Here is a 144,179-nt window from a genome sequence, read left to right on the forward strand (position 1 = left end):
TATTTAGCTTTTTAATTCCACCTGTGCATGGGCTGACATCCCCTCTAGCTGCATGCTCTACACTCACAGACCTCTGGGCCTTTGCTTCTGCTAGAGTATTATCGCCGTTTCTCCTCCCTACTTCCAGTACCAATGCTTCTAGTAAAAAAATGGAACACCCTCTGTGAAGCCTTCCCTAATTCCTCCCACCTCAACCCTCACCCCAGAACAAATAAATGCCCCCTTATCTATATCCAGTAACACTTTGCACACCCCTCTATCCCAGTCCATATCGCACTGTATTGTGATTCCCTCTTTATTGCTCACCACTTCCCTCTTGACTGTCTTCCTCGTCTCTGTCCCTGCAATCATTCCACAGAGCCTAGTCCAGAGGAGTCTTCCTCAGAAAATGAGAATAATATGGTCCTAGCCCTCAAGATTACTAGAGATTATTAGAGGAGCCAGATACTTGATTAACTACAAAAGCATGTGCCCCAAATTAGACACTTAGATATGTGGGCCCTGGAGAAGAAAATGATTGATTCTGCCCGTGGCAATCAAGGAAGAGGCATTAGAGAGGAGGTGACTTCTGAGCCTAGCCTGGATTTACGATAAAAGACAATTAAGTTTGCAAACTCATCCTAAAAAAAGTGCTACATACCTCATTGCTGAATATCACTACCGTCACCTTAGAAGTACTCCTTTTGGGAAGCTATGCACCAACGCCAGCGCCTAGTCCACCCTTCAAAGCAATTTTGGAACTCTTTTTCTGGAATGGCCATCAGAGCCGTCGTCATAGTACCCTTGATGTCCTGAATGTCATCAATGTGTCTTCCTTTCAGTATTTCCTTTATCTTCGGGTAAAGAAAGAAGTAATTGGGGACCAGATCAGGTGAGTAGGGAGGGTGTTACAATACAATTCTTTGTTTTCTGGCTACAAACTCCCTCACAGGCAGTGCTGTGTGAGCTGGTGCATCGTCGTAATGCAAGAGCCATGAATTGTTGGCGAAAAGTTCAGGTCATCTAACTTTTTCACGCAGCCACTTCAGCACTTCCAAATAGTAAACTTGGTTCACTCTTTGTCCAGTTGGTACAAATTCATTCACATAATGAATAATCCCTCTGATCTCAAAAAAGGTTAGCAACATCGTTGCAACAAATTCACAAGCTTGATTGTCAGACCTTGTATTCAGTACCTTCCTACTGAGGTGAGGCTATGAGGTCCCTGTGAGATGTGTGTGTGGGTGGGGTGGGGTGAGGAGAAGGAAATAATGCTTGAGCGCTTCAAGTGGGAATGGGAGCAGGCCATACTTCTAGCCTTGGTGTCTTTTCCATTGACCTTAGGTGCAAAGTACTGGTGCTTCAAAGCCTGGACAATAGAGAGACAAAGAAAAGAAGCATAAGCTTCTAAGACCTCTGATTTTTATCTGACGTACGTGGTTATCCACAATGCATTCATTTCAGATAAGCGATTGAGAGAGCCTCATCTACCCTCTCCTATGTAGCCTGCAGATGCCTACCTACTAGAGAAAACCAAAGACCCTGACTCATTTGTGGTACCATCCTCCCACTGAATGAATGCATAATAATAATTATTGATGGTTAACATTAATTGAAAAATTACTTTGTGTCAGATATTGTTCTAAGTAGCTTCTGGGTATTGGTCTACCAGGTGTTAATATATGTGACATGAAAAGGGGTTATAGATCATATAATTTGGAGAAACATGGGGTTATGTAACATTTAAAGGGCTGCTTTACTGCAGGACTTGTTAGAGCCGTTAGTTACACGCTGAGGTGTGTTGTGACCCCCTCTAAGGACAGTTAGTATGCAATGATTCCTAAACTTATTTTCCATTGAACTGTTTCTGTTTCTATTTCCTTTAGTTTTCCCCCAACCCATCCACACCTATTTAAATCTACATGGGACATACTTATTGAATCCATTGAGGTAGGAACATTTATTATCCTTATTTTAAACATGGGGAAAACTGAGGTGCAGAGAGGTTAAATGACTTGCCCAAGGTCATACAGGGAGTGAAAAACAGCCAGGATTCCAGCATAGGCAGACTGGCTCCTGACCACTATGCCTATTGCTACTTTTATAGTAATAATTTTTATTTAAATATTTACAGCATTTATTATGTGGCAAATACCATGTTGAAATTCTATACATGCATTATGTCATTCACCGCATAGCAACACTGGGAGGTATGTGCTACTACTGTCCCCCGTTGAATATGAATTCACTGAAGCCAGAGAGGTTCAAAAAGGAGCCCGAGGCCACGTAGCCTGGCTCGTAGTAGAATCGGGGTTTGAACCCAGGTTCGTCTGGCTCCAAAGCCCATGCTCTTAACCACCAAGTCCTGCTACCTACTTAGATACTTTGATGACCCCCAGCAACGGGAACTCCTGTGTCAGGTGAGTCAGATGGTACTTTAGGTTTCTTAAGTGGAGACAGGTGATTCCACATCGGTAGCTCAGCAGTGCCACACAGGAGACCTGATCTCTCTCGTGGTGTGTCAGTACCGGACAGGGGCTACTGACCACCTCTGCCAGGGAGAGGTGGGCCAGGAGCTATGCTGCAGACTCCCAACTGTCAAGCAAAGAGTTCTGGCTCTGGAATAAGGATGCTTTGTGGACCCTCGTTGTTGGAGTAGCCAGCTTTGAGATGGGCTCCCATGCAGTCCCTACTCTTTGAGGAGCTGCTCTTGTTTCACAGCGAGGCAACCAAGCCCAACCTGTGGCCTGCTGTATTCACGTGCAAAGCTGGCTGAGCACTTGCTACATCTGGTGGCTGGCACGTCCTGCCGCATCCAGGCTGGGCTGAATGTTGAAGCAGGGAAGGAACACAGTCACTGAAGAGAAGTCTATCCTGATGCCCACAGCCACGTGTGGCTACAATGGTAGGCTCTGTTCACAGTGACAAACTTGGCCTCGTGCCATGTGTACACACAGGCTGAGACCCACTGGAAAACACTCAGGCCTCATGGTAACAGGACAACCCCCAATCTCAGCTCTATAGCGTCACCTCCCTTCTGCTAAACATTATGAATAAATATGTTCTGGCTGCCTATAGAGCTGCTGGGGCTGTTGCCCATATGGAGACCCCTAGTACTAGTGATCTCTGGGCAGCCAGGAACTTTATAGACCGGGTCTCTGCTTCAACAAGCCCAGCTATCAACCCACTCAAGGCCCCTGCTGCTGAGATGCTTCATAAATCAGATAATCAGCATGAACATGCTAGGCGCTGGGGAAAAGTGGGGAACAAGTCAGAACATGGCTCCTGCTTCAAGGGGGACATAAGATGGACACAAAGCGACTATTACACAGTTTATTCGATTGTGTGATGAATTCCTCCAGGAGGTGAGAGGGCAAGGCCTTGTGGGACTTTTGAATACTCACTTCCTGTGCTTAGTCTTGATTGGCTATAAGTCCCCAGACTGTGGCTTTGGCTATAGTCATCAGAGTTACCTGTGGGCAGCGAAGGCAGCTTCCTGTCCTGGCTCACCAATGCTCAGGGTGGCAGAAAAGTAATAGTGACAGTCCGGAGAGCTTCCCAGGTTATTTGGCAGAGGACCTGACCCCAAGGAACCGTCGTCCAAGGCCAGGGCCCAGTACTGATTATCGAGCCCCCAAACCAGGCACTGGTTATGGAACCATTGAGGTCCATGTGTAGTAATGATGGACAATAGTCCCAATCCCCTTATCCTAGAGCCGGGGGAGTCATGCAACTGAGACCAGCAATCAATGCTCTTTTCTTCCTTCTACATGATTCCCATTTTCCTTGCTGACTCCCTCTCCTTTGCTCAGCCTCTTATGTTGGAGAAGCCCAGAGTTCTTCTGTGTTCATCTTCTTTTTACTATATGCACACTGTCCCTGAGTAATCTCATAAAGTCCCATGACTATAGAAACAACATATGCTGTTGACACCTAAATTTATTTTTTCAGGCTGGATTCATATCTCCAACTGCCTAACTGGCATCTCCACGGGGCTATTTAAAAGGCTTTGCAAACCCACCAAGTCCAAGACTAAACTGTTGGTTTTTGCCCAACATACTGGTCCTTTTCCAGTCTTCCTTGGCTCAGTGAATGGCACCTCCACTCACCAAGTCATTTGAGCCTGTCTTTCCTTCAGGCCCCACATCCATTTTATTGGGAAGTCTACTGCATCTATTTCTAAATATTAATATATCCCAAAGTGCATCCTCCTTTCTCCATATCTACTGTGATCACCCTAGTCCAAGTTACAATCATCCCCTACCTTTACGCCTACAGTAAAGGTCTCCCCCCGTTCTGCTCTTGCTTCCCTCCAATCCAGTCTCCACAACTGCAACCACTGACTTCCCTTCAGTGAATGTCACATCATGTCATCCCTCTGCCTAAAACCCTGTCGTGGCTCCCTGTTTCATCTAGAACAGAACTCAGTGCTGTTCTTTACCATAGTTTAGAAAACTCTGCATGATCTGTTCCTACCCTTCTCTTCCACCTCGTCTTGTGCCACTGCTTCCCCTTATTTACCACATTCCCACAACACTAGGCTTTTTTCTATCCCTTGAATGTACCACACTCTTTCTAGCCTCAGAGCCTTTGTACATGCTGCTTCCTTTGTCCAAAATTCTTTTCCCTGGTGCTTCATATGTCTGTCTGCCCAGTCATCCTGTCTTTGCCTTAGGGAAGCCTGAAGTAGGTGCCCGTATCATTCTGTACCTCAGGCTCTTATCTGTTTTTTTCTTAGGCCTCATCACAAGTGACGGTTAGCTGTTTACTTGCTTTTTTTATCTGTTTCCTTGATTTTGGTGGGGTGTCTGTCTTCCCAACTAGAATGAAAACTCCTTGGGGACCAGTACCACTGCAAGTTGTACTTGGAAGTTAAAATACAAATTAATTTAGGAAAAGTAATTCATTTCCATCAGAATTATGACATTTATATAATAATTCCCAGGGTTTCATTAAATAGCGAGCTCTTCTTTAGAATCCAAAATTATTTTTTATAAATTTATTGGGTGTCCATCTTCTTTTTACTATATGCACACTGTCCCTGAGTAATCTCATAAAGTCCATTGGTAACATCAGTTAATAACATTATATAATTTTCAGGTGTACAGGATTATAATTCAACACCTGTGTGTTTATGACCCTAAATCCCCCTTTATTTACTTATCGCTCCCCCCACTCCCTTTTCCCTCCAGTAACCACCTTTCTGTTCTCTGTATCTATGAGTTTGTTCTTGTTTGTTTTGTTAGTTTGTTACTTTTTCTATTATATTCCACATATGAATGAAATCATATGTTTTTTGTCCTTTTCCATCTGACTTATTTCACTTTGCATAATAATTTTAAGACTCATCCATGTTGTTGCAAATTTTCCATATTTTTTATGGCTGAATAGTGTTTGATATATATATATATATATATATATATATATATATATATATATATATATATATAATATCACATCTTCTTTATCCAGTTATCCATAGATGGATACTTAAGTTGCGTCCAAGTCTTGGCTATTGTAAATAATGTTCATCCCAATGAACATAGGGATGCATATATCTTTTCAAATAAGTGTTTTCATATTTTTCAGGTAAATACCCAGAAGTGGAATTGCTGGGTCATAAGGTAGTTTTGTTCTTAATTTTTTGAGGGACCTCCATACTATTTTCCATAGTGGCTGCACTAATTTACCTTCTCACCAATAGTGTATGAGGGTTCCCTTTTCTCCACATCCTTTTCAACCCTTGTCTTTTTTATAACAGCCATTCTAACAGGTATGAGGTGATACCCCATTGTGGTTTTGATCTGCATTTCGCTACTAATTAGTGATGTTGAACATCTTTTCATATGTCCATTGACCATCTGTATATCTTCCTTGGAAAAGTGTCTATTCAGATCCTCTGCCCGTTTTTTAATTGGGTTGTTTGTTTTGTTGTTGTTGTTGTTGTTGAGTTGTATGAGTTCTTAATATATTTTGGATGCTAGCCCTTTAACAGAAGTATCATTTGCAAATATCTCCCATTTAATTTACAAGTGCCTGATTCATTCCTAATGTTCCTGGAACTCTTCTCTTTCAAACCAAATCTTTTACAAGTATATACACCTTGCTTTGTTTGGTGTGAAAGGGATCATTTTTGTGGGTGCATCAAGGTTGCAAGCCCACTCCTTTTCCCCTCATTTTAATGCCTTTCAAAGAAGGCAGTGTGCTATAATGGAAAGAGTACTCATTGGCTTTGCAGACAAATAGAAGAAATGGCTGTCAATCTCATCTCTCCCACTGACAAGCTAGGTGACCTTACAGAAGTTACTTGACTTCTCTGAGCCCCATTTTCTATATAAGAGTAATAATACCTGCCTCAAGGTGGTTATTTTAAAGATGAAATGAGATTAGGGTCATATAAAGATAACTGGCACATGGTGGGGGGCTGAATAAAAGTTCAATATTTTCCCTGTAGGGTTATCCACTAAAGAAAAGCATTACTTGGGGTGGCCGGTTAGCTCAGTTGGTTAGAGTGCAGTGTTGGTAGCACGAAGGTTGCCGGTTCAATCCCCACATTGGCCACTGTGAGCTGCGCCCTCCTTAAAAAAAAGCAAAAAAAAAGCAAAAATAAAAGCATTACTTCTTCATTACTTTATTTTTAAACAGTAGTTCCTGGGCTACCTACTTAATTTTTGTCTTCGGGTATTGTATAGCTTCTATCCAACATCAATTCACCCTCCAAACATGGAGCTTTGTCACCACTGCAGAGATTCTTAAGAATATGGTGCAAACTCTGGAGATAGTCCATCAGAAGGGGTTTTGAAAATGTTTATCACACTGGTAGCACCACTGAGATCATTGACCAGACCCCATGGGTTGGTTAGATTCACATTCATTTGCTGGAATTGCAACAGAGGCATCCAGGCTCATGACTGGCCAGGGAATCTTTAGGTACAAGCCCATCATTTCAGAATAAATCCGGCCTCATGCACTAACAGAGTCTCTTTGACTGTGACTGCCTGGGTGCTGAATATTGCAGGAGCAAAGATCCTATACTAGTTAGCTCTTAGTAGACCCTGTGGCCTGTTTCCAGGACGAGTTCACACTTCGGGACCCTCTTGAACTCGGGAGTGGCCTTGAGGTTAAAAAACAAAAGCAGACTTTAGAGGAGTTAATGAATGAATTTATGCTGGAAAATATGGCCCTTGGGCCAGAACTCCCATTGATTCCTTTCACATGTCCGGTCACCTGTGACAAATGGTTGATCATCCAAACGATTTGACCTGCCATTCAGGAAACCATATCTCAGCCAATTTAGAAGACAGCTCATTTTTCTCCTTAGGGATCTCTTCCCCCTTCATCTGTGTGAATATCCCACATGCCGTCCACTGAGGCCTTAACCCCGGTTGAGGGAAGACAAGTTCCTCTAACCTGCCTGCAGGAGCTTTCTTCCTTGTAGAAAGAAGGTCTTGGAAGGGCTCTAAAGGTTTTATTGCTTCAAGTTAGGCTTGGCCAAATTACTCACAAGTGCTGAATCCTTTTAGGGGTGTCCGCCTGAGAGAAGGAGATCTATTCAGATTGGGGCTTGCATTGAGGCCGCCAACAAAGCCAAATTAGTCTTGATTGTGCCGGCTGCATTTGGAGGGTGACTGCCCTCAGACCACCAACTCGTGCCACCAAAGTATTCATCCCACCCAGGAGTCAGCTGCTTTCCCTCAGTTCCCAGTCCGGCTTCACATGACCCCTGGGTCACATGCTTCTCTCCTGCCCTTGCTTTCGCTCCTGCCGCGTTGTGGGTACTGCTCTTCATCGCAACTGCATTCTTTTCCCACTGTCGGGAAACTGGTCCTGATTGTCATGACAAATGAAGTAATCAGACCTTCCCCGTCGAAAATCCATGTGACTTCACTGTGGTCTATTTTGCCTCTTGGTGGCCTCAACTGTAAACTTTATTTGGAGGAATTCAGGTCTACTGTCTAGATGATTCAGCCATTGGAAAGGTTGTATATTTCTGTGACTGGATGTCATAGTCACAGCAATGAGATGATGTCTTTCATTCAGGTGCTATTTATTGAGCACCTACAAAGTAGGATGCGATGTGAGGGGTTGGTCCCTTTCCAAGACCTCACTGCCAGTAAAGGTTAAAGCCAAGTACATAAATGACTGCGATAACAATGGCTTACTTTCTTTAAGCACTTAGTATGTCACCACCATGTTACGTGGTACACATATTTTGCTTAATCCTCACGGGTCCACAATGCTTTATCTATAGTTCTAAAGTACAAAGTTTATAAAACCCAGAGTTGATTCATCTCATTTTTTTCATAACTAATTTGGCAACAAAAGCTGACCTGAGCTTTTTCATGAACTGACATGAAGCTATTTGTCATTTTATCCCACTTTGTGTGATTATTCATTTTTTTCACTGTAGAAATACTTAGGTGTTTACTTTCAAGCCCTATCCCATACTCCTGGGAGTGTTTTGTAGGACTCAATATGTGCACTATACTGTTTAAAAATTAAATTGGGGTGACATTGCTTCATAAAATTATGTAGGTTTCATGCACTATACTTTTTAAAACCCAAAATTTTTTGAATTCGAAAACTCTCCTGGCCTCAGGATTTTGAGATAAGGAAACCATCATTATTGTGTTCATTTTTTAAATGCTGAGATTGAGGTTCAGAGAAGGGATGCAACTTTCCCATAGTAATCACACCTCCACGAATTAGTAGCACCAGGATTGAAACCCAATTTTGTCTGAGCATGTGCTAAAGCAGTGAGCCACGCCAACCTGTCTTCAGAAAACACACAGTAAAGAGGCTTAAACTGAGTGCTGCAGGGATAATGAGGAGGAAAGGGAACCTCCCGTTGGGGATTTAGTCAAAGCTCCAGGGAGAGGGAGGGAGGGTGCATGTGGAACTGTCCCTAGAAGGAAAGAGTAGACTGTGAAAGAGGAAAGTCATTAAGCCGAGGAACGTTTGGGTAAGTAGCAGGTACCCCTGCCAAGGAGGGGAGAAGCTGGAAATAGACTGAGAAGGTAGGTTTGGGGCAGATCCAAAGGGCCAGGATGACTAGACTAAGGCGTTTTGAAACATCCCCATATATCTTTTGCTAGTTTTCTTTTCTTTTACTTTATTTTATTTTCTATTTTTTATTAAGCAGATTGACACTAGGTGTCAAAAAGGCAGCCAAGAGAGTGAGGTCATCAAGAAGAGCAATGGTCATAAACATCTATGGTAGAAGTATGTGCTGGGCTTTGTTGCTTCTTTGTCAGCAGAGAGTTAAAATTTAACCAGGGCGCTCTCTTGCCTCTCTGCAGCTGGCAGGGATTCAGTGGGAACCCAGCCGGCACCCCCACGACAACTCACAACCCCCCTCCTTCTGGGCTTAAACAACTGTTTCCTCCTCCTCCTCTTAGGAATCCCAGTAAAGGTCTTAGGGGGATACATCCATTACCAGGAATTTAAACCTAGAATCTAAATATGGTCGCTTTTGTCATGAATAATCAAAGTTCTAAATTGATATTTTAGAAATCAGGTCCAGTTCATGAGTAGTGAATTGAGTGTGTCTAATTACATTTTATAGTCATTTAACAGCTGTTAATAATGTAATTTTCTGTTATGCCCAATTTGCACTGAATTACTTTAATGACACACATTGTATTTATTTTCCTTTTGGTGTAACAGTAATCAAACACTAGGGAATCAACTTAGGCATGGAAAGAAATTTATTATTTTTATAAGTTTGAAGATAAGGAATTTTTCAAAAGAAAATAATAAATCATATAAAAATCATAGTTGTTTAACACACATGAATGCATTTGTTTCCTCTGGCATTTCTTTTTGTAAAAAAAATAATTTAATGAGCACAATACATGTTTCCCATCCAAGTCTGTATTGTTTGATGCGAACCAAGTGTTTGCAAATACGCACTTGACTGACAAGCTAATGAGTTCCCTCCCCCCCCACCCCCGCGCCAAATAATGTTCTGGAATAAAAAAGCCAGATTTCTAAGTTTCTGGTATATGAGTTAAAGAGACACCGCATCCATTTAAAATAGACTCCCCAATGGAAATTTGTATTTCCAAGATAAGGCTAGAGGAGAGAAGCAGTGGAAAAACAGGAGGGAACACGGCTTTAATAGAAGAAAAATGCAAAGAAGGTAGGCAGGTATTCTTCCCACGGGTTAGAGGAAACGTCTACATGAGATCTTTATTAGGGTGAAGAGAAGGCTGAGTTTTGGACTAAAAAGAAATGGTGAGATAATCGGAATGGTATATTATGAAAGGTCTGCTCCGTATTTTTCCATTCAGTTTAAGCACTTGAAGAACCAAGCATGTGGTATTGTGCCCATATGTAAGTGCTTTCTGCGGTCCACATGGATTAATGCCCTTTGTATTTGAAGTGAGCTATAAGAGTGGAGCAGAAAGAAGTTCCCCCTATCTGTGGGACGCCGGCTGCCATCCCTCCAGCCAGGGCTTGGCCTAGCATTGTTCGGCCTTTGTCCACTTGCCTCCTGGGACCTACGTGGGAGGAACTACAAATGGATAAGTCTTCTCTCTTGGAGAATCAGAGTTATTTTGCAGTTTGTCAAGAGTAGGAGGCTAATTTCATCCCCATTATTGCTCAGGCCCCAGTGATTGGGGCAATGGTGTACCAAGAGGGGAGGGGTCGGTGGGAGAGGTCCACCCCAGGTGCAGGCAATAAGGGAGGGGAGGGATACATCGCCTGGAGAGAATTCAAAAACAATAATAAAACTGACTAAAAGTCGGTCTGCTTTTCATGTTCATCATGTGCTAGCCATTCCAAACAATGTCAGTGATAAAATACTCCTTCCCACAGGGTTGCCTGCTCCCACTGCTGCCTCCCCTACTGGGGTATTCCATTGAGATGGTGCGTGGGGGTGGGGCTCTAAGCCCTCACATACTGGGAGAGTTACGGAGGGAGGCCCCAAACTCTCCAGTCTGTACCCTTTTCTTGTAATGGTGGGCATTATGGCATTATTCTGCAGCTAACACCAAAGTCTCTCTTCTGTCAGCCCCTTGCTGGCTCTGACTAGCAGCTGCCACGTCTGTACCCCTGCTCTTTAGCCTTTGTAGGGCTTTTCCCACCATTGCTGTTGCTCCTGCCAGTATGTGGGTGAGTTCTCTCCCTGCCAAGGTTTGCAGCACTTTATTAGCTTCCTAAAGGGTGTTGTGGCTCCTTGAGTTGACTGAGCCTTCTGTTGAGGAATTTGGGACAAGTTGCCAAGGGCTGGCTTGAGGGTATTTCAGTGACACCACCTAATGTCTTACTCTGCCAACACTCAGCCACTGTCCCCAGCCAAAGCTCACAGCCTTTGAATCTTTCTTGCTTCAGGGTAAATTTTCTCCTTACCCAGAGTACTATCTCAGAGGCCGGTGGAGGAGAGGAAAGACTTAAGACTCAATCCTGGGGTCCTGGAGACCAACTCCAAATGCTAAAGTTCTCTTCACCTGGCGACCCATTTAGGGCTATTTTAGTACAGAGTTTCAGAATTGACCTTGTCTGTATGTCATGGAGAAGAGGGAGGTACCTATGCTTGAGTCAAGGAGCGGTGAAGCCTATGCAACTGTTTCTATAATCCATGGAAATATGGGAGTTGAGTTATCTCAAGACAGCCTTGCATTGGCTTTCTCAATGCAACTTCATTGCAGCAGACAATCTTCTTTTTCTTATTCTGTTTTTGGATCACGGATGGATCCCTTTGAGAATCTAATGTAAACTATGCAGCCGCACCTCAGAAAAATGCACCCCTCTATTTATTTCCAGAATTTTCCATGTCACTTAATTGAGCTCAGTTATGAGAGTCCAAGAACTTCAGATTAAGAACTCCTGGTCTAGCATGTCCTCCTTGTTTTGCTGCCTCTCACTCCCCAGAAAAATATCCAGGGCAATCCTCTCCATTGGGCACGAAGTAGAAAACCTAATATTGTTAAGATATTGTTTTTTCCCCAAATTGAGCTATGAATTCAACACTGTCCCACTCAAAATTAGAACTGGATTTCATAGTCATAGAAAATCTATTTTTAAAATATATGTGGAAATTCAAAGGATGTAGAATAACCAAACAAATTTGAAAAAAAAAAAAAAAAGCAGTGTTTCCATTTCGATGTAAGTTATAGAATAGCCACATGTAGAAGAAAAAATTGGGATGGTTCACACTATCTGATTTCCACAGTCATGGTGAAAAAACTGGATTCCGTATGGAAAAGTACACCTTAATCTCTATCTTATACCACACACAAATTAATTTGAAATTGATTAAAGACTTAAATTAGAAGCTAGCATCATAAAACTTCAGGAAGAAGTTTCAGAAGAAGTTTCACAATATCTTCATTACCTTGGAGTAGACAAAATTTCTTAGTACCCAAAAAGCATTAGCCATAACAAAATTGATAAAGTAGAATTCATCACATTTAAAACATCTGCTTTTGAAAAGACACAGCTAAGATCCTGAATAGACAAGGTACAGACAGGAAATAAATATTTGCATAATATAATGTAATATATATGTATACATACATATATATGAAGACTTGTATACATAATATATAAAGAGCTCCCTAAAATCAATAGCAAATAGATTAACAACCCCCCAAATGGCAAAAGACTTGAACAGACAATTTATAAAAGAAAGTATAGGAATGGCCAATAAATATATGAAAAGGTACTCAATATATGGTAAAGGCTTAAGCTAGAAAGCATGTCATTACAAGAATTAGCTTCTGAAGAACTATATTGGGCATTGAAACAATGATATATTGCATTATAGAAACACTAAAGTCACCAGAAAAAAAACAAAAAACTACAGCACATGTATTAGAATTTTGGACGGATGCTGAACCTTTCAAGGTTGATATGGTTGGAGTTAGTTGAGGAGGTTGGCAATGCGGATGAAAGTTACCTCAGTTTCCCTATGTGGTCTCCACAGTACTCCGAGGACTTTGGAGGAACCATAGCCACTATGGAACACCTGTTCCACCTGCTGCCCCTTTTTAAAGTTTACTAAAATTAATGAAAAGAATGTCTTATTTCAGAGAAGATATCAATGTCAGTAAATTCATTCATGACACAAAGTAGCGGTTGGTCTGTGGCATATTTTCAAACCCCAGAAGAACCTCATGGTCCATGTTGATGAAAACTCCTGTCCTACTTTGTCATTGCTATCTGCTCTGACTTTATAACTTTAAGCCAGCCCACCCTATCCATGCCATGTCCAGTCAAGAGCACATAAATGGAAGCACTTAGGGTCTGTTTTCTCCCATCATCCGATTCTCCTAACTTTATTCCCCACTTAGCCTCTGTTCTGTTCAAGTTCCGCCTAGCTCCCGGTTTGTGATACTCTCTAATGGCTGAGGTTTGCAGTCTTCTTTTTTTTCTTTTTCCTGGCTTTCACAACCAGGATGTTCTTCCTCAGTTTTGGCTCCTAGGATTCAAATGGTGGCGCTTGTCTACCTCTTCTAGGTCCTGTGATATATCTAGGTCATGTTAATATATCAGAAGTCTGTGGTGCTCCATAAAAGTTTCCATCTGGTGGGTTTTGCTATTGGTGAGATCTGAAAGATTAAATCCTGATCAACTGAATTAGAGAGGATTTGGGAGAATATCGAGAAAGGATAGAAGGTATTGGGACCTAGTATTGTCCTCATATGGCAGACAATAGGGATTGTTCACTTCTCTTGTTTTAAAGAAGCATCAGCCTTCATAGCTATATTGCACTAATAGTGGGCTGCTAAAGATGGGAGCCATTGCCATGAAATGCCGGCTGTAATTGACTAATGTCCACTGCTTGAGAAGGTCAGGATGGCCCAGGTTACTGATTACCATGATGGGAAAATGTTTTCCTATTCATAAATTTCTTCAAATCCTCATCCCAATTAGAGTTCAGAATGTCAGTCATATATGACTGAGTATCTCTGAATAGCCTTGATTGTGGCATCCACACTCTCCCCCTACAAAGCAGATCCCCAGAGGAAAGGCTGTGTCACACCAAGCTCAAGACTATCCAAATTGTCACTTTGGAAATCTCCTATTTGAAGACTTGGGCAAGTTGAAGGCTTCCAACCTGTTAGGAGGGAAGGAAGAACTCCCACACCATGAAATATCACAACTTGAGACAATGAGGATAACTGTTGTCTCTAAAATGTGATCACACGTGCGTTGTCCAGACCCAGACTCAGCATCGCTGTGCTGAGTGAAACCAGACTTCCTGTTGAAGGGCAGCCCCTGAGAAGGATTCCAGCTGCAGTTTTCCTTATAGAGATCTCCACCCTCTAGCATGAAGGCTATCAGGTGTTGGCTTTACAATTGGACAATCACTTGTCTCAAAACTCCCCAACTTGCTGAGAGGTATTAGTGACCTTCTGGTGACCCCACACCTACCATTCAAACTCAATCCCGGTGCTCCTGACCTAGCATGATACGTAGGAATGACAGGAAAGAGAGATTGAATCTTGTAGAAGGTGGTATCAACAGAGAGCAAGCTGATTGTCATGAGGAAGCTCAGCCCAATTAAGAAAATCATCCGGCCTCTCCAAAGTGAAAACTCGAAGAGACCTGGATTTCTCCTTCCCAAAAGTTGCAACAGCTGTTTGTGATCACTAATTCCACCTTCTGCCTACTACTCAAGGCCAGTGCCAGTTGGGTGCAAACAAATTTTTAAATGGTATCACCAGCTTGTCATACTGGTCAGTGAGACCAGCAAAATTCTAAAATCGCGAAAACCATTTGAGGTTTTGAGTGCTGTCCTGATAAACTTTGTTTGCTCTGACCCCAGAGTGTAGGAAACAGTCACTCAGTTGGAAAAAGAAGGGGAAGAGAAGGAGGGTTGTCCTACCCAAACGCATGAAAGGTCTGAGTTGTACAATACCGTAATGACATTTGAAGAACATATGCTCTTAGAAGAAAGGAGAAAGAAACAGAGATATTGATTAGGTGGGACGGGACTGAGTATGGGCTTTGGACCTGAGATCCTGGATTGTAATCCTGGTACTACCACTGACCAGCTGTGTGATCTCGGACTAGTAACTTGCGGTCTAAGTTTCCTCATTAAAACCCAGGAATATAACTCTCTACACTTTCCACTCAATTTTGCTGTGAACCTAAAACTGCTGTAAAAAATAAAATCTAGTAAAAGATAAACCCAAGGATAACTATAGTACCTGCATGAAAGGACTGTTGTGGAGACCATGGGTGTCAGTTACTAGGATTTTATCACTCAGCAGGAAATCCATCCATCAATACTCGGCTTTGTAAAGCCTGGCCAGGGGTCCCAAAACCACATTTCTTTTCTGCCAGCTGGCTTCCTGTTAAGCTCTGCCAGGGAGACACTAGAGGAAACCTGCAAGGCTGGAGGAGCAAGAAGGGACTTGCTCCTACCTGTATCCTTCCTATACATTTCATTTTCATATATATATTCACCCTAAAAACACTACTTCAGCCCTGCAGTGTCAATTCCCACCAGAAGTGGTAGCTGAGTCCAGTTTTTCCCTTTTTCCAGCACCTAGAGAACCAGCCTCTCCAAGACATCAGCTCTAGCCTCCTCGGAGGTCTGGCTCCCGGCTGGGTGGGGCCAATCCCACAAGCTCCGTCAACAGTACCAACTGAGCAGTGCCTTCATCTCAGAGGTCTGACTTTCAGTTCTCCGGCGCCCCTGCTCCAAGCTTCTAAGCATTAATAATTCCAACCTATTCTCTTTGTTCTTCTAGGGATGGTCTCTGCTTCCTGTGGTTGCTGTCTATGATACTTTAGAGTTTTCCCTTTACCTTTATTAGGCCTAGTTATCAATTCTTTATACTAAATTCTCGTTGTTCATAAAATCAGTGTGCTTTCTGTCTCTGACTAGACCCTAACTGACATACTATATAACTGATACTTATTGAGTACTTACTATGTGCTAGGTCCTGTTATAAGCATTTTATATGAGGTAAGATAATTAAGTTTGCAAACTCATTCTAGAAAAAGTGCTACATACCTCATTGCTGAATATCACTACAGTCACCTTCAAAGTACTCCCCTTGGGAAGCTATGCACTGACACCAGCGCCTAGTCCACCCTTCAAAGCAATTTTGGAACTCTTTTTCTGGAATGGCCATCAGAGCTGTTGTCATATTACCCTTGATGTCCTGAATGTCACCAGAATGTCTTCCTTTCAGTATTTCCTTTATCTTCAGGTAAAGAAAGAAGTCATGGGGGCCAGATCAAGTGAGTAGGGAGGGTGTTCCAATACAGTTACTTGTTTACTGGCTAAAACCTCCCTCACAGATAGTGCCGTGTGAGGTGGTGCATTGTCGTGATGCAAGAGCCATGAATTGTTGGTGAAAAGTTCAGGTCATCTAACTTTTTCACGCAGCCTTTTGAGCACTTCCGAATAGTAAATTTGGTTCACTGTTTGTCCAGTTGGTACAAATTCATAATGAATAATCCCTCTGATATTAATAAAAGGTTAGCAACATCGTTGCGACAAGTTCACAAACTTAATTGTCAGATCTCATCTGTTTTAACTAATTTACTCTCATTCCTAATAACTATGCTAAGGCATATGAAGGGAATATCACAATGGTTGGCTCACAGTAAGTGCTCATTTAGTGTTGGCCACTCTTTTAATTTGGGCTCTGCCTAAAACACAGACCCTGAAACAAGGACTACTAGGTTGCAGGTGGTTTATTTGGAAGGTAGCATAAGTGATGATTTGGGAAAAGCAAGGCAGAAAGGAATAAAAACCAATAACACATGCATTAATGAGCAGGTTACTGCTGTGGTCAAGTGGGGCTCAATTCCAGATAGATAGATAGATAGATAGATAGATAGATAGATAGATAGATAGATAGATAGACAGACAGACAGATATAGATAGATAGACAGATAGATAGATATAAGACTTCACTAAAATCAAGAAAAAAACATTATCAAGAAGGGAGAGAAAGAGCAGAGAAATTGGTATTCTTAAGAGGGATATGGGATTATTTTTTTAATATGGTAAATAAACATATTTACATGTTATTCAGGGAGAGATTGAAAATAACAGGAAAGGGGGGATAACGTCATGGAGCAGAGAAGGGATTAAGGGTACAAGGAAAGAAATTTGCCTTCAGGAGTAATAGGACCTACTTTTTCCATGAGATAAAAAGGAATGGTATGGCTGAACATAAATACTGTGTGTGATGCAGAAGAGGGAGACAGGGTTGAGGAAGTTCTACCTGATTGCTTCAGTTTTTTTTATTAGTTTCAGGTGTACAAAACAATGTAATAGACATTTATCATTTATATCCCTCACACAGTGATAACCCCACTCCCCCCATCCACTATCCCTCTGATATCGCACACAGCCATTACATATTACATTTCCACTGTCTCTATTCCTAATGCTGTACATATATATGTATATGTGTATACATACATATATACATAGTTACTTCTTGTAACTATATATGTATATATATATATATATATATATATATATATATATATATAAAAAATTGTAGTTGACATTCATTATTGTTTAGCTTCAGCTTCAGGTGTACAGTGATTGCTCCAATTTTGTTTTTAAGTTCAAAAGACCAAAGGTGAAGGAGAGTGAGGATGGAGGTAATAATAGTCTTAAAGAAAATGGTGAGAGGAAGTCAGCAAGATGGCAAAATAGGAGGTCCCCTGTTCATCTTCTGGCTCATTGACAATTCGAGGTGTGATCAAAACATACGGTGAATATTTAAATTAAACAAAAATGTATTACAGTAAAAGAAACATTGCCATTAATCTCCCTCAAAATACTCCCCCTCACTTTGAACACACTTATCCCATCGTTCTTGCCAGTTTCTGAAGCAATTCTGGAAGTTCTCTTTCGTGAGTGTCTTTAGTTGCACTGTTGTAGCTGCCTCGATGTCCTGAATCATTTTGACTTCGGGAAAGAGCCCAAAGTCGCACGGTGCCAGACCCAGTGAATAAGGTGGATAAGGACACACCGTAATGTTTTTATTTGACAGAAATTGCCATACCAGAAGCGATGTGACACGGAACACTATCATGATGGAGGATGATTTATGGCACACTTTAAAACACACCTTCTCTCAACCGTTGCTCACACCCAACTGACTGTACAGAACAAGTTGAAACTTGTCACACACTAAGGTTTGATGCTCTGCTTCCTGTATTGATGATCCCTACCTTTCCATTGAATGGCACTTGGCAACAGGATTCACTGTATTTTTTTATCATACCTGGTAATTTGGCAGCATATATGGAAAAAGTGCCTTTGTGGGAGCTTTGAGGGATGCAGCCACAGGCCGGAAGCAGTCTTGCCCTCCCAAGAACACACCAGGAGTCATGTCTGTCTTAGCCCCGAGAGGTAGGCTTGTCAACTTCTGTCTCACTGAAGATCCTGAAAAGACCCTATATTTCAGCTATAGTCCCTTCCACCTGCAGCCCAGGGACAGTCATGCCAGCCCAGGGTCTGGGCAGGGAGACACACACATCCTGTGCCGAAAGCAGGCTGACCAATCTACGGTATCTTCCCAAAAATAAGACCTAGCCAGACCATCAGCTCTAATGCGTCTTTTGGAGCAAAACTTAATATAAGACCCGGTATAATATAATATAATATAATAATATAATATAACATAACATAACATAACATAACATAACATAACATAACATAACATAACATAACATAACATAACATAACATAACATAATATAATATAATATAATACTGGGTATAATATAATACCGGGTCTTATATTAATGTTTGCTCCAAAAGACACATTAGAGCTGATGGTCTGGCTAGGTCTTATTTTCAGGGAAACACGGTAGGTCTGACTGCAGATCTTGAAGTAGCCTTGCACCTAGCTCTAGCTCCTGCCAGCCATGGTCTAGGAGCGGTCTTGCCCACCCAGGGACCTGCCAGGAGAGAAGTCTGTCAGTTCCACCAGAGGCAGGCCCACTGACCTCTGTGGAGTCTCAAGTGGCCCTGTTACTCAGCCTGCATGTTTTCTTCTGGAAAATCCACTCTTCCCCAGCCCATGGAAATAGCCTCACTTCTGCCTCCTTCCAAGAGCACTTCATACATTAGACTCAGGTTTTAGTAGTAATATCAGTCACTGCCTTACGTACTTTCACAGACCTTGTCCCATTTAATCCCATAAATCAGCCCTGTGAGATCACATAGAAGTGTCTGCATTGACCAGATGAGGAGATGCCAAGTGGTCCTATCACTTGCCCATTTTTACACAGATCCTAAATGACACTGCTTTGATTTGAACACTACCCTATCTATCATGCTCTAAGCAAAGCCCTCACTCCCTCCACCACACAACCCTGGCCTAGTGCTCCTGGCTTTGAGGACTGGGAACATGTTTCTAGAATTTTCCATTTGGTCCCAGTGTGGAGGCTAGAGCTCTGCTGCTGGCCATGGCTCTTCCTGATACCGAGGCTCTGCCCATTGAAGTGCCTTCACACCTAGAGTTTAACCTGTTTCCTCAGTACTTATTCCCCCAAGAGAACAGGAGTAGTTTCATACTCAGGTCCCTCCCAGGTTGTCTCGTCCCATTGCAGTCAGCGGGTCCCTGCTGGCCCTGTCCCAGCATAGGACACAACTGAGCCAATCAATGTCTTGTCTATGGCCCTGTCAAGCAAATAGAGCTATCGCGGCTACCCTTGCTGTCATCCTTGGTTGCCTCTGCAAAGACAGGAAGCTGTAGCCATATCAATCTCACCATGCTCCCCAGAAAGAGCCTCCCCTCCCCAGCCCTGAACTGCCTGGTGCCAGATCCAAGCCAAAGATGGGATTTTCCGGGACAGCATTCTGAAACAAGTACAGTGCCAGCAGGGAGGAGACAAGTTTCAGTTGGGGGTAAGCCTCCAGAATTTCTGAGCACTGGGGATCCAGTGGGAAGGGCTGGAGAAGACAGATGAAAAGAGAGATTAAGTAAGGGGACCACTATAAAACAAGAAATGCTGACAGGAGGTGGAGCAAGGGCTTGCAAGTTCTGCTTGAGTCTGAGCGCCAGGACTTTGAGTTCTCTGCAGGGACTTCACGTGATCCCACCAAGTGGAGTAGATTTATATGAGCAAGAGCAACCTGGGTCCATCCCCGAAACTCCCCAAGGCTTCAAGCATTTTCTTTGCTCCCAGATAGGCTGTGGGTCCCCCATCATACCCTTCTGTCAGCTGCAGCCTCCAGATGCCAGCTTCTCACATGTGCCCTTCGTACGTGATACCAGGGCCCTCTTAGAACAGGCACAATGTTTTTCCTGTGAAGACATCATGGGCCTGAAGAGCTTGGGATCCTCGGATCTGCCACTGGACATTCCCCTGGCGTGGATTCTGGCAGGAGGGACCCCGACTGGGCAATAGTCCAGAATAGACAGTGCTGGCTGGCGTCCCAGTTCCCTGACCTGGCCCACTGCCCTTCTTGGCTCTCAGACAAGGTTCGCAGAGCCTGCAGACATCTGTGCCCATCTGAACAGCTAGGGAGCTGCAGGATCTGGAAACACAAGAGGGTCCCCTTTGTCTCCGTCTGTCCTCACTAATGGCCTAAGTCCCTTCCCAGGATAGCAGCTGGAGAATTGGCCTCTGACCAGAGGAATACAAGGCTGCCCTTAATGGGGTGGCCCAGCTGTTGTGAGTGAACACAGGTGCACAGGGGTGGCTCTGACCCTCACCCACACTGTGGGTCGAGGTGAGGGCATTGGGCCAGGCCAAGGTGGTCCTGCCCATATGTTTGGAGCACATGCCAATTGGGCTGCCAACCCTGTGTCACTGCTAAGATGTGAGGCTAGGCAGGCACAACCTTCTCACCCCTTCCATCGAACTTTTGGCATGATTCAGAGCAGCTCACACATGGCACTCACCTGTTGGTATGCCTACCCACAAACGCAATTCTCAAGTATCTTTGAACGTTTATGCTCATTTCCTCTGCTTGCTCCGTCCCTTGGGCCGCTCTCTCACTCACAGCACACCACCCCTCATTCTCTCCATTTTCTGCACGCCACACTACCCTCTTATCTCCCAATACACACACACGCATGCACGCACGCACACACACACTCATACAGTCACAAGGCCAGTGCAGTTGGGTTATTTTGTGCCATGCTTTCTGGGAGCTAGTTCTATTCCTCAATGCCTTCTGTCACTGAGCATGGCTATGTCCCTATAGTTCTGTGACTCCCAACTCCAAGTATTCTGACATATTTAGGATATAACATCCTCTCTCCCAAGCAAGCCTGGATTCAGCTGTAGAATAATGGAAATGACCTTCAGTCATATAAGATGCTTTACCTGCCCATACGCCTCACAATGATTTGGTGTAGTCAGCAGGGTAGCTTGGGTTGGTACCTTTCATGGAAGAAGAAAGTGACCTAAGAGAGATTGGACCACACAGTTCATGATAGAAGTAAATATCAAGCCCTGATTTGGTGCTTTTTCTTCTCTACTGTTATACCACATTGCTTCTCCAAAGACACCAGCAACCGAAGTGTGGCCCAAGGACTGGTGGTGGTCCCAGAACTGTTTGTTACTGGTCCACGATGAGATAAGGAGCTTGTGCCAGAATGTAAATCAATATACTGCCTGCTTCATCAAAACAGCCTTCCTACGAAAATAAAATATCAGCTGAGCTAAACAGTATGCTCAGTGACATAGTTGATGTACATTGGCACAAGCTCTCTACGTCAATAGCATCACTGTGCCCAGCAGCCCTGGCGCTGATGGTTGTCTAGCATGAGGCTGGACCTATGGCACAACTGTGCCTCACCTCCTATGGCAGAGGCTGGAGTCTTAGGTAACATGGTCATGGAATAATCACAGGCCTTTGGGGTGAAAATGGCCCTGTGCCGACCAACCTCATTCTTGGCTATCCAAGGCCAACCCTGTAGATGAAGGCTACTCAAAGAGCTGATCTGCAAATGGTTGGTTGCCTTTGTTTGCCAAAGTTTATTCACTTATAATAAAATGTATTCACCAGTCCTGGGCCTGTTGACCCTCCAGACCATTCTGAGCTTTTTGCCTGCTTTGCTCTGTATGGCAGGGGGTCTCACCCCTACAGGATGTTTCCCAGAATGACTTCCCACTAGGTCCATCCAGGGAGAGGCACTGGCTGGAAACAGGAAAGAGGAAGGGAGAAGCCAGGGGATTTCTTCTGTCTTCTTCTCTGTGTCCCAGGGTGCCCAGTGTGTCCAGCTTATCCAGGACTCTCCTGGTTTCAGCACTGAAGGTCCCATGTCTCAGGAAAGCCTGCAGTTCTGGGAAACCCAGGAGGGTCGGTCACCCTTTCTCTGCTTCAAGCAATTTTCGCTCCAGGGACTGGATGACTTCTGTGGCTCCAGCTCGTGCTGGAAGGTTCCTGCCTCCCCTGTCCCAGAGATGGCCACTGAGGTTCCAGCTTCCAATGAGTGACCCCTGCCCCTGAGCTCTATAGCACTCTCTCCTCCCTCTGTCCCTTCAGCCTTCCTGCTACTGCGAATGTCCAGATGCTTCTTCCTCCCTTCTGGTTTCTCAGCTCTTCCCTCACCAGTGTCACCAGTTCCTTCCATTAAATTCCCACTGTTTACACTTCAAGTGGATTCTGTTTTACTGCGTAGACCCTGACCGATGCAAAAGGGACAATAGTACTTTATAGTGTTATCGTGAGGATTAAATTAGTTAAATAAACCACTTAGAGCAGCACTTGGCACATGATAATTGCTCGTTAAATGTGAATTGTTATTATTAGTGTAGTGTGAAATAACATTTACGTGCACTTGCCATGTGCCAGGCGCTAGGGAATCGTCACACCCATTATCTTATTTAAGCCTTATCACCCTCATACCTCAGTTAACATGTTCTTGAGTTAATTGCTTAGTAAACCCATTTGTATTTCACACCTAGAAATCCCTAGTTTCTTCTGAATCATTCCCCTTCGTGAAAGCAACTATATCGTCTACTTATTCAGCACTCTCTTGGGCTCTCAGGACACGTAGAGGAGTGAGACAGTCAGTTGCACATGACAGGCACACTCCAGTGGGGGAGACTGGTGTGTGCCAGCTGATCTGCTCCAGCACAGGGTGGGCGGTGCCACCTCACCGACTGCAGCAGTGTGACAGAGTAGTAGAGTGTGGGCTCTGGGGTATACTGTCTGGGATTGGATCTAAGCTCTGCCACCCACCACAAGGGAAAAAATCATGTGTAACCCTCTTTGCCTCCGTTTCCTTATATGGCAGGAGTACTCTTTTTATGGTACTCATCTCGTAGGGGTCCTTTTGAGGATGAAATGAGTTCATATTTTTCAAGTACTTAGAACAGTGGCTGGCATGTGCTAAATACTATGTGTTTGTAAAATTAGAACAAAAGCAATAGGGTGAACCGATTTTTTTTTTAATTTTATTAAATTTATTGGGGTGACAATTGTTAGTAAAATTACATAGATTTCAGGTGTACAATTCTGTAATACATCATCTATAAATCCCATTGTGTGTTCACCACCCAGAGTCAGATCTCCTTCCATCACCATATATTCGATCCCCCTTACCCTCATCTCCCACCCCCCACCCCCCACCCCCCTTACCCTCTGGCAACCACCAAACCATTGTCAGTGTCTATGAGTTTCTGTTTCTCATTTGTTTGTCTTGTTCTTTTGTTGCTTTTGGTTTATATACCACATATCAGTGAAATCACATGGTTCTCTGCTTTTTCTGTCTCACTTATTTCGCTCAGCATTACACTCTCAAGATCCATCCATGTTGTCACAAATGTTCCTATATCATCTTTTCTTACCGCCGAATAGTATTCCATTGTGTATATATACCACAACTTCTTTATCCATTCATCTATTGAAGGACGTTTTGGTTGTTTCCATGTCTTGGCCGCCGTAAACAAAGCTGCAATGAACATTGGAGCACACGTGTCTTTATCTCTAAATGTTTTCAGATTTTTTGGGTAGATACCCAGGAGAGGGATTGCTGGGTCATATGGCAATTCTATTCGTAATGTTTTGAGGAACCTCCACACTGCCTTCCATAGGGTGAACCGATTGTAGGGGAGAACCCAGAGAATAGCGTCACTGGATTCTACCTCCAAGTGTTAGGGAAGGCTTCACAAACGAGGTGACACTGGAGCTAAATCTTGAAACAGGGAAGTTTTCCAGATATACAAGAAAGCATCCAAGCCACAGGAAAAGCATATGCAGAGCACGGAATCATGACAGGGGCTGGTATGTTGGGAGTGATGAGAAGTGAGTAGCTGGAGTTTGGTGGTAGGAGCTCAGCCTCAGATTGAGTCTGGGATACATTGGACAAGGCCTTGAATGACATGCTAAGGAATTCAGGTTTTCTTGTGAGGGAAGGAGCGGGGAGTGAACAGAAGACTTTAAGTTGGAGAGAATGAAATGATTGGCTTTGTTTGTTGGGTATGTCATTCTCATGTCAGTATAAGTTTAAAGTTGAAAAAAACCCCAATCAGGTGTAATAAAAAATATAGTAGAACCAAATAGCCCCAAATTAGAAACAATCCAAGTGTCCATCAACAATAGAATGGATAAATACATTGTGTGGTATCTTTGCACAGTGGAACACTAAACAGCACTGATAACGAATGAATTACTGCTGTATGCAAAGAACATGGATGAATCTCCCAAGCTTAACATTGAGTAAAATAAACCAGACACCAAGGGGTAAATCCTGTATTATTCCATTTATATGAAGTTGAAAAATAGATAACACTAACCTATGCTGTTCGAGGTCAGGACAGTGGTTTCCTTGGGGGAGGAGTAGTGATGGAGAGGGTACCCAGGTAGGGTTTCTGGGCTACTGAGGATGTTCTGTGTCTTGAACTTGACATGGGTGCTGGTTTCACATGCATGCTCACGTCATGACCAAGCTCAAGACACAGACTACTTGGACTTTAAAACAACAACCACATTTTTAATGATGTATGAGTTCAGACAACTAAGTTCGTGAACTCATCCTAGAAAAAGTGCTACATACCTCATTGCTGAATATCACTACGGTCACCTTCAAAGTACTCCCCTTGGGAAGCTATGCACTGATGCTAGCGCCTAGTCCACCCTTCAGAGCAATTTTGGAACTCTTTTTCTGGAATGGCCATCAGAGTTGTCGTTTTACCCTTGATGTCCTTCCTGAGTGTCATCAAAATGTCTTCCTTTCAATATTTCCTTTATCTTTGGGTAAACAAGTTATTGGGGGCCAGATCAGGTGAGTAGGGAGGGTGCTCCAATACAGTTATTTGTTTACTGACTAAAAATTCCCTCACAGACAGTGTTGTGTGAGCTGGTGCACTGTTGTGATGCAAGAGACATGAATTGTTGACGAAAAGTTCAGGTCGTCTAACTTTTTCATGCAGCCTTTTCAGCACTTCTGAATAGTAAACTTGGTTACCTGTTCAGTTGGTACAAATTCATAATGAAGAATCCCTCTGATATCAAGCAACATTAGCCACATCATTGCAACAAGTTCACAAACATAGTTATCTGACCTCATATAAAATACATTCAGAAAAAAAAGTCACTTCTGTTTTAAAGTAAAAGTGAGGGACATTCAACCCTGCAGAGACCCAACTGACCTTGGACCGCAGCGGAATATAGGGAGACATGAATACAGATGCCTGTTACAAAGCTGGTGCCCCTAACAGAGACAGGCCCTCTTTCAGGTGTTGCCTGATGACCCTAATGCCCTGTTTCCCCGAAAATAAGACCTAGCCGGACAATCAGCTCTAATGCGTCTTTTGGAGAAAAAATTAATATAAGACCCAGTATTATATTATATTATATTATATTATATTATATTATATTATATTATATTAAGACCCGGTCTTATAGTAAAATAAGGCTGGGTCTTATATTAATTTTTGCTCCAAAAGACGCATTAGAGCTGATTGTCCAGCTAGGTCTTATTTTCAGGGAAACACGGTACTATTGGGCTTCTAGAAATGTTCAGGTACAATGGCTGGTCTGTGTCATCATTCTGTGTTTCTGAAATCCAAGTTTCAAGTACTTTAGATATTGCTTGTAAGGAGAAATACAAGGGACCAGGATTTGTGATGGGAGTCAAGGAAGACTTTATTTTTATCTATAATGGTTTAAATCTTTATTTACTAGGAGAACGTATTCAGGTATTTCTTGTATACTTAACACTTAACCAGAAAAAAAGCACAGCTCTGCTTTGTCATTACATGATGATGAAAAGTGCTGGATGTTTTTAATTAGGATTGAAAATCCCCTAGGCCTGCATTATTGTTAATGCTAATTTATGGCATATATTTGTGTAGTGCTTCCTTTTTAAATTTTTAAAAAAAATTTCAATTACAGTTGACATATAATGTTATATTAGCTTCAGGTACAACACAGTGATTAGACATTTATATAATCATGAAGGAATCACCCCCATAAATCCAGCACCAATCTAACACCATATATAATTATTACAATACTAATGACTATATTTCCCATGCTATGACCTATATGGTGATGACAATTTTGTAACTACCAATTTGTACCTCTTAATCCCCTCCCCTTCACCCATCCTCCCAACCACCCAATCCAGCGACCACAAAATGCTTTCTGTATCTATGAGTTTGTTTCTGTTTTGTTTGTTCGTTTATCCTGTTCTCTAAGATTCCACATATAAGTGAAATCATATGACAACTGTCTATCTCTGACTTACTCCACTTAGCACAATATCTTTTAGATGTATCCATGTTGTCGCAGATGACAAGATTTCATTCTTTTTTATAGCTGAGTAATATTCCATTGCGTATATGTACCCCCTCTTCTTTATCCATTCATCCATTGATGGACACCCAAGCTGCCTCCACATCTTGTCCATTGTAAACAATGCTGCAATGCACATATGGATGCACGTGTCCTTTCGAAGTAGTGTTTTGGGTTTCTTTGGATAAATACCCAATAGGGATTATTGGGTCTTTTTTTGTCTCTTGTTATAGCCTTTGTGTTAAAGTCTATTTTGTCTGGTATAAGTATTGCTATCCCAACATTTTTCCCGTGAAATATATTTTTTATCCCTTTATTTTCAGTCTGTGTGTACTTTAATCTGAAATGAGTCTCTTGTAGGCAGCATATGTAAGGGTATCCATTCAGCCACCCTATGTCTTTTGATTGGAGCATATAATCCATTTACATTGAAAGTAATTTTCAAAAAAAGAAAAAGAAAGTAACTTTAGATAGATAGTTATTGCTATTTTATTATTCTTTTTTAAATCATTTTATTCTTAAAGAAGTCCCTTTAACATTTCCTATAATACTGTTGATGAACTCCTTTAGGTTTTTCTTATCTGGGAAGCTCTTTATCTGTCCTCCAATACTAAATGACAGCTTTGCTGGGTAAGACAATCTTAGTTGTAGGTGCTTGCTTTTCATCACTTTGAATATTTCCTGCCAATCCCTTCTGGCCTGCTAAGTTTCTGTTGAGAATCAGCTGACAGTCTTATGGGAGCGCCCTTGTAGGTAACTAACTACCTTTCTCTTGCTGTTTTTAGGATCCTCTCTTTGTCTTTAACCTTTCACATTTTAATTATGATGTGTCTTGGTGTGGGCCTCTTTGTGTTCATCTTATTTGGGACTCTGCGTTTCCTGGGCTTGTATGTGTATTTTCTTCATCAGTTTAGGGAAGTTTTCTGTCATTATTTCTTAAGATAGGTTTTCAATCCCTTGCTCTCTCTCTTCCCCTTCTGGTACCCCTATGATGTGAATGTTGGTATGTTTGATGTTTTCCCAGAGGCCTCTTAAAACTATCCTCATTTTTGTGGATTTATTTTCCTCTTCTGATTGGGTGTTTCCTGCTATTTTATCTCCCAAATCACTGATTCAGGTCTCGGCTTCATCTAATCTACTGTTGATTCCCCATAATGTATTCTTCATTTTAGTTATTGCAATTTTCATTTCTCACTGGTTCTTTTTTATGTTTTCACTCTCCATTTTTGTTTTCTGTCTGTTTGTTGAAGTTCTCCCTGAGATCATTCAGCATCCTTATAACCAGTATTTTGAACTCTGCATCTGGTAGATTGCTTGTCTCCATTTTTTTCAGTTCTTTTTCTGGAGTTTTATTCTGTTCTTTCATTTGGGACATGTTTTTTTGTCTCCCCATTTTGGCTGTCTCCCTGTGTTTGTTTCTATTAGGTAGGGCTGCTATGCATCCCAGTCTTAGTAGAATGGCCTTATGTACCGTGTTTCCCCCAAAATAAGACCTAGCCAGACAATCAGCTCTAATGCGTCTTTTGGAGCAAAATTAATATAAGACCCTGTCTTATTTTACTGTAAGACCGTGTCTTTATAATAGGATATGATATGATATGATATGATATGATATGATATGATATGATATGATATGATATGATATGACATGATATGATATATGATATAATATAACATAATATAATATAATATAATATTGGATCTTACATTAATTTTTGCTCCAAAAGACGCATTAGAGCTGATTGTCCAGCTAGGTCTTATTTTCGGGGAAACACTATAGTACGTGTGCTGTGGGGCCCAGTGTTACAGCCTCCCTGGCCACCTGACCCAGGTGCTCCAGGTATGTCCCTCATGTGGGTTGTATGTGCTCTCCTATGGTAGTTAAACCTTGGTTGCTGTTGACACATCAATGGGAGGGATTGACCCTCAGGCTGATTGCTTGTGAGGACTGGCCATGACTATAGTGGAGAAGCTATTGTGCAGGGGCTGATGCTACAGAGCAGGGTTTGTTTTAGCAGGGCTCTGGTGCCTGCCAAGTCTGCCCTTCAGGTGTGTCTTTTGTGGAGGTGGTTGCATGATATTCTGGTGTGGTCTGAAGCTGGCTATCAAGGGTGTTCGTTCTGGGATCACTTGGGAGGGGCTCTTTTGCAGGCCAACGTCAGCTGCTGCCTGTATCCTGCTCAGGGCCACTTGGTATGAGCTACAAAGTGAAAGGCAGATGGTTGCCATTTGTTCTGGGCCTGTAGGTGCCTGAGAGAGGCTAAGCTGGGAACTGAGGCTGGCTGTTGTTAGTACCAGACTTGGAGCTGCTTAGCTAGAGGTAGAAGGCATGCCAAGGCCAGATGTTGCTTGTTTGGGGTTTGTGAACCTTTGAGAGGTTTTAGGAAAGTCCACAGCATGAGCCAAGACAGGTCATTTGTATGGAAAAGCCATTGGAAGCGGCTTGGGTGGGCTGCTTCCCACAAGTTGGGTGGGACGGGGTCTCAGGTAATTACCCGAGCAGGGTGAATAGTGTTGATGTAGGTTGATGGTGACTTATATATGGCGGTTACCTATGTCTGTATCTGGGTGAGGAGAGGGCTCAACAAACTAACAGTGGCTTCTACAAGCACTTCTTTCTGGCAGAAAGCTGTCCCTGCAGCCCTCACCCTGAATCCTGACTATTCAGTCACTCTCTATCTGTCCCTGGCACCTTTCAAACTGGTGTCCCAGCACTGGAGCTCAGAGAGAGTGAATCCATCAGTGAGTAAGTCCATGCACAGTACCTTTAAGAAGAGTATCACAGCAGCCACAATCTCCACTGTGTCACTCAGCTACAATATGCACTGGCTTTCACAGCCAGAAGTTATGGGGACTGCTCTTCCTGGCCCTGGAACCCTGGGCTTGGGAGCCTGGTGTGGAGCTGGGACCCCTTGCTCCTTAGGGGGGACCGCTGCAGCTGGGATATCCCTCCTGATTTTTACCCACCACACATGAGTGTGTGACCAGCCTGTTCCATATTTCTGCCCCGCTACCAGTCTCAATGTGGCATCTCCTGTATGTCCATAGTTATAGGACTTCTGTTCAGCTAGACAGCAGGCGATTCTCAATGATGGTTGTTCTGTAGTTTAGTTAATTTTGATGTGGTCATGAGAGGAGGCAAACACAGTGTTTACCTACTATGCAATTTTGACTGGAACTTGTATAGTGCTTTCTTGATTGACCCCCCAGAACTCCTCTGTGAGGTAGACTGATGGTTTGGGGGACAATATGCAGATTTGGAAACTGAGGAACCTACAGGTTAAGTGAGTGGCCCCTGATGAAACAACCAGCTGGTTGAAAACCACTGCCATCATTCTAGTCCAAGCCTCCGTTATGCCTTGCCTAGACAACTACAATAGCTTACTAGTTGTTTCCCAGGCTTTGCTATGCTTCCCAATAAGTTCTCCATGCAGAAGCCAGAGTGATATTTTAAGAATTAAGCCCTTTCATCCATTGGCTTAATAAACTCTTCAACAGCTTCCTAGTGATCTTAGGGTAAGGACTCAAATCATCAGCAGTGCTTACTTGGCCTATCATTCCCAGGCCCCACATTCATACCACTCCGGCCCCATCATTTCATACCATGTTCCTCGTTCTTTATGCTGCAGCAACATTGAGTTTCTGGTCCCTGAAACCTGCCATACCCCCTTCTACCACAGGACCTTGGCGTGTGCTATTCCCTTTGACATGGATGCTTTTTCCTCCCCTCTTTGCCAAGTTATCACCTACTCATTGTTGAGATCCTAGTTAGTAGTTGCTTCCTCCAGGAAGCCTGTGTTTATCTCTCTGAGTGAGTTAAATCCTCCCATGATAGCTTCTTCCAGAACCATTGGCTCTTGCCTTTATAGGCCGCGCTACAGCTGTGATTTGCTACTGATTATTTTGTTTATTCATTGTCTGTCTCTCCTATTAGAATGGAAATTCTGTGAAGGCAAGAATCTTGTTTTGTTGACCACTCTTTCCCTAGCTCACTGCCTGGCACATTTTAAGTAGTAGATATTCATCTGGTGCATCTATGCAGGAATTAATATGTCATGGAGTCAGTATACCCAAGTTCCAGTGGGGGCTCTGTCACCCTTTGTTTAACCTTGAGAAAGTCCCACTCCTCTCTGAACCTCAATTTCTCCATCTGTACCATGAAACAGTTGGACCAGCTGATCTCTGAAGTCCCTTCTAGCACTAGATAATTCTCAGACTGAAACTCAGGCAACTGGTGCCACCATTTTCTCCTTGATGTTGTGTGATTCTGCTGTAAAAATGAGATGGAGGGCAGCCGGATGGCTCAGGTGGTTAGAGTGTGAGCTCTCAACAACAAGGTTGCCGGTTCAATTCCCACATGGGATGCTAGGCTGCGCCCCCGGCAACTAAAGATTGAAAACGGCAACTGGACTTGAAGCTGAGCTGAGCCCTCACAACTAGATTGAAGGACAATGACTTGGAGCTGATGGGCCCTGGAGAAACATGCTGTTCCCCAATATTGCCCAGTAAAATTTTTAAAAATGAGATGGGAAGTTCTAAAACTTTTTAATTTGGCATGCATCATTTTCTGTGCCTCCTACAGATAGCTGTTGCTGGGTAGACTGACCCAAGTAAGGAGCCCCATTCACCTTGATTCCTTGTTATTGTAGTTTGAAGTTATTTTAGTCTTTTCAAGGAAAATCAAATTCCAAAAACACTTAAAATAACACAAAGCAAGTGACTGCCAAATAACTTAACTTGAAAGGCAATTTTTGGAAAATTTCAGGCCATCATTTGAAGAAATGTAGAAATTAATAATAATAGAAGGCAATACCATCTAATGGTTTAGAGAACAAACAATGGCTTCAGACAAGCTTGGCTCTGCCAAGTCCTCACTGGCTGCGTGACCTTGGTTGGACAAGTGACTTCAGCTACTGAGTTTCCCTTGATGTAAAATGAAGACAATAGCAGAATCCAACCCAGAGAATGATTGTGAGGAGCCAATGACAGGATGTATTTAACCACTTAAATCACTTAAATACCATAAATCTTCAACAAAGTGTGGCTACTCTAATCGTAATTATTATATGACAATACCTAAAAGATTTCTTCAGTTCAGACTATGAAGACAACTGGCAAAAGCACACTAGAGCATGGCATGTTCAGGAACGGGAGAAAAATCATTTCTTGTTAGGAGCTAAAAAATGTCAACAGATTCCTCTAAGTCAGGGGTTTCCAAACTGTGGCCCGCAGGCCAACTGCGGCCCGCAATCCATTTTTTATTGGCCCGCAGCAAATTCCAAAACTATATTTAGTTTACTTAAATAAACCAGGTGAGGCAATACATATTTCACCTCGAGTGAGTGGCCCGGCTGTTTGTGTATTTTACTGCATATGGCCCTTGGTGAAAAACGTTGAAAAAAGTTTGGACACCCCTGCTCTAAGTAATGGTAACATTAAACTGAGGACATACAGGGTAGGGGTTAGTTAGGGAGCAAACTTCTTAGTCCCTCCGTGTCAGTACAAGAGGCCCCGATCTCCACATCATCAGGTTGTTGTGAATTAAATTTAAATGTCATCATGCTTGCAAAGCACTCAGCATGATACCTGGCACATAGTAAGCGGTCAATAAACTGTAGCTGCTGTTACCACCTATGTCTGCTTTTTTTTTTTTTTTTAGCCAGAAATTTTACAGTCCTACTGGCCAATGTGCAGGCTGCTGAGGTTAGGGGCACCATGCAAACCAGTTCTCAGGCTTCTGAATTCTGTGTCAAGTGAACTCCTGGTCCATTTAAAACACAAAGCTATCCCCCCCCACCCCACCCCCGCTACACACACACACACACACACACACACACACACACACACACACACACACACACTGCCTGGGCTTTTCAAAGGGAACGCCTGCTCCTGAAAGAAGTGATGCCCCGGGCATCCCGCGTGGCGCAGCGGGGAAGCCCACGCCGCGCAGCCCCAACGGGCCTTCTGGGGGGTGGGGTAGGATGGGGGCGCCCGCGGCGGGGGCCCGGGCCCCTCGGCGTCCACTCGGTCGGCCCCTGGAGGTGTTCCCAGGTACCCGAGCCTCGCGGCGTTTTCAAGTGCTGGCTGCGAAGCTTGCAAAGGGCCCGCCGCTGGGCCGGGCGTTTTGTGTTTGCCAAACAAAGCATGAAGGGAGAGTGAGCAAAGGGGGCGGACCGGGCGCCGCACAAAGACCGGAGGCGGGCCCCGGGCTGGGGAAATACAGTTCAGTGGGCCTGAATTGATACGCTCAGCCCCTAAAGCCGCGGGCTGGGCGATCACAGGGCAGAAGAGAGAGAGAGAGAGACTGCCCAAGGGAGAGGGACTAGGGTGGGAAGGAGGCCGGACCAGGGGGTTCTGCAGGGGCGGCCAGCCGCAGATTAGGAGCTCCTCTTAGAAATGAAGGAATCTCCCGGCCTGAGCGAGGGCCCTCCAGATGGAGCAAGCCCTCGAACCCAAGGGGCCCGGGTAGGAGTGTCTCCCTGGTTTCTGTAGGGAGCAGGCACGCTGCAGCCTTAGCCAAGACAAAGATGTTCTCTCTTCGTCTTCCGGAAAAGATGGAAGGGAGCGCTATGCGTTCTGCGGGGTCCTCCCCAGCCCCGCTGCATCCTGTGGGTCAAGGGATGCACGGATGACTGTGGTCCTACTCTATGCCATGCCGTGCTCCCACAGACCCAGCACCTACCTGCGCAGTGTCTGACACTGTTCATTGATTAGAGGAAGACACAAATTGGATGAACGTGGGAAGGATGCGTGCCTAGATGTGATGATGTTCAACCCGTGTGGTTTCCGTTCCCTTCCTTTTTGTCTAATGAGTATTTTCAACTGTGTGGTATTGTCTCATTTGAACGTGATTATGAGTATTTTATATTTTTCTCTTTGTATCTTCTTGTTTTTCCCAGATCATTGCACAGGGTCATAAATTATTTATACAATTAGAGACCACCAGCAACAAACATTATGTTTTTTTTTAAAAAAAAACTTTATGTAAGTGTGTTTTTCCAGGATCCATCAGCTCCAACTCAAGTAGTTGTTTCAATCTAGTTGTGGAGCGTGCAGCTCACACTGACCCATGTGGGGATCGAACTGGCAACCTTATTGTTAAGAGCACCATGCAGTAACCCACTGAGCTAACTGGCCACCCCTCAACAAACACTGTTGAAAATAGAAATTGAACAGCCTGAAGAGAGAGGGGATTCAGAGACGCTGAGATGATGACAATGTGATGATGATGATACCTTACATACTACCTGTAACCAACTTTTCTCACATGCATGGGTCACATGCATTGTTTCCCGCAGTCACCCATACTTAACACAGGACCTGGCACATGGTATTGAATAAATAAATGGCTGGATCTGCCGCTGGTGGAATCCAATGCCATGAACAAATGAAGTAGCTGAGGTTCAGAGGGGCTAAGTGTTGCTTAGCCAGGACTGAAGTCTGCCAAATGCAAATCCTGGGCTCCTTCCCCTGTGCCTCATAGAATCCTGAAGGGCTTCTTCAAATACAGCTATTTCATTTCACTCCTCTGTGTTCATTTCTGGACTATGAGGCCCCAGATTTCCTTTCTGAAGACACAAGGTTTTGTTTTTGTCCTAATGACACACTCGGTATCATTAAGTGCCCGTGAAGAGGAATCTTTTAGTTACATTAGAAACGTGGTTTGTGACCACTGAGAGCCTTGGGAAACGAGGCTCTCCTAGCAGGAAGAGGCAGGCAGCTAATAGAAACAGCTTTCTGGGGACGGTTTCTGCATTATTTTAGGGCGACTTTAGCATTACTGCCAAGGAAAAGCTTAGACCATGTCTGAACGACACTGTGATTTGTGAGTATAAACAGGTCAAATCTAAGCAAAGGGCTTATTATCCAGAGTTTCTCATCCTAAGCTGCTTTCCTGGACTTGTAAATCATAATTGATACAAACTACTTTAAACTTTGCCTTGAGGGAATCAGGCCAAGTAATTGAGCAAAAATATACCTTTGGATGTTAAGTTAGTATGGTTTAAACCCATTTTATATGAAATCCTTGAAACAGGTTTACACTATATTTTATTGCAATTCTTTTTTTTTTAATTTCTTTATGTTGATGTCTGTTTTCTTGCTTGAAAGTATCCTTTGCCAGTATTATGTTTTCACTTGAAACATTTATCGTAATAATGAATATCAATCTACTACTTTATTTTTAAATTTGGTTCTTACATGTGGTTTTGTGAGATTCTTAAAACTAGATGATGTAATACAGAATTGTACACCTGAAATCTATGTAATTTCACTAACAATTGTCACCCCAATAAAGTTAAAAAAAAAACTCACATGAAATATTTTTCTTAAAAAATGCACCATACAAATCCACACTGATTTTGCCCATTGGTTTTGATGAAAAATTTCTTGGCTTTAGAAAAAAAGAGGACATGAATATTTCCCTGCAATATTTTTCCCTCACTGAAAAACCCATGAATGAAATAAGACCTCAGGATTGCATGAGATAATTTCCATACTAATTAGGTAGCACGGTGTAGAAGACAGGGAGGGAGAGAGAGCACACACCCTGGAAGCTAGCAGACGGGTTCCATGGCTTCAAAGCAGCGCGACTGTGAGCAGGTAGCCTTATCCTCCCTGGGTCTCAGTTTCCTCAATAGTCAAAACACTCAGGGCTATAAAGAGGATAAAATGCGATATGTATGAAAGGGGTCTGGCACCGTAGGTGCTCAAGAAATGCTTATTCCATTCTACTACTCACAACAGCCATCACTTTCCGCCTCTATAAAAAGGACTAGTTCCCTCAACTATAAAATGGGGATAATGACACTTACAATAAAGGTAGTATATAGTATAGGATATAGACTAAGAGCATGGGCTCTGGACTCAGACTGTCTGGGTTCACATCTCAGCCCCACTACTAGGTATGTGACCTTGGTCAATTTAATCAATCTCCTTTCCCCCCAGTGTACTCCTGTGTAAGAGGGGGTAGTCAATGGCTGGTTGTATAATAGTACCCATCACGCAGGGTGATTATGAGTATGCAGTAAATTAATGCACTCGGCATAGTTTCTGAACCTTTTTGTGCCTGGTTTTCTTTGGCGGTCTGCTAAAACCTCTGGACCCCTTCTCAAAATAATACTTCTTTTAAAAAACGTTTCTTTATTTTTCAATTACAGTTGACATAAAATATTATATTCGTTTCAGGTGTATAACAGTGATTAGACACTTTTGAAGTGATCACCCCAATAAATCTAGTACCCATCTGACACCATACATAGTTATTACAATATTATTAACTGTATTCCTTATGCTTTACATTACATCCCCATGACTATTTTGTAACTACCAATTTGTACTTCTTAATCCCCCTCCCCACTTCACCTGTCCCCCCAACCCTTACAGTCCCACTACTATCAAAATACTCTCTGTATCTATGAGCTTGTTTCTGTTTTGTTCGTTCATCTTGTTATCTAGATTCCCCATATAAGTGAAATCATTTGACATTTGTCTTTCTCTGTCTGACTTACTCCATTCAGAACAATACCCTCTAGGTCCACCCATGTTGTCATAGATGGCAAGATTTCATTCTTTTTTCATGGCTGAGTAATATTCCATCGTATATATGTACCACTTCTTCTTTACCCATTCATCTATTCAGGGACACCCAGGCTGCCTCCACATCTTGGCCATTGTAAACAATGCTACGATGAACATATGGATGCACATGTCCCCAAAAGTAGCATTTTCAGTTTCTTTGAATAAACACCCAGAAGTGGGATTACTGGGTCCTTCTTTGTCTCTTGTTACAGCCATCATTTTAAGTCTATCTTGTCTTGTATAAGTATTGGTACCCCAGCTTTTGTTTTTATTTTTGTTTCCATGTTCATGAAACATCTTTCTTCATCACTTTACTTTCAGTCTGTGTGTGTTTCAATCTGAAGTGAGTCTCCTGTAGGCAACATATGTATGAGTTTTGTTTTCTTATCCATTCAGCCACCTTGTGTCTTTTGATTGGAGCATTCAACCCAATTATATTGAAAGTAATTCTTTTTTTTTCATAATCCTAGCTAATATTTAATGACATGCTATATGCCAAGTATTAATGCTAAGTGCTTTACAGTGTATTATTTGATCATCACACATATAAAAACATTTTATGAATTATGAAAATGAGATTTAGAGATTAATATTCTTTTCTTTTTCACTTCAAAAGTCCCTTTTATTTATCCATTCACAATATTTTTTTTAATACTTAGACGTTTGTCATTTATATCCCTCACACTGTGTGAACCCCTCTCCCCCATCCACTAACCCTCTGACATCGCACAGAGCCATTACATTTCCACTGTCTCTATTCCTAATGCTGTACTCCGCTTCTTGTAAGTATATACATATACATATATATACATATATATATATATATATATATATATATATATATATATATATATAAAATTATAGTTGACATTCATTATTGTTCAGCTTCAGCTTCAGGTGAACAGTGCAGTGATCAGGCATCTACATCATCCCTGAGGTGGTCTCCCTAATGAGACAAGTGTCCATCGGATACCCTACAAAATCTTTACAACATTATTGATTACATTCCCCAAATTAATTTTCAGAACCCCGTGGCCATCTTGTGGTTACTGACTGTTTTCTAATCCCCTCACCTTCCCCCTTATCCCCACCTCCCCTCCCATCTAGCAACCCTCAGTTTTTCCTCTATGTCTCCAAAACTGTTTCTGATTAGTTCATTCACTTATTCTTTTCTTTAGGTTCCACATATAAGTGAGATCACATGGTATTTGTCTTTCTCTGTCTACTTATTTCACTTAACATAATGTTCTGTAGATCCATCCATGTTGTTGCAAATGGAAAGATTTCTTTCTTCTTTATGGCTGCGTAATACTCCATTGTATAAATGTACCACAGTTTCTTCATCCAGTCATCTACCGATGGGCATTTCGGTTGTTTCCATGTCTTGGCTATTGTGCATAGTGCTGCAATCAACATAGGAGTGCATAAAGATTTTTGAATTAGAGTTTTGGATTTCTCTGGATACATACCTAGAAGTGGAATTGCTGGATTATAAGGTAGTTCCATTTTCAGATTTTTGAGATACCTCCATACTGTTTTCCATAGTGGCTGCACCAATCTGCAATCACACCAACAGCGCACAAGGGTTTCCTTTTCTCCACATCCGTGCCAGCACTTGTTGTTTGTTGATTTATTGATGATAGCCATTTTGACTGGGGTGAGGTGGTATCTCATTGTGGTTTTTATTTGCATTTCTCTGATGGTTAGTGAGGTTGAGCATTTTTTCATATGTCTGTTTGCCATCTGTATGTCCTTTTTAGAAAAATGTCTCTTCATGTCCTCTGCCCATTTTTTAATTGGGTTGTTTGTTTTTTGAAGTTGAGTGAGTTTTTTATAAATTTGTGATATTAACCCCTTATCAGATATATCATTGGCAAATATCTTTTCCCATTCAGTAGGGTCCCTTTTTGTTTTATTGATGGTTTCCTATGCTGTGAAAAATCTTTTGAGTTTGATGTAATCCCACATGTTTATTTTTTCTCTTACTTCCCTCGCGCAAGGGTATAGATCAGTAAAAATCTTACTCCAGGTAATGTCTGTGAAGTTTCTTCCTATATTTTCTTCTAGGAATTTTATGGTTTCAGATCTTACATTTAAGTCTTTAAGCCATTTTGAATTTATTTTTGTATGTGGTGTAAGGAGGTGGTCCAGCTTCATTTTTTTGCATGTATCTGTCCAGGTCTCCCAGCACCATTTACTGAATAGACTGTCTTTACCCCACCGTACATTCTTGCTTCCATTGTTGTAGATTAAATGGCCATATAGGCATGGATTTATTTCTGGACTCTCTATTCTGTTCCATTGATCTATGTGTCTGTTTTTATGCCAGTACCATGCTGTTTTGATTACTGTAGATTTGTAGTATAATTTGATGTCAGGTATTGTTATACCTCCCACTTTGTTCTTATTTCTCAAGATTGCTGAGGCTATCTGGGGTTTTTTATGGTCCCATATAAATTTTCGGATTATGTGTTCTATTTCTGTGAAAAACGTCATTGGTGGTTTGATAGGAATTGTGTTGAATATGTATATTGCCTTAGGCCGTATGGACATTTTGACTATATTAATTCTTCCTATCCATAAGCATGGTATGTGTTTCCATCTATTTGTATCTTCTTTCATTTCTTTCTTCAGTGTCTTACAATTTTCTGAGTATAGATCTTTTACTTCTTTGGTTAAATTTATTCCCAGGTATTTTATAGTCTTTAGAGCAATTGTAAATGGGACTGTTTTTTAAATTTCTCCTTCTGGTGTTTTATTATTGGTATATGCAAATGCAACTGATTTCAGAATATTAATTTTGTATCCTGCTACTTTACTAAATTCATCTATCAGCTCTAATAGTTTCTTGGTGGAGTCTTTAGGGTTCTCTAAATATAGTATCATATCATCTGCATATAATGACAGTTTTACTTCCTCCTTACCGATTTGGATGCCTTTTATTTCTTTTTCTTGTCTGATTGCTGTGGCTAGAACTTCCAGCACTATGTTGAATAGAAGTGGAGAAAGTGGGCAACCTTGCCTTGTTCCTGATCTTAAGGGGAATGGTTTTAGCTTTTCCCCATTGAGTATGATGTTAGCTGTGGGTTTATCATATATGGCCTTTATTATGTTGAGATATGATCCCTCTATTCCCACTTTCTTAAGGGTTTTTATCATAAATGGCTGCTGTATTTTATCAAATGCTTTTTCTGCATCTATTGATATGATCATGTGATTTTTATTTTTCATTTTGTTAAAGTATTGTATCACATTAATTGATTTATGGATGTTGAACCACCCTTGCATACCAGGGATAAATCCCACTTGATCATGGTGTATGATCTTTTTAATGTATTGCTGAATTCTGTTCGCTAATATTTTGTTGAGTATTTTTGCATCTATATTCATTAGAGATACCGGCCTCTAGTTTTCTTTTTCTGTGGTGTCTTTGTCTGATTTTGGGATCATGGTGGTAGTGGCTTCGTAAAAAGTGTTTGGAAGTCTTCCCTACTTCTGGATTTTTTGGAAGAGCTTGAGGAGAATAGGTGATAAATCTTTTTTGAACGTTTTGTAAAATTTACCTGTAAAGCCATCTGGTCCAGGGCTTTTGTTTGTTGGGAGATGTTGATTACTGATTCAATTTCCCTAGTGGTAATCAGTCTATTCAGGTTTTCTGTTTCTTCTTGAGTTAGCCTTGGAAGGTTGTATGCCTCTAGAAAATTGTCCATTTCTTCCAGATTGTCAAATTTGTTGGCATATAGTTGCTCATAGTAATTTCTTCAAATTTTTTTGTATTTCTGCAATGTCTGTTGTCATTTCTCCTCTTTCATTTCTGATTTTATTAATTTGTGTCCTCTCTTTTTTTTAATGAGTCTGGCTAAAGGTTTGTCAATTTTATTTATCTTCTCTAAGAACCAACTGTTGGATTCATTGATCTTTTGTATTGTTTTTCTGGTTTCTATTTCATTTATTTCCACTCTGATCTTTATTATCTCCTTCCTTGTACTCCCTTTGGGCTTATTTTGCTGTTCTTTTTCCAGATCCCTTAAGTGTGAAGATAAACTGTTGATTAGTGATGTTTCTTGTTTCTTTAGGTAGGCCTGCAATGCTATGAATTTCCCTCTTAGGACTGCTTTCGCGGCATCCCATAGATTTTGGGTCGTCGTGTTTTCATTTTCGTTTGTCTCAAGATCTCTTTTGATTTCTCCCTTGATCTCCTGGTTGACCCATTCATTATTTAGTTACATGTCATTCAGCCTCCATGAATTGGTGTGTCTTCCAGTTTTTTTCCTGTAGTTCATTTCTAATTTCATAGCACTGTGGTCAGAGAAGACAATTGGTATGATTTCAATTTTCTTAAATTTATCAAGACTTGTTTTGTGGCCTAACATATGGTCTATCTTGGAAAATGTTCCATGTGTACTTGAGAAGAATGTGTATTCTGCAGCTTTGGGGTGAAATGCTCTGAAAATATCGATTAAATCCAAGTGGTCCAATGTATCAGTTAAGGCTGTTGTTTCCATATTGATTTTCTGTCTGGAAGACCTGTCCCTTGTTGTCAGAGGTGTGTTGAATTCCCCTACTATGATAGTGTTACTGTTGATCTCTGTCTTTATGTCAGTCAATATCTGTTTTATATATTTAGGTGCTCCTATGTTGGGTGCATAGATGTTTACTAGGGTTATGTCCTCTTGTTGGATCGACCCCTTTATTGTTATATAGTGCCCATCTTTGTCTTTTAATATGTTCTTCATTTTAAAGTCTATTTTGTGAGATATTTTTTCTCATTTCCATTTGCATGAAATATCTTACTCCAACCCTTCAATTTCAGCCTGTGTGTGTGTGTTTTGATCTGAGGTGAATCTCTTGTATACAGCATATACAAGGGTCTTGCTTTCTTATCCACTCAGCCACCCTATGTCTCTTGATTGGAGCATTTAATCCGTTTACATTTAAAGTGATTATTGACAGGTACATAGTTATTGCCATTTTTAAATTTGTAGTTAGATTGTTTTCATCTTTCTTTTATTTACAGAAGTCCTTTTAGTATTTCTTGCAATGCTGGCTTGGTGCATAAATTCCTTTAGCTTATTCTTTTCTGGGAAGCTCTTTATCTCTCCATCAACTTTAAATGATAGCCTTGCTGGATAAAGCAGTCTAGGTGGTAGACCTTTGTTTTCCATCACTTTGAGTATCGCCAGACTTAGGGATGGGTAGGAAGAGGCACAGGGCATGCCAAGGCCAGATGCTGCTTGTTTGGCATTTGCAAACTTTTGAGAGATTTTAGGAAAGTCTACAGCATGAGCCAAGACAGGCCATTTGTATGGAAAAGCCACTGAAAGTGGCTTGGGTGGGCCCACAATTTTGTTGTGGTGGGGGTCTGAGGGAATTACCCAGATATGGCGAATGGTGTTGATGGGGGTTGATGGTGACCCAGATATGGTAGCTACCTGTGTCCATCTGGGTGAAAGGAGGGCTCAACAAAGGAGCAGTAACATCTGCCAACACATCTGTCTGGGAGAAGGCGGCCACGCAGCCAGATAATTCAGTTCCTCCCCATATGTCCCTGGTGTTTTCGAGTTGTTGTCCTAGCCCTGGTGTTCAGATGAGTGAGTCCATCAGTGAGTAAGTCCATATGTGGGCCCTTTAAGAGGAGAGCCTCAGAATGCAGCTGCCCTCTGTTTCACTCAGTCACAGTCTCCCCTGGTTTTCACAGCCAGAAGTTGTGGGGACTTCCCAGTGCTGGAACCCTGGGCTGGGGAGCCTGGTTTGGGGCTGGGACCCCACGCTCTTCAGCGGGGAGTTCCATACCCAGGATATCCCTCCTGATTTTTAACCACTACATACAGGTATGGGACAGCCTCTGCTGTGTCTCCACCCCTCTTACCAGTCTCAATGTGCCTTCTTCTACATATCCTTAGTTGTAGGACTTCTGTTCAGCTAGACTTCAGGCGATTCTCAATGATGGTTGATCTGTAGTTTAGTTGTAATTTTGATGTGGTCGTAAGAGGAGGCAAGCACAGCATTTACCTACTCTGCCATCTTGACCGGAACTCTCAGAGTAATACTTTTATTTGCATCAGTACAATACTTCAGATTATAAAGAGGAAAGCAGTTATAATGAAATAAAATTATCAATGTATTTTTAAAAGTGAATTTGTGATAATGTGCTTCCTTAGTAGTGCATTATAAAAACAAGATTTAACAATCTAATATCTGCCACTATTTCAAAGTAATACTGAATGTAAATAATATTGCAAAATAATTGCAATGACTGCAATGAACTATTAAAGTATCCATGACATGTCTATTAGTGATAAAGCCCCAAGTATCGCTAATATGACTTTAATATGTTGCCTACATTCATAATTGAAGGAACGCTTGCTTTCAGTTAAAGGTTAATGGAAATTAAGTTGTAATTTTTTTCCCATCCAAGTTTATGGGCACCAAATTAATAACAAAACTCTGATTAGCACGATGAATGCCAGCTATTATCATATGAGAGCTGTCATGTGGATTGTATGAAATAATAAATGTGACAGCCATGGAAACACTGGACATTTGATACAGGAAAACTATTTCAGTTGTTTACACTCATCCATAGCTGTTTTTGCATTAAAGCAGTCATAAACAATATGTAAAAAAAAAAAAATGGGTGTGGGTGTATTCTAATAAAACTTTATTTACAGTAACAAGTGGCCAGTGGCCTGGATTTGGCCCATGGGCCATAGTTTGCTGGATCTTGCATTGAAATATTGTTCCTTGAGGAATATCTAATTAAACTTAAAATATTTCAACTTATCATGCCTAGTCAAGTCCTTGGCACAGGGCCCTACTGGGAAATGCTGTGAATACCCTTTATATAAACCAGAAATTGTTCTACAAATGATTGCTAATCAAAATAGATGGAATTTTCTTTGCCTGTTACCTGCTGTAATGTCTAGACCTGCCTTGTCTATGAAGACACAGAGAAACATAAAGCCAATAACATGGATGGCATACTGAACAATTAGAACCAGCAGCACTTTAATATGTGGGGAAAGCAAGTGACATGGAAACTATAAATGACAATATCACCTTATGTTGGACACTTTCTCCAAGGAGCTGTAACTACCCTGCAGCTGTCGCCTGCTTGGCACACTGTCAGTGTTCAGTGGCTACTTCTTAGTTGAATGACTCTCCCCCATGGTCCGGATGAGTCTCCAAGGAAGAAGAGAGGCAAACATATATTCATTCAGAAATCTGAGTACTTCCATTATACAGACAGTGTTCTGGTATTTCTAAGGTTACTAGACAGAAACTGAAAGAAAATGAGATGGTTTGCAATTCATCAGAATGGAAAAGAAAAGGTGATGTGATGGTTGCTATTCAGATAGAAACATATCAGGGCAAGAAATAATATTAAGCAACTACTAAGTACAAGATGCTATGGTGAGATAGAGTGAGAGAAACAAAATAGCCAGTGGCTTTTTGCTCCTCTTGCGAAAAAAGAAAAAAGTTAAGTGATAGATCTATGACAGAGAAAGTAGTTGTGTTAGTGAAAGAGAGATGACAACTTAGAATTAGAGATGTTAAACATTCCAGCTGGCTGTGAAAGTAGGGTATCTGGAGGTAATATTTCTTGGTGTCCTTTTTTTATGGTCCCAAGACCATCCATTTCCTTTTTTCCTGTCTTAGTATCTGCCTTCAACTGGGGGAAAACAAAAAAGCTTCTCATGTAAGAGTCACCAAGACATTGTACATGGCAGGGCCACACCATCGGAGTGTATGATCTGACCCCTAACTGGCTTAGACACAAACACAGCACACTACAGGCAGCTCCCAGTGGATGACTTTAAATAAACACATCCCTTTTGTGTGTGTGTTGGGGGTGGGGGGGAAATTCCAAGACTTCAGTCCAGGTCCCAACACTGGAAATACCTTCAGCCGTAGAGGTCCTCTTCAGGGGTTCCTGCTTCCTCTGCTTACTGGGGTGGGAATATCCCTACTGTATCTGCTAGGGCAGCAGGGCAGAGTGGTATCTTATCAGGCTAAGTTATAACTCTGGGAACATTTTCTCAAAGAAATCATGTTACCTGGAGTCTTGAGTTTTATAGGTGTCAGATCCTACTGTTCTGATTTTTGTTAAGCTGTTTTTTTTTTAAACTTGCCTTCATACCACACAGCTGGCACCACATAAGGAAGTATGTTAGGGTATTCATCTCAGTCAACCGGGCACCATTCAGAGCTTTGGTCCTGAGCCATTTCACACTTTGCACTAGTTCCCAGTCCTCCTTTCTCATTGTCAGTCTCACCTTTACCCTACATACTTCATGTTCAGCATTGCTTCTCCAGCAAAATCCATTGGTTCCTTCTTTACTATTGTCTAAATTCCCTTACCCTGTGGAGATAGGGCTCAGTGAGGCTTCCAAGTGCTAGGGCTGTCACTGAGAGTATCCTGGATATATGAGGTGTGACAATTAAGTTCCCAAACTTGTTGCAATGATGTTGCTAAACTTTTTTGATGTCAGAGGGATTATTCATTATGAATTTGCACCAACTGGACAAACAGTGAACCAACTTTGCTATTTGGAAGTGTTGAAAAGGCTGCAGGCTGCATGAAAAAGTTAGATGACCTCAACTTTTTGCCAACAATTCATGGCTCTTGCATCATGACAATGCACCAGCTCACACGGCACTGTCTGTGAGGGAGTTTTTAGCCAGTAAACACATAACTGTATCGGAACACCCTGCCTACTCACCTGATCTGGCCCCCAATGACGTCTTTCTTTACCTGAAGGTAAAGGAAATACTGAAAGGAAGACATTTTGGTAACATTCAGGGCATCAAGGGTAATACGATGACAGCTCTGATGGCCATTTCAGAAAAAAAGTTCCAAAATTGCTTCGAAGGGTGGACTGGGCACTGGCATCAGTGCATAGCTTCCCAAGGGGAGTACTTCGAAGGTGACCATAGTGATATTTGGCAATGAGGTATGTAGCACTTTTTCTAGGATGAGTTCGCGAACTTAATTGTCCGACTTTATTCCTGCAAAGATGCCCAAATCAAGAGAGTGTACAGAGAGGAGAAGCAAGTAGGAAGTCAAAGTCAATAAGCCAGAGATGGGCATGCAAATATGTCATGGGGGGCAGTGGGAAGCAGTGATTGAAAGCCAGGACGTGCATCTAAGGAATGGAGGAAATGAGAGTAAACGTTAGCATGTTGAGAGAATAGAAGGACAAGCTTAGCTAGATATCTGAAATGGTGGATTATTCATGGGCAATTAGACCCCGCCTCCAAATGGGGCATGATACATGCGACTGCCCAATGTACTGAGAGGGCCAAAGGGCAGACCAACACTGTATCAGTCGAGGTGGGCTAACTTACATTTTGGTAACTACCCACCATTTTGGTAATACATGTTTCTACTTTCCTCAACGTAATACCTGTCTTACATCGGTCAGTGTGGCTTTGTACCACGTAGTCACTCAGAGGCCTAGACTGACAGAGGCTCTTCTATCTTCCATGTAGCTACACCATCTGGAACATGTAGCCTCTTTGGTTGCTATCTTGAAAGAGAGTCGCTTACCAGCCATTAAATGCTGTGGTCTAGAACTGACTCGTATCACTTCTGCTCATGGGCCATTGGCCTGAACTAATCACGTGGTTCGGTTCTGCCCAACTAGAAAGGGGCTGGAAGATGTGAGGGGCACATCAATATTCAGTGAGAAGTAACTGAGCTACAGGCAGCATTCACATGATCAGTAGCTGCGCCAGGGCCTTGCCATTGACAGAGCCCCTCCAAAGATGGCATTTTGTCTGGGTTTACTCCAGCTACATGCTGGGGTTCAAGAAATTGAAATTCCCAATACAACGGTCCATCTGCTGGCTACATATAACATTACTTTATGGGACAACTCTGGGTTTTAAATAGTTGTTTCATAAATAGATGTTGAAAGCTTATCTATTAGTAAGTTGGGAATGGCCTCAGTGACCACAAGCCTGGGATGGTCATGTGGCAAAATTGTGCAGTGAGGAGGGAGCTGTGGCAATTTATAATGACCTCTTCCTCCCATGGTTCCCGTCCCAGTGAATGACACCACCATGTATTCAGGTGCTCAAGCCAGAAACCCTTCCAGCCTTGTCTGCCACCAATCTCTCCCTCACTCACTAGTTTCCTATCCCACTGGCCTTTCCTCTGTCATCCATACACTCCAAACTTGTTCTTGTCTCCAAGCCTTTCTATTTGCTGTTCTCTCTCTGTCTAACATACACTTCCAGTCTACCCCCATTTTTAACTTAACTATCTCATCTTTAAAACATAGATGAGCCACTGTGCCAAAATGGTTCACAAAACATCACACCAGCACCACTGGCCTGGTCTCTAGCATGTAAGCCCTGTGAGAGCAGGGACCACTCTATATCCTCTTGAATATAGTAGGGGCTCAAGAAAAGATACCAAAAGGATGAATGGCCATAGCAATTCACCAGTGAAGGCAATATATATTACCTGTTTTTTGCTCCCATGGTCTTGGGAAATCACGTGTGACCTGTGTTAAACTTCACCCTCAGGTGGGGCAGTGTGAGGGTGAAAGTGGTTTCATGGTTTCTTTCCATGCTTTTGCCTCCTCCTTTGAGTGGAGAGGTCAGACCCGGTAGCACCGTCAGTGGATTCTTTTCTTTTCGAAACATTTGTAAAAACTGTGTTTGTTGCACTGTGAACAAAACTTTTATCCTAAGAAATATAAAACTACATCCTTCTGAAAGATGTCTCTAGTATTTCTTAGACAACTTTTGTATGTGTTACATACAGTGAAACCATTTTGAAAAAGCAATGACTTAAGCAAGCAAACCAACCCTAATTGTTCATTAAACCATTCCCATTTTTATTTAACATTCATAGTTGTGCTTCTGTGTAAAGTTTGTATGTCTAGCAATATAAAATACTGACACATTTTTAAAACACAAAAATGAAGTAGAAAGTTGGAATCCTTTGATTCAGTGCTCTTATGTTTTTAAAAAAGAAGGGAAAAAAAGAATGCAAGACTCAGAATTTTGGAGTGGCTGGTGGGCCTCTCTTCATATGACTTTCTGGCTGGCTGCCTGTGTGCCTATGACAATGACCACGACAGTGTAGCTGAGCGGTTTGTGCTGCTGCCACTGTCATAGCCATTTGATGCTGCAAGAATCGCAACCACTGTATCTGTTGTTGCTGATGATGAAAAGGCAGAGGCGAGCTGGAATGTGTGCTGAGGAAGCCTTTGCTCAGGTCTGTGCTTGGCAGGGCCACACTGAGACAACACAGCTGCCTGTGGCTGCGTACAACTTCCCACTCCAGCAAGATTAATAAGAGCAGCATGCTGAGCAGACATGGCCTGGTCATAACTGGTTGGACCTTGTTTAGAACCCTGCTCCCTTGGCTGTTTAAGGACTAGAAGTTGTGTGGGTTGCTGAGGTTTCTGGGGTATCAACTGAGAGAGCTGCCACAGTTGCGGCTGCAGAGTGTAGAAAATCAGTGAACCACCTGGAAGCTGGAGTGGATTTAAGGGCCTGAGACTTGAAGTGTTTTTGAAAGCAAATGGAACACCTGCTTGAGAAGCTGCCTGCATTGCACCCGGCAATGCATTTGCTAGCAGACCTCCTGAGGGGAGAAAGCCACTCAGGTTTATTCCTGCAGGGGTTATGGCACCAGTGTTACAGCCCAGCATAGCGTTTGAACCACTCACTCATCAAAGCCTGAGCTCCATAGACACAGCCCACTATGCTGATGAAGTCAAGTCTAGTCGAGTTTGCCATGACCTGGGTGGCTGTGGTTCTTTGTGACGTAACAACAGGGCAGCCGGCCAAAGCACGCTAACTTGATTGAGATCCACAGATGACTTCCGGGAAAGACTTGATAGCTTAGAAGCAGGAGGAGGAGTTGGAGATTTAAGAAAGCTGCTGGCCTGTTGTGGCATAAAATAGTTACTGTGTTTCCCTAAAAATAAGACCTAGCCGGACCATCAGCTCTAATGAGTCTTTTGGAGCAAAAATTAATATAAGACCTGGTATTATATTATAGAAGACCCGGTCTTATAGTAAAATAAGACCCAGGCTTATATTATATTATATTAGACCCAGTTTTATAGTAAAATAAGACTGGTCTTATATTAATTTTTGCTCCAAAAGATGCATTAGAGCTGATGGTCCGGCTAGGTCTTATTTTCGGGGAAATACGGTATCTGAGGAACTATTTCCTAAGCTTGAGGGAAGTTTGATGGGCGGGGGGTGATGTTTTACTCCCTTCCCCAGTATGGTAGACTGAACTGACACGGTCTCAGGCTGTTCCTTTCTTTGGAGAGAGCTGACTCAAGCTGCCTGAACCACTGGAGCTGTGTGACATCTTGACTGGGCATTTGACTTCATTCTGGACCAATTCCTGACACTGATTGACTACCTTCTCAGCATCAGTCTTTGATCCAATAATGAACCAACTTGAATGATCAGCTGTAGAGGACTGGGAAGCAGACATCTAGGTTGTTACTTTCTTCATCTTCTTTACATGGCTGTGTTTTACCATAGTAAAGTGGATCACCAAGTGACTGCAAAATGGTCAGCTTTGTTTTCTGATATTGATTGCCAGGTTCACATTCAAATACATAATCATCTTTTACATCACGGGCTGGCCAGACTGTTGGTTGTAAGTCAATCAAATTTGATAGACTTCTGCTTTAGCATATGTTTCCACGTCTACTTCAGAAGGTATGGCCAAATTACCAGGACTGTTTCCACATATTTACACAATTTCCTGCTTTAGAAATTTTGAGGTCATAATGCTGACCTGCTTTTCTCTCCTTTCTATTTTGTAAGAAATCAAGTAATTTTAGCTGAGGAAGAGTTGGACAATGAGACAGATCTTGTGTCGATTCATAGAGGACCTGGAATACCTCTGGAAACACCGTTTCATTGAGTATGTGTTCATCTTTTGCTTGTAATAGAGCAGTCAGTTTGCAGTGCATGTTATGGCTCTGGGAGGATCAAGACACAGTAGTTCGGCAGTAGCTGGGATCATAAGCAAAAGTTTGCCTTCCTGGGCCCATTTATGGTTATCACTTGTTATTGAATGTATATCACAGATTAAAGTCTGCATTGTTGGACGTAAGAGAATGTACCTACTTTGGTAACCTGGAGATTTCATATTACTGGACTCCCTATAGTCATGTATTTCTGCTATGACACATCCACAGTGAAAAATATTAACCTGAGATTTTCTAGGAGATCAACCAAGGTAAGAGGTAATTCTTCTGCATCCAAGTATTTCAACAATTCCTTTTCATCAATTTTTTCCCCTCAGCATCAAAGAACATCCCTCACTTCCAGGGTATAGTTTGACCACTAAACATGGCGATGTCTTTTGCATAACAAGCATCTATAACAAGTTCACATTTCTTCTTAATTTTGTAAGGTTTATTCATTTTTCTCCTAATGTAAAGATTTCAAAGGTTAGATACTACTGGAATTCCACTAATTTTTTTGCCTTAACCTCAAGCTCCTTTTCACAGTTTCAATACATAAGTCATTAAGTTTATAAAATACAGATTTGCTTCCACTAGATAGGTATTTCCTTTTAGGAGGTCTGGGGCACTTTCCATGACATAGTCTGCATGGTCCAAAGCTAGTTCTAAAGCTCGTTGCGTTGTGGTATAAAATAGGGGTCCAAGGAAAAAACTTAAGTGGGTTTATAAAATGGGGTGAAATCATGTCTTTAATATCAATTTTACAGTGTTGTGCGGGACGCCGCCAGGCTGGGCCTCATGATGGTACCATAGGCTCCGCCAGAACACGACGTGCAGGAATCGACCCTGCACCGCAGGGTCTATTGATTTCTTGTGATTGTGTTTGGTAAGCAAACAACTTAACCAAACAATCGCATTTACAATAGCACCAAAAGAATAAAATACTTAGGAATAAACTTAACTAAGGAGGTGAAAAATTTGTATACTGAAAACTATAATACATTGGTGAAAGACATTAAGATGCAAGCAAATGGAAAGACATCTCATGTTCATGGATTAGAAGAAATTATTGTTAAAATGTCCATACTGCCAAAGTGATCTACAGTTTCAATGCAATCTCCATCAAAATTCCAAAAGCACTTTTTTTACAGAAATAAGAAAAACAATTCTAAAATTCATATGGAACCAGAAAAAACCATGAATACCCGTTATCAATCTTGAGAAAGAAGAACAAAGCTGGAGGCATCACACTTGTGATTTCAAAATATATTACAAAACCCCAATAATCAAAACAGTATGTATCTGGCATAAAGACAGAGAGATAGACCACTGAAAAAGAATAGAAAGCCCAGAAATAATTCCATGCATATATGGTCAGCTGATCTTTGGCAAGGTTGCTAACAGTAAACAATGGGGAAAGGATAATGGATTAAAAACTTAAGTGTAAGACCCGAAACTGTAAAACTCCTTGAAGAAAACATATGGGAAAATCTTCATGACATTGGTTTTTCCAGTGATTTAATGGATATGACAACAAAAGCACAGACAAAAAATAAAAAATAAACAAGTCGAATTGCATCAAACTAAAAAGATTTTGCACAACAAAAGAAACAATCATCAGTGAAAAAGCAACTTATGTGATGGGAAAAATATTTCCTAACCATATGTCTGATACAGGGTTAATCTCCAAAATATACAAGAAACTGCTACAGATCAATAGTAAAACAATCAAACTAATAACCCAATTAAAAATGGGCTAAAGATTTGAGTAGATATTCCTCTATAGAAGAACATACAAATAGCCAACAAGTATATGAAAAATTCTGAACATCACTAAACATCAGGGGAATAAAGATCAAATCCACAATGAGATATCACTTCACACCTGTCAAGATGGCTCTTATGGAAAAAAGATAACAAGTGTTGGCAAGAATGTGGAGAAACTGGAACCCTTGTATGCTGTTGGTGCGAATGCAAAATAATGCAGCTGCTACAATATGGAGGTTTCTCAAGAAATTAAAACTAGAACTACCATATGATTTAGCAATTCCACTTCTGAGTATTTATTCAATAGAATTGAAATCAGTAGCCTGAAGAGATATTGGCACTTCTATATTCATTGCAGCACTATTCACAATAACCACGATATGGAAACCTAAGTGTTCATTGACAAATGAATGGATTACAAAAGAACAAGACAAACAAATGAGAAACAGAAACTCATAGACACAGATAATAGTTTAGTGGTTGCCAGAGGGTAAGGGGGATGGGGGTGGGGGGTGGGATGAGGGTAAGGGAGATCGAATATATGGTGATGGAAGGAGAACTGACTCTGGGTGATGATCACACAATGGGATTTATAGATGATGTAATACAGAATTGTACACCTGAAATCAATGTAATTTTACTAACAATTGTCACCCCAATAAATTTAATAAAAAAAAATAAAATAAATAAAAAATAAAATAAAAAAAAAGAAAGTGTGGTATATACATAGAATGGAATACTATTCAGCTTTTTTTAAAAAAGAAAAAAATTCTTCAACATTCAACAACATGGATGAACCTTGAGGATATTATACTAAGTGAAATGAATCAGTCACAGAAAGACAAGTACTGTATAATTGCACTTAAATGAGGTATTTAGAAAGTCAAATTTGTAGAATCAAAATGGTGTTTTCCAGGGGCTCAGGGGAGGTACAAATGGGGAGTTACTAATCAATAGGCATAAAGTTTCAGTCAAGAAAGATGAATAAATTCTAGAGATCTGCTATACAACATTAAACCCGTAGTCAACAATTATATATGACACACTTAAAATTTGTTAAAAGGTAGATTTCATGTTAAGTGTTTTTCCACATTAAAATAAAAATAAATATTAAAAGGAACATAAAAAGTGATATACCTCCTCCTATGATAATGATGGTGATAGTAACAGTAATAGTAATAATAACAGTAGCTGTCATTTTTTGAGTGCTTATTATATACCAAGCACCTTGCTAAAAACTTTGCATGCATTGCCTCATTTAATCTTGACAACAGCTTTTACTCCTTTCTCTCCAGGGCCTCAGTTTCTCCTGTAAGGTAGTAGGACGCAAGCTGGGGGTGGGGGTGTTGTGGGCAGGGAGCTGAGGAGGCAGCAGCCAAGATCTGTAGCAGGAAGGCACCCTTCTCCCCAGGAGCTGCTGACTGATTCCGTTGTCTGGCTTCCAGTTCTGAAGTTGGGGCATTAAAAACATGTCCCCAATCAATTCAGTGCTGGCAAGAGGAAATGTATCCATTTTCTACTTAACCATATTGGACTTGCTTTAAATATCCTTCCCATGGGAAATTATATTCCAGTGGGAAAGCATTCATAGAATAAATTTAGGAACTACCAGTTGGGTGGTTTTCACCTCCCTGGGAAGAGATACTGATATATTGACAGGTGGATGATTTCTCAAGGCCCACGGGCCTGACTGGCAGGTGCTAGGTAGATGGTCACCCTGTCTCCTCCCTCCCTCCTCAGGCTGTTTCCAGAAAGGAAGGTGTGCCAGATGGGTCATGGAAACTTCCCTCTTGAACCTGCCTGTGTTTGCCCATCTGAGCCTTGGAGGCGTTTACCTTATTGTGCTCTGTACGGTGCTGCACACAAGTGAAACCCTCTCGTCTTCCACTTTCAGCATCTGCTGAATTCGTTTTTGAGGCACTATGCTTCCGTACTTCTAATTTGATTACTGTTCCCTTTGATTTGCCTTTTTCCCCCCAAAGCTTTCTCATAATCCTTATAGGAACCAAGATCCTGTACACAATTTAGCAGCTAGGAATTTGGGATTTAATAAATCACCTACACAACCCAGCATGTCTACAAATAGCCTGTGGGATTAGGTTCCTTAGCTTAATTTGGAACTTGGTGCAGCTGACCTGAATAATGAAATAGGGGACCCAAAGTTATGAATCCCCTCTGAGCATTGCTTCATTAGAATCCCCTTACAAAAAAAGAAATGAGACTCATCTCATCAGCTCGATTTTATGGCATCTGATTAGACCACTATTTTCTCAGCAGGTCCCTTTTCTTTAAACTGTTGACTATGGATGGACTGCTGAATAGAATGAACTTTGGACCACTAAATTGCAGCATTATGGTTATTTAGTGTAATTTATGAAAAACGGGAGAAGCATGAGCACTTCTTGTCGCTAATGATATCTCCATTTATCTGAACAGGTATAGGTTTGGAATATCCCTCCCACCCCCAGTACTCATCCTGGAATACTTCCCAATTAGAGACCCCCAAAATGTTATTTGGAGGCACAAACTCGACAGATGATAAATTAGACATTAACAGCACCTGCACACATTCTTATGAATATCTACCATCAGCAGCCTTTCAGGAAAGTCATGCATTTTAACTGTGTTTACCTAATAGGTCCCTTTATTCAGTGTTTGACTTATAATTCAACAAATTTGGTAAAAGGCTAAATGGGCCTTCAGTGTAATATACTCCATTAGCACATCATTGTCTCTCTGTTTTGAGATATGAGGGAAGATGTTGAAATTATGCAGTATTTATTTCAAGCATTGTGATGATTAAAGTAGTACAACATGACACTCACTTCTGATTAATGGGAAATCAACAGTCGCAACTGCATTGCAAATGTAAAAACCATCCTAAAACAATTGCTGCGTGAATTGATAATCTTCCAGAATATTGACTAGATGTGGTTCTCTCACACATGAAATAACTAGGAGACTGGCATAGTAGAGCAGTAAGCCAGGGTGTGCGCTTTAGAGTGAGACAGAACTGGGTTTGCATACTTGTTCTATCAATGATGGCCTGTGACCTTGGGCAAGTTTTTACTCTTCTTGAGCCTTGATCGCCTTTTTTGGAAAGTGGGGCCGTGAATGCCAATTTCATTGGGTTAGCTCAAGGGTTAAAGGAAAGAGCACATGTGAAGTGCCTAGCTCGGGACCTGATTCACAGCAAACACTTAACAAATGTTAGTACACTTCCCTTCTAGGGGAGCAAAGCCCAGACGTAGGGCTCAACCCCACTATACAGTGTCTGTGGTCATCATAGGAAATCTCAAGAAATTTCTCAAACAAAAATAGTTTCATTCAACCTTCAGTTTAGAAATTAATATTAGAACATCTAGGAGGTGGATGAGATAGGGTGGGTGCCTGCCAAACTCAGGCATTCCAGAGTCCAAACTACAAAGGAGTTTCTTCTCTGGCAAAATTTTTTTTTGGTAATGGTCTATTCTGGGACATCAAACCAGCTTTTTTATTCCAAAGTGACAGTGACATAGGCCCACTTAAGTAAATAACATTGGATAAAGAAGAGGTGTAACATATATTCAATGGAATATTACTTGGCCATTAAAAAGAATGAAATCTTACCATTTGTAACATGGATGGAACTGGAGGGTATTATGCTAAGTGAAATAAGCTAGACAGAGAAAGACAAATACCATATGATCTGACTTACATGTGGAATCTAAAGGACAACATAAACAAACAAAACAGAAACAGACTCATAGATACGGAGAACAAACTGATACAGCTCTTCACCACTGGCTCATTTGGGAAGAATGACAAAGTTAGCTTGCCTAATGTGAGCTGGCCCACATAACCCCAGCACTGGCGACTATTCAGTATATTGTGTTTTCATACTAGCCACACTAAAAATTGCTCAATATTTTTTCTTGGTTTTTACAGTGGCATCTGTAATTCTGTTAGTGCTCATATGCTGAAAACTGCCTTAATAGAGAAGGAGAAAGGGATGCATGAAAGAGTGAGCACGGGAAAGGAGGCATTTTATACTTTATCAATACCTGAACACTGGCACTCTATCACAATTCTGTGGTTTATTCTCTGCTTAACCACAAACATCTTCCGTTAAAATAGTGTGTTTGAAGTTAAGTTGGTTACAATTGATGCCCATCCTGCAATGACTGGTCCAATTCTCAGAACAGCCCTCTGGAACAGTTTTACTTTCTCTCTCTAGAGTCTATTTTTGTCCCTAACTCTTCAATAGTTACCAAGAAAGAAAATCCCTCCCAAAAGCTTTCTGTGGCAACAACTAGATTATACTGAAAGCTGAGTACCACAATTTTAATCTAGCTTAGCTGGGAATCATTATCGGTGGAATCCTCTATTTCTCTGGGCTTGTGTTTGTATTGGGGGTGGGGAGGACATCTGCAAGAATGACACTGCCAGGTTCTCCACACTCCATCTGGTTGGTGGGACCAAAGAACTACTGTGTTTCCCTGAAAATAAGACCTAGCCGGACCATCAACTCTAATGCATCTTTGGAGCAAAAATTAATGTAAGACCCGGTCTTATTTTAATATAATATAAGACCGGGTCTAATATAATGTAATGTAATATAATATAATATAATATAATATAATATAATATAATATAATATAATATAATATAATACCGGGTCTTATATTAATTTTTGCTCCAAAAGACGCATTAGAGCTGATGGTCTGGCTAGGTCTTATTTTCGGGGAAACATGGTGGGAATGCCCAGCACACTTTCCTTTCACATCTGATTGGTTTCCCAGAGGGTACTTTCTGCCATGCATACTGGGTAACCTCTGCACCAAAGAATCAGAGTGAGCAAAACCTGGATACCACTTAGTGAGGAGTCAGGCAAGTAAATAAATAAGAAAATGCCATTAAAGAGAGGGTGATAATCCCAGTGGTAGAGGGACACTCTGGGAGCATAGACGAGATACGTTAACCAATTGTCGATGGCAACATCAAGTGTCAAGAGTCAGGAAGCTTATAAATGTAAGACCCAAAACCATAAAACTCCTTGAAGAAAACATAAGCAGTAAACTCACTGACATTGCTCTTAGCAATATTTTTTTCTGCTATATCGCCTCAGGCAAGGAAACAAATGAAAAAATAAACAAATGGGACTACATCAAACTAAAAAGTTTTTGCACAGGAAAGGAATCCATCAACAAAACGAAAAGACATCCTGTTGAATGGGAGATGATATTTGCGAACAGTACATCTGATAGGAGGTTCATATCCAAAAATTATAAAGAACTCATACAACTCAACACCAAAAGAACAGTGCGATTAAAAAATGGGCAGAGAACCTGAATAGACAAGTCTCCAAAGAAGACATACACATGGCCAATAGATGTATGAAAAGATGCTCAACATCAATAATGAGAGCAATGCAAATTAAAACCCCATAAGATACCACCTGTCAGAATGGCCATCATCAATAAATAAATTAAGTGTTGGCAAGGATGTGGAGAAAAGGGAACCCTCATGCACTGTTGGTATAGCAAATTGGTGCAGCCACTATAGGAGACAGTATGGAGTTTCCTCAAAAAAATTAAAAATAGGGAGGTGACCGGTTAGCTCAGTTGATTAGAGTGAGGTGCTCAGAACACCCAGGTTGCCAGTTCGATCCCCACATAGGCCACTGTGAGCTGCACCCTCCACAACTAGATTGAAACAACTACTTGACTTAGAGTTGATGGGTCCTGAAAAAACACACTTAAAATAAATAAAAGGTTTTTGTTTTGTTTTTTTAAAGATTTTATTGGGGAAGGGCAACAGGACTTTATTGGGGAACTGTGTGTATTTCCAGGCCTTTTTTCCAAGTCAAGTTGTTGTCCTTTCAATCTTAGTTGTGGAGGGTGCTGTTCAGCTTCAAGTTGTTGTCCTTTCAGTCTTAGTTGTGGAGGGCGCAGCTCAGCTCCAGGTCCAGTTGCTGTTGCTAGTTGCAGGAGGCACAGCCCACCATCCCTTGCGGGAGTCGAACCGGCAACCTTGTGGTTGAGAGGATGTATTCCAACCAACTGAGCCATCCGGGAGCTCAGTGGCAGCTCAGCTCAAGGTGTCGTGTTCAACCTTAGTTGCAGGGGGTGCTGCCCACCATCCCTTGTGGGACTCGAGGAGTTGAACCGGCAACCTTGTGGTTGAGAGCCCACTGGCCCATGTGGGAATCAAACCGGCAGCCTTCGGAGTTAGGAGCATGGAGCTCTAATAGCCTGAGCCACCGGGCCGGCCCTAAATAAAAGTTTTTTAAAAAAATAATTAAAAACAGAACTACCATACAACCCAGCAGTTCCACTCCTGGGTCCAAAGAAATCCAAAACACTAATAGAGAAGATAAGAGGTCTGACAGTTAAGTTCGCAGACTTGCCACTGTGTGCTTACATTGGCAGCACTGTACAAACGGCTCGGTAAGGTTTCATAACCTTGGTATATCAGTGTCTCACACCTGTGTTCATGTCGACATGTGGTGGTGTCTTGCTGAGTGGCGTTCATTATTCTTGTTGCATGTTTTTGTGTGTCGTCACGAGAATGAGCTTGAATTAGAGCAATGAACAAACATTAAATTTCATGTTAAACTTGGCACTAGTGGAAGTGAAATCAGGGACATGTTAGTCCAAATTTATGGGGATAATGCCATGAAGAAAATGGCAGTATACAAATGGATTAAACATTTTTCTGAAGAGAGAGAAAGGGTCACTGATGAAGAGAGGTCAGTGTCGCCAGTAATGAGCAAAACTGACGAAAACATTGCAAAAATTTGTCGAATTGTGCATCAAAATCGTCAGCTAACTGTGAGAAGCATAGCAGACCAAGTAAACATCTATAGAGAAACAGGAAAATCTTAACTGAAAATCTTGGCATGAGAAAGGTGTGTGCAAAAATGATCCCAAAGAAGCTCACCAATGAACAAAAGCAAAGGAGAGTCGAGGTTTGCCAATACCTTTCAGAGAGGCAAGACCATATTTTGGGCCGTGTTGTCACTGGTGATGAAACATTGGTGTACCAATATGACCCTGAAACAAAGCATCAAATTGCACAGTGGAAGTCAGCCAATTCTCCACGACCAAAAATTTCTGTCAGTCCAAATCAAGAGTCAAAACAATGTTGCCAACATTTTTTGATATCAGAGGGATTATTCATTATGAATTTGTACCAACTGGACAAACAGTGAACCAAGTTTACTATTTGGAAGTGCTGAAAAGGCTGCATAAAAAAGTTAGACGAAAATGACCCGAACTTTTCGCCAATTCATGACTCTTGCCCCACGACAATACACCAGCTCACACAGCATGGTCTGTGAAGGAGTTTTTAGCCAGTAAACAAATCACTGTACTGGAACACCCTCCCTACTCACCTGATCTGGCCCCCAGTGACTTCTTTCTTTATCCAAAGATAAAGGAAATATTGAAAGGAAGACATTTTGATGACATTCGGGACATCAAGGGTAATACGACGACAGCTCTGATGGCCATTCCAGAAAAAGAGTTCCAAAACTGCTTTGAAGGGTGGACTAGGCACTGGCATCAGTGCATAGCTTCCCAAGGGGAGTACTTCGAAGGTGACCGTAGTGATATTCAGCAATGAGGTATGTAGCACTTCTTCTAGGATGAGTTTGTGAACGTACGTGTCAGACCTCGTACATGCACCCCTATGTTCACTGCAGTGCTATTCACAGTAGCTAAGCAACCTAAGTGCCTATCAATAAATGATTGGAAAAGATGTGGTACATATGTACAATGGAATATTACTTGGCCATAAAAAAGAATGAACTCTTATCATGTACAACATGAATGGACCTGGAGGATATTATGCTAAGTGAAATCAGTCAGATAGAGAAAGACAAATACCATATAATCTCATTTATATCTGGAATCTAAAGAACAAATCAAACAAAACAGAAACAGATTCATAGGTACAGAGAACAAACTGATGTTTGCCAGATAGAAGTGGGGTTGGAGGACAGGGTGAAAAAGGTGAAGGGATTAAGAAATACACATTGGTAGTTACAAAATAATTGTGGGTAAATAAAGTACGGCATAGGGAATATGGTCAATAATATGGTCATAACTGTGTATAGTGCCAGGTGGGTACTAGTCAGGCAGATCACTTCATAAATTATATAAATGTCTAACCACCATGCTGTACACCTGAAACTAATATAAAGTAATATTAGATGTCAACTGTAATTGAAAAATAAAAAGAATAAAAAAAGAAACTAAAAAACAAAACAAAAGTCAGGAAATTTAAATTAAATAGACATTGACTGACGAACATCTTGGGGGTTGCTCTTGCAGTACATAAATTAAGCATCTCCTCTAGGTAAAGCCTTGTGCTAGCAGGTGAAGATGTAAGGAAAAATAAGACACAATCCATGTCCTTAAGGAGCTCACAGTCTGATGCAGAAAACCTCCCGTGAACAAAGACTTTCAGTAAAATGTAGAGATGGCGTCATGAGTAGTTTGTGGGAAAACAGACAAAGGACCATTAATGCTGTGTGGACGTCAGGGAAAGCTGCCCAGAGAAGCTACCCCCTGAGCTGATTCTGAAGGGATGAATAGGGTTTAACTCATTGAGAAATATGGGCAAGGTCAGTCCAGACAGAGGGAACAACATGGTCAAGAGTACAGAGATGGACCTGAGCATGGGGTGTTGAGGGATGAAGTTTGGATGATAAACGGGTCAGATAATGCAGGACCTTATGTGCCATGGTAAGGAACCGGGAAACTTGGGCTTGATCCAGTGTAAAAACACATCATATGGGGATAAGTCTAAAGGCAGGAGTATAAACTAGAGGGTGCTGGGCTGTGAAGGTGCAAGGAAGAGTTGATAAGGGCCTGAGCTAGGTCAGTAAGAGAAGTAAAAGATGTGGAATTATTCAGGAGGTAGACTCATGAATGACTGGTTGGCCGTGTGGCTGAGAAAGAAGGAATTGTCTATGATGATTGTCAGTTTTCTGTTTTTGTGTCCTGCCAAGATTGGAGATATAGGAGGAATCGGGGTGGTGGAGATGGGTGATGAGCTCAATTTTGGATGCATGAAATTTGAGGTCTCACTATGTCATCCAGTTGTAACGGTGACTTCCAAAGAAAGAGATTTTGCAAAAACAATGACGCTTGCTCTCCTTTTCTGATCTAAATTTTGGGGTGTCTAATACAGTCATCTTAACTAGACATAGAAGAGACATCAAGAACTCTACCGAGCACAGAGTGGAAAATAAACCTAATCAGACCCTCCCAACCTGCTCTGTTTCCCTATTTGATATTCCTGCTATTCCATTGCTGAAAGTTTCTAAGTAACCATGCCACAAAATACACTGACAGGGAGATTAAATTGGCAAAATTTTACAAATTCTACTTTTTTTTTTTTTGACATTCATTGTGGCTTCTGTGGTAAATGAAAAAAGAATAAATACAAACACAGAAGAATTGTAGGCCTATGTTCTTCTAAAATGACTTTTGAAGGGAGGAAAATAAGTGCATTGATTTTGCTCTTATTTGTGTCACTTTTTAATAGTAACTTTATTGAGCTATTATTCACATACCATACAACCAAAACCTCTGATATCGCTTCTAAAATGGCGCAACTTTGGGAAGGAACACAGTCTCCCTGGGTTAACAATGGTTTTAGCGTGGATCTCTGTCTCTTTCCCTGCTATCTCTGTTAAGCTGTCTGTTACCTTCTGTTAGGCTATGCTAATTTCCAGCTGGGTTCCCTGTTGTTTACAACCATTCTTGGGGGCATAAATTGCAGCATAGTCTGATTCAGTTTAAACTCAGGCAAAGTTAGCTTCATGATGCCAAGTCTTTGAAGTTTGTTTTAAGTCCAGGAGGGCTCTTGTTAGCTGGGCCATTTCTGGTAAACAGTATGGCCTATGTTTTAGCTTGTTGCTCTCATAGTTACCAGCTTCCTCTTACTTGTTCATTATCACCATCTCCACTGTTTTCTAGAACACCCTTAGGTGTGAATTTTGTGTACTATTTCATAACGTCAGTTCCTTTAAGGAGCACTTCCAGGCTTCCTGTTCCTTTGGACTCACTCTCCCTCCGAGCCATTGCTTTGAGCATTGGATGGGGATGAGAGCCTCTGGTCTCCTCAATTTACCTCTTCCAATGTGGAACCTCTGCCCTACGAGCTTGCAGGGGGTGAGGGTGATCAGGACCCCCGTGTGCTCTGTAAAATATATAAAGAACTCATACAACTCAATAGCAAAAAACGAAACAATCCAATGTTTTTAAATTTGCAGGAGATCTGAATAGACATTTTTTCCAAAGACACACACATGGCCAACAGGTACATAAAAAGGTGCTCAACATCACTGATGACCAGGGAGATGCAAATCAAAACCACAATGAGATATCACCTAACACCTGTTAGAATGGCTATAATCAAAAACACAAGAAATAATGTGTTGGCGAGCATGTAAAGAAAAGGGAACGCTCGTGCATTGCTGGTGGGAAATGTAAATTGTTACAGCCACTATGGAAAATAGTATGACGGTTCCTCAAAAAAGTGAAAATGGAACTACCATATGATTCAGAAATTTCACTTCTGGGTATTTATCCAAAGGAAATAACAACACTAATTTGAAAAGATATATGCACTCCCATGTTCATTGCAGCATTATTTACAATAGCCAAGATATGGATGCAACCTAGGTGTCCATCAATAGATGAATAGATAAAGAAGATGTGACACACACACACACAATGGAATATAATTAACCACAAAAAAATGGAAATTTTGCAGTGTATGGACCTTGAGAGTATTATGCAACAAGTCAGAGAGAAAGACAAATACCATTTGATCTCACTTATATGAGGAATCTAAAAACAAACAAACAAAAAAAACCCTCATAGCTACAGAGAACAGATTGGTGGATTAGTGATAGCCAGAGGCAGGGGCTGGTGGGTGGGCACAATGGGTAAATTGGGTCAAAATGGACAGACTTCCAGTTATAAAATAAATAAGTCATGAGGATGTGTTGTACAACACAGTGACTATAGTTAACAATACTGTATTACGTATTTGAAAGTTGCTAAGAGAGTAGATCTTAAAAACTCTCATCACAAGAAAAAAAGATTATAACTGTGTGGTGATGGATGTTAGCTAGACTTATTGTGGTGATCACAATATATACAAATATCAATTCATTATGTTGTACACCTGAAACTAATATAATGTTATATGTCAATTATCTTAATTTTTAAAAATTAAAAGTAAGTAAAATTTTAAAAAGAGAAAAAAATGGAGAAAGCATGCAGGCTACTTGGCTTTTCATGGTGACTGAAAAACACCAAATGTGATCTCACAGATGACCAAATTCCAACCTGCATGGTCCCCTTTATGCACTGAAGCATAAATAATAATTAGATTCCAAAGAAGTGATTTGGAATAATTTTGCACCTTTAAAACTATAATCCTTTCCAGAGATACTAGCAATGTAATTTTCACAAATGTCGTAAAACCAATCAAGTTCAATAACATTAACAGGGCACGTCTGGTCCATTCTAAATCAACCTGTGCCCAAGGAAGGAGACAGGTGGAAGGCAGTGTGGCCTTGTTACTTACTGTCTTCTGATTATGCTCAAGTTCTTTAATGACTCTGAGCTTCAATCCCCCCATCTATATGTTGTCTGCGTCAGTTGAAAGAACTCACAAGAAAATGCTTAGTAGTATTTTATGAGAAATATAACCTAGAAAACTAGTGGAACTTTCAGATGTCTGGAACAGGCTTATTTTATGGAGATGATATACTGCTCCCTCCAAGAAAAACGAAAGGCTGCGTTTTGCCTAACAAACTAAGTTTAACTATATGACAAACTTCAAGACATAACAAGGAACTCAATAATGTTACTTTTAATTGAAATTTGGCTAATAATTCCAAACTGAAATGTATCCTTTCTAAAACTCAACCAAAAGGGAGGTAATATCGTGTTAGCTTTAGCAGCAAAGTGCATGGACTCACGCCTGACTGCTTGGGTTCAGATCCTGGATGGGCCACTTTCTAGCTGCAAGAGCCTGGGCAAATCACATAAACTCTTCATGCCTCAGCAAAATGACGATGATACCTTAGGAGTTGTGAGGCGTTAATGAATTAAAAGATACAAAGATGCATTAGAGCAGTGCCTGGCACAGAGTAAGCACTATAAGTGAGTGTGATGAAAATGATGATGTCAGCTTGGAGATTTGTCCTTTTTGAAAGTTCTAGTCATGCCCCAAATGAATTCTTTCAGATTTCCTTAAAACATAGCCTTCCTTTTCTCAGAGAGGCATTGTGGAAAGAGTGGAGAAAATGTTTCCAAGCAAAGCCATTGGTCATCATGACTGATGTGAGAAAAGGCAGATCGGGTGTTCTGGGCATCAAGTTCCTGCAAATGTTGGAACTGACAGCACGTCTGATCAAGTGATGCCATTCAAGACGTTTAGCCACGGGTGATGCTCTAGGATGAAATTAAAAGGAAAATGACAAATAAACTGTGGCAACTAATCAATACATGGCCCAGTATGGAAGCTAACGGCCCATTTCATGAGCAGGATCTGACTTTTACAGAGCCCACCTTTTTGTAGTACAAATTGGGTTTTGTTGTAGTCATGTTGAGAATTGCAGACTTTAGTGCCCTGGAATTATTGACATTACATTATAAATATTTCTTTTGTGTTCCTTAATAGTAGTTGGAAAAAAAATGACTAGACCAGGGGTGTCCAAACTGCGGCCCGCGGGCCAACTGCGGCCCGCAATCCATCGTTAATTGGCCCGCAGCAAATTCCAAAAATATATTTAGTTTACTCAAATAAACCAGGTGAGGCAATATGTACTTCTCCTCGAGTGAGTGGCCCAGCTGTTTGTATATTTTACCGCATATGGCCCTTGGTAAAAAACGTTGAAAAAAGTTTGGGCACCCCTGGACTAGATGGATAGATACAGATAGATACCGGTAGATAGGTGATAGATAGAAGATAGATAGATAGATAGATAGATAGATAGATAGATAGATAGATAGATAGATAGATAGATAGATAGATAGATGTACAAACCATTGTTATTGGAGTGATCTTATTTCAATAGTGCAGTGTAAGAAATTCATTTGAAATTACACTGAAACTTTTAAACAGGGACAGAGAGACAGAAAGACGTTGTCAGGGCTATATGTGGATTCCAGATTAAACATAAAAGTAGAAGTATGCCTTTATCTTTTGATTTATCTCTCTGATAATAATTGTTACTTTATTTCAGACATTGTTCTTAGGACCAGCTCCTCAGTCTTGTCTCCTCCTACAAGCATTAACATCCTCTTTGGCATACAATCCCCACATTTTCATCTTTTACTTAAAAACTGATTTAGTGGCATCAGTAATCTCTAGAAGGGATTGATAACGGTCTGCCACCCAGGGTGAATGAATGTAGGTCAGGCCTCTTTAACAGGTACCTGTGGGATAAGGGTTGGGGGCACTGGGCACAGCATTTGCTGCTAAGTCACTGGCTCAGGGGTTGCCAAACTACAGCCTGTGAGCCAAATCTAGCCCGCTGCCTGGTTCTGTGATTGAAGTTTTATTGGCATGCAGCCATGCCCGTTCATTACGTATTTCCCACGACTGCTTTCCCACTACAAGGGCAGAGTTGAGTGGTTGCAAAAGAGACCATGTGGCCCACAAAGCCTAAACTATTTGTTATCTAGCCCTTTACAGGAAACGTTTGACAATGCTTCCTGTTTGTGATTTAAAATGTTCTAATATGTTTAAAGTTCCTAGGCAGGAATTGAAAACAAAGCCAGCCATATTTGCTGCCTTGATCCGTTTGCTTATTGACAACTCTGGACAGATCTGGCATAAACTATTGAAAGAGCATTTCTTGAAAGCAGCCTGAGAGTGCATCCCTCTGTGGTCCCTCTGCCTGGACTGTCCTCTCCCATTCCACCTCCTCTCTTCTTTCCCTCCCAACTCCTGTTGGGCTTTCAGGATTCTGCCCAAATCAGGCTTCCTTTGTGAAGCCTTCCCTCATCTCAGATCCCAGGCAAAAGGAAGCATTCTCTCCTCAAGTTTGCAGAGCTCATCTATGGGAGTCTGCCACAGCTGGCTCACATGGAATTGTCTGTCCCATCTTCTCCACCGTGACCTCTGAAGTGGCAGCAGCAGAGTGTTGGTTGTCTCCATAACTCAGTCTTACACTCATTTGTTAAATCTAGGCTCCTGTTTTCCTTAAGTGGTTAGCACGTTGCCCCCACACTGTACCCCTATCACTTGCCTCCCTGTTTTCACTCTTATGCTCTCCAGTCTGCAGCTAGAGTGCACTTCTCATAAGGTAATTCGGGTCACATCACTCCTCTGCTCAAAACCCTATACTGGCTTAGACTTGGAATAAAATCAAAAGGCTGACCATAGCCTTCAGGGCCCTGCATGACCTAATTTCCTGTCTTCATCTTCACCATCATCTCTCTCTCTCTCTCTCACTGCTCTTCTCCTTGCAAGCTGCATTCCACAAACACTGGTCTCCTCGCTGTTCCTCAAACGTGCCAACCATGTTCCTGCCTCAAGGTCTTCTCATTGGCTGTTCCATCTTCCTGGAATAGTCTTCTCCCGGATATCTAGCTCCTTTACTTCATTCAGGTCACTGCTCTGATATTACTTCCCCAAAGAGGTCTTCTTTCTTTGAAGAAACAAAATAGCCCCTTTGTTATTCTGTGTCCCCTTAAATTCATATTGATTTAGAGCACTTATCACTTCCTGATTATTACATAGGATGTGTCCTCATGCGTTTATTACCTGCCTTCCCTTCTAGGTTAAAGGCTGTACGAGAGAAGGGCCTTGTTTACTCTGTATCTCCAGTGTTTGGAATAGGGCCTAACATCAAGTTAGGTGCCCAACACCCATCCATAAAGTACACACGAGTGACAGAAGTCTGTCTGTTGCTTCTGGCACCAGTGCCACAATGGTTTAATTATTTCAGTGTCATGATGTATGCTAATAACACTTTTTAATGAATGAGAAAATGTGGTAGGGAAAGCATGGTTTTGTGTGTTTTTTTTTTATTTATTTTTTAAATTTATTGGGGTGACAATTGTTAGTAAAATTACATAGATGTCAGGTGTACAATTCTGTATTACATCATCTATAAATCCCATTGTGTGTTCACCACCCAGAGTCAGTTCTCCTTCCATCACCATATGTTTGATCCCCCTTACCCTCATCTCCCACCCCCCACCCCCCTTACCCTCTGGTAACCACTAAACTATTGTCTGTGTCTATGAGGTTTCGTTTCTCATTTGTTTGTGTTGTTCTTTTGTTGTTTTTGGTTTATATACCACATATCAGTGAAATAGTGCCTCCGATAAGGGGCTAATATCCAGAATATACAAGAAACTCATGCAACTCAACAACAAAAAAACAAACAACCCAATTGAAAAATGGACAGAGGACTTGAAGAGACATTTCTCCAAAGAGGACATACAAATGGCAAATAGACATATGAAAAAATGCTCAACATCACTAATCATCAGAGAAATGCATGGGTTTTAAGGACAGCCTGATCTCAGTTCAGATCCCAGCACTACCAGGTAGTAGTTGCATGACCTCTCTAGGCTTTCATTTCCTTTACTTAACAAGGGAATACTTGTATCCACGACACAGTGTTGTTGTAAGGAATAAAGGAAATAATACCTGTATTGTGACCCTGTTTTTAGAAGGCAGGTTGCAAAATATTATGAATGGTAGAATAGCATTTTTGCAAACATGTGTTCGTGTTTTTAAAAAATGTCTGTAAGCGTATAACCCAAAATGTTGACAGTGGTCATGGGTGGTCAAGAGAATTGAAAAATATTGACCATCAGGACACTTTTAAATCAACACGCTTTGGCATAATTAGTACTTTAGCATGGTACTGAACTACCTGTTTGATATAGCTAAGTAGGTGTAAGCCCATTAAGTTACAGTAGTACTGAACTGAAAAACCCATTAATGATAACCTTTATTTCCATAAAAGTGTTAGAGTATAGCAGATCGTTCGTGATTTACTGGTTTGAGTTTGAAATTTTAAATATGCATAAGGATGTTGCATTCTCTTTTAGTATCCTGTGTTGAAACTGTTACTGGGCTCTAGTGTTTTTATAGTTAGTATAAGGGCTGTTTTGAACCCTGATTCTTTGATTGTTTGAGGATAGAATCTTGAGAGTAGGTTAGCAGGGGAGGGTAGGCCATCACTAAGTTCATTATCTTCTGGAGACCATTGTCTTTGCTTAAAATGAGTTGGTAATGGGGCGCTAAGCCTCAGTGTCCTTGTCGTACCCTGGGGTGCACAGTTCTGGAGCATGGTAACTTGAGTTCAGATCCTAACTCCCTCCTTACTAACGGATGGCCTTTTACCCTCTGAACCTCTATTTCCTCACCTCTGAAGTAGGGAGAATACTTTAAAGCTGGCAAACTTACTGGGAAGAGTCAAGGAGTAAACGGCCTGCTGATATCCAGAGGGTACTTGGGTTGCCCCTATTTGCCTTGTGTCCTACTTGGTACCCAGGCCCGTGGTGTCCCACCCCTTAGGATGGAGAATAGAAGAGGAATAGCACCTTTTCTAACTCCAGGCACATTTTCCTGGGCCTTGTTTCTAAGCAGTTGAAGCCAGGCTTCAAGGGTCAAGGAAGATAGGGAGTGAGTCATCACCAATTGATTCTCTTTGTGTTGCTGGAACAAGTGTGGGAGGAAACTATGCCCCTGTCTGCCCACTGCCACTCAAACAGCCACTGTGCAATGGGAAGCACTTGACTGCCTGGTGGAGAGTGGAGAATACAGATGGCAAGGCCAAGATGCCCATCATGAGCCAGCTGTGCCGTGGTGGCAGGAGAGTGACCATGCAGAGTCCCAATGTTTCACACAGCCTGGGCATCTGACACCCCCCCCACCCCGCCCAGAGCCTACTGGGATGAGTGCTGTGTCCTCCCCAGGTCTCATCTCTCCGGCACAATAGAAGCCTGGAACTGCTTATCGAGTTGGAGTGGATTTTATTGTTGTGGATGTTGTTAACCACAAAACACAGAGGGTGCGGGGGCAGGAGGATTGCTGTGTTCCCCTTTTGTGGTAGTAAATGTTTTGAGACATGACGAAGAGGTTATCAAGATGAGTGAGAATCTCCCACCCCCTTCCTTCTTTCTGTGACAGAATATGGAGCCCTGCAGCGTGCTGGGCTCCAGGGACACAGAGACGAACACACCCCATGCCCTACTCTGGAGGAACCAGTCGAGTGGTGGAATCAGGCATGTGCGGGGCAGTTAGCATACCCTATGGTCAGGGGGTACCCCAAAGGGAACGTGTCAGGATGTGAGCAGCTCTACTTCCCACTGGAGGCGTGAGCTGATTCCTGAAGAAGGTCAAGGAGTTTGCTCAGGGCAAACACCTTCAAATCGGTGGCGCCCAAGAAGCAACTAGGCCATGGCAATCTGGACATGTCCAGATGCCAGGAGGGGCATAGTCAGTGCCAGGCAGTGAGCCAAATGAGTGTCCTCTTTGAGGCTGGTTAGGGTTAATCTTAACTTAGGGATTCAAGGCCCTGCTGACATCTCTTCCCCACATCTGGTCCCTGTCTCCCTTTCAAACCTCATTGCTGTGATTTGGCCCTCTCCTCTAGCCCTATCCTACTCTCTACCCACTTCACTAAACATGTCCTGTGTTTCCCTGCCTCTGTGCCTTTCCCAGTATCGTCCCATCACCCAGAGTGCTCTTCTCCACATCTGCCTTTGGCATAGTCCAGCCAACTGGTTAAGGTCAAATCTCTCCTCCAATATACTTGATCCCTGGGGCATATCTATAATCTCCACTTCCAGGCCTCCACACAGAATTGATCTCTCCTTCGCCTTTATGCCCAGGACACTTACTACCTCTGTTAAGAACTTGACACAACCTTCCTTGTGTAGCCAGGTGGTTAAAAACACAAGCTTAGAGTTAGGAGATCAGATTTAGAAACTTACCACCTGTGTGACTTTGGGTAAATCTACTAACCCTTTGAACCTTCAGTTTCATAATCTTTATACTAGAAATAATACTAATGTGTACTTACTAGTGTTATTTTTAGAATATGAGATAGTACACGTAAAGCAGAGTACCTGACACATAGTAAACACTCAGTAAATGATAACTATTTTTGTAATGTGGCCCCGTAATCCCCACCCTAAATTGTGAGCTACTAGAGGTCAGGGACTATTGTTAATCTTTGTATTGCCCCTCTTCAGTTTAGTGACTAGCACATAGTAGGTGCTCAATAAAGTTTGAGCCATCCTTCTTAAATCACTGCCTTGAAGATACTGAGGCAATTCTGGGTGGTCCAAAGTTCAGGTGGCATAACCCTAATTGCGTAAGACCCATACAATGCCTATATTGACCAAACAGTCCCCGGAGTTGGGGTAACTCTTCGAGGCTTGAGCTGGGGTGGCTGTATGTTTGAAAGATGCTTTTTTTTCCCCAGGCCACTAGCAGAATACTTGGGATTAAGCTAGTAAGAAACTAGTGGAATACTAGGGATGTGAGGTCGTCACATCCCAATCATGCCCATGAACACATTAAAGGAACACTCCAGATATCCTGAAGAGATGGGAAACGAAATTAGCCCCGTGATGTGCTGGGAATAGGCCGACGAAACACTGGGGAGAGGGTAAACATAGAGCGACCACCCCACCCTTCTGCTAAGAACGCTAGGGAATCTTGGTGAAGAGGGGGTGGGGCTGATGCTGGTGTTATTTCGACCCCACCTGAGTCTCTCAGGAGGCCTATATTAGGTCAGAGGAGGCAAACAGGAAAGAGACAGCCATTGCCATGTGTCATGTCTGGTCACATTTTTTATTAGGCTTGAAATCTCCTGGAATTACTTCCTCACCCTTGTTTTATTTCTGCCTCGGCTTTCTCATCTAGTTTTTTCTTTTTCTCCTTTTGAAGTTGAAATAGCTCCGTGAGTCACGACAACTGTTTTTCGTTTTGTTTCGTTTTTTTAATTGGGGAATATTAGGGAACAGTGTGTTTTTTCAGGACCCATCAGCTCCAAGTGAAGTCGTTGTTTTCAATCTTGTTGTGAAGGGCGCAGCTCACTGGCCCATGTGGGAATTGAACCGGCGACCTTTGTATTATGAGCACTGCGCTCTAACCAACTGAGCCAACTGGCCGCCCACCACAACTCTGTTTTGGAACTATGCAAGGTATCAATAAATAATCTTTTAAAAAATACACAATCTCGGGCCGGCCGGGTAGCTCAGGCGGTTGGAGCTCCATGCTCCTAACTCCAAAGGCTGCCGGTTTGATTCCCACATGGGCCAGTGAGCTCTCAACCACAAGGTTGCCTGTTCAATTCCTTGAGTCCCGCAAGGGATGGTGAGTTGCGCCCCCTGCAACTAACAACTGACAATTGGACCTGGAGCTGAGCTGCGCCCTCCACAGCTAAGATTGAAAGGACAACAACTTGACTTGGGAAAAGTCCTGGAAGTACACAGTGTTCTCTAATAAAGTCCTGTTCCCCTCCCCCAATAAAATTTAAAAAAATAAAGTACACAATCTCAGTGGATGCCGCAAACAATCCTGTGACTTAGATATGATGATCTTCAGCGATACGTGGTTTGAGCCAAATCCAAAAGCTTGTAAGCATTTTCTGACACCAAGCCCAGTGCACGTTCTACCAGTGAATGACTTGTTGAGCCCTTACTGTGTGCCAGTAACACCGAGCAAAGTGCTGGGGATTGTGAATCACCAAGAACATTCTCTCAGCCTGTGAGGAAGTGTCAACACTGATCTACGGATGAGGAATCTGAGGCTCATGAAGCTTAGGTAACTTGCATGCGGTCAGACAGCAGAGCAAGGAGCTGGCTTGATTCCTGTCTAACAAAGGGAGCTCACTGGTGAGGGTGTTAGAGGCCATATGCTGCCATCCACTCTGTCTGCTCTTCTTCAAGTCCCCTGGGTCTATAATAAACAACACCATTAAGAGCTAACTTGCTTTGACCACCAACCGGATACCAGGCACCATGTTGAATCCTTGACTTTCATTATTTCATTTAATCCTTCACAGTAATCCTGATGCAGGTACGATTTTGCTCCCTGTTCTCACTTCATTCCCTCTCCCTATGGGATCGCATCGACACCACAGCTACTCGTATAGTTAGCCCCTTATCCTCGGATGGCTGACAAACATCTTTATGTAGCCCAGAGTTCTCTGAACATTCTAGACCAGTATTTCCAATTGCCTGCTTCTTACTTGAATTTAGCCATGCATGCATTTGGCAAATATTTATTGAGCACCTACCATATACCAAGCAAAATTTAAGATGCCGAGGATTATGACAACATGTGAAATAGACTAAAACCCCTTTTCATGGAGCTTCCATTCTGGTGGGGGGAACACAGTGAACAAGAAGAAAATGGCAACTAGATAGTAAGAAGAGCTAAGGTAAAAAATTTAGCTGAGAAGAGGATATGAAATGCTGGCAGAGTATTAATCTTTAGGTAGGGCGGAGAGAGAAGACCTCATTGATGATGCAGTTTTTGAATAAGGGAGGAGAGAGAGGCCTCTGAAACACCTCCAAATCAGCAGATCCAAAACCCAGCCCATGATTTCCCCTCCAAACCTAATCCTTTTTCTGTGATCTCACTCTCAAGAAATGACCCTGCTATCTATTGAGCCAGTCAAGCCAGGACCCCAGGAGTCATCTTTGACTCCACACTCTTTCTCCCTCCCTGACACACTTGTCACTGTATCCAATCCGTACCAAGTTCTGTTGATTCTACCTCATAATGCTTCTCTTGAGGCAACGTGATTTCCCCCCATCTCTAATATTACCACTGTGATCCAAGTCCCAGTAATCTGTTACCTGGCCCAGTGCAATGGCCTTCCAACTGGTCTCCCTGCTTCCACGGTGGCCCCCATCTAATTTGTTCTCACAGCCGCCACAGTGACATTTTCCAAACTCAAATCTGATAATATTGTCACCTTGCTTAGAGCCTACCATGGTTCTTCCTTGCAGGATAAGGACCAAACTCATGACCTATTTGTGGTCTGACACCAATGTCCTTCTCCAGCCTCATTTTATACCAGTATTGCCTCCCTCCCAAGCGCGCACGCGCGCACACACACACACACACACACACACACACACACACAAGGATAAACAGAATTTCGTTGGGTTTTGTTTTTTACACTGATGGATCAGACTAGGTGCATTCTTCTGAGATTCATTTTATTAACTCAACGTTATGCCATAGAGACCTTTTGATGTCAGTACATCATCCTCGCACACTCCTTTGCATACAAGGAGAGATACTGAAATATTAAATAAATGATGCATAAAATGGACAAGTACCATTAAGTAATTATTTTATTATCAAAAGAGACAGGTCATAGCATTTTGGTGCAGCTTTTTATTATAATATATGTCACTGTGCTACATTTTTGGGATCCACAGATGAGGACGACAGTTCTTGCCTGTGTCCTGCTGGCAGAGATAAAGCTAGGAGGCATTAGACAGCATGATGTACTTAGGACAACAGAAGTAGCTCTGCATTAGCAGATCCTATAATGTGACAGCAAATGTGGGAGAGACAGGGCGTGGGACATAGACAAGGGCTAGATCATGTGGGGCCTTATTTATCATGTTAAGGAGTGTGAACCTTATCCTGAGGGCACAGAGAACCACGTCATGATTACTGGTTACAAATGCATTGTGTGTAAGTAGGAGAAAATCTGCCAATAATATATTTTTTCTGAAATATAACAAAAAGCCTAAAGGCAGGCAGTTGCTGAGTTGGGTTCAGAAGCTCAGCAGTGCTGCTCATGGAGCCCAGGCTCTATCTTTATAGTCATCATTTTGATTGTGTTGGCTTTCACCCTCATGCTTTTTGCCTCATAGTCACGAAATGGCCACCATGGCTCGAGACATCATATCCATGTTCAAGGAAGTTAAGAGGGGAAAAGAGATTGTCTGCTCTCAAGAGAGCAAAAATTTCCCCAGGAGCCCCCAGCAGATTGAAACTTATAATTTATTGGCTAGAATTGTGTTATATGGCCGCCCTAACGGCAGGGAAGGCTGGAAGAATTAGTCTTTAATTTTTCTAGCTTCTATCATGAGGGCACACAATGTCTGGGAATGAGTGTTTTGGTAGCCAGCCAAAATGATCTGCTTACAGTAGGATTTTACTCAAGGAATTGACCTGGACTCACAAGAGCAAGTCAAGACAGCCCCATCTACCAAATGGCAGACCAGCCAGAATGTGGATAACTCAGACAAGGTATCTGAAGTCCCAGGCTCTTTTAATCCCCAACTCCCATCCCTCCATATGAAGGATATATAGAGGTTTTGGGGTTGCCTTGGTATCAAACTCCAGATTACGGGGAGTTGGCTAAGGCCATTTTTTTAAATTGTGGGTAATACTGGGGAACAGTGTGTTTCTCCAGGGCCCATCAGCTCCAAGTCATTGTCCTTCAGTCTAGCTGTGGAGGGTGCAGCTCAGCTCCAAGTCCAGTTGCTGTTTTCAACCTTTAGTTGCAGGGGGCACAGCCCACCATCCCATGCGAGAATTGAACCGGCAACCTTGTTGTTGAGAGCTCGTGCTCTAACCAACTGAGCCATCTGGCCACCCCACCGGCAGCTCAGCGACAGCTCACTGTCTTCAATCTAGTTGTGGAGGGCGTACCTCACTGCCTCATGTGGGAATCGAACCAGCAACCCTGTTGTTCAGAGCTTGCGCTCTAATCAACTGAGCCATCTGGCCACCCCGAGGCCCTTTTTGCACTGAGAAATCAACTGCCTGAAAAACCTATGAAGTTCTCTGAAGGACAAGCCCATCCAGACTCCTACCTCTATCCATGTGCGGCTATCAATTTGGACTTCATAAGTGACCTGCCCTATTTACATCAATCAGTGTTACTCCTTTACATGAATCACCCAATATCATGACTACCTGTAGGCCTCCCATCACTATTAAAGCATGGATTCCCAAACAATAGATTTTCCTGGTAAGAGCCTAAGAATCTATAATTTAAAGAAGGATCTCTACTTCTTTTCATGTGTAGTCAGGTTTGGAAACTGCTGACCTAGAAGTCATTCAGGAAAACTGGGCAGACATGTAATACAAGGAAGTTTCTTCCAGAAAGGACCACTCAACAGTAAAACATACAGGCATGACACCACCTCAGTCCTGCACCCACCTATCCACCCACCCATCCATTTATCTAGCCAGTCATCGAGGCAAAAGCTACGTTTTACAGAGTAGGCTAAGATAAGATTGAATTCTGTGGCAGAGAAATGGGGAAATCTAACAGATCTTAGGGAGGGGAGTGACATCATCAGATTCATCAAACCACTGTCATTTCTACTGCCTCAAACTCACTCTTCTTCCTGGATCTTCTCAAGGTTTCCAAGATGGTAAAGCCTGTTGCTACCTTCCCTTAACTAAATGCATGTATGCACATCCATTCATCTGGCAAATATTTATTGAGCCCTTGCTATGTGTTAGACATTTTACCAGGTTCCAGAGATATAACAATGAACAAGCTGGACAAGAACCCTGTTCTCATGAATTCTCTCCCTGTTCTCTGCTACTTACCCTGTGTTGCCATATCCCTATGTAAGCCTAAGAAAGAACCCAACATTCACAGTGGAAGTTTGGGAGTGTCAGTCAGTTCTGATACCTGGTACAGTGGATATGGAGGTGAGCAGACTAGAAGGGCACTTCTAGAAAACAGCCCCTGACCTCATATGTGCTAGCATGATTTTTAAGATGATATGATTAGCATAGCAGTGACTGCTAGTTGTTATGCAATATTTCTTCACTCCTACTGCCATAACAACAGAATATTAAGCCAGGCACATGGCCACCCAGAATGAAGACTATATTTCAAGCCTCCACTGCAGACTCAGGTTTGGCCATAAGACTAAATTCTGGCCATTGCAATGTGAACAGAAGTGATGTGTGCAGTATCTTGGTTGTTGCCTTTAATAGAAAAGACATTCCATATCCTTCCCTTTTACCCCTCCCCACTGGCTGGACATGGTGAGCCATCTTTGACCATACAGATAAGGTAATATCCTAGGAATGGCAGCATATCAAGGTAGAAGGAAACTGGTTTCCGGGATAATTCACTGAACAGTGTCACTATACAGGCCCTTGGCTACCCATCTCCAGAAAGTGCCATGAGGAAGAAATCGACTTCCATCTTGTTTAATCCACACTTCTCTCAGATTTCTGTTACAGCAATAGAAACTACATTGTACTGTGTGCAATAAGAAATGCATTAGTTACCTGAATGACAATAGAGTCAGTGCACTAGTGAAGGCATAAGTTACAGGATAGTGGGTTGAGGAACATGGAAGAAGTGAGGCAGTAGAGACAATAAGCATCAACAACTCTTTCAGGAAGGTCTTCTGTAAAAAGGAGGGACAGCTAGGGCAGTAGCTGTCATGGATGTTGGGTCGCAGGAAGGGTTTGGTTTTCGTGGTATGGTGATAAGAAAAAATTGATCCTATTTCCAAGGTTATGGAAAGGCTCCAGTAGAGAACATGAGGTTGAAATATAGAAGGAGTGAGGGCAACTGATAGAGAGAAAGCTTTAAGGAGTCAGGAAGGTTGAGATCCAAAGCCCTGCTTTAAAAAAGGAGAGCCAGTTCTTCTGAAAGAGAAATGATAAAAGATGGATGTGGAAACAAGTGAGCAGAGAGCTGTCAGGCACCTGAGGGCTATTCCCTGTGAGAGAGGAGGCAAGGTTTTCTGCTGAGAGTGGGGGGCAAGGCAGTCAGTTCACGGGCTTGCGTTGGAGTGGTGAGGTTTTAATAGTTGGGTGGGATAGGAAGTTGACCAAAGACAAGGGAATTTTAGGCTGGGATGGTGGGCCCAGATAATGTTGCATTCCATGAGTCCATGCACTTGTATGCTTTTTATCTGGGAAAGACTAATCATATAAACAACAGAAATGTCGAAAGGATGTACATTGCATAGCAGCAGAAGGCCTAAAAACCCAAACAAGACCATTATATTAGTCACAGATGTTAATAAAGGAAGAGTTAGAAAGCTAAAGGAAACCCTTTTTAAAGACAAGACAAGCATCTACTCTCTCGAGGTCACGCAGAGCGCTTGGCTCTAAACAATGTCAGTTCATGCAAACCACACCACAACACACTAGCTGCATTTCTTACATATGAGAGCTGAAGTCAGTTCACATCAGTGATGAGCTGCAAAGTATGAAATTCAGCCCCATTTTTTCCCCTGATTTTAAAGTTCATGCTCAAGGTACCTCCAACTAAGCTGCCTTGAACAGACCTTCCCTGGATACCAGAAAATGATGATGTATTTGAGAGGCTATTTTTCAACAGAGAAAAAGAGTGCAACTCTATCTGTTATCAGCAATTTCTCATTAGGCTGGCTTTTGAAAGCCCACTTGAATGGTCTCTGCTTGTTGTTGTTGTTGTTTTTTTTCATTCGAATGCACTCTGACCTAAGTTGAAATGGATAACTTGTTGCCAGGATATCTCTGTAATAGCCAGACTGAAAAGTAAACAATAGCAAACCACCACATTCATCCAGCTCTTTGTGATGCCTGTATTTTTTTTTATTAAGCCCATTATTTCTGAATTTTTCTTTGGGTGGGACTAGAGAAGTGGGAGAGCTATTAAAAACCAGCTATTCTTTACTTGAAATCTATTAATATTATATTCAATGATTGCTCTACAGACATTTAACACCCAGTCTACATCACTTTTTGTTAAATTTCTAGTGACTGTATGGCCAGATAATCTTAAATAAAGGTGGGCAGAATAAATTGAAAACTGACAAGAACTTTTACAACCCTACTAACTTTCCAAATAATAAGAAAATTTGTGGAAAGCAATTCTTAATCCTCTGAAACGCCACATGAGACGATTCTAGCTCTCTGATGCTTTCTCACAATCCCACAATGAAGTTGTAAGGTGGACACTATAATTCTGCCTATTTTACAGATGAGAAAACGGAAGCCCAGATGGTGAAGTGACTAATGTTAAGGGCACACAATGAGTGGCAGAACCATGATTTAAACTGAAGTCTGTACAGTTCTCTAAACGTGTGCTCATTTTGCCTGAGCTTTAAGAATGGGTAGAATTTCAATGCGGATTTCAATCTTGAAATTAAGCATAAGTAGAAAGAAAAACTGCAAGGATGGAGTCAACCTGAACATTTCTATCATGAGCTTGACCAACTGATCTTTGTAGAACACTACACCCAACAATAGAAGACATATTTTGTCAAGTACACATGAAACACGATCCAGGATAGACCACATTCTGGACTATAAAACATATCTCAAGACATTTAGAAGGATTCAAGTTATACAAAATCTGTTCTCTGATTGTAGAAAATTCAATTAAAAATCAGTGATGGAAAGATCTTCTGAAAATCCCTAAATATTAAGACACTAAATAATATATTTTTAAATAAACCATGGGTTAAAAAAAAACTTGAAAGTGAAATTAGAAAGTAATGTGAACTGAATGCAAATGAAAACACAATATATTAAAATTTGTGGGAAGCTGTTGCAGCAGTTATGGTGGGGATTTATAGCACTAAATGCTTATACAATATAGTCCTCCCTTATCTACATTTCATTTTCTGTGGTTTCAGTTACCCGCTGTCAACCACTATCTGAAAATATTAAATGGAAAATTTCAGAAATAAACAATTGCTAAGTATTAAATTGTGTGCTGTTCTGAGTAGCATGATGACATCTTGTGCTGTTCCACTCCATCCTGCCTGAGCTGTGAACCATCCTTTTGTCCAGCGTCTCCATGTTGTATATGCTCTGTTCCCGTTAGTCACCTAGTAGCTATCTTGGTTATCAGATCAGTTGTCCTGGTATCACAGTGCTCGTGTTCAAGTAACCATTATTTTACTTAATAATGGCCCCAATGAACAAGTGTAGTGATGCGACAATTCAGATATGCCAAAGAGAAGCCATAAAATCCTTCCTTTAAGTGAAAAGGTGAAACTTCTCAACTTAATGAGGAAAGAAAAGTAATCATATACTGAGATTGCTAAGCTAAGATCTATGGAACGAACGAGTCTTACATCCATGAAACTGCAAAGAAAAACAAAGGAATTAGTGCTAGTTTTGCTGTTATACCTCAAACTGCAAAAGTTACCGGCATGGTGCATGATAAGTGTTTAGTTTAGATGAAAAATGGCGGGACGGCCGAATGGCTCAGTTGGTTAGAGTGCGAGCTCTCAACAACAAGGTTGCCGGTTCAATTCCCACATGGGATGGTGGGCTGCGCCCCCTGCAACTAAAGATTGAAAACAGTCACTGGACTTGAAGCTGAGCTGCACCCTCCACAACTAGATTGAAGGACAACAACATGGAGCTGATGGGCCCTGGAGAAACACACTGTTCTCCAATAAAATTAAAATAAAAACGAAAAGATGAAAAATGGCATTAAATTTGTGGGTGGAAGACACGAACAGAAAATATATGTAGGGTTTGGTACTATCTGCACCCACTGGGGATCTTGGAATGTATTCCCACGAAGATAAGGGGGGACTACTGTATTAGAAAAGGAGAAAAGTCTCAAATGAATGGCCTCGTCTTCTACCTTAAGAAACAAGGAAAAAAAGAACAAAAGCTTAAACTGAGCAGAATAAGCAAATGTGTCAATAAACCAGAATAGAAGAGTTGGCAAACTTCTTCTTAAGGGACCAAATAGGAAATATTTTAGGGTTTACAGTTTCTCTTTCAACTACTCAACTCTGTTTTAGCACAAAAGCAGCCATAGACAGTACTTAAATAAATGAAGCGTATGTGTGTTCCAATAAAATTTTATTTATGGACACTGAGCTTCCTATAAGTTTCATGTGTAATGAAATATTTTTCTTGTTATTTTTTTCAACCATTTAAAAATGTAAAAACCATGCTTAACTTGAAGGCCATGGTAAAAACAAGCACTTAAGAGAAATATGTTGAAGGCAAGTAGGATAACTCACATCTCCACAGAGACTTAAACATGGGCAGATTACCTTGGATGAATTTTTGGTAAGACAATCCAAAAGAGTGAACCACTGATAGGGTGGCCATAAGGAACAACTTGGAGGAATCACCCTCTCTCTGTCGTGTGTGTCAACAGAATTGAATATGGGAAGAAGAGGGGGGATGCCAGGTCAGTTGGGGAAGGCTCTTTGTGAGGTGCTAAGGAACCACAGCATCTTGGGCTCTCCAGCATCCCCCCTCACTCCCCTCACCCCATGGAGGTGTTAGAAGTGGTGCTTTGTATTGTCTAAGCCACTAGCGAGGGCTAGCGTTGACCAAACAAACTGAAGGGTGGGGGTCCTCCTTGCCCTTGGGAGGGTGTATGTAGGGAGGGTAGGAAGCCTGGAGTAGACCACTGGGTATCTATTGCTCAGGGTATGTAACCCAAGCTGTTATATTTAATCTCTGCACAGCTAAGAAAAACAGTCTTTCCTAGATAATGTTTAGGTACAAGTGAAAGAAAAAACTGAATAAATTCCATGGCCAAGGACATTTTCAGTGAATCCGAAGAGTAGACTTGGAATTTGTCAGCTACTGGTAGAGTCAAAGACTATCACACAGAAGCAACAGTCTTAGCAAGCAGTTTCCCTACCTGCTGAAAGGCAGAGGGTGTTGCTAATATTTGGGACCAAAAATATTGTACACTGTTCAATTTAACAGACCCTGTGGAGATAAGTTCTGAGATTTCATGGGCTTTCCAGATTTTAAAATCAGCTTCTATGACAAGCAACTATGTCTGTCTTGATTTCAGTCTGGCCCTGGCTTATTAGAACGGCAAGTGACTCTGAACTAGGTAGCTGTGAGGGTTGGGACTTAGAAGCAACACTTCTGGTGGAATACTTATTCTTGCTGGATTATTTTATAGCAGCTCTCTGGGGTCTAGGTCTAACTGTAAGAAGTTGACTCTTTCCTTCCTTTTAGAATCCTTCCCTGAAAAGAACTTCCAAGAGTGCCTCCAGAGACTCTCTTGGAGGGGGACCCCCAGCCTCTCTCAGGAGCCTGCCTCAGTGGTATGCAGCCTTCACAGTCCAAGTTACTTCTCTTTAGATCTGACATGATTCCTTTGGATTAACGTTCATGCTGAAATCCTGGGTCCTAGGTCCAGAGGTAGCTTATATAAATGCATAGGATTGGAAGGTGAACCTAACTAGAAATTAGTGTCTCCTTCACTCCCACTATCCAAATGAGGGAAATAAAAATATAAGGAGGTACTTACCCAGTGACCAGAATTAGCTTTCTTTAATTCTTTAATTTTAAGTGTCAATCCTAGTGTAATATATATGCAATCCCAGTTTGCGAACTCATCCTAGAAAAAGTGCTGCATACCTCATTGCTGAATATCACTACAGTCACCTTTGAAATACTCCCCTTGGGAACCTGCACTGACGCCAGTGCCTAGTCCACCCTTTAAAGCAATTTTGGAACTCTTTTTCTGGAATGGCCATCGGAGCTTACGTCGTATTACCCTTGATGTCCTGAGTGTCATCAAAATGTCTTCCTTTCTATAAATCCCATTGTGTGTTCACCATCCAGAGTCATTCTCCTTCCATCACCATATATTTGATCCCCCTTACCCTCACCCAATAAATTTAAAAAAATAATAATTTTTTAAAAATGTCTTCCTTTCAATATTTCCTTTATCTTCAGGTAAAGAAAGACGTCACTGGGGGACAGATCAGGTGAGTAGGGAGGAGGTTCCAATACAGTTATTTGTTTACTGGCTAAAAACTCCCTCACAGACAGTGCCGTGTGAGTTGGTGCATTGTCGTGATGCAAGAGCCATGAATTGTTGGTGAAAAGTTCAGGTCGTCTAACTTTTTCACGCAGCCTTTTCAGCACTTCCAAATAGTAAACTTGGTTAAATGTTTATCCAGTTAGTATAAATTCAAAGTGAATAATCTCTCTGATATAAAAAACACATGTTAGCAACAAGTTCATGAACTTAATTGTCAGAATATATATGTATGTGTGTATATATATATCCCTATATATGATACATATATATCTCACATATATGATAAACAAATATCTCCTATGTATGAACCAAGCCACCTCCACAGAATGGCAGAGATCTGCAAAGTCTGTAGGGGATGACAGAATCAGGACCTGACAATGAAAGCTGGACTGAGGAGCTAAATTAAATAATATGAAATTTAAGGTGAGGCAACAGTGCCATGTGCCTGTCCGTGGACTTCTGGGCTGGTGAAACTTGCTCTCTAAAGTGGGGAAGTGAGTTCTGCATTGATCTGTGCTAGTCAAATCCTACCCAGGGGGACTAGCGTGTTTCATTCTGGCTGCTACACTAGGCTGATGGATAGAGGCATATACTGGGGGTGCCAAAAAAAATGTACACATCTTAAGAGATATTGTTACCTAGGTACAACTTTTCAAAGTTGAATTGAATTACGGTAGCAGTGTGTATATGACGTTTGCTCAAAAGATGGTATTAATCAAATGAATGCTAGTGTCATTTGGTGTATTACAATTTTAACACAGTTTTTTCCTTTCTTAAAATGTGTATATTTTTTGGCACCCTCTGTATAATGCAGTTTTGTCTTTTTTTTTAACAGGACTTTATTGGGGAACAGTGTGTACTTCCAGGACTTTTTTCCAAGTCAAGTTTTTGTCCTTTCCGTCTTAGTTGTGGAGGGCGTAGCTCAGCTCCAGGTCCAGTTGCCATTGCTAGTTACAGGGGGCGCAGCCCACCATCCCTTGCAGGACTCGAGGAATCGAATTGGCAACTTTGTGGTTGAGAGCCCACTGGCCCATGTGGGAATGGAACCAGCAGCCTTCGGAGTTAGGAGCACGGGGCTCCAACCGTCTGAGCCACTGGGCCGGCCCTGCAATTTTTTCTGAAGAGAGACATGAGAGTGCTAAAAGGCACCTAGAACCACTTAAATGAGAAGAGTTGAGAGATGTGAGAGTGATTGGCCTGGAGATGAACAAACGTAGAGCACAGGACGGCCCTAGAACAAATGGAAAGTAAACTCTGTAAGTCCCAACTAGGAGGACTGGGTGGAAGGTGCAATATGGAATAGTAAGAGCTTTCCAAATAGAGGAGATTGCCCTACATAGTAGTTATTTGTTCATCCCTGGAGGTACTCCAGCTGGCCACCCACTTGGCTGGAACCCTGAAAAGGACACTCAAATGTCACATAGATGTGACCTAGAGATCACATGGCACATAATACATGACACTACTCAAAATGTAGAAATAGTAGAATATCTCCTCCAGGGCATTCATATATAGATCTATAGATGGGTAGATATATAGATATGTGGATGTATAGGTATATATCTCAGATCGGCGATTCAGTAGAAAAGATGGAAAACTGGTGTGGTGTACATCTTCAGCCAGAAAGGACACAGAGACATCCTGTGATATTCCCACATCCAAAGAAGGTAGAGTGATCCTGACTAGGATAAAAATGGTGATCATTTTTTTAGCAAGCGCAATCTTGTGCAATGTCCTTTTTGGGGTGGCTTACCTCCTAGTCTGCTGGGCTCTTTCCCCAAATGAGGTGCAATTGACGTGCTGACAAGATTGAAGAAAGTGATCAAAAGTAGACTGAAACTCACTGTCCACAAGAATGTTCTTATGCTTGGCTGAGTTGAGGGACATCTGAGAGTTAAGACATCAGGAACTGCTCTGAGTAAACAAGTTCCAATCCCCTGGGAAATAGTCTTTCAACCTCTTTGTCCTTGAGAAATGTCTATCAAAGACTTGTAGTCCTGTGTCTTGTCCTGCAAACCGGTATCCCCTCCAGACGTGGTAGTGCTAGCTTGCTCACCATGGGAAACATTCTCTGGAAAGAAATAGTTATTTATGCAGGTGACATATGATCTAATTTCTGGGAATGACTTTTGAAATTTTCTATCGCTAAGACTTTTCTTTCCCATCCCTCCCATTCTTTTTAATTCCAAATGAATTATTTTTCAGTGGACATGTTTTTACAATAAAGACAAAAGAGTGCTCTGTAGAATGGTGAAATTAGGGTTCTTCTTTCAGACAGGGTATGTAGCAATTTTTTCAGACTGCAGGAAAGTCATGGAACTATATTTGATCTATTGGGACTTAAGTTCAAGCTAGTCTTTTCAGTCTCTATTTTTGGTTTACTCCTTCACTCTGCTGGTTTAAATCTTTCTTAAAGATATGAATAGCATGAGGTAGGTATGACAAAACTGAAACAGGGTGGAAAGTGGGCTGAAAAAAACCCGAGTGGTTCTTCATTCTGTAGCAATACCACCTAATGAGTGAGTCAACCACCATGACTTTCAGACAGTTACTTAGACCCTCAGGGAATTGTAGAGATCATCCAGTCCTGCCCCCTCATTTTACACCTGAGGCCCAGAACGGAACTAACTAAGCTAAGTTCACAAGGGCTAATGAAGGGCAGACTGATGATCAGGTTGCCCAATGGCCCATTAAGTATTCTTTCTACTATGCTACCAAACTGCGCAATGTAAGGAAACCATAATTTGTAATAGAACATGCCAATGACTCTATCAAGATTTGTGGTTTATATAATAACAACTGCTGTTGATTGTGTACTTTATGTGGGTTATCTCATTTATTGGGTCACAACATGTAATAAGGAGTCTGACTCCATTTTTGATGTTTGACTACTGGCAACTTTTAAGCCTCACTCCTCCCACTTCCATTGTTCCTGACATCTGTGCAAGCTCATAAAAAAGCTTGGGTGCTCCCTTCTTTAGTGCTGGTAGGAAATTCAAACCACACAAGCCCCTGGCCACGTGTGGGAACCCTCACCTCTGCCCACCCCCTAACCACAATAAAATCCCTGCCCAGTCTCCTTTCCTTGCTCTCTCAAGCCATTTTTGGACCAGCTTGGGAAACCCGTCCTGCTCTCCCCAGAGAAAACAAACAAACAAACATACATTAAGTAATTAACAGACCTTTCGTACCCACTTGGTGTGTGTTTGGCATCATCAGTCTTGACACTGGAGCCAAATTTGCGATGGATGGCCACAACACAACTCTGAGGTATGCGCTGTTACAGTCAGCATTTTACAGATGAGGAAACTGAGGAATAGAGAGGTCAAAGTAATGCACAAAGGCTGTAAAAATGCACAATTCTTACAAAACTACAGAAACCACTTCTGGAAAATAAATGTACTGCTAAAATTTCAATTCAGATCTAAGAATAGTCTATGGCTAGTGTGTGCTATTGAACTATAAGCAAACCATCTAAGATGAATCTAGACTTCTAGTTAAAGTTCTTACCCAAGGTCACAGATCTAGTCAATAATGGAGCTGGGATTGAAATCCAGGCATAGGGACTCTGGAATCTACACTCTAAACATCTCAAACTCAGTCTGTCTCATTGCAAAGCCTACACTCATTCCACTGCAGCAGGAAAATCCACCTGGGTTGCATGAATCTGTAGAAAGGTTAAATAATAATAGTAATAATAATAAATACCAGGCACTGTGCTAAGCTTTCAATTTAATCTGTATTACAATTCTGTAAATGAAATACCATTATTAATCCCACTTTACAAATAAGGAAATTAGAGGCTCAGAGTGGTTGGAAAACATGCCCAACCACAGCGTTGGGCCTCATGGATGTTTAAGGCACTCTTCCACATGAACCTTTGATGTAATTAATTTAAAATTTTGCTGGAACATTTAACATGATTGGAAAAAGGCAGATAAAGGTCCAAATTCAAGCTTGCTTTTTAAAGATAACTTAGTTGTTTCCTGTTTAAAAGTCTATTTTTGATTAATTCAGGTTTGGGGACCTAAAAGAAGATCAATAGATATTTTCTTCCATTGTCTTTCTTCACATCTATTTATTGAATAAGTGAAGGCAGTCAAGTAGGGAATTGCCTCCTTTGAAAACACTGGAGAAGTTGGCCTCGGTTCATGGCATGGACTCTCACAGGTGCCTCGAGAGCCAGCACAGGCAGCTGCCTAACACAGATCACTCTGTAGCTCCTACCAGGTGGCCCCAGGCCAAGGACAGGCAGCAGCTGACCTGGGCCTTCACCAGACCCCCTCCCAAAAGGCCCCAGAACCAAAACACCCGGTGGCCAAGTTCAGACCACACCAGAGTACCACCCAATTAGCTTCACAAACAATAGACAAAAAGGGTGGTCTTGGCAAGCACCAGAGCCCCACTGGGACGAATCCCACTCCCTGGGATTAGTCCCCACACAGCAGCTCACCTGCTACGCTCACAGCCAGTCCTCACACACAGTCAGCCCGAGAGTCAACCCCACCTACTGACTTGCCAACAGCAATCAAGACTCAAGTACAACAGGAAGGCACACACAACCCACACAAGGGACACTACTGGAGCACCCAGCTCAGGTGACCAGGGAGACTATGCCACTGAGCCCCACAGAAAACCAGCAAAATTGGGAAACATAGCAGCTCTACCTAATACATAGACACAAACACAGGGAGACAGCCAAAATGGGGAGACAAAGAAACCTCCCAAATGAAAGCACAGAACAAAACTCCAGAAAAAGAAGTAAACAAAATGGAGACAAGGAATCTACCAGCGACAGTTCACAACACTGGTTATAAGGATGCTCAATGAATTTAGGTGAAGAATAGATAAATTCAGTAAGAACTGCAGCAAAGAGATAAGAAACATTAAAATGGAGAGAGAAAACATAAAAAAAGAGCCAGTCAGAAATGAAGACTACAATAACTGAAATAAAGAATACATTAGAAGGAATCAACAGTGGATTAGATGAAGCAGAGGCCTTAATCAGTGATTTGGAAGATAGGGTAGCAGAAAACACCCAATCAGAACTGCAAAAAGAAAAAAAATCCAAAAAAAATGAGAATCGTTTAAGGGGCCTCTGGGACAACGTCAAGAGTACCAACATTCACATCATAGAGGTACCAGAAGGAGAAGAGAGAGACCAAGGGATTGAAAACCTATTTTAAGAAATAGTGATGGGGGCGTGGCCAGTTAGATGAGTTGGTTAGAGTGCAGTGCTCTTAACAACAAGGTTGCCGGTTTGGTCCCCACGTGGGCCACTGTGAGCTGCGCCCTCCACAACTAGATTGAAACAACTACTTGATTTGGAGCTGATGGGTCTTGCAAAAACACACTTAAATAAATAAAAGTTTAAAAAAAATAATGATGGAAAACTTCCCTACCCTGGCAAAGGAAATAGACATTCAAGCCCAGGAAGCACAGAGAGTCCCAAACAAGATGAACCCAAAGAGGCCCACACCAAGACACATTATAATTAAAATGCCAAAGGTTAAAGACAAAGAGAATCTTAAAAGCAGCAAGAGAAAAGCAGTTAGTTACCTACAAGGGAACTCCCATAAGACTGTCAGCTGATTTCTCAACAGAAACTTTGCAGGCCAGAAGGGATTGGCAGGAAATATTCAAAGTGATGAAAAGCCAGGACCTACGTACGACCAAGATGACTCTACCCAGCAAAGCTATCATTTAGATTCGAAGGACAGATAAAGAGCTTCCCAGACAAGAAAAATCTAAAGGAGTTCATCAACACCAAACCAGAATTACAAGGAATCTTAGGGGGACTTCTTTAAGAAGAAAAAACAAAAAGATAAAAAATAATGAATAATAAAATGGAAATAACTACATATCTATCAACAATTACTTTACATGTAAATGGATTAAATGCTCCAATCAAAAGACATAAAAAAAGACATCAGGTAGCTCAATGGGTAAGAAAACAAGACCTTTACATATGCTGCCTATAAGAAACTTACTTCAGATCAAAAGATACACATAGACTTAAAGGGATGGAAAAATATTCCATTCAAATGGAAATGAAAATAAAAGCTGAGGTAGCAATATTCATATTAGACAAAATAGGCTTTAAAACAAGGACTCTAACAGGAGACAGACAACATTTTATAATGCTAAAAGGATCAATCCAACAAGAGAATATAACCCTTGTAAACATTTATGCACCCAACATAGGAGCACATAAATATATAGAGCAAATATTGACATACATAAAGGGAGAGATCAACAGTAATACAACAATTGTAGGCGATGTTAACACCCCATTGATATCAATGGCTAGGTCATCCAGAAATAAAATCAATAAAGAAACAGCAGCTTTAAATGACACATTAGATCAGATGGATTTAATTGATATTTTTTACCCCAAAGCACCAGAGTATACATTCTTTTCAAGTGCACATGGAACATTTTCCAGGATAGACCACATGTTAGACCACAACACAAGTCTCAATAAATTTAAAATGATTGAAATCATATCAAGTGTCTTCTCCAACCACAATAGTACCGTGTTTCCCCGAAAATAGGACCTAGCTGGACAACCAGCTCTAATGTGTCTTTTGGAGCAAAAATTAACATAAGACCCAGTCTTATTTTACTATAAGACTGGGTCTTTAATATAATATAATGTAATATAATATAATATAATATAATATAATATAATATAATATAATATAATATAATATAATATAGTATAGTATAGTGTAATATAATATAATATAATATAATTGGGTCTTATTTTAATTTTTGCTCCAAAAGACGCATTGGAACTGATTGTCTGGCTAGGTCTTATTTTCAGGGAAACACGGTATGAAACTAAAAATCAATTACAAGAAAAAAACTGAGAAACACTCAGATGCATGGAGACTGAATAACATGCTACTAAACAACAAATGAGTTAACAATGATGTCAAGGAAAAAGTCAAAAGATAACTTGAGACAAATAAAAATGGAAACACAATGATCAAAGATCTATGGGTCACAGCCAAGCAGTCTTGAGAGGGAAAGTCATAGGAATACGGGCCTACCTCTAGAAACAAGAAATATCTTAAATAAACAATGGAGGGTGGCTGGGTGGCTAAGTTGGTTAGAGCACAGTGCTTATAACACCAACATTTCCAGTTCGATTCCCACATGGGCCAGTGAGCTGCATCCTCCACAACTAGATTGAAAACAACAACTTGACTTGGAGCTGAGCTGCATCCTCCATGACTAGACTGAAAAACAATGACTTGACTTGGAGCTGATGGGTCCTGGAAAATTACACTGTTCCCCAATATTCCCCAATAAAAAATTAAAAAAACAACCAAACAACAACAATGTAACCTTACACCTAAAGGAACTAGAAAAAGAACAGCAAACAAAGCCCAGAGTAGAAGCAAGGAAATGATAAAGATCAGAGTGGAAATAAAATAAATAGAGTCTTTAAAAACAACCAAAGATCACTTAATGTGACACACCATATAAACAGAATGAAGAATAAAAATCCTATGATTATATTAAGAGATGCAGAAAAAGCATTTGACAAAATCCAGCATCATTTATGATAAAAACTGTCAGCAAAGTGGGAATAGGGGGAACATACCTAAACCTGATAAAGGTCATGTAAGACAAACCCAGGATTAACATCATACTCCATGGGGAAAAGCTAAAAATGTTTTCCTTAAGATCAGAAACAAGACAAGGCTGTTCACTTTCACCACTTTTATTCAACATAGTATTGGAAGTCCTAGGCACAGCAAACAGACAAGATAAAGAAATAAAAGGCATCCATATTGGAAAGGAGGAAGTAAAGCTGTCATTATAAGCCAATGATGTTATTCTATATAGAGAGAATCCTAAAGATTCCACCATAAAACTATTAGAACTGATAAATGAATTTAGTAATGTAACAGGATACAAAATTAATAGTTAGAAATTGGTGGCATTCTTACACATCAATAATGAACTATCAGAATGAGAAGTCAAGAAAAAATCCCACTTACAATTGTGTCAGAAAAGTAAAATAATTAGGAGTAAATTTGACCAATGAGGTAAAAGACCTGTACTCCGAAAATTGTAAGTCATTGAAGAAAGAAACTGAAGAAGGTGCAAATAAATGGAAGGATACACCGTGTTCATGGATAGGAATAATTAACATAATTAAAATGTCCACACCATCCAAAGCAATCTATAGATTTGATGCAATCACTATCAAAATACCAATAGCATTTTTCACAGAACTAGAACAAATGGTCCTAAAATTTATATGGCACCACAAAAGACCCTGAATAGCCACAGCAATCTTGAGAAAGAAGAACAGAGTTGGAGACATCACTCTTCCTGACATCAAACTATACTAGGAGGGTAGAGTAACAAAAACAGCATAGGACTGGCATAAAAACAGGCACACAGATCAATGGAACAGAATAGAGAGCCCCCCCAATAAAAGCCCACACCTATATGGTCAATTGATCTATGACAAAGAAGGCAAGAATATACAATGTGGTAAAGACAATCTCTTCAATAAATGGTGTTGGGAAAACTGGACAAGTACATACAAACAAATGGAACTAGACCACTTCCTTACACCATATGCAAGAATAAACTCAGAATGGATTAAAGATTTCAACTTAACACCCGAAACCATAAAACTAGAAGAAAACATGCGCAGTAAACTCTATGACATTACCCTTAGTAATAGTTTTTCCAGTAATAGTTTTCTTAGTAATAGTTTTTCAAGGGAAACAAAAGAAAAAATAAACAAATAGGACTACATCAAGCTAAAGTTTTTTCACAGCAAAGGAAACCATCAACAAAACAAAACGACAGCCAACTGAATGGGAGAAGACATTCGCCGATGATATATCTAATAAGGGGTTAATATCCAGAATTTATAAAGAACTCATACAGCTCAACATCAAAAAAACAAATAATCTAATTTAATAATGGGCAGAGGACCTGAATAGACATTTCTCCAAAGAGGACATACAGATGGCCAATAGACATATAAAAAGATGTTCAACGTCACTAATCATCAGAGAAATGCAAATAAAAACCACAATGAGGGCCGGCCCTGTGGCTCAGGCAGTTAGAGCTCCATGCTTCCCACATGGGCCAGTGGACTCTCAACCACAAGGCTGCCAGTTCAATTCCTCGACTCCCGCAAGGGATGGTGTGCAGCGCCCCCTGCAACTAAGATTGAACACGGCACCTTGAGCTGAGCTCCCGGATGGCTCAGTTGGTTGGAATGTGTCCTTTCAACCACAAGGTTGCCGGTTCGACTCCTGGAAGGGATAGTGGGCTGTGCCCCCTGCAACTAGAAAACGGCAACTGGACCTGGAGCTGAGCTGCGCCCTCCATAACTAAGATTGAAAGGACAACTTAACTTGGAAAAAAGGCCTGGAAGTACACACTGTTCCCCAATAAAGTCCTGTTCCCTTAAAAAAAAAAACACCAAAAAAACACAATGAGCTATGTCCTCACACCTGTCAGAATGGCTATTACCAATATTAACAAACAAGTGTTGGCGGGGATGCAGAGAAAAGGGAACCCTATTGCACTGTTGGTGGGATTGCAGATTGGTACAGCCACTATGTAAAACAGTATAGAGGTTCCTCAGAAATTTAAAAATAGAACTACCTTATAACACAGCAATTCTACTTCTGGGTATTTGAAGAAACAGAAAACACTAATTCAAAAAGATATATGCACCCCTATGTTCATTGCAACATTATTTACAATAGCCAAGATATGAAAGCAACTTAAGTGCTTATCAATAGATGATTGGATAAAGAAGAGGGGGTACATATATATAACGGAATATTACTCGGCCATAAAAGAGTGAAATCTTACCATTTGCGACAACATGGATGGACCTAGAGGGTATTATGCTAAGTGAAAGACAAATACCATATGATCTCACTTATGTGTGGAATCTAAAGAACAAAATAAATGAACAAAGAAAACAGAAACAGACTCATAGATACAGAGAACAAACTGATGGTTGCCAGATGGGAAGGGGGTTGGGGGACAGGGTGAAAAAGGGGAAGGGATTAAGAAGTACAAATTGGTAGTTACAAAATAGTCACTGGGATGTAAAGTACAGCATTAGGAATATAGTCAATAATATTGGAATAACTATGTATGGTGCTAGTTGTATACTAGACTTATCAGATGGATCACTTCTTAAGTTATATAAATGTCTAACCACTCTGCTGTACCCATTGGGAGGATGGAGTCCCAGAGAGCAGTTTCCAGACTCTCAGCCTCATGTGGAAAGGTGCTGGCTCGGTTATCAGATGGCCATCAGCTGTAATCAGATGGCCATCTGCTGTGGCTGGGTGGCCATCAGCTGTTACCGGTTAGCCATTAGCCACTAATATAACTGCCATGGCTGAGCTAGCAAGTGCGGATTGTAGTTAGCAAGTGGTTGGTTGGTTGGTTGGTTGGTTGGTTGGTTGGTTGGTTGGTTGGTTGGTTGGTTGGCAGAGAAGCAGGTGGCAGATTGCAGCTAGCAAGTGGGTTGATTGGCAGAGAAGCGGATGGTGGATTGCCGCTAGCAAGTGCGGTTAGCAAGTGGATTACGTTGCGGATCATGTTGATCCTACTTCATGTGTCTTGCCTGGCCGCCAGCAAGAGTGGAGTGCAGGAAGACCTCTCGTTGAGGTATTGGCGGATATTTGCTTTTGTGTCTCCTACCCATCCACCATCGAGAATATAGTGGTATGACTCCCCTATCTATGGCTCCATTGGTGTTCCTTTTTGGTCTCACTATATCCTGCGTTCTTGTGCAGGGAACGGGAGCTGAGACCCTGCATGACACCCATGAAACTAATAAAATATTAAATATCAACTGTAATTGAAAATTTTCAAAAAAGAAAAGAAAAAAGAAACGAGCCCAACTTCACACAGCTAGTAAACAGAGAAACTAGCTTGGATATGTCCATGGTTTGATGTATTAGAGGTCATAGTCTACTGTTCATTTGGAATGTGGGCATTTGGAGTTCTCTGAGGTCTGTAATAATGAGTGTAATATATTCCACATATTGAATGATACGCCCTTTACAGGCATCATCTTATTTAAACTCAGAGCTATGCTATAGTATAAGTACTACTTTTATCCCCATTTTACAGAAGAGCCTCTTGAGTCTCAGAGAGGTGAACAAAACATGTTCAAGGAAAGCTAACTCATGTATAGGCCTTGAATGTAGCTGAGTTTGACTTCTGTCTGATTATAATGCCTGAGCTCTGAAAGATTTACTGACTGGCTTTATAGTTTGAGACTTAATTCTCTTCTCTGCCCACTGAAAGGACACACTATCTAGCAAGGACCTCGCCATATCTTTAGGGTTTTAAAGTACAACCAGCTGCCCTGCCACAGCCCTCCCCCCATCAGCACCACTTGAGCTGTTGCAGCGTACTGCTCCTCAGCACCTCCTGTCAGATTCCTCATTCTTGCTGATTTCTGGGACTGGACTGTCACTGGAATCGCCATTGCTGCGGTAGCTACTCAGGCAGCACATGCGGCAAGCCCTTGTTATCTCTGGACAGCTCTTTTTGGTATGTCAGGGATTTATTCAGTAGAAAAGGAAGAAGAGGGAAAAAGAACTTTCTATGGCCCATACTTTCTCTTCATGAATATCCTGGAGTGTGTAGCCCTGGAAATAGAAATGGAAACCCACATACCTGGAAAGAGAGTTCTGGGAGGACCGACAAAAAACGGAGAACAATGCAGTAGGTAGGGGAGGCTAGAGAGGGGTCCTCAGGAACCCATAAACCCCACAAAGAAATTTAGCCCTATGATAAAACCCAAAAAGTGTATGCACTTTCTTCAGATTTCTTTACCCAAGATTAGAAACTGATTCTCACTACTTTACCATAAAGGAAGTTCAAGTTCACACAAGCTGGACACAGCACTGGGACTTACATGTACCCGAAGGGAAATGGAGAAGCATCACCTGCATTGTTATCATTAAGCTTCTGTTTTTCCGACCTTCAGAGAATCGTAGATTTCAAAGGGCAACAGGGAACATAGAAGCCCTGACGGTCCTTGGTAGTAGTAAAAAGAGCCCTTGAGTTGGTGTGAGGCAGGTCTGGCTAAGCTAGTTAGTTGTTCCAGCTCTGCCCCTGAATAGCAGTTTGACCTTGGACAGGCCCTCGCCTTTCTTTTCTAAGGGCTTTGAAGCCCTTCCTCATTTGATCTTCAGTGATCTATCCTCTTGTTTTCTGTTCTCTTTTTTAAATTTCTTACAACTCTAGCATTATTTGATTTTATTTACCAAAATGACAAACCTTCCTCAGGAGGCTCATCAGATGCGCCTGACACTGCAAGTTCCTCAAATAGAGATACATCCAAAGACCACAATGGCAGGGAACATCAGTGCAGGCATCTCAGAGGAGGTGCCTCTGAAGCTGTGCCCTGATGGATCAGGGGCAGGAAACAAGACCAGGCAATGAGAGGAACACAAGCTCTTTTGAATGACCTGAAATGGTGGAAGGGCCGAAAAGAACCTGACTCGTTTCCAGGAATCTGGGACAACGAGAAGTTTGGTATTGCTGTAGGGAGGTGGGTGGTAGTAGGAGAGGAGGCTAGAAAGCTAAGAAGCCAAGAACAGGGCATGGAGAACCTTGACTGGTTTGTCAAGGAGTTTGGACTTTGTCCTGTGGGCTGCACAGGTGGCCAACAAAGGTTTTCTAGAAGTGGAATTCCATACGCAGATTGTTTTTTGCAGGAATATCACTGTCTCAGTATGGAGTATGATCTGGAATGGGGAGATGCTGGAGGACTGGAGGCCAGGAAGGATGCAAGTGCATGAGTTGTATTCCAGACAAAGGATAAGGGCCCTCTGGTGGACGGTGATCTCCACCTACTGATATATGATGTATATGCTGTATACGTGCCCTTGTGTAATCCCCTTCCCTTGAGTGTAGGTTGGACTTAGTGTCTCACTCCTAAAAACAGAATACAGAAAAAGTGATGGGATGTGACTTCCAAGACTAGGTTACAGAAGGACTGTGACTTTTGAATCCAGCTGCCATGTTGCGAGCTGCCCTCTGGAGAGGTCCAGATGGCAAATAACTGATGTCTCTGGTCAAAAACCAGCTAAAACCAGGGGCCTGTCCACAGACACTTGAGTGAACTGGGAAGTGGATCTTCTGAGGCAGGTCAACAGCCACACCAGTGACCTTGGAAGCAGATCCTATCTCAGTGGAGCACTGAGACAACTGGACTCCCAGCCAACATCTTGACTGCAGCCTTGTGAGAGACCCTGAATCAGCTAAGCCATGCCTGGACTCCCAGCCCACAGAAATGGTGAGATAATAAGTATCTGTTGCTTTATGCTGCTAACATGTGTGGTCATTTCTTACACAGCAATGGATAAATAATACCAACGCCAACTATGGCAATGGGAATGAAGAGGAAATGGATTCTGGAAATGACAGGAAGCTGGGCTGGAGTGTTAGGGGGAAAGAAATGTGTAGGCAAATATGGGTGATGTTTAAATGAGATGGAAAATAGAGTAGAAAGTGTTGCTTTGGGGAAGAAATTAATGAGTTACTTTGGTCCAGTCAAAGTTTGAGGGCCTGCAGGACACACCGGTAAACAAGACACAGTTTGCTCCAAAAGTCGGAGACTCAGGAAAACCATATGGACTGGACTTTTGGGGATATCAATGTAGAGATGACTGAGAAAGTGCAGAGACTAAGAGAACCCTGGAGATGTTCAAAAGGTAAGACTGTCCTTTACCGTCAGACAAGTGTGGTGGTGGTGGTGGTGGTGGTGGTGGTGGTGGTGGTGGTGGTGCTGGTGGTGGTGGTGCTGTGTGTGTGACCTACGTGTATCATCTCCCAAGCAGTTATCTCCCATTCTAAAATACTTTTCCTTCACTTTGTAACCATATGTGGGTCCCAGTTTTACTTCACTGACAACTCCAAATGTTAGTGAACCTCTCCGCCTTTCAGATTTACCTGAACCCTCCCCAAACGGGACAAGTTCTAGTTGAAAGAATGCTTTGCAAATCTGTCATTGATTTCCATCACTTGTAATTATTGGCAAGATCTCTAGAGTTCATATGTGGTTTACACACATAGCCTAATTTATTCTTTGCAAATAAATCATATAAAGTAACATAGCAGGAGACCTTGTTACAGGAAGAAATATAGTACATGGAGAGTCTAGAAGATGTCAAGTTGACCCCGAGATCTTTTTCAGGGGTTGGTGGGGGTGAGGGTGTTTCTAGCTAACCTGCAGAATGTAAACAGAGCCTGCAGACAGACTGAAAGACAGCTCTATCAGCTCTGCTGGAGGTGTTGACACCACTATCCTACCCAGGGTGTGAGCACAGAAGTTTGTTACCATTCTAATTTTGCTGAACTGCTTGGGGCTTTTGACATTATAGATATCCTGTCCCTGCACAGAGACTGGTAGAAGAATCTTAAAGTTAGGAGGCAGCTTACAAGTCTTTTTAGAGTAGAGTGAACAAAATAATTCTGAATGTTTTAAGCTATGTACTAGCAAATAACCAATGGTATTTCAATTGAACAGTTAATAAAGCAACAAATAGAATTATTTTCAATTGAGCAATATTAGTAAATGGAATTGGCTTTTATTAGCCTATGAAATCACATTAAATAGAATGGACAACAGTTTATTTGAATAAAAGTGATGTGTATATGAATGATTGTGGTTATGTACAGAACCTTATAGTACCAAACTGAAGTCACATAGAAAAATCCATGCTCTTCACTTTATTTTATATTTTAAATTTTTTAAATAATTTTTTATTTTTCAATTCAAGTTGACATATGATATTATATTAGTTTCCAGTGTGCAACATAGTGATTAAATATGTATACAAATTACGAAGTAACCACCCCTTTAAATCTAGTATGCATCTGACACCATACATAGTTACAATATTTTTGACGATATTCCTTATGCTATACTTTCTATCCCCATGACTATTTTGTTTATTTATTGTTTTATTTTGCTATTTATGACCACATATTTTTAAATTTTGTTTTTCTTCCTATATAAATTTTTTTAATTTTTTTATTAAAATATAGCTAACATACAATGTTATATTATTTTTAGGTGTACACAGTAGTGATTCAACATTTATATACCTAAAGAAGTGATCACCATGATAAGTCCAGCAAAGTCCAGCAACCATCTGACACCGTACCACACTATCATAATATTATTGACTATATTCCCTGTGCTGTACATTACATCCCCATGACTTATTTGTTTTATACCTGGAAATTTGGACCTCTATTTCCCCTTCACATTCCCCCGCTTTTCAATTTTTCAATTACAGTTGACATTCAATATTATTTTATATGAATTTCAGTTGTGCAGCATAGAGGTTAGACATTTATATAGTTTAACAAGTGATCCCCTGACTAGTCTAGTACCCGCCTGGCACTGTACGTAGTTACTACTATATCATTGACTATATTCCCTATGCTTTACTTTACATCCCCATGACTTTTATAACTACCAATTTGTACTTCTTAATGCCTTCATCTTTTTCACCCTGACTCCAACCCCCAGCTATCTGTCACCTCAATAAATCTAGCACCCATTTGACACCATTAGTAGTTATTGCAATATTATTGACTATATTCCTTATGCTATACTCTACATCCCAACAACTACTTGGTAACAACCAATTTGTACTTCTTAATTCCTTAACCTTTTTCACCTGCCCCCAATACGCCTCATGTCTGGCAACCATCAAAATGTTCTCTGTCTCTGTGTTTATTTCTGTTTTATTTGTTTATTTTGTCCTGTAGATTCCACATATAAGTGAAATTACATTACATCTGTCTTTCTCTGTCTGACATACTCTACTCAGCACAATATTCTCCAGGTCCATCCATGCCACTGCAGATGGCAAGAACCCGTTCCCTTCTGTGGCCAAACAATATTCCTTTGTATATGCATATGTACCACCTCCTCTTTATCCATTCATCCATTGATGGACACCCAGGCTGCCTCCACATCTTGACCACTGTAAACAATATTGCAATGAACATATGGATGCACACGTCCCCTCAAAGTAGCATTTTGGGTTTCTTTGGATAATTACCCAGAAGTGGGATTACTGGGTCCTTCTTTGTCTCTTGTTATAGCCTTTGTTTTAAAGTTTATTTTGTCTGGTATAAGTATTGCTACCCCAGATTTTTTTTTGCATTTCCATTTTCATGAAATAAATGTTTCCATCCATTGACTTTCAGTTTGTGTGTGCCTTTCGTTTTGAAGTGAGTCTCCTGTAGGCAGCATATGTAAGGGTCATGTTTCCTTATCCATTCAGTCACCTTATCTTTGGATTGCAGCATTTAATCCATTTGCATTTAAAGTAATTATTGATAGATATGTAGTTACTACCATTTTATTATTCATATGTTTTTTTATCTTCTTCTTAAAGAAGTACCTTTAAGATTCCTTGTAATTCTGGGTTGGTGGTGATGAACTCCTTTAGGTTTTTCTTATCTGGGAAGCTCTTTATCTTTCCTTCGAATCTAAATTATATCTTTGCTGGGTAGAGTAATCTTGGTTGTACGTCCTTGCTTTTCATCACTTTGTGTATTTCCTGCCAATCCCTTCTGGCCTGCAAAGTTTCTGTTCAGAAATCAGCTGACAATCTTATGGGAGCTCCCTTGTAGGTAACTAACTGCCTTTCTCTTGCTGCTTTTAAGATTCTCTTTGTCTTTAACCTTTGGCATTTTAATTATGCTGTGTCTTGGTGTGGGCCTCTTTGAGTTCATCTTGTTTGGGACTCCGTGCTTTCTTAGCTTATATGTCTATTTCCTTTGAGAGGTTAGGGAAGTTTTTCTGTCATCATTTTTTTTTTTTTTTCAACTAAAGTTTATTGGGGTGACAATTGTTAGTAAAGTTACATAGATTTCAGGTGTACAATTCTGTAATACATTATCTGTATCTCACATTGTGTGTTCACTACCCAGAGTCAGTTCTCTTTCCATCACCATATATTAGACCCTGTTTACCCTCTTGTAGAGCCCCCTTACCCTCTGGTAACCCCTAAACTATTGTTCTATGAGTTTTTGTTCCTTCATTTGCTTGTCTTGTTTTTTTTGTTTTCAGCTTTATACACCACATATCAGTGAAATCATATGGTTCTCTACTTTTACCGTCTGACTTGTTTCGCTTAGCATTATAATCTCAAGATCCATTCATGTTGTCACAAGTGGTACTATTTAATCTTTTCTTACCGCCGAATAGTATTCCATTGTGTATATATACCACAACTTCTTTATCCATTCATCTATCGAAAGACATTTTAGTTGTTTCCATGTCTTGGCCACCATAAATAAAGCTGCAATGAACATTGGAGCACACGTGTCTTTATGGATAAATGTTTTCAGATTTTTTGGGTGGATACCAGGAGAGGGATTGCTGGGTCATAGGGTAATTCTGTTCTTAAATTTTTTGAGGAACCTCCACACAGACTTTTATAGTGCTGCACCAATCTGCATTCCCACATTATTTCTTAAAATAAGTTTTCAATCCCTTGGTCTCTCTCTTCTCCTCCTGGTACCTCTATGATATAAATCTTGGTATGCTTGATGTTGTCCCCGAGGCCCCTTAAATTATTCCCATTATTTTGGATTCTTTTTTCTTTTTACTGTTCTGGTTGGAAGTTTTCTGCTACCTTATCTTCTGAATTACTGATTTTATCTTCTGCTTCATCTAACTACTGTTGATTTCCTTAAATTTTTTCTTCATTTCAGTTATTGTATTCATCATTTCTGAGTGGTTCTTTTTAATGTTCTCTATGTCCATTTTTATGTTTCTTATTTCTTTGTTGATGTTCTCCCTGAGATCATAGAGCATCCTTATAACCAGTGTTTGGAGCTCCGCATCTGGTAGATTACTTGTCTCCATTTTGTTTAGTTCTTTTTCTGGAGCTTTGTTCTGTTCTTACATTTGGGACATGTCTCTGTGTCTCTCCATTTGGGCTGCCTCCCTGTGTTTGTTTCTATGTACTACCATGCTTCCCCGAAAATAAGACCTAGATGGACAATCAGCTCTAATGCATCTTTTGGGGCAAAAATTAATATAAGATCCGGTACTATATTACATTATATTATATTATATTATATTATATTATATTATATTATATTATACCTGGTCTTATTTTACTATAAGACCAGGTCTTATATTAATTTTTGCTCCAAAAGACGTAGTAGAGCTGATTGTCTGGCTAGGTTTTATTTTGGGGGAAACACGGTATGTAGGGCTGCTATGTCTCCAGATCTCAGTAGAGTGGCCTTATGTAGTAGGTGTGCTGTAGAGTTCAGTGGTGCAGTCTTTCTGGTCACCTGAGCTGGGTGCTCCAGGTGTGACTCTTGTGTGAGTTGTGTTTACCTTCTTGTTGTACTTGAGCCTTGGTTACTGTTTGCATGTTAGTGGGAGGAATTGATCGTTGGGTTGATTGGTTGTGAGCACTGGCCGTGACGACAGTGGAGGAGCTGCTGTGCAGGGGCTGACCCTATGGAGTAGGATTCACTTTAGCACAGCTCTGGTGCCTGCCCAGTGTGCCCTTTGGGTGTGTCATCCCCAGAGGTGGCCAGGTAATGCTCAGCTGGGTCTGAAGCTGGCCTCCAGGTGTCCCAGCCCTGGGGCCTCCTGGGAGGGCCCTGCCATAGACCAAGTTCCGCCGGAGCCTGTGCCCTACCCAGGACCACCTTCCATGAGCCACAAAGCAATCCACAGATGGCTACCACTCATGCTGGACTTCAAGGTGCCTCAAAGGGCTAAACCACAAATTGAGGCCAGCTGTCACTAGTGCTGAGCTTTGGTCTGCTCAGCTAGAGATACAGGACATGCCAAAGCCAGGTGCTGTTTGTTTGGGTTTTGTGAACCTTTGAGAGATTTTAGGAAGGTCCACAGCATGAGCCAAAACAAGCCGTTTATATGGAAAAGCCACTGGAAGCGGCTTGGGTTGGCCTGAAAGTTGGGTTGGGTGGGGTGTCAGGGAATCAGGGCAAATGAACAGTGTTACCCAGGTTGATGGAGACTCAGACATGGAGGCCACCTATATCTGCATGCCGTGAGTAGGGAGGGCTCCTTAAGAAACAATGGCTTCCACCAGCTTCTCCATCCTGGAGAAAGCTGCCTCTTCAGCCCTCATTGTGAAGCCAGACAATTCAGTTCCTCCCCATGTGTCCCTGGCACCTTTTGAGCTGCTGCCCCAGCACTGGTGCTCAGAGCGAGTGCATCAATGAGTAAGTCTGCTTACAGCTCCTTTAAGAGGAGTGTCTGGGACTCTAGACACCCTGTCTCACTCAACCACAATCTCTGCTGGTTTTCCCAGCCTGAAGTTGTGGGGACTCCTCTCTGTGGTACTGGAACCCTAGTCTGGGGATTCCTTGCTCTTACGGGGGATACCTCCACAGTCAGGATATCCCTCCCAATTTTCACTGGTCGCACGCGGGTGTGGGACCGCCCATTCCACATCTCCACCCCTTCTACCAGTCTCTATATGGCTCCTTCTGTATGTCCTTAGTCGTAGGGCTTTTGTTCAGCTAAACTATAGGTAATTCTCAATGATGGTTGTTCTGTAGTTTAGTGATAACTTTTTTTTTTAAGATAGGAAATACTTTATTCAAATCCATCAGAGAAATGGAACAGGTTGGGTCTATAACAAAGCATCATGTTTTAAAGCATAGGCCAGTAATTGTATATGAGAGTATACACTGCTACATACAAATTAACTGATCAGACCACAGCTTTTCAATGTTTAAAACAGAATAAGCTTCCCTGTAAAAGCAGCACCTTCATGACATATTAACTTTAATATTCCTGTCCTCTTCCTCACCCTCTCCTTCAACAGAGTCCACACCAACCTCCTCATAATTATTTTCAAGGGCAGCTATGCCCTCACGGGCCTCAGAAAACTCTCCTTCCTCCATGCACTCACCTACATGTACCAGTGAACAAAGGCACCCTTGGCATACATCAGGTCAAACTTGTGGTCCAGGAGTGCCCAGGCCTCAGCAATAGGTGTGGTGTTGCTCAGCATGCACACAGCTTGCTGTACTTTGGCCAGGTCTCCACCAGGTACCACAGTGGGAGGCTGGTAATTAATGCCAACTTTGAAGCCAGTGGGGCCCTGGTCCACAAACTGGATGGTACGCTTCGGCTTGGTGGTGGCAATGTTGGCATATACATCTTTGGCAACCATGTCACCATGGTACAATAGGCAGCAAACCACATATTTAACGTGGCGAGGGTCATATTTTACCATCTGGTTGGTATGGCTCAAAGCACACATTGGTGATCTCTGCTGCAGAATGCTGCTCATTAGTTGTAATTTTGATATGGTTGTGAGAGGAGGTAAGCACAGCATTTACCTACTCCGCCATCTTGACCAGATCTCCATTCTCTTCATTTTAAAAGTTTAAGAGCTTAGACTCCTTTTTTTTGTCTTACCTATCTCTGTTAATGCCACCTCCTTCTCTGTGTACCCCCACCCAAAATGAAACAGAGATTTCTATCTCTTGATCCTACCACTTCTCATTCTCATTGCCACTACACCCAATCAGGTCTTTCTCTCTTACCTGAACCAAAAGGAAACAGCCTCTTGGCCAATCTCCCTTCTTCTCGTCTCTTCTCTCCCTAATTTATCCTTCATCCTATCCATCAGCTTGATCTTTATAAAGCACTGACCAAAATCCTTTTGTTGTTCCCGCTGAGTACAGGATCAAGGTACAACACCATAGTGTAGCATTCAGGACCCATGAGCGAGACCTTTTCCACTGATCCAGCTTCATTTTGCCCATCTCTCCATACCCCCTTTCTCTGTAGCCATGTTATTTAACTACATGAAGTTTCCTGACTCCAAGATATATGACTGAATATTTTTCATGCTGATCTATCTGCCTGAAATGTCCACCACTCCTTCTCTTCCTATGAAAGTCCTACATACTGTATAAGGTTCAACTTAAATGATCTCTTCTCCAGGAAACCCCTTCTTTGGCCTTCTCACAGACACTAGCTCTATGGTGGAATGGCACCCGTTTCATTCTGCCTCAAGACAGAGTCCCCTGTTGACCTTCTCTCCGACCGTATATTTTGAGCACCATGACTGCCTATGATTCCCAGATCCTTGCACACTTCCTCACACATAGAATGCCTTAAAAATGTTTATGGAATAAATAAATCATGGGCTTTGGCAAAGCTTTTCAAACATATTTCAGAAGTCCCTGATGGTTTCATATTTAAACAAAAATTGAAGTTCAGTAAATGTTTTGAATGATGTCTAGTATTATACATTTGTGTTTTGTTCATCAGGGACTTCCAAGATCCACATGTAAAAGCATAATAATAAAATCTAAGAGTAAAATATGCATGGTAATGTACACTTCTGTTAAGTTTTCTTGACATTTCCACAGTGAACAACATACTGTAAAAATAAATTGAGCTCTTAATTATTTTTTAACAGGAGCTTTTTTCCCTCAGTGAAGATTTCCTTTAACACACAAAGTAACTCACTTTCAAAATGAGTTCTGAGCAGGAACCCAGTTGGAGAGTTAATCTAGGTTTTTAGTAACTGAAAAGATTATTTCGTTTTTCTTTTGGTAATGGTTTGCCATTTTCCATCCACCCTCCAACTAAGAAGAGATTTGTGGTAGAGGTGGGTGGATAAAAACATAGTCAGCCTTATTAAAGACAGCTTGGATGATAGCTGTAAAAAACATCAGTGAACAGAGAGGCAGCATACCCAAGTTCTAGTTCATTTCTTATGGCATGAACAAGCTGTGTGACCTTGGCTTGTTTAGGTCCCTCTGGGACTCAGTTTCCCTCTATGTAAAATGAAGGTGCTAGACTGGATGATTTCTGAGGACTGTTCCTGCTCTGACCACCTTGGTTAGGAAAATGCATTTGGGTTTGAATTAGTGCCTGGGGTGTACAGCAGCTCCTAGCACTGGACAGGTTGCCAACCAAATACCTCTCCTACTAACAATAGCTGCTTTGTTGAGATATAATTCAATATCATAAAAGTCATCCATGTAAAACATATGATTCAATGGTTTTTAGTATACGTACTAAGAGTTGTGTAACCACCACCAATTGATTTTAGAATGTTTTCATCACCCCAAAAAGAAACCCTGTACCCAGTTACAGTCACTCCCCATTTTCTCTCAAATCTTCCAGCCCTAGGCACCCACTAATCTACTTTCTGTCTCTATGGATGTGCCTATTCTAGACATTCACATAAGTGGAATTATACAATATGGACTCCTTTGTAACTGGCTTTTTTCACTTAGCATAATATTTTCAAGTTTCATCCATGTTGTGGTATTCGTACTTCATTTCTTTTTTAAAAGGTAAACTTTACTTTTTAGAACAGTTATATATTTACAGAAAATTGAGAAAAATAGTTACACAGAGTTTCATATACTGTCATACCCACTTTCCCCAATTATTAACATCTTTCATTAGTGTGGTACAATTGTTACATTAATGAACCAATATTGATATATTGTTACTAAATAAACTCTACACTCTATTCAGATATTCTAAGTTTTTCCCTAAAGTCCTTTTACTGTTCCGGGAGCCTATCCACTATACCACCTTACATTTAGTAATCATGTTTCCTTAGGCTACTCCTGGCTGTGACAGTTTCTCAGACTTCCCTTGTTTTTGATGACCTTGACAGTTTTGAGGAATACTGGTCACATATTTTGTATAATGCCCCTCAGTTAGGATTTGTCTGATGTTTTTCTCATGATTAAACTGATTATGGATTTTTGGGAGGAAGACCACAAAGAAAAAGTACCATTTTAATCACATTATATCAACAGCACATACTATCAACATGACTCATTGCCGTTGATGTTGACCTTGATCTGCTGGCTGAGGTAGTGTTTGTCAGGTTTCTCCACTGCAAAGTTACTCTTCTCCCTCTTTCCCTACTATTCTCTTCAGAAGGTAGTCACTATGAGTAGCCCATACTTAAGGGGTGGGGAGTTATGCCCACCTCCCTGAAGCCAAAGTATTTACATAAATTATTTAGATTTCTTCTGCACAGATTTGCCTCTTCCCCTCCCCTCATTTATGTATTTACTTATTTATGTCCGTGTGGATGCATGGATATTTGTTTTATACTTTGAGTTATAATCCCGTATTATTTTATTCATTTTGTTGCTCAAATTGTTCCAGATTTGGTCAGAGCTCTTTTAGTTGGCCCCCGTGTCCCTTTGACACTCCCCTATCATTGGGGGCCTTCCTCCCTTCTCTTCTTCCTTCTTTCTTTCCTTCCTTCTTTCTTTCCTTCCTTCTTTCCTTCCTCCCTTGCCTTCTTTCTTACCTTTTCTTACTTTCTGGCACTACAGGATGCTCCAGAATCATTTTGTATATTTCTGGCCCCAGTCCTAGAATCAGCCATTTCCCCAAAGTGCCCTGGTTCCTTTTATTGAAAAATGATATTAGAAACTTAAGATCTGGACTCTAGGTGTGCTTGTTGCTACTGGGATATCATTAATTCTAGGCCTTCTCATAAGTTGATAGAGGTAGGTAATATATGTATAAATATTAACCTGTATATATACAAGTACTCAATTTCTTTTTATTGCAGAATAATATTCCATTGTGCAGATATACCACATTTTATTTGTCTGTTAATCAGTTAATACACAATTAACTTGTTTCCACTTTTTAGCTATTATGAATAATGCTGCTATGAACATTAGTGTACAAATTTTTGTGTGGACATATGTTTTATTTCTCTTGGTTATCCCTAGGAATAAAATTTCTGGGTCATATGGTAATTCAATTTTTAACCTTTTGAGGAGCTGCCAGACACTTTTTCAAAGTGGCTTTACACCACTATATTCCTACCAGCACTATATAAGGATTCTGATTTCTCCACATCCTCACCAACACTTGTTATTGCCTATTTTAAAATTATTATTATAGCCATCATAGTTGGAGTGAAGGGGTATCTCATTGTGGTTTTGATTTGCATTTCTCTGAAGACTAACAATGTTTAGCATCTTTTCTATTCTTTTTTTTAATTTTATTAAATTTATTGGGGTGACAATTGTTAGTAAAATTACATAGATTTCAGGTGTACAATTCTGTACATCATCTATAAATCCCATTGTGTGGTCATCACCCAGAGTCAGTTCTCCTTCCATCACCATATATTTGATCCCCCTTACCTTCATCTCCCACCCCCCTTACCCTCTGGTAACCACTAAACTATTGTCTGTGTCTATGAGTTTTCGTTTCTCATTTGTTTGTCTTGTTCTTTGGTTGCTTTTGGTTTATATACCACATATCAGTGAAATCACATGGTTCTCTGCTTTTTCTGTCTGACTTGTTTCGCTCAGCATTACACTCTCAAGATCCATCCATGTTGTCACAAATGTTCCTATATCATCTTTTCTTACTGCCGAATAGTATTCCATTGTGTATATATACCACAACTTCTTTATCCATTCATCTATTGAAGGACATTTTGGATGTTTCCATGTCTTGGCCACCGTAAACAAAGCTGCAATGAACATTGGAGCACACGTGTCTTTATCTATAAACGTTTTCAGATTTTTTGGGTAGATACCCAGGAGAGGGATTGCTGGGTCATATGGCAATTCCATTCGTAATTGTTTCAGGAACCTCCACACTGCCTTCCATAATGGCTGTACCAGTCTGCATTCCCACCAACAGTGTATGAGGGTTCCTTTTTCTCCACAGCCTCTCCAACACTTATTACTATTTGTCTTGTTGATGATAGCCATTCTGACTGGGGTGAGGTGATATCTCATTGTGGTTTTGATTTGCATTTCTCTGATGATTACTGATGTTGAGCATTTTTTCACGTCTATTTGCCATTTGTATGTCCGCTTTGGAGAAATGTCTCTTCAAGTCCTCTGCCCATTTTTCAATTGGGTTGTTTGTTTTTTTTGTTGTTGAGTTGCATGAGTTCCTCGTATATTCTGGATATTAGCCCCTTATCGGAGGCACTGTTTGCAAAAATTTTCTCCCATTCAGTTGGTGGCCTCTTTATTTTGTCGATGTTTTCTTTTGCTGTTCAGAAGATTTCACGTTTCATATAGTCCCATTCGTTTATTTTAGCTTTTACTTCCATTGCCTTTGGAGTCAAATTAATAAAATGCTCTTTGAACCCAAGGTCCATAAATTTAGTACCTATGTTTTCTTCTATGCAGTTTATTGTGTCAGGTCTTATGCTTAAGTCTTTGATCCATTCTGAATTAACTTTGGTACATGGTGACATTTGGTTTCATTCTTTTGCACGTGGCTATCCAGTTCTCCCAGCACCATTTATTGAAGAGGCTGTCTTTGCTCCATTGTATGTTTTTAGCTTCTTTGTCAAAAATTATCTGTCCATATTTATGTGGTTTTATTTCTGGGTTCTCAATTCTATTCCATTGGTCTATGTGTCTGTTTTTCTGCCAATACCATGCTGTTTTGATTATTGTAGCCCTGTAGTACAAGCCAAAGTCAGGAAGTGTGATACCTCCATTATTGTTCTTTTTTCTTAAGATTGCTTTGGCTATTCGGGGTCTTTTGTGGTTCCAAACAAATCTGATGATTTTTTGTTCTATTTCTTTAAAATATGCCATTGGGATTTTGATGGGGATTGCATTGAATCTGTATATTGCTTTGGGTAATATGGCCATTTTAACTATGTTGATTCTTCCAATCCATGAGCACGGAATGTCTTTCCATTTCTTTGTGTCTTCTTCAATTTCTTTCAAAAATGTCTTATAGTTTTCAGCATATAGGTCTTTCACATCCTTGGTTAAGTTTATTCCTAGGTATTTTATTCTTTTTGCTGCAATTGCAAAAGGAATTGTTTTTTGTATTTCTTTTTCTGAGATTTCATTGTTAGCATATAGGAAAGCAATGGACTTTTGTACGTTGATTTTGTAGCCAGCAACTTTACTGTATTCGTTGATTGTATCTAATAGCTTTTTGGTGGAGTCTTTAGGGTTTTCTATATACAGCATCATGTCATCTGCAAAGAGTGACAATTTAACTTCTTCATTCCCAATTTGGATGCCTTTGATTTCGTTCTCTTGCCTGATTTCTCTGGCAAGGACTTCCAACACTATGTTGAAAAGCAGAGGTGATAACGGACAGCCCTGTCGTGTTCCTGAACGTAGAGCAAAGGGCTTCAGTTTTTCACCATTAATTATGAGATTAGCTGAGGGCTTGTCATATATGGCCTTTATTATGTTAAGGTATTTTCCTTCTATGCCTATTTTATTAAGTGTTTTAATCATAAATGGATGTTGTATCTTGTCAAATGCTTTTTCTGCATCAATTGATATAATCATATGATTTTTGTCCTTTATTTTGTTTATGTGATGTATCACATTGATGGATTTGCGGATGTTGAACCATCCTTGTGCCCCGGGGATGAAACCCACTTGGTCGTGATGAATAATCTTTTTAATGCATTGTTGTATTCGATTTGCTAGAATTTTATTTAGGATTTTTGCATCGGTATTCATCAGAGATATTGGTCTATAGTTTTCTTTTTTTGTGCTCTCCTTGCCAGGTTTTGGTATCAAGGTAATGTTGGCCTCATAAAATGAGTTAGGGAGTATTGTCTCTTCTTCAATTTTTTGGAAGAGATTGAGCAGGATTGGTATTAGATCCTCCTTAAAGGTTTGGTAGAATTCACTAGTGAAGCCATCTGGTCCTGGACTTTTGCTTTTGGGAAGGTTTTGGATGACTGATTCAATTTCGTTACTGGTGATCGGTCTGTTTAGATTTTCCTGTTCTTCATGGTTCAACCTTGGAAGGCTATATGTTTCTAAGAACTTGTCCATTTCTTCTAGGTTGTTGAATTTGGTGGCATATAGTCCTTCATAGTATTCTTGGATGGTCCTTTATATTTCTGTGGTGTCCGTGATAACTTCCCCTTTTTCGTTTCTGATTTTGTTAATTAGTGTCTTCTCTCTTTTTATCTTAGTAAGTCTAGCCAAGTGTTTGTCAATTTTGTTAATCTTTTCAAAGAACCAGCTCTTTGTCACATTAATTTTTTCTATTGTCTTTTTGTTCTCTATTTCATTTAGTTCTGCTCTACTTTTTGTTATTTCCTTTCTTCTGCTGACCTTGGGTTTTACTTGTTCTTCGTTTTCTAGTTCTTTAAGGTGTAACATGAGGTTATTTATTTGGGAGTTTTCTTGTTTCTTGAGATAAGCCTGTAATGAGATAAATTTCCCTCTTAAAACTGCTTTCGCTGTGTCCCAAAAATTTTAGTAGGATGTATTTTCATTGTCATTTGTTTCTATGTATCTTCTGATCTCTCCTCTAATTTCTTCTTTGACCCAGTCGTTCTTTAAAAGTATGTTGTTTAATCTCCATATATTTGTGTTTTTTCCTGCTTTCTTTTTACAGTTGATATCCAATTTCAAAGCCTTGTGATCAGAGAATATGCTTGGTATGATTTCAATCTTCTTAAATTTGCTGAGACTGATTTTATGTCCCAATATATGGTCTATCCTTGAGAATGTTCCGTGTACACTAGAAAAGAATTTATAGTCTGATGTTTTAGGATGAAGTGCTCTATAAATGTCAATTATGTCCATTTCATCTAATGTGTCATTTAGGGCTGCTATTTCGTTATTTATTTTCTGTTTGGATGATCTATCCATAGCTGTCAATGATGTATTTAAGTCCCCTAGTATAATTGTGCTTTGGTCAATTTCTCCCTTTAGTTCTGTTAGTAGTTGCTTGGTATATTTTGGTGCTCCCTGATTGGGGGCATAAATATTGACGACTCTTATGTCTTCTTGTTGTACAGTCCCCTTCACCATTATGAAATGTCCATCTTTGTCTCTTGTTATCTTTTTCACCTTGAAGTCTGTTTCATCTGATATCATTATGGCTACACCTGATTTTCTCTGGGCACCATTTGCTTGGAGTGTCAATTTTCACCCTTTCACTTTGAGTCTATTCTTGTCCTTGTAGCTGAGATGTGTCTCTTGGAGACAGCATATGGTTGGGTTTAGTTTTTTTATCCAATCTGCTACTCTGTGCCTTTTTATTGGTGAGTTCAGTCCATTTACACTTAGGGTGATTATTGATATGTGAGGATTTCCTGTCATTCTATCTTTAGTTTTCTGGTAAGGCTGTGTCTCCATTGTTTCTTTGCCTTTTTGTTGTTGTCTGTTATTTCTGTGTGGTGGTATTCTATGATGTTTCCCTCTGTTTCTTCTTTTATTACAATATATTTTTCAGTTCTGGATTTTTTTTGAGTGGTTACCCTTAAGTTTATGTAAAAGAAAGTTTGATATTTAGAGCATTCCATTTTCTTCAGCACACTTACTTTCTCCATTCCCATATTCCGGTTCAGGCCTTTACTCTCCCCCTTTTTGAGTTTTGATTGCCACATATTGTCCCTGTTGATGGTGGTCGAATAGCCTCCTTTAGTATTTCTTGTAGTGCAGGTCGTGTATTAGAAAATTCCCTCAGCTTCTGAATGTCTGGAAAGGTCTTTATTCCTCCTTCATATCTAAAGGATATCTTTGCTGGATATATTATTCTTGGCTCATGATTTCTCTCTTTCAATAGTTTGAATATTTGGTTCCACTTCCTCCTGGCTTGTAGAGTTTCTGCTGAAAAATCTGATGATAATCTAATGGGCTTTCCTTTGTATGTTACCATCTTCTTTTCCCTGGCTGCCTTGAGGATTCTTTCTTTGTCGTTGATTTTAGACAGCTTCAATACAATGTGCCTTGGAGAAGGCCTGTTGGGATTGAGGTAACTAGGTGTTCTATTTGCTTCTTGGATTCGAGGGTCCAGTTCTGTCCACAAGTTTGGGAAGTTCTCATCGACAATTTGTTTGAATATATTGTGTGTTCCCTTCTCTCTTTCTTCTCCTTCTGGTATGCCCATTTTTCTTATATTGCTCTTTCTGATGGAGTCAGAAAGTTCTTGTAGAGTTCTTTCATTTCTTTTAAGTCTCAAGTCTCTTTCTTCTTCCATCTGTGTAAATTCCAGGTTTCTATCTTCGATGTCACTGATTCTTTCCTCCATCTGGTCAACTCTACTACCTAAGCTGGTTATTTCATTCTTAATTTCTTCTATTGAGTTCTTAATCTCCAGAAATTCTATTTGGTTCTTTTTTAAAATTTCAATCTCTTTCGTAAAATGCTCATGCTGTTCTTTGATTGAGTTTCTGAGTTCCTTTAACTGCCTATCTGTGTTTTCTTGTATCTCGTTGAGTTTTTTCAGAACTGCAATCTTGAATTCTCTGTCATTTAAGTCACATATTTCTGTATCTTTAAGTGCCTTTTCTGGAGATTTTTCTCTTTCTTTCTGAGCTATCTTGTTACCTTGGTTATTCATGGTGATTACTGGTTTACTATTTCTCTTCCTAGACATCTACAGGAGTGGCTTCTGCAACAGGTTGATAGGAAGCACTCTTTCTTTTGTTTTCCAGTACTTGTTGGTAGAGTGTTTTATTTTTTCTGCAACTGCAGGTTATTTTTCTTCTCCTACATGGTAGTGCTATGTTTTCTCTGCACTATTCCAGCTTCTCACACAATGGGGGGATTCCCTGGGAGACGGGCTTCTCCTCTGTTAATAGTTCGTCTAGGTCATAGGGCGCAGTGTCCCGGTGGGTATGCGGAGAGCTTTTGATGTTCCAAAGCTCTTCCAGCTCCTGATTCAGAGCTCGTGTGTTTCAGCAGTTCTGTTTACTCCTGCAGGGATCCGCCCAGATAGGTGGGGCCAGGGGCGGGGTGAGTTGTGAGAGGTGTCCCAGAGCAATGGCAGCGACCACCACCAAAGCCGGTCCTGCTTCCACAGCTCCCTCCCCTTTGCCAGAACTAGTTGAGCTGCAAATTTGTGTCTGTGGTCCACAGTTCTCAGAACAGCAAATATTCTGTTATTTTGATCTGACACTGCTACTGTTCCACTTCTAGCACCGGGCAGGTGGGGGCAGGGCGAGATCTGGGAGGGTAGGGAGGGGGCGGCTAGTCTCAGTGCCTAAGGCTCCATTCTCTGCTCGGCATTTTCAGCCTTCTTCCCTCAGTCTTTTCTCCGAGGTCTCTGCCGTGAGCGTTGGGTTCAGCCGTGTTATATGCTGGCCCCTCAGCCCTGTGGGCCATAAGCAGAGCCCTAGCAGTCCGAGTTCTTCCCTCTCCCACAGCTGTGGTAGTTCCGGGAAGCAGCGAGCTTGGCGCACTGAGCTAGGTCTGTGTCCTGCAACCATGCGGCTCCGTCTCCACACTTCTCCCTTCCCTCCTCCCCACCGCTCGCGTGATTTGCCCACCTTTAGGTGACTTCGGTAGTGGGCCCCTTCGGCTTGCCTGTCTGCTGTGCAGGGAGTCCTTTGTGGAGTTTTTGTTGTTCGATTCGTTGTGAATTCCAGGGGAGCTTTACAGAGGCTCACCTCACGCCGCCATTTTTCCGGAAACTCCTGTTGAGCATCTTTTCATGTGCTTGTTGGCTATTTGTATATTCTCTTTGGAAAAATTCCTATTCAAGTCATTTGTCTATTTTTAATTGGGTAATTTTATTATTATTATTATTATTATTATTATTGTTATTATTATTGAGTCTTAAGTCTTTATGTAGTCTAGCTATGAGCACCTTACAAGATACATGATTTTTATGTATTTTCCCTATTTCATGGGTTGTCACTTCACTGTCTGGACAATGTATGTCCTTTAAAGCAAAAAAGTTTAATTTTCACAAAGTCCAATTTATCTATTTTTCTTTTGTGTTTATGCTTTTGGTGTCATATGGTTTCTTCATTTTGAATGGTGACGTCGTACTTCGCCTTCTTTCTACAGCAGGAACTAGCCACTTGTGATGGTGGGAAGTACAGAATCTGACCAGAGAGCATTTACTCCTCCCTGAAGAGTCAGTAGAGATTGCTAAGCATGGTAATCATTATACTTAATACGTACTGTACAATGGTTGTGTGCCAGATACTGCACTCAGCTCTGAAAGCATTGTGGTTGCCTTTTTTAAAAAAAAATCCGATCCTTACAACAAACCAGAGAAATTGTCATTCGCACTTGACATCTGAAGAAATTGAGGCTGAGAATAAGTGATGTCCTCAAGAGCCTACAGCTGGTTAGAAATCGAGCCTAGGTAGCAGATTCACTCGTGATTTTCATGGACTTGTACTGATCCTGTTAGCTTCAAGCCCCAGAGATCCCCCCTTCCTTAAATAGGCAGTCAACGGTCCACATATATTTTTGAGAGCCTAATATGGATTAGGCATTGCGCCAGGTATTGGTGACACAAACTTTGCCCTCATGGAACTTATAGACTAGGAGAGAGACCTCCAATGGGCAGAATCACATAAATAAACATAAAATGACCACTGCGATGAGTGTTGTGAAGAGGCACCCAGTGCTATGAGAGCTTATAACCAGGAGATCTGTCCTATTCTGGAGGTGGGCATTATGGAAGCCTTCCCCGAAGTGATGCTTGAACTGAGATTTTTAGGAGGACGCTGGACTATTTGAGGGAAGAGCTTGGGAAAGCACATTCCAGGAAAAGGGAACAGCAAATTCAAAATCCCTGAGGCAGAAAAGAAATGATGTAATTTTTGCTAGTACATTTTATTAATTGTCAGGAAATCTGTGCTTGATATGTGGACTTGGGGAAATTCCAGATGCAAAATAAAATGTGTACTGTGCATAATGATCTTTATCTGAGACAAATACTGGATTTTACATTTTATTTAGATGTGAAACCATCAGGAACCATGACTTATTTAACAAACATTTCTCAAAGGAATCCTGGCTGGGGTTGAGATAGGGAGAAGTAGGAGTGCAAGGAGTAGACCCCAGAAAGGTAGGCAGGAGCTGGATCAGGCAATGCTTTGGACAGTTGGGATATTTTCCCAACAGCAATCAATAGAAAGTCACCAGAGGTTGTTAAGAAGGGAAGTAACAATGATCGTTTATATGTTTGAAAAGGGGAAGGAATGCTGTAGGAAGAACGGATTGGTGGGGAACAGAACGGCAGCAGGGAGAAGAGGTAGGAAGCCATGGCAGTGGTCTGGCAGAAATGACAGTGGCGTGGCTGAGGATGGTGATGATGAGGAAGACAAAAACGGCATATTGTACTCACTTCAGCTGGTGGGTGCTCATCTAGCCCCTCCTCTGCCTGGCCTGGGACCCAACCCCTGGTCTTGCTCACCCCCTCACCCCAAGAGCACAGTGAGGGTTGCTCAAATCTGGGTCCTCATTGGCCCCTGCTTCCCGCAGCCCACGCTGTGGTGGAGCTTGGCTCCCAAGGAGGTCTTTTTCTCCAGTGAGTGGGTCAGAAGAATGATGAAGCCATCACTAATCTGTTCCTGCCCCTGCTTACTGAGGAGGGCACTTTGAGGGTGGGGGGTTGCTCTGTGCTTATCCTGCTTGTGTTCAGTGCAGGCCCTAACCGGAGAAGAGTTAGAGAATTACTGCTCCTGAAGCTCCCTGTCCCCTTCTCACCCCAAAACAGATGAAGGGAACGCTGGGTCTTTCTTCTTTCACAACGAGACACATTTCTGTATTTGCGATAGAGAGGGAATATATTTTAAACCTGTGTTTTCTGGTGATAACAGGAATAAAATCTTATCAGAGAAAATTGGAAAGTACAACAAAATATAAGGAAGACTGACCAGTATTCATATTACCCTGCATTTTTGCGTATTTTTCCAGTCATGAATACCTATATTTAAATAGGTCATATACATACCGAATATACTTTTGTATATCTTTCTCTTTTCACTTTGTGGTTTAAAAATTTCCCTGTGTCATTAAAATCTCTCCACACACAATTTTTAATGTCTGCAAAGTAGTCTCTTTTGGAAACATGTTTTACATAAACTTTGCCTATTTGTTAGACGTTTGGGTTGTACCATTTACCATTCTAAGGATGTCTGTGATGAACATCTGTTTATAAATCTTTGCCTGCATTTATTTAGGATGCCCTCTCCCCCTGTAAATTTCTAGACGGGACGTTGATGATTGGAGTCCTATAGACACGACAGGAAATAAAATCTCTATGTAGAATAATTCCCACCAAAAGGTAGCTCTTGTCCTGTTAGTGGAAAGCTAAAAGATGGGCTGGTGTTTTCTACTCTGTAAGGACCCTTTGCTCCCCACATCACTTTGCCATTCACCAAGCCAAGCGGTGGCTACTAGGTGTCTGTGTGTCAGGAATTACCTCTTTTCTCTAGAGACCCTGTGGGATTATGAGCTTGAGAGGCTGCTGGGACTGGCTTTCATCAGTTTCTCCCCGTCTTGTGCAGCAGACAGCCCTCTGGTTCCTAGGTGCCACCACAGAACCAGCTAAGCAGCCTTGAGCACAGCCATTTTCCCCTTAGGGGCCAGTTTCCTCATTCGTAAAACAAGCCAGAGGAGTGTTGGGGTATGACCAGATTTTGTTATTGTTGCCACTTACGCAGCAGAACCCTCATTTCAAATTAAATCTTACAAGAACCCTAATCTGTAAAACAGATGAAGGGGCAGTTTTCCTGGTAGAGGTGTGTCTGGAGGAGTGGGAGGGGGGAGGCCCATGCTCTAGTTTGAAAACTCTGGCCAGAGTTTCACTCCAGTTCAGTTCAGTTCTTTTCCCTATTGCTGAAGTTTTTTTAAAAAAAAATTATCTTTCATCTATATTTAAATCCTCCAAATGTGCTGATTGATGAAATCTTTTCTCTTAAAGGCAATTTGGAAATCAGACAAAGTGCAACACAAAGACATAGATCTTTAGAGAGTATGTGAGCCGGACTGAAAGGGTGACCCTGGCACTTCTAAGAAGGCAGCAGCACAATGGACTCTTCGAAAGAGGCAGTATCAGTTTATTCCCCGTTGGCACCGCCCCCTCAGTGGGGCAGAATTGCTTGTTTTCACCCTTCCTTTCCTGGAGTTATTTCAGACCAAACTTGTGTCCACAATTCTAGCAACTGGAACCCAGAGTAACGGAGAGGTATTTTATTGAGGCCCAGACACTGTGAAAGATATGAATAGGGGGATGGATATGACAAGAGAGTTTCCTCTTGTTCCTGGGACACTGGAGCACGGGGGAGGGGCGAGGCTCACCAACCTGGCAGCCTGTTTGGCTAGCTCCAATCACAGCGGCTCTTACCAGCCCGGAGGGACCCGACGTCTGTGGCCCTGGGATGGGAGGGGACGGAGTGGTACGGAGGCCTTGCCCGAGCCCAACCCAGACGCTGTAGGCCCGAGGAGCACCGGGTGGAGGGCAATGCGCGGGAGGTCTGTAAATCACCTCCGGGGGGCTCTCCCATCCCTTGCTGCACAGTATGGTGTGGGGTGCCATGAGTAGGGGGAAGACAGTGCCAGGGTCTGCTGGGAGGGGGTGGCGCTTCGGTCCCTGGGAGACGCGACCTGTCTTGGAGAGGCGTGGTGACCTTAGCCTCCTGGATCCGCAGTGATGTGGAAAAAGCGGGCACAACCCCCGAAGCCGCCGAAAGCCCCTGCCCCTCCCCCCCAAGCCCTCCCTGGCCCTCAGGTGAAACTGGCCCGCACAAAGAAGCCAGTTGGAAATGTGGAATTCGAACCAATTTACTGGAGATTCTGTCGCCCAGAGCCCTAGCAGACCTTAAGCAAAGAAACCTGTGGTCAGGCGTGGATGAGGATAAAAACAGTGCACCAGGCCAAGCTTATTGGAAAGACCGAGTTTAGTTATTCTGGGATATAGCGAGGTAACAGGATTAAAGGGATTAAGGAAATCACCTCAAACAGCTGAGGAGGCGGTAAAAAAACACTAGTTCTATTTGTTTTCTTCCTAGGCTCCAAACAGATACACGGGGGCCTGGTGGCCGGGCGCGAACTAAAGGCCAGGCCATTCGGGGGACACAGCGTAATGGCCAAGGGTCAGGGATTGGGGGAAAGTCGGTGTGGGAGGAAAATAAAGCGGTCGCGAGGCTTGGGACAGAGGGAGCCTCTTCTAAAAAACAAGTAAGTGGACTGGATTGACAAGTCAAAAAGAAAAAGCCATCGGAGGAGTTTTAGTGATCTTTTCAAATCTAAGGTGGACTTTGAAAAACCAAACCTAGTGTTGAATGTTGGCTCCGCCGCTTCTGCGCCACCACCGCTAAAACGTACTTATTTCCTGCTTGGGATTCCGGTGACCCGTTTATTATTAATAATATCACTGAGATTTCCGAAGGGTTTTCGTTTTGTAAATATTTCAGCTCTGCTCAAGTGTCTTCCCGCCCCAGTGCACAAAGGTAAAGGTGCCCCTTATTTGGCTGGTTTCAGCGGCCGCTCAGCGCTATCAACAAGTGCGTGGCCGCGGAGGTTCACCTTAGCTAGACTGCGCGGGCTCCCAGGAAGACAAACCGCTTTTTCCTCGGAGTTTTAGTTGAATATAATGAGAGCCGCAGTGTTTTGGGTTACAAGTAGTTGAAGAGAAAGATAAACCATTTCAAATCTCTCTCGCCTCTTCCCAGGGACCTCCCTGGCCCCAGGACCGGGCCATGGTTATAATACCGAGTGATGGTCTCCTCCCCAATCCATACCTAAAGTTTCAGGCCCGCAAAATTATCACGACTCCATTATGTTGGTTATAAAATTTATTGATCTCTCATTTAAGAATTAAGAGTAAAACCTTGAAAAACCTGAAACAAGATAGCCCCTTCCCCACCACCCAAACGAAATACGAAAACATAAGCGCGACGAAATATCGAACAGATCACGGCAGAAATCACCAACGCAACAGCTTAAATGCGGACTGGACAAGCTGCCCCCCGGCTGGGGCGGCGAGGCGGGAGGCACACGCACACCTGGCTATAAATTAACACTGGCCTTAGCTACCGCGCCACTTCGCGCGGCCAGCCAAAAAACCTCGAGGAAAACAGATGCAACGCGACTGGGGGAGGGGGCGTTGCAGGTCTCAGGCCAGCCTCACCCGAGAGTACGTTTCTCCCATTCACTCACTCCTTGGCTAACAGCAAACTAACCAGACAACATTTTCAAATGCAACCGGAAAACCCAGGAACCCAGTAGGAGGAGGGGGCTGCTTTTTCTTTGCAAACATCACAGCGATTCCCAACCTACAAAAGGGGAGGGATGGGGCAGCCGAGCTCTAGAAAGTCCCGTATCCGCTGCTCCGGACTTCTTTATGTTTTTGTACAAAACCCGACAGCTACAGCAAAACTTTCTGTCCTCCCCATCATCGGTACAAGGCAACAGACCCAGGCAAGCAAAGCTAAACAACAAGGCGTCCCAACTTGGGGGTGCGGGGCGGGGCGGGGTGGGGGCGTAGGGGCGGAGAGCGCAGGCGGGCGCTCAGATGTGGGTCAGCGGCACCGTTCCGTTGACAGCAGTCCCAGCGCCCTGGTAGTGCTGGTGTACGGTGTGCAGGCGGCCGCCAGGCAGCGGCGAGGCGGCGTCAGCCGCGTCCCCGCCGGGTGGCAGGTACATGCTGATCATGTCGCGCAGGTCGCCAAGGCACGCGCGCTGCGAGTGCGATGTGATGGCGGGCGGCGGCGAGCTGGGCTCGGTCTTCACCACCGTGCCCATGGGGCCCAGGCTCATGGCGGCGGCGGCGGCAGCAGCGGCGGTGGCGGGCTGTTGCCCGTAGGCGGCGGCGGCAGCGGCAGCTGAGGGCGCCATGCCCCCGTAGCCCGAGGCGGCGGCGGCCGCGGCGGCGGCGTTCATGTAGCTCTGGGCGCCGGGCGGCATCATGGGGCTATACTGCAAGCCGGCCATGTCGTAGCGGTGCATCTGAGGCAGCGCGGGCGGCGGCGGGCTGCTCATGGTGGCGGGCTGCGCGTAGCCCAGTTGCTCCTGTACCAGCGAGTACGCACCGTTGGCCCAGCCGTTCACGTGTGTGTACGTGTCCAGGCGCTGGCCCACGCCCACCGGACTGCTGGCGGCGGCGGCGGCGGCGGCGGCAGCTGCGGCGGCGGCGGCGCCGGGGGGCAACAGGCCGCCAGGCAGGGAGTACTTGTCCTTCTTGAGCAGCGTCTTGGTCTTGCGGCGCGGCCGGTACTTGTAGTCCGGGTATTCTTTCATGTGCACGGCGCGCAGTCGTTTGGCCTCGTCGATGAACGGTCGCTTCTCGGCGTCGGTCAGCAGTTTCCAGTCGGCGCCCAAGCGCTTGCTGATCTCAGAATTGTGCATCTTGGGGTTCTCCAGGGCCATCTTGCGCCGCTGCCCGCGGGACCACACCATGAAAGCATTCATGGGCCGCTTCACGCGGTCCTGATCGCTGCCCCCTCCACCGCCGCTTGCACCACCGCCGCTGCCGCCGCCTGCGTTCGCGCCGCTGACTGCGTTCGCGCTACTCTTGCCTGCGCCGCCTGGGGCTGTGGGGCCGCCCGCGCCCGCCGCTGGAGTGGGTGGCCCCACCGGGTTCTTGAGTTCAGTCTCCAGCAGGCTGTACATGGCCGGAGCGGGAAGAAGGTGCGCCAGAGTGGCGGGAGGAGAAGGCGCTCCCGGGGCTGGAGCGGCCACCGTGAAAAGGCCTGGGGACTCCGTCGGAGGGGCGCTTGGGGGCCGATGGGCCAGCGGGTCGGACGGGAAGGGCAGGCTGGTCGAAGCGCTCTGCGCCAGGTAAACAGGAACCCCCAGGCTACTCTCACCTGATGCGCAGTCTCGAGCTGGTCACATTCGCAGTCTGGCCGAGCGCTCACCAAGCCCCCTTATATACCTGCTCTGGTCCCCCAGGGTTGAGCTGGGTCCGCCCCTCGCCTTCGGGAGTCCCTGTGATTGACAGGCTTGCAGTGATGCGCTCTGGCCAATCATCACGGAGCCCCCGTTCGGCCCCGCTGGAAAAAAAAAAGAGTTCGGGGAGCCCTTTCGTTCACCCCCATACTCCTCTTGGTCCCGGTGACGTGATGAGAGTTATTCAGGAGGCGGGAGTCCGGGAGAGCCGCTCAGAGACCACCAATTAGGGTCTCAAAAAGTTTGAAAGAACGGAACTCTAGGAGGTGACCGAGGGGGGAGGGGAGCGCGAGCAGGATTGAGGGGGAGGGGCAGAGGGGCGCTCACGGGGTTCCAAAAACAACTTTGCAGCTCTGTGGGGGCTGACCGGCGCCGGATCCCGGGGCCACCATGCAAAGCTTCCCGCTATCTGCGCGGAGATCCTCTGACTACTTCTGCTGCCAGCGCCAGGGACACTGGGCATCGCCAGCTATCCAGGCGGGCTTGGGGACTCAGGACGCAACAGCGGTGCCCCAGGCTGCGGCTCCGAGAAGCCCTCCCAGGAATCCGCTTATGTCTAGCCGGACCCTCCGCCGGGGGGCCCGCAGGCCCAGGACCGAGCAGGGATCAGGGACGAGTGCACGGGAGACAGGCTTCTGGACGGCTGGCTGAGCGCACCGGGGCTGTGAGGCTCCGCGGTGGTTGGTGTGCGGGCTACTAGTCAGCCGCCGGCTACCCTGGCTGGTCCAGACACTCACACGCGGTGGTGCAGGGGGCGGGGGGGGGGGGGTGAACCGGCCTCAGCTCTCTCGCTCCAGGCTCCCGCTTAGCGGCCCCTTTTTGTCTCTGCTCTCTGGCCATTTCGGTTTTTCCAGTCCGATGCTCCTGAGGGGGAGGGTCGGGCCCCTTGGAAAATCCGTTTTCATGGCAACACGGAGCCTCTCCAAGTGAAAGAAAAGTTTCTTGGAGGGGGGCACGGTGGCCGGAGAGGAGCCGAGGCCATCCTCGGGGCGGACGGACGGGCCCCCTCCACTGGCCGCGCACCTGCCAGGACCACTGAGTGTTGCTGTCGCCGCGCAGCCTCGCCGCCTCCCCGGGGAGCAGGCTCTGCTAACGGATTTCGTCCTTTTTTGTTTTACAGCCTTCCTGACCCGAGCCTGGAGACTAGGAGCGGAACACTCAACCGAATTTTGTGTTGTCTGCCAAAGACTAGCGGCGCGGTAACCCCGCCTGCGGGTAGAAGGAACCCCGACAATCGCCTCCGCCAGCCCAAGCGAGTGACACAGCGTTTGAAACTCCCGGAGCCTCCCGAAGCGACTGGTGGGAAGGAAAAGCCAGCTGGGCAGAAGTGGCAGAGACTGAAATAAGGTGTCCGCGCGGTGTGAACCCCCTTGCCCCCGCATCAGCCTCGTGGAAAGGTGGGGAACCAAAAGAAAGACGTAAATCCTAAGTGTGGAACAAAACAAAACAAAACCCCAAGCTTTGAGCTCCTTAGTGCTAATACAAGACCAGGAGATCCTGAGCCGCCAGCCTGCACACCGGGAGCTTCCCCCTTTTCTGCATGAATTGCAAGCCAGGCCCCTGTGGGGCGGGCAGACGGCTGACACCAGAATCCCGGCTCCCAGCCGGCATCACCTCCTGGAAGTTTGGGTCTCAAAACTCACCCCTTAAGCTTGGGTTCCACCTCGTGGACGTCCTCTTGTCCATCAGAACGGGAGGACACAAACGTCCTCAGCCAAGGGCTGTGATCATTTGAATGGGTGTACGGATTTAGGGTTTTAAAGTAAACTATCTGGACCGGTTCAGTGTGTGGGTTTTAGATGTGTGTATTCGTGCACTCACGTGCATTGAGTGTGCACACTTAAGCTGACATGGAGTGGAAGGCACATCTCAGAAAACGGAATGATTGTGTAAGCCCCACCTGCACCTGTTTTCTTGGCAATCTGGCTGACAGTCAAATTTAACTAGGCAAACCCACCTTCTCCCAAAGAAGTCACTGTACAGTAGCTCTGCCCTTCTGCCTCCTTCTGCAGATGCCCTCTTGGGTTCTCTGGGCCTCCGAGGCTGTTGCTAAGGGAAGCGCGTTTTAGGAAACTACCCAACCGACGCGGTGCCTGGCGTCCAGTAGCCTGACAGATGTCAGGATTCTTTCCAAGTTTTAGGACCCAAGCACGCCGTTGTGATGTCAGTGCCTGGGCTGCATATTTCCTGAGGCAAGGGATGGGAGGCTGGGCCTGCTCTCCTCGCTGCAGATTATCTGGGGAACTAGTCATTACTTCCAGCTGTTTGTCATTTGATCACACCTACCCCAAGGCTTAGGTGGTGAGCTCATTTGTCCTTTAACATCCTTATGCCAGATTCAAGGCAGTCTTTTGCCAGGACAGGACACTCTCCCATACTCCTGGCTTCCCTCGGAGGCCGTGATTAAACCCGGCTCTGTACCTGGTGGCTCTACGGTGGTCTGCACAGTCCCAAGTAAGAGTCACGCCAAATTTCCTTCGAAATATTTCCGAGGAAACGTCGTCAACCCAAACTAGGATTTCAATACATACGCAAGGTTACCATTACGAGCGTGGGGAGATGGGGGAAGGCTGGAAGGAAATCGTTCTCTTGGTTCACCAGCAGTGGGCACCAGCCGAGAGGTGTGTCTATCGCTGGGGGTCCGGGGAAGTGTTGCGGCAGGTACTACCGCCCCAGGGGCCTCAGTTCAGGCGGGGGCTGCGAGGAGGGAGGACGACCTGCGGAGCCCCAAGCGGTGTCTCCGAAACGCACCCCGCACCCAGCGAGGAAAGCAGAGGGACACGGCTGGATCCAGGGTCAGTCCTTTCCAGCCTCTCCGGGAGAAGAGAGCATATTCGGCAGCTCTGTCGCACTTTGGGGCCTCCAGGAACCAGTGGGCGGCATACAGAACCCAGTGCAATGGGCTGGGAACCCGGCCAAGCACTCCCTTCGCATTCACCCCACCCCCACCCCGCCCTCCCAAGAGTGCTCCGTCTCCCTCCGACTGGGGCTGGGCCTGGGCCTGGGCCTCCCAGGACCCAGGGCGCAGCAACAGCGCCGTTTGTTGGTTTCGGTTGGAAACTTCACCCAGAGGCGTCCCTTCCCGCCCTCCCGGGCTTGGAGGTTGCCCCAACCCTCCACCGAGAGGCCGCCGGCTTCACCCCAGGACAGAAGTGGTGCTCATCCTTAGAAAGAGGGTTGTCGCAAAACTCGGGGAACCAGGCCCTAGCGTGGTTGGCCCGGCAGGATCCGAGTGCATAGGGCGCTCCCACTCTGCCTCCCTCCGGTTCCCAGCCTTGGCAGAAACGAAGTGTCCCAAGGGCCTCATATCTGCAAAGTACACTTAGCAGTTGTGCCTTAGAGCTACTGGTAGAGAGCAGAGCGGGAGAGGGGCTGTCTCACCACTCGCGTGGGGGTGCCTGCGTTGATTCCTCCTCAGCAACTGCTCAAGGGGATCCGTTATCGGGGTCTCCTGCTCGATTAGGACCCAACCTCTTAGAGGAGGTGCCCCTAGCGTGTTGGGTGGGATGGAGTGGGTGTGTGTGTGTCGGTACCGCTCCGGCTCCCGGAGGGCTGAGGCCTGACGATAGGGTGGAGCGATCGCCTTTTTCAAGTGCAGCCGAGCCCAGCGAGCAGTCTGGCTTTGAGGAAGTGCGGAAAATACTTATCCTGGAGACTCTCAGAAACGATTTGCTTTCCAGCAGGAAAAAAAAAAAAAGAACGGTTTGCTTATCTAAAGGCAGTAATTCCTATTTCTTCCTTGAGAACATCCCTTGAGTATTTGGCTCCTAGCCAAGATTGTCTATTTAGGCCACAGATTGAGGGCCTTGATCAAGAAATCAGAGAGGCTTGGGTCTGTTGTAGAACCATCTCTTGTAAAAGGTCGGAAAGGTCACCGGCACTTCAACTGGGTGGGAGAGACCGTACCTTCTAGTTCTCAGAGTATCCAGCTTGATCTCCCCCAATCCCCAACCCGCAACCCGCAGCACCGCACCCTCCCCCCTCCCAGATGAAATACTTGTTCTTACAGGTCTGGGAAGAAGCTGAAGACCCTAGGCTGGCGGGTGCAGGCTACAAATAGTAACCTAGTTGATACTCTGTAAAGCAGGGGTGTCAAAACTGCCGCCTGCGGGCCAACTGCTGTCCGCAATCCATTGTTAATTGGCAGGCAGCAAATTCCAAAAATATATTTAGTTTACTTAAATAAACCAGGTGAGGCAATACTACTTCACCTGGAGTGAGCAGCCCGGCTGTTTGTGTGTTTTACCGCATATGGCCCTTGGTAAAAAACGTTGAAAAAAGTTTTGACACCCCTGCTGTAAAGAAATGTTACTACCAGCTACGGAGGAGGCGTGTGGTGACACGGGCCTGGAGGCAGGGAAAAGTCTGTGGGAGGTACAACTATATTCTGCCGCACTTTGGTGTAGCTCTTTTGGGGAATGAGGGTGTACTTTTAGAAGCGAGTTTCCGAATTCGAATCATTTGATTAGCTGATACACTGGGAATCCCCTTGGCCCACACCTTGGCGCTTAATTGCCAAGGTTCTTTTCATCCCCAGGGTGTTAAGATACTGATGCACTCTAGTTTCCCTAGGTGCAGAGCAACTACGAAGAAATTGGCAAACTTTGCCTTCAGCGCCCTCTCGCCTACCTCACAACCGGAACACTGCCTAACACAGCCCAGCACTGCCATCTCCCCGCGGCCCGGAAAGCTCTGCCCGGGAACTGGGTCCCACTTCCAGAGGGTCTTCCTGGTCATGGCCACCGACCTCTTTGCCTTTCTGCCTCCTCCCCAACTCTCCGATGGTGCTTAGCTCTTCGAGCTGCCAATCCTGCATCCCTGCGGGAGCGTCCTCCCGGAACCGGCACCCTAGTGCTAGGCTTGCCCTCTCACTGAGCCTGTTGCCTTTTCCACTGCCTTCTGTGGCCGCAAAGGCACGGCCCTCCACTACCGGGAAGAGGCCTGCTAGAAGCCGGAGCCGGGGGAAAAAATCTAAAAATCGTTATCAGTACATGATGTTGTTTGAGTTATCCACGTCCCCATTATTCAGACAGCGGGAGTCACAGGTCCACCAGGCCAAGCAGGACTCCCTGGGGAAGGACGCCTGTAAAATCACGTGGCCTCCAGGAACCTCCAGTGTGACCAGACACGACTATTGGCCCCCGGAACAGTAGAGCGGCTGCCGGCAGGGGAGAGAGCCTCCTGGAGCCAATTTAAACCTCAAGGCAGCATCCAGCTGTTCTTTCACCCTCTTCTCTTTTTTCTTTCTTTTTCTCTTTTTCATTTTCTTTGAAGGGAGTGGAGAGCCATGGAATTCGATGCGCGGAATTTCTGTGTTCTCTCCGCCTCTTTTTGGCCGTCATTTCACTTCACTAAACCTCTGCCGTACACCTACTATGTGCTGTGTTGGGTCCTAAGCATGGAACGAGACCCCGCTCCTTCCCATTCCGCAGCAGAAAGCGGCGGCTGTGGCTGGGGAAAGCTCAGGAGCGCTGGGGACTAGTGCGCCGCGGCTCGCAGGGGCCACGCGTGTTCTGCAGCGCGCGCGCGCGCTTTCCCCGGCAGCGCCGAGCCGCGCCCGACCCCGCGGCGCCCGCCCCACGGCGCCCGCAGGCTGCCAGTGTGCCTGGACCCCCCAGCTGCCGCGCGCCCTGGCGCGGCTGTATGAGTGGCGGGCGGGCGAGCGAGGCTCTGGGGCCGCTGCTTCTCGACCCAGAGCTGGGCGGAGGACTCGGCCCGGGAACAGCTGGTGTGCCGCTGCTTGCCAGGTATGGAGGATGCCTATCCTCGGGCGGACCCTTTCTGCGCGGGCCCGCGCGGCCAGACGGTGCGACAAAGCGTGGTCTGTCGGGAGGCCTGGCCGCGCTGGCGTTTTGGCGCCTAGGCCGCCGTCACCCCAATTCCATTTCACCAGAAAGCGTCGCTGGGTTACGACCTCGAAGCTTTGCTAATGCGATGTTTGTGTAATTAACACCGTCTCCCCTTGTTTCTGAACATATTTCCTCCCCCAGCACAGCCCCGCTTTCATTTGAAAAAGCAACGCTAAGAACGTCCCAATAACCCTTTCTAATGGGAAAAAAACTGTCCCTTTTGTGGAATGGTTTCTTTACAAAGCCAACAACCAACCTTATTTTCTAGTTCCAATGGCTATCCCTTTATGAGTTATATTATTAAAGAAATCTGACACTAATTGTGCCGATTTAACTTGTTAATTAGTTGCAAATAAACTATTCATTAGTGGTAAAATAAAATAAAACCCATGTGCCTAGATATGATTCCACGTTCAAATATTGTAGTGCCTGCATAGCATAGGCATACTAAATTAAGTTCCTAAAAGGTTTCTCCTCAGGATAAATAATTAAAATATATTCTACTTTAATTGACATTATAGAGGACATAAATGAGCTTTTCCTTTTAGAAAGAAATAGCCATTTCTAAATAAAGCTTGCAGTCTGGAAAATGGAGGCTTCAGCCAAATGAATAGTCATTACTACCTTTTCAACGACGTGGGCCTTTTGATCAGAAAAGAAATTAGCTCTAAAAAACAGACAATGGAAGCCTGCCCTGCAATAGGAAGAAAATTAGACGGCCAAGGCTCTTCACAACACCTATTTCTATAAACCATAGAGCTCCTTGCTTTTCAATTACAGCTGTTCATTTCATATAAGGAAAGGGGAAAAACAGGCCTCTAATGTAAACTCTCTTTCACCATAAAGCCTGGTTCCTGGCTTACAGCCAGGCTGCCTACTTACTATTGTTTTTAGTCCTCTCATCAATTAGCTAATACTATATATTTTAAATGACTCTGAGGGTATTCACAGACTCTCTCCCCATCCCCACCCAGACAAAACCCAAGCTGGACTCCCATAAAAGGACTACCATTCAGTGCACAGACACTTAAATGTATAAAGTTTAATGTTTTTATTGTTCCCCAAAGAAAAACCATACTGAAAACCCTGTTTTGTTTTTTCCCTATATTTCTTAGTCCATTATTGAAAGACCCAGATGAGGTGATGACAGGAGAGGGACATAAATGAGCAGCTTTCACTATTGTTTCTAATTGTTCACAGAGCTAAATCCATCTCGAGATAATTTTTCTGTGCCCTTTAAACCATAATTTGGTTTATACATCTTGGTGTTTTAAAAATATGGATTTTGAAATTTGCTAACTCCTTGGTTTGGTGTCATTAGATATAATTTCATTTTTTACAAATTACTAAGTCTTCACCATTTTGGTGAAATTATCTAACCGGCAAGAAGGGGGAAAAAAATCTTGTTTGTAGGGCGTGCTACAAAATAAAACCCTCAACATACATAAAGCAATAATATGAGAAAAATATTCAGTAATAATGCCAAAGACTCTTAGTAAGCCTTTAGATGCATGTTCTAGAAACACCAAAATAGAGTTATAGGCTAGAAAGGCTTTGCTTCCTTTGAAAGTACTTATCTAATCACTTATCTACTGATTATGTAAATTCCTTGAAGAACTAAACAATAATGCATATCCTATAGGGTTGGCCTGAGAATTTACTTTCTGGGGTTGTGCTAATAAAAACTCAGAATCATATTTTTTAAATTAATTAAAGATAGCTGATTTATTAGCTATTAAATAAAGACATTTTTACATAACTGTTAAGCCATTTAAAAAAATAACAACCATGGACTTTTCCCTGAGGGGTGTCATTCCCTTTATCTTTTAAACAACTTAGAGATAGTCTGCCAACTTAGGAGGAAGGAATGGACAAGAGTGGAGCCATTAGGATGGCTACTCTAAGTATTTCTAAAGAACAATGACAAAGAATTGTTTCCAAAATGGTTCTTATGCTCCTGTTTTCAGCATGTATTGCTTGTTGAGGATGCTTCCATTTGATGGCTTCCTAACATATTTTTTATATGCAGTAAATTAGTATGTTTGTCTTTTGCTGTTGAGCAGTAGTAACTTCTTGGCTGCTTTGTTCAAATAGATGTCAGAAAAAAGTTATCAAAAGCATTTTGCCAAAGAGCACAGAGTTGCCACTTCCGATTTCTTGGGCAGCCTGAGGAAAGGACTCTTTCTTGGCAATGAAGTTGTTTGATCTCTCCTGGGTTGCTACAATAGAGGATGTGGTTTTACAAGTGCACAAGTGTGAGACTCTTCCTCTTGTCTGTTGCATGTGATGGTGCCTATTTTCAGAAAGAATTCTACAGGAGCTAGGGGAAATTGCCACCTTCCCAAGGTGAGGTTTAGTACCAGAGGTCAGCAATCTGTAGTCGCAGATCAGTAACCTGGAAGTTATCCAGACTGACCCAGAGCAGCATGAGTATTTTAAAGATTTTAAATATTTTAAATATTACAGCACTTTAAATATTACAGCAGCATGAGTATTTTAAATATTTTAAAGATTTTAAATATTACAGCACTTGCCTTTCATTTGGGAAGGTGGAATGTGATTTTGGGGGCAGTTGAATTGAAATTTGGGGGGAGTACCAAAACTGCCAGCAAAGACACCTGAATCTCTTACTGCAATTTTTGGGAGGGGACAATATATTCAGGAGAGAAATAGAAAGAAATGTTTCTCAGGATGTTAACATGGAGGAGAGCCAAGTGTTAACACTAGCTTTATAATTTGGGCAAGTTTTTTATTTGTTGTTTTTTGTGTTTTTTTTGTTTTTTTGTTTTGTTTTAGGTTTACTTGACATATAACATGTTAGTTTCAGGTATAACATGATTCATTTGATATTTGTATATATTGTGAAATGATCACCCAAATAAGTCTAGTTAACATCCATCATTACACATAGTTACAACATTTTTTTCTTCTTATGCATACTTTAAAGATCTACTCTTAGCAACTTTCAAATATGCAATACAGTATTGTTAATTATAGTGGGCAAGATTATTAATCTCATGGAACCTCAGTTTCTCATCTGAAAGAAGTAGGTAGTCAGAACTTCTTCACTGGGTTAGGGTGGAGATTCAATGAAATAACACAGCCGAAAGTAACTGGCACTCTGTTTAGCACATAGCAAGCTCAGTTAAGAATTGTCTCTTCTTTTAAAATAATTTTTTGTTTTTCAATTACAGTTCACATAGAATATTATATTTGTTTCAGGGGTACAACATAGTGATTAGATATTTATATGACTTACAAAGTGATCACCCCCAATAAATCTAGCAGCCATCTGACACCACACAGTTATTACCATATTATTGACTATCTTCCCTATGTTGTACTTTACATCCCCATGACTATTTTGTCGCTACCTATTTGTATTTCATCCTTTCCCCTTTTCACACCTCCCAACCCCCCTCCCCTCTGGCAGCCATCAAAATGTTCTGTATCTATGAGTTTGCTTCTGTTTTATTTGCTTGTTTACTTATTTATTTTAAGATTCCACATGTAAGCGAAATCATATGGCATTTGTCTTTCTCTGTCTGACTTACTCCACTCAGCATAGTACCCTCCAGGTCCACTTATGATGTTGCAGTTGGCAAGATTTCATTCTTTCTTATCGCTGAGTAACATTCCATTGTAAATATTTACTACCTCTTCATTATCTATTCATCTACGATGGACACCCAGGCTGCCTCCACATCTTGGCCATTGTAAACAATGCTGCAATGAACATATGGATGCACACGTCCCTTTGAAGTAGTGTTTTGGGTTTCTTCGGATAAATACCCAGAAATGGGATTACTAGGTTCTTCTTTGTCTCTTGTTATAGCCTTTGTTTTAAAGTCTAATTTCTCTGGCATAAGTATTGCTACCCCAACTTTGTCTGTTTGTTTGTTTCCAAGTTCATGAAATATCTTTTTCCATCCCTTTACCTTCAGTCTGTGTGTGTCTTTTGACCTGAAGTGAGTCTCTTGTAGGCAGCGTATGTAAGGGTTTCTGTTTTCTTATCCATTCAGACACCCTATGTATTTTGATTGGCGAATTTAATCCATTTAGACAGAGGGTGCCAAAAAAAAAATGTATCCACATTTTAAGAAAGTAAAGAACTGTATTAAAATTACATTGATGGTGATCACTTTGAGCACCTCTTGTAATTGCAGAAATCAAAACGTGACTTGCATTCATCTTTTGTTATTGGTATATATTGAGTATTACAATTTTAATATAATTTTTTCCTTTCTTAAAATGTGTATACATATTTTTGGCGCCCTCTGTATTTAAAGTAATTGGTGTTTTGTTTTTATTTTTGTTTTTAAAGATATTTTTATTGGTGAAGGAGAACAGGACTTTATTGGGGAAGTGTGTACTTCCAGGACTTTTCCAAGTCAAGTTGTCCTTTCAATAGTAGTTGTGGAGGGTGCAGCTCAGCTCCAGGTCCAGTTGCCATTGTTAGTTGCAGGGGGCGCAGCCCACCATCCTTTGCAGGAGTCAAACTGGCACCTTGTGGTTGAGAGGACACGCTCCAACCAACTGAGCCATCCGGGAGGCAGCTCAGCTCAAGGTGCCGTGTTCAATCTTAGTTGCAGGGCCATCCCTTGCGGGAGTCGAGGAGTCGAACTGGCAACCTTGTGGTTGAGAGCCCACTGGCCCATGTGGGAATCGAACCGGCAGCCTTCAGCGTTAAGAGCACGGAGGTCCAACTGCCTGAGCCACCGGGCCGGCCATAAAGTAATTGTTGATAGATACGTAGTTATTGCCAGTTTATTCATATTTTGACTTCTTCTTCTTCCTCTTCTTCCTCCTCCTCCTCCTCCTCCTCCTCCTCCTCCTCCTCCTCCTTTTTCTTGTCCCTTTAACAATTCTTGTAATACTAGTTTGGTGTTTATGAACTCCTTCAGCTTTTTATTGTCTGAGAAGTTCTTTATCTGTCCTTTGAATTGAAATGACAGCTTTGCTGGGTAGAGTAATCTTGGTTGTAGGCCCTTGCTTTTCATCAGTTTGAATATTTTGTGCCAATCCCTTCTGCCCTACAAAGTTTCTGTGTCTTATGGGAGCTCCCTTCTAGGTAACTAATTATTTTTCTCTTGCTGCTTGTAAGATCCTCTTTATCTTTAATGTTTGGCATTTAAATTATGATGTGACTCTGTGTGAGCCTCTTTGGGTTCATCCTGTTTAGGACTGTCTGTGCTTCATGGGCTTGTGTGTCTATTTCCTTTTCCAAGTTATGGAAGTTTTCTATCATTATTTCTTCAAATAGGTTTTTAATCCTTTGGTCTCTCTCTTCTCCTTCTGGTACTCCAACGACGCAAATGTTGGTATGCTTGATGTCCCAGAGACCAATCTATCCTCATTTTTTTTTTTTTTGGATTCTTTTTTGTTTCTGCTGTTTTGATTTTGTATTTTCTACCTTATCTTCCAAATCACTGATTAGAGCTTCTGCTTCATCTAATCTACTGCTTGTTCCCTCTAATGTAATCTTTATTTCAGTTATTGTATTCTTCATTTCTGACTGTTTCTTTTTTATGTTTTCTATCTCTTTGTTGAAGTTCTCACTGAGATCACTGAGCATCCTTATAACCGGTGTTTTGAACTCTGCATCTGGTAGGTTGCTTGTCTCCATTTTCTTTAGTTCTTCTTCTGGAGCTTTGCTCTGTTCTTTTATTTGGGACATGTTTCTTTGTCTCCTCATTTTGGCTGCCTTTCTTTGTTTGTTTCTATGTATTAGGTAGGGCTGCTATGCCTCCCAGTCTTGGTTGAGTGGCCTTATGTGGTAGGTGTCCTGTGAGGCCCGGTGGCAGAGTCTCCCTGGTCACCTGAGCCAGGTGCTCTAGGTATGTCCCTTGTGTGAGTTGTCTGTGCACTCCCGTTGTAGTTGAGCCTTAATTACTGTTGGCACATCAATGGGAGCGATTGACCCTCAGGCTCATTGGTTGTGAGGACTGGCCATGACTTCAATGGAGAAGCTATTGTGCAAAGGCTGACCCTACACAGCAGGATTTGCTTTAACAAGGCTCTGGTGCCTCCTCAGTCTGCCCTTTGGGTGTGTTGTTGTGGAGGTGGTTGGGTGGTGCTCTGGTGTGGTCTGAACCTGGCCACCGGGTTTATGGTTCTGGGACCTCTTGGGAGGGGCTCTGTTGCAGGCCAAGTTAAGCTGCTGCCTGCGCCCTGCCTGGGGCCACTTGGTGTGAGCTACAAAGTGAACAGCAGATGGTTGCCACTTGTTCTGGGCCTGGAGGTGCCTGGGAGAGGCTAAGCTGGGAACTGAAGCTGGCTGCCACTAGTGCCACGCTTGGGGCTGCTTAGCAAGATGTATGGGGAATGCTGAGACCAGATGCTGCTTGTTTGGGGTTTGTGAGCCTCTGGGATTTTTAAGAAAGTCCACAGCATGAGCCAATACAGGCCATTTGTATGGAAAAACCACTAGAAGCAGCTTGAGTGGACCCACAAGTTGGGTGGGGCTGGTTCTTAGGGAATCACCAGAGTGGGGCAAACAATGCTAGGCAGGTTGGTGGTGACTCAGATATGGTGCTGACCTAAGTTTGAACCCTGAGTAGGGGAGGGCTCAATGAAGAAACAGTGGCTTCTCCCAGCACTTCTGTCTGGGAGAAAGCTGCCCCTCCAGTCCTCACCTTGAATTCAGACAACTCAGTTCCTCCCATATGTCCCTGGTGCTTATGGAGCTGCTGCCCCATCATTAGAGCTCAGAGCAAGTGAGTTCATCAGTGAATCAGTTTGCGTGCAGACCCTTTAAGAGGAATGCCTCCAATTCCAGCAACCCTCTGTGTCGCTCAGTCACAATGTCCACGGGTTTTCATAGTCAGAAGTTATGGGGACTTCCCCTCCTGGCACTGGAACCTTGAGCTGGGGAGCCTGGTGTGGGCCTGGGACCTCTCACTCCTCAGAGGGGACCTCCACAACTGAGATATCCTTTCCAATTTTTATGTGGGACAAGCACGTTCCACCTCTCTGCCCCTCGTACCCATCTCGACATAGCTTCTGTATGTCTTTAGTTGTAGGACTTCTCTTCAGTTAGACTTCAGGCAATTCTCAGTGACGGTTAGTCTGTGATTTAGTTGACATTTTGATGCGGTCATGAGAGGAGGCAAACACAGTATTTACCTACTCCACCATCTTGACTGGAAGCCAAGAATTGTCTTGTTTTCAACTTGGCTTTCTTTTTCCCCTGAAATGGGATTGAAAATTTCTTTAGTGTAGGCAAGATGAGACCATACTGCTTTTCTTACGAATTACATGGCTATACACAGATGTTCGTGGAATGAATCATAGTCCTCGAGAAAGTCATTTTTGAAGGAAGGAAAAATAAACTAATTACTCCGTGGTTCCAATTTTGCATTGCAGTCTCCCACATTCGGCACAGTCACTTGAAATTGTTTCTGTCAAGACTCTCTAGAGAGTACTCACTGAGATGATGGAGGTTTTGGTTTGTGACAGAGGGGCCTCTTGTGTTTAGTTGAGAGACAACATAAAATATCCTTTATAATAGAGACATGCCTGCTGTTAAAAATATACAATTCATGTCATATGGATCTTAAGTCCTTTATGTTTTGCTTAAAATGTAAGTTTTATTTTTTCTTTCAAAGCTCAATAGAAAGTATATTCTTTCTAAAGATTGCATCAGGAGTCATATTGAATTAGGAGAGAAGCCTTGTTCAGATTTCATAGCTTTTATATTTTCTCTGAGGTCTCAGAAATAGGCACAATTGACCAACCCAAATGAAAAGAAATAGTACTAATCACACGCAGAGATCAAAGTCTTATCGTCCCTCACAGTGGTTTCTAAAACGACTTAGAGAATCACAAAAACCATTTTTTAAATAAATAAATTAGAGAGACTTCAGTTCATATTGAGTAATTCTGTGGTTAGTCTGTGCCATTGCATTTGAAGGAAGAGATCAAGCATGAAACTTTGATTGACTCCCAGTTAAAATTCTTGCTGAAGGACTAGATTGGGCACTAGTGCATAAAAATGCAGCAGAGAAAAATGGTTAAAAGCCCAGATCTGGTTTTGGATCCTGTCCCCGACCCTTAATTGAAGTTACCTAATGTCTCTGAGCTTCAATTTCATCTATAAAAATGGGAATTGATGATACTTACCCCTTAAGGTGATTGTGGAAAATAAATGAGATTATGTAATAAAGTACTGAGTACTGGACTCAGTGCCTGATACAGTCTTAAGACTCAGTAAATGTTAGGTAGCCATCATCATCATCATCACCACAACAAGCTTGTTATATAGCTATATAACACAGATGGGGGCAAACTTGTTTATATTTTAACAGATAAGGAATTAGGCTTAGAAGGATTAAGTGAGTTGTCCAAAATGATGGAGCTTATTGTTGGCAAATGACAAAATCAGGCATGGAAAGGACCCTCCTGATTCTTTGTCCAGTTATCTTTCTTCCAAACTATAGTTTGCTTGTACTTTGGCAATAAGTGTATTTCTCATTAGGTTGCATAGCCTATGGTGTCATCTATACTATACTATATTAAGAAGCATGTCATTATTTCTTCCTATATTAAAATAAAGCCCCTAACGATGGCCAGTTATCTTTTTTTAATTAAAATGTATTGGGGTGACAATGGTCAACAAAACTACACAGGTTCCAAGTGTACAATTGTATAATACATCATCTATATATATGTGTTCACCACCCAGAGTCAGTTCTCCTTCCATCACCATATATTTGACCCTTCTCCTACCATTCCCCCCCCCCCCGCTTACCTTCTGGTAACCACTAAACTGTTGTCTGTGTCTATGAGTTTTTGTTCAGTTATCTTAATGAACAGTGACAAATGGCAGAGGGAGAATGAGGAGGGACCCTACATCCCCTAGGTTGTTCCAACAGAGGAGGACCAGAGAGACATTGCCAGTTCTCAAAATGCACTAATTAGAAACATTAAAATTGACACTGAGTCAGATTATGGATTAAATAGGTAAACCAATATGCTAGTGTGAGCTTCTCAGTGCACACAAATCTCTCATCATTATGCTTATTTCCTTTCATTCTTATGAGTCAGAAGAATTCATATTTTGTTCATCAGCCCTGCCAGGTGAACCTGACATTGAAAGTGATAGCAAAGCAGTCTGATGACTCAGCCTCCAATGTACCAGTAGTGACTTCTCACTTTCCCACTGTTCAAGGTAATTTCTTGTCTTATGTCATACACATGCAAAGATGTGTTTGCCAAAGATTCCAGGAAACTGTAATGATAGTGACCATTTACTGAAACCTATTACAGGCTAACACTGTATGTGACCTTTACAGATATTATCATGTTTGTTTAATCCTAGCAACATGTCGGAGGTTACCTACCTCGTGACAAAACTTTGAGATTCGATCTATCTCCAAATGATGGGTTCTTTCCACTGCACTGCCTTAGGAGGGCCTGATTCTCTTATTGTGTCATTTTAGACAAAATCCCTTTCTCTCTCTGGATCTCACTTTCCCCATGTGTAGGATAAAGGGGTTGGACTAGATGCTTTCTAATGGCCCTTTCTCTTGTAAGATTTTGAAGATTTCAAAAGTTCCCATAGGATGCCATTTTTTTGTGTGTTTTTTTGTTTTTGTTTGTTTTTTGGTTTTCTTTTTAAGATTTTTTTTTTTTTATTGGGGAAGGGGAACAGGACTTTATTAGGGAACAGGTGTGTACTTCCAGGACTTTTTTCCAAGTCAAGTTGTCGTCCTTTCAATCTTAGTTGTGGAGGGTGCCGTTCAGCTTCAAGTTGTTGTCCTTTCAGTTTTAGTTGTGGAGGGCACAGCTCAGCTCCAGGTCCAGTTGCCATTGCTAGTTGCAGGGGGCACAGCCCACCATCCCTTGTGGGACTCGAGGAGTCGAACTGGCAACCTTGTGGTTGAGAGCCCGCGCTCCAACCAACTGAGCCATCCGGGGGCAGCGCAGCTCAAGATGCCCTGTTCAATCTTAGTTGCAGGGGGCGGAGCCCACCATCCCTTGTGGGACTCGAGGAGTTGAACTGGCAACCTTGTGGTTGAGAGCCCACTGGCCCATGTGGGATTCAAACCGGCAGCCTTCGGAGTAGGAGCACGGAGCTCCAACCACCTGAGCCACCGGGCCGGCCCTAGGATGCCATTTTTAATGGTAAGTAAACTGAACTGGTCTTTGATTTTCTTCAGAAATGGCCATTCTCCTAGACGTACTAGTTAGAGTCATCAGCTCCAGGACCTCTGGCAGCAAGCAAATCTTTGTAGAAGCAGAATCTAGCTAGGAAAGCTAGATTCTAAATCTTTATCCACAAGAGAAGGCATCCCAGTCGTCTGTGGGCTCTGGCAGGAGGAAAGCCTCTGGGGTTGTGCTACAGACTGATTTGTGTCCCCCTCAAATTCATATGTTGAAGCCTCATCCCCAATGTGATGGTATTAGGAGGTGGGGCCTCTGGGAAGTGATGAGGTCATGAGGATGGAACCCTCATGAATGGGATTCATGCCTTTGCAAGGCCAGAGATCTAGCTTGCTCTCTTTCTGCCAAGTGTGGATACAGTGAGAAGCTGGCAGTCTGCCACCAGGAAGAAGGCTCTCACCAGAATCCGACCATGCTGATGCCCTGATCTCAGACCTCCCAGCCTCCACAACTATGAGAGATAAATGTCTGGGTTTTGTTTGAGTCACCCAGTCTATGGTATTTTGTTATGGCAGCCCTAGCTGGCTAAGACAGGTTGGAAGTGTAGCGGGATCAAAAGGTGACTCAGAGCAATCAACCATCAAAGGCTACCTGCTATGCATCTTACCTGAGTTTTTTGGGGATTTCAGGAGGGGGAGCAATCCGGGGATCACATGCCTGCCCCTCTCTTCTCTCTTTAGCCTCATCTTTCTCACCTTACCTCATCTTGCCTCTATTGCAGTGTGAGGAATTGCTTCTTTGTCTTCTTCATCAGGTTCTGCTGTTATGCCACCATCTTTACAAATTTGCTTTCTCTGCTTGTATCTCCTTCCCTAACCACCCTCTCCTACTCCTTCCTTTACTTGACAAAATGCTACTTCATCTTCAACATTCAGCTCAGGTTGCCCATTTTCTATAACATCTTCCCTGATTCCTCCCCCCCAATCCCACACCCCAGGTGGAAGCAGTTGCCTTTCCATGATGCTCCCAGATAACACATGTGTTTATTCTCTCAGAGTAATTGCCACACTGTGTAGTCACCGTCCACTTATCTGTCCATTTCACCCCTTAACCATGAGCTCCTGGAGGGTGGGGCTTTTTTCTTCCTTCCTGATTTCTTCAGCACCTAGTCCAGAACCAAGTGCATGGGAGGCACTTAGTCAGTGTGTGACAATTGGATGTGATTAGGACCCATCCATGGAGGACACTGAAACAGGCTGTCATAGAGCTAAGTAACATTTGGATCCTGCCCTCAAGGAGCTCTCAATTCAATAGGAAGTAGCTCATCCTCCAGGGAGGAGACCTGGCATTGCTTGTGAGGCTGGGAAAGTGTCAAACAAGAGGGAATATTCAGGAACAGAGCACTGATTGGCCTGGGCATCCTGCTAATATTTTCTCCCTCATCCTTATCGGGCAGGTGCCTTAGCCATCCTACTGATTTTATCCATGGAGGTAGTAGGAGAGGGGCAGGGGGAACCTAGGGCTGTACATTCTATGCTCTCCTTGTTGAATTGTGTGCCCTGTCACAAGCCTGCACTTGTGTAGAGGAAAAGGTTTCTTTCCTTTGTTACGAAGGCATTTGCCATTCACCAAGCCATGCACCTAGGGGGCTGTTTGCATCCAAGGAGGTGCTTTGTTCTAATTTGCACAGAGGAGTCCTATGGTCTAATTGGTACTTCTGATGTTTGGTGTCCCAGAATGAGCAGAAGAGTGGATACTAGTGGGCATTAGAGCTTCTGAAAACTGGCACTATCATTGTGGGTGTGTGCTCACACTTCCAGCCCTAAGGAAGTAAGGGTAGTCTTGGGATTGTAGAGGAGAGGTGTTCACTCTGTGCTGACGAGAGCCAGAATGTCAAAACTGGAAATTAGAACCAAGAAGAGTACCTGCAGTAATAGCCACAGCATGAAACATTTCTCTCCTCTAACTTTCCATTAGTGCTAAGAGTTGGTAGCAGGCCCTGATAAAATTGGAGTGAAGATATTCTGGGTTCAAATTCCACTTAATATGTCATTTAAATCATACGAATCTCAGTTTTCAGATCTGTAAAGTAGAACTGTTGGTAGAGGAGGGATATGTGCAATCCTTAGCTTGAATGCTATGGCCTCCCATCATAGAAGATCATGCTGAATAAATGCATCTCAATTTGTTGTAAGCCTTTGATCAACCTCCAGAGTCTTTCAATGATTGTCTTTGCTAATTTGACTAGTATAATAGATGCCTCTCCAGAGGCGACACTTCTTTCTCTAAGCCATACCCCAAAGTCACTAAATCTCTGTGGGGACAGAGCCAGGAGTGCAGTTTCCAGGCTCTCACCCTCACATGGAAAGGTGCTGGCTCAGGTAGTAAATGGCCATCAACTGTGATTGGATGGCCATCAGCTGTGGCTAGTTGGCCGTCAGCTGTAACCAGTGAGCCATTGGCCACTAATATAACTGCTGTGGCTACGCTAGCAGAAAAATGGGGGCCAGCAAGAAGATGGTGGCTGAGGTAGCAAGAGCGGAATGCAGTTAGCAAGTGAGGCTGGTTGGCAGAGAGAAGTGGACAGCAGGTTGCGGATAGCGTGGCTCCTGCTTCCTGTGTCTCCGACCCAGCCTCCAGCAAGACTGTAGTGGTATGACTCCCCTATCTATGGCTCCATGGGTGTTCCTTTTTGGCCTCACCATGTCCTGTGTTCTTGTGCGGGGAGCAGGACCAGAGTCCCTGCATTACAGTTACCCCTTACTTTTAAGGGCCCACAGGGCACTTAACAAAGAAGAGCATAGTCAAGGTTCAGCTAGAGATTAGACATTATCTGACATCAATAAAATTTCATTTTGGTGGGAAGGAAATAATTGATTGCTCAACCATTTACAGTTGTATTAGGTTAAGAACCTAGGCTGATGCTAGTCTTGTTAAATACTCATTATCTTTTTTATCAGTTATTCTACCTGGTACATTGTGGAAGAGACAGAATCTGCTCTCCAGGAACTCAGTCTATTAGAAAAGTGACGGAAACAAAAGCCAGCCTCTCCTCAGGGCATTTGCAAAGATGTCAGGTGCCTGTAGGAGTAGAGGGGAAAGAGGGAGCCATTTTATCTTGGATGTTTTAGAGAGGATTCTTGGAGGAGGTGGTCTCTAAGTTGTGAGCCCTGCCTTGAAAGACACAAGTGGCAAGGATCCCTAAAGAAGAAGCAGCTAGCACAAAGACCCATGGGTAGGTTAGTGCGAGGCATGCTTGGGAAACGGTGAGGAGATCAGTGTGGCTAAGAGCAAGAAGACACTCCAGTGTAAGGTGGGAGTTGGAGTTCAATTGTGGAGATCATTCAAGGCCAAGCTGAGGACCTTGACTTTATTCTCTGTGCAGTGAGGTGCAAGCAGTCCCTTTCCCCCACCTCAGGTCGCATTTGCATACCGTATATCAATGATTTTTGAACAGGAGAGGAATCATTTTTGTCATGTTCAAAATCAGTTGATCATTGTAATGAACAAAATAGGTCTTTTTTTAAGTGTTGTGAGATAGCAATCCAAATGCGGAGAAGCTGTGAGATACTGCGCCAGAAAGCGGGACGTCTGACTTGGAGGAGTGGCTGGGGGGGGGGGCGTACCCACTGTGTCCTCACCTGAAGCCAGTCACTTTCCCTCTGGGAGCCTCCATGTGCTGTGAAAGTGGGATAATCCTTCCCTTCTCATGCTTACGTTAATCAAGTGAGAAAATATTTTTGGAAACTCTAAAATACTGCCTGTAAGTCAAGAACTGTTTTTTGTTCAAAACAAAAAGCTTCACAATGGGATTTATAGATGATGTAATACAGAATTGTACACCTGAAATCTATGTAATTTTACTAACAATTGTCACCCCAATAAATTTAATTAAAAAAAAAAAAAAGCTTCAGTGAAGTTGCATTCTAAAGGAGAGATTCCCAGAGGCATTTCAGCCCATTTAGCCTAGGGCCAGGGCAGGAAGGAGCTCCCTCCCAATTTCACATTCCACGCCCCGCCCCCAGGCCACTTTACATCTCAAAAAAATGTGTACTCCCCCACAATCAACCCAACTTGAACATTTTTCTTGAGAGCATGCAATCTTTGAGCCTAATTGTATATTCCCTTTAAGCAATGGGCTGTAGAGCCTTAATTAATTAATTAATTAATTAATTAATTAGTTAATTAGTTACTTCCTTTGTTATTCCACATGTGTAACTACTATATGCCAGATACTCTTCTAGGCACTTGGAATACACTGGGGAACAAAACAAAAATCCCTGCTCTTCTGGAGCTTCCATTCTATCGTTTGTGTGTAGGATAGGGGGACAAGCAATAAACGGTTAAACATAATAAACGTATATAGCATATGAGAAGATAAGTGCCATGGAAAAAATAAGTCAGGGTGAGGGGGGTTGGGGTGTGCTCAGTGTGAGAGCAGGTTACAATTTAAATGGGAAAAAAAAACTTATGTAAAAGGACTTTGTAAATGGAAGAGCCCAACACAAATGTCAGAGATTTATACTTTTAGAAAACTTTGAAACTACCAAAGTTGGCTGCATCTTTTTCTAGGATTATCTCACTTTAAGGAACTTCATTCATTCAACCAATGAATAGTTATTGAATGCCTGCTGGACTGAATAAATGCTGATGATAATAACGATAGCTATTATTATGAAGTGTCTACTATGTGTTAAGCATTATTTATATAGGATCTCATTTAATCCTTGTAATAACTCAGTAATATAGACATATGTCCCTAAGTGAGCAACATTCTAGAGTGTAGGCAGTGAGTCTGATTAAGCAAACCCTTCTCGCTGAAGAGTAAAAGTGGGATGAAAATGGCTTTGATGGGGATTGCTGATGTCTTTCAGATTGGCAGGGTCAGCTGCTTATCAGGTTCTGGCATTGTTCCTCCTTCCATTGTCTTTGGTGCTTTACTAGAAGTCACCAGTGGATTCAAGATGTGGCATATTAAAAGCAATTTTCTTACTAGCTGCTGGGGTAGGCAGGTTGATGTAGTTGGTGGTCAAACTTAATCATACAAAATTGAGGACCCCCTGTATCAAAATCTTCAACTTTGTAAGGTGAAGTCATTTGCCCCTTCATTAGAGAGGAATAATATTGAGGAAATTATGAGAATGCTTGGCCCTTTTAGCTTTTCCCCCCATTATAGCTGCTAAGTTAATAACAGCCTTGTGTTCAGTTTGGAAGCACTGAGAAAGGAACACCCCAGCCTCCAGATTGTGTAGCAGGTAACTAATCAGCTAAGAGGAAATGAAGGTGAGGAGGGACTTGGAAAACGTACAATTGGGAACCAAGAAGACAGGCAGATGAGAAGTCCTGGTCACATTCCCAGGCCAGGCTGACTTGGGCTCAGGAGAAAGACTAAATGAATATTCCCTCCCTCCCTCCCTTCCTCCCTCCCTCTCTTCAGGGCTATACAGCTCACTAGGTGTCTGGCTGTTGCTGAGGTGGAGATTTAGCTAGAAATGACACTCTGCTTTCTGCAGGAGAAACAACAAATAACCAGAGAGAACGCTGTCAAATCCTGCCAGTTCTGCTCTTTCACTTTATAACTCTTAAATCTCCTCTCCATATCCAAAGCCACTGCCTCACCACCTCTTTACTGGTTTATTAAACTAGCTTCTTAAATTCTAAGTTTCTAATATCCAGATTTGACCTTGTCACTTACCTGTTTTGAATTAATCAGCGGCTCTTCACTTCCTGTAGAATAAAGCTAGACCCTTGAATGTGGCATGTAAGGGTCTTCACAATCTGTCCCCTGCCTGCCCCTCTTCCTTCTCTCCCAGTTATGCAACGAGGCCTTTAGGTTTCAGCTCAAGTTTTATGTCTTCCATCCAGGCAGCCATCCCTGACCCCCGGCATAGTTCTGTGTTCCCGTCCCTGTGGATTTTTTTATACAATGTTGCTTTAATTATAGAATTTCCTAATTGTTGGCTTGCTTTTCTTTCTCTGCACCATGTTTTGAGTTACTTGAGATAAGCATTCGTTTTGTATACCAACTATTTTCTTAGTGACTACATCTGAGTAATTTCCCCTTCTTGTCTCCACTGACACACATCCTGCCTCTCTCCTTCCCTTGCATTCCCTTTCAACTTAATTCACTTCCATTCATACCATTTACCAGGCAGCGTGGTAGTTTCTGGAAGTAGGAAGGTAAGGAAGATATAGTTGCTGTTTGGTGGGTTTCGCTGTCTAGTGGGAAGACTGCTGGGGATAGAAATTCTTTTGTGAAGTCTTTAGAGCTGGCAGAGACTTTGGAGTGGCCTCAGGGAATGCCTTTTCTCCAAGTCTTCAACAAGAGCGGCCCTGGTCACTCTCTTTTATTCTTGGGATTCTGTAGAAGCTTTTGTTTGGGTTGGAGGCAAAGGGATTCCACTGCGAGAAAAAAAAAGACAATTGTTTGGATACCGTTTTAAAGTAAGACGTACTGTGTTAAGCGCTATAAAAACAGTCTAAACAAAAGAGACAGACACCCTGTCTTCTCGTTTGGCAAAAGTCGGTTTCTTTGCTAAGCCCCAGCCATTCTGTTTACCTTGCATGGAGTTTGGAGGTCAGTGGGTGGGTGCCCTTCCACCTGTTTCCCACCATTTCCTACTTGCCCCCACCTACCTTACGGAGTGAATACTCCCCCTTTCACCAGGATGAAAGAGATCTGCAAATTTGGGGGAGACAATGTTTTAGCTACTTCAGAGCATTCATTCATTTACCCGGAGAAGACTTGTGCCAAGTCCCCTAGTCCCAGGGCCAGGTTAGTGGCTTTCTCCTCTGCACCAGTAGAGCATTCTGTATTGACTTAAATGAGAGCCCTGACCACAGTGTTATGTCACTACCCATTTTATACTTATCAGTTCCCTCACCACCACGGGAGAATGTGAGCCTCTTGAGGGCATGGCCTCTCTGTGTCCTGAGTATCTGGCAGTGGGCCCTGGACAGAACAGATGCATATTCAGATTTGGGGAAGGAAGGGAAGAAGTATGTATAAGAGGGGTTGCAAGCCGGGGATGCAGAGGAAGATCTTGACCATAAAGGGCCACCCATTTCCCACAATGCCTAGCAGATAATCTGGACCTGAAGAGCTGAGAGGTAAGAGGAATGGTTGGGCGTGTAGTGAGGGCAGAAGAAAGCAGGAGCCAAGACATTCACGGATTCAGCTTTCCAAGCCTTCTGGATGACATATATGGGAAAGAAATGCACACCTCCAGGAATCCAGCCCTTCTCCATTTCTAGGTCTGAGCTGAGAAGGGGCAGGTTGTCTTTGAGTTTCTTTTGTATAGTGGGGACGTGAATCCAGAGGCTGAAGAGATGTCACAAAGTTTCTAATTCTTGGAAGTTGTCACCTGACCCAAAGAGGCTTTAGGTCAATACTTTAGGAAAAGGGTTGAATGTGGCCTTGGGGAAACTAGCGTTTCCAGAGCAAGAGCTCAATGCTCTGTCCAAGGTACTTTCACCTTGGAGTTTTTTGACACTTGTCTCCATCTCTACCCTTCTCCCGCCAGGAATTCGGGTCACTGGAAGTGACGGTGTATTCTGGGAGGTCGTCTTTATAACTTGCTAAGAGTCAGCATTCCTGTTTGAATCTACAATCTCATGCTGAGATGGAAAATCTCTTCAAATTTCATGCCACAGGAGAAGAAAATCTTTTTTTTTAATTCCGATGGATTCATAGAGATATTTTAATCATTAATGTGTTGCATTATTCTGCTTTGGCCACCTTTCTGGTAACTTCCAATTCTTTACCCAAGGAAATCACTGTTTCGTTTTCTCCCACTGCCCAGGGATAGTAAAATTCCTGCAAACTTTGGACTGAAGAATTATGCAAAAATGCATACCCATCATTAGGAAAGTACCTTCATTAACATTTAAACAGTGGTCCGTTACTCTCTGTTAATGTATGTTAAACGTATCTATTGACATGCAAATTCCAGCTTGTGTGTCACCCCAGGCTTTACTTGCCCCACTCGCCACTAAGACCTCTGAGGAAACCCTCTTTGAAAAAGTTTCCCAGATTTTATGTCCTGCTGTTTCCATAATGGACAGAATTCCAACAAGGAATGGATCTGTAGGATGATGACTAAAGAGCTGAGGCATCTGCCAAACTAAGACGTGCTTTCTAAATACAGGAAAAATCATTCAGGCTTGTTTCACATTGTGCAATTGAGTTTTAGTAACTGTGTTTATCCTGTGAGCATCTAGAGAAGTACAAGGAGAGTCCCAAAGGATACATTTTGGAAATCTAAATAATCATAAGCCTGCCTTAGTAGTCAATGCACATGCACATGAGGACCAAAAGATAGTAATATATTTCCATTATTGTCATTCATTATTATTTCATATGTTATCACAGTTGGGTAAGGGACCAGCCCTGACTGATGTGCATTTGAGCATATGGCTGTTTGTCAAATGGACCACTGAATCTGCTCACTTCAGACATGTTGTCACTTTACCAGAAATTGACTTGTCTGGACAAGACAGTTTGTTTGCTTTTATTGTCCTCAAATTAAACTACTGTCTGTCTGACTCTTCCACTTGTCTTAAATGTTTGATTAAACACTGGAGGAATTGTCAATATCACTCAACTTCTAAGTCATTAAACAACCTAATCCTTCACATTCCTTGGGGCTGAGGCCATTTTCTTTCAGATTTCTCTAAGCACTGTGGGGTTGTGTCAGGTGGCAGGAGGGGTAGAGCCTTTACGTCAAGACTAAATCAAAATAAACTGAGGTGAATACATTCTGAAGCAGATGGAAATCCATGTATATAGTTGCTTCAGCACAACTCCAGCTTACCCTTGTGTGCTCATACCTGCTTTCTTCAAATAGGCAATGAAAAAACTTTTGTTATGTCCAGTTGTGATCCCAGTTGTTGAAATTGGAGCGATTCATGTATTCTCTTGAGCCCAAACACCTGTTCATCCTGTATCCCCTACCACGAATAATCAGTTCTTCCCATGATTATGATAGGCCTGTTGAGAAAATTGCCCCTCTTCTTCTTATAATTTTTATGCATACTCAAAATGAATATTTAAACTGGTTTGTCAAGAGCTATGTCCAGTTATTAGGTTTGCAAAATGGTATGTAAGGCATAGGCAAAAAGGGGTCTTAATATAAAAATAAAATATGTGGGATTTCTCAGCCTCATTCTAATAATACCAAGAGCCCATTCTATTCCCCTCCCCTGCTTTTTTTTTCATACCCCTGGTCACTAATATATGCTCCAAAAGAAGACAATTATCATAAGGCATCTATATGATTACAGATTACTCGTTTGTAAATCCTCCTTCTTTGGCAAAATGACGTGATTGATTTTGGAATTTGAACCTCTTTGTGATACACCGTTTAGAAGTGACCATTTCAGTACAGGCAAAGGGGACTTCGGAACACTCAGAAAAGAGTACTGCATAAATAGAGGAAATCACACTGAATTGCCAAAGATTATTTTAATGGCTCAAACCCCTTCCTGTTACAATAATTACAGGAACATCTTCAAACTCTTCTCTGAAGAACTTGTGAATTGAAATAGGAAATGTTTTAATGAATTGAAATTATTTAAGAATTTGTATTAGAATTTTCAGGATGAATGATTCTTGTGTTCTCCTCCCGTTTGCTAAGCATAAGCAGTCTTTAATGCATTTTCCTTCCATAAAATGCATATTATTTAGAAGATTGTGTAGAGCATCGTGTTGCATAGAAATATACCTCTTGAGGATGACTGTAGTTTTAGGGAAAATATGCGCAAACCCATTCTCTAAAAAGCTACATTTCAGAGTAACATTTCTTCCTTTTTGAACTGAAAAAAACAAAA

General features: G+C 42.5%; 2 protein-coding genes and 1 pseudogene across 2 annotated transcripts; all 3 read right to left on the minus strand.

Moving 5' to 3' along the window:
• Positions 1-47,263: 47,263 nt before the first annotated feature.
• Positions 47,264-92,267, minus strand: LOC109436878 (transcription factor SPT20 homolog; annotated as a pseudogene).
• Positions 92,268-100,551: 8,284 nt separating this feature from the next.
• Positions 100,552-115,045, minus strand: LOC141569586 (tubulin alpha chain-like). Its single transcript, XM_074323323.2, is given in 4 exon segments — positions 100,552-100,698; positions 100,701-101,030; positions 101,032-101,070; positions 114,854-115,045. Coding segments are annotated over 4 exon segments (708 nt in total).
• Positions 115,046-116,351: 1,306 nt separating this feature from the next.
• SOX3 (SRY-box transcription factor 3) lies at positions 116,352-118,344 on the minus strand. Its single transcript, XM_019715759.2, has one exon. The coding sequence runs from the start codon at positions 118,117-118,119 to the stop codon at positions 117,019-117,021; it is 1,101 nt and encodes a 366-aa protein (XP_019571318.3). The 5' UTR covers positions 118,120-118,344; the 3' UTR covers positions 116,352-117,018.
• Positions 118,345-144,179: the final 25,835 nt, after the last annotated feature.

This window comes from Rhinolophus sinicus, chromosome 18 (assembly GCF_057876585.1).
Source record: "Rhinolophus sinicus isolate RSI-liver-muscle chromosome 18, RSI-T2T, whole genome shotgun sequence".
Lineage (NCBI taxonomy): Eukaryota > Metazoa > Chordata > Mammalia > Chiroptera > Rhinolophidae > Rhinolophus > Rhinolophus sinicus.

What these genes read in the sequence shown, in the direction of transcription:
- SOX3 (XM_019715759.2), bottom strand. Translation starts at nt 118,119, where the DNA reads ATGTACAGCCTGCTGGAGACTGAACTCAAGAACCCGGTGGGGCCACCC.